General features: G+C 40.6%; 7 protein-coding genes and 2 long non-coding RNA genes across 20 annotated transcripts; 4 read left to right on the forward strand and 5 right to left on the reverse strand.

Annotated features, from left to right (window-relative positions):
- Positions 1-17,820: 17,820 nt before the first annotated feature.
- LOC135593618 (uncharacterized) lies at positions 17,821-20,136 on the forward strand. Of its 3 annotated transcripts, none has more exons than XR_010479734.1 (4): positions 17,821-17,928; positions 18,008-18,176; positions 18,329-18,407; positions 19,617-20,136. It is a non-coding gene; the product is annotated as an uncharacterized LOC135593618 (long non-coding RNA). The 3 variants fall into 3 exon arrangements; XR_010479735.1 differs by having other exon boundaries at positions 17,823-17,928; positions 18,335-18,407; XR_010479733.1 differs by lacking the exon at positions 17,821-17,928 and having other exon boundaries at positions 17,937-18,176.
- Positions 20,137-20,507: 371 nt separating this feature from the next.
- Positions 20,508-21,265, forward strand: LOC135593620 (uncharacterized). The gene is made up of 2 exons (XR_010479736.1): positions 20,508-20,815; positions 20,895-21,265. It is a non-coding gene; the product is annotated as an uncharacterized LOC135593620 (long non-coding RNA).
- Positions 21,266-22,953: 1,688 nt separating this feature from the next.
- LOC135593617 (endoribonuclease Dicer homolog 4-like) lies at positions 22,954-54,330 on the reverse strand. Of its 3 annotated transcripts, XM_065083800.1 has the most exons (26): positions 53,702-54,330; positions 53,430-53,607; positions 52,296-52,406; positions 45,958-46,098; positions 45,786-45,864; positions 43,383-43,447; positions 43,139-43,282; positions 42,933-43,061; positions 36,608-36,725; positions 35,303-35,399; positions 33,806-33,998; positions 32,962-33,122; positions 32,647-32,853; positions 32,276-32,547; positions 31,914-32,188; positions 31,391-31,827; positions 29,599-29,699; positions 28,246-28,451; positions 27,908-28,117; positions 27,068-27,532; positions 26,685-26,957; positions 24,826-25,155; positions 24,387-24,747; positions 24,194-24,308; positions 23,797-23,934; positions 22,954-23,438 (listed from the first exon to the last, which is right to left on the reverse strand). In XM_065083800.1, the coding sequence occupies exons 1-26, from the start codon at positions 53,758-53,760 to the stop codon at positions 23,381-23,383; spliced, it is 4,923 nt and encodes a 1,640-aa protein (XP_064939872.1). In that variant the 5' UTR covers positions 53,761-54,330; the 3' UTR covers positions 22,954-23,380. The 3 variants fall into 3 exon arrangements, with proteins under 3 accessions (XP_064939872.1, XP_064939873.1, XP_064939874.1); XM_065083801.1 differs by lacking the exons at positions 53,430-53,607; positions 53,702-54,330 and having other exon boundaries at positions 52,271-52,382; XM_065083802.1 differs by lacking the exons at positions 22,954-23,438; positions 23,797-23,934; positions 24,194-24,308; positions 24,387-24,747 and having other exon boundaries at positions 24,949-25,155; positions 26,647-26,957.
- A 145-nt stretch (positions 54,331-54,475) lies between these two features.
- LOC103998683 (uncharacterized) lies at positions 54,476-55,469 on the reverse strand. The gene has a single exon (XM_009420226.3). It carries the CDS (start codon positions 55,467-55,469, stop codon positions 55,038-55,040), a length of 432 nt encoding a protein of 143 aa, XP_009418501.2. The 3' UTR covers positions 54,476-55,037.
- A 1,618-nt stretch (positions 55,470-57,087) lies between these two features.
- LOC135586523 (protein RGF1 INDUCIBLE TRANSCRIPTION FACTOR 1-like) lies at positions 57,088-75,464 on the reverse strand. 2 transcript variants are annotated; one of them, XM_065083805.1, is made up of 9 exons: positions 75,313-75,464; positions 61,345-61,483; positions 61,010-61,108; positions 60,826-60,890; positions 60,030-60,143; positions 58,327-58,381; positions 58,001-58,246; positions 57,785-57,925; positions 57,088-57,683 (listed from the first exon to the last, which is right to left on the reverse strand). In XM_065083805.1, exons 6-9 carry the CDS (start codon positions 58,327-58,329, stop codon positions 57,363-57,365), a joined length of 711 nt encoding a protein of 236 aa, XP_064939877.1. In that variant the 5' UTR covers positions 58,330-58,381; positions 60,030-60,143; positions 60,826-60,890; positions 61,010-61,108; positions 61,345-61,483; positions 75,313-75,464; the 3' UTR covers positions 57,088-57,362. The 2 variants fall into 2 exon arrangements, with proteins under 2 accessions (XP_064939877.1, XP_064939876.1); XM_065083804.1 differs by lacking the exons at positions 60,030-60,143; positions 60,826-60,890; positions 61,010-61,108; positions 61,345-61,483; positions 75,313-75,464 and having other exon boundaries at positions 58,327-58,591.
- Positions 75,465-75,715: 251 nt separating this feature from the next.
- Positions 75,716-81,881, reverse strand: LOC135593621 (protein PHOX1-like). Its single transcript, XM_065083803.1, has 3 exons — positions 79,186-81,881; positions 78,188-78,433; positions 75,716-76,146 (listed from the first exon to the last, which is right to left on the reverse strand). Exons 1-2 carry the CDS (start codon positions 81,086-81,088, stop codon positions 78,315-78,317), a joined length of 2,022 nt encoding a protein of 673 aa, XP_064939875.1. The 5' UTR covers positions 81,089-81,881; the 3' UTR covers positions 75,716-76,146; positions 78,188-78,314.
- A 6,854-nt stretch (positions 81,882-88,735) lies between these two features.
- On the forward strand, positions 88,736-102,029 carry LOC103998686 (probable sucrose-phosphate synthase 1). The gene is made up of 13 exons (XM_009420232.3): positions 88,736-88,995; positions 89,118-89,207; positions 91,139-91,380; positions 93,893-93,956; positions 94,356-95,054; positions 95,255-95,371; positions 95,533-95,664; positions 95,826-96,002; positions 97,125-97,178; positions 97,298-97,360; positions 97,492-98,451; positions 99,716-99,843; positions 101,486-102,029. The coding sequence occupies exons 1-13, from the start codon at positions 88,813-88,815 to the stop codon at positions 101,760-101,762; spliced, it is 3,186 nt and encodes a 1,061-aa protein (XP_009418507.2). The 5' UTR covers positions 88,736-88,812; the 3' UTR covers positions 101,763-102,029.
- A 394-nt stretch (positions 102,030-102,423) lies between these two features.
- LOC103998687 (PTI1-like tyrosine-protein kinase At3g15890) lies at positions 102,424-106,253 on the reverse strand. Its single transcript, XM_009420234.3, has 4 exons — positions 106,073-106,253; positions 105,836-105,986; positions 103,551-103,813; positions 102,424-103,465 (listed from the first exon to the last, which is right to left on the reverse strand). Exons 1-4 carry the CDS (start codon positions 106,114-106,116, stop codon positions 102,802-102,804), a joined length of 1,122 nt encoding a protein of 373 aa, XP_009418509.2. The 5' UTR covers positions 106,117-106,253; the 3' UTR covers positions 102,424-102,801.
- Positions 106,254-109,441: 3,188 nt separating this feature from the next.
- On the forward strand, positions 109,442-117,570 carry LOC135586924 (probable E3 ubiquitin-protein ligase HIP1). Of its 7 annotated transcripts, none has more exons than XM_065083811.1 (8): positions 109,444-109,867; positions 110,724-110,927; positions 111,423-112,246; positions 112,332-113,239; positions 115,594-115,644; positions 116,823-116,921; positions 116,985-117,128; positions 117,200-117,570. In XM_065083811.1, the coding sequence occupies exons 3-8, from the start codon at positions 111,487-111,489 to the stop codon at positions 117,329-117,331; spliced, it is 2,094 nt and encodes a 697-aa protein (XP_064939883.1). In that variant the 5' UTR covers positions 109,444-109,867; positions 110,724-110,927; positions 111,423-111,486; the 3' UTR covers positions 117,332-117,570. The 7 variants fall into 7 exon arrangements, with proteins under 7 accessions (XP_064939884.1, XP_064939883.1, XP_064939881.1 ...); XM_065083809.1 differs by having other exon boundaries at positions 110,724-110,891; positions 111,383-112,246; XM_065083808.1 differs by having other exon boundaries at positions 110,724-110,891.
- The last annotated feature ends 18,750 nt before the right edge of the window (positions 117,571-136,320 follow it).

Consider the following 136,320-nt stretch of genomic DNA (forward strand, 5'->3'; position numbering starts at 1 on the left):
GAAAGAAAAGGAAAGCAGAAAGGTCCCTTAAGAAGGGAAAGGGCAAGGGCAAACAAGGTAAAGCAAAGGTTGCTAAGAAAGACCCAACAAAGGACAAAGGCCAGTGCTTCCACTGTGGTAAAGATGGGCACTGGAAGAGAAACTGCAAAGAGTACCTTGCAGAAAGGGCGAAACAAAAGCTTGATGAAGCTTCAGGTACATTCATGATCAGTCTCCATTTGTTAGACTCTTATGATAACACATGGGTATTAGATACCGGTAGTGCTTATCATATATGCAATTCGTTGCAGGTTCTGGCAAGGCCTAGGAGACTAGAGAGAGGCGAGATGGACCTCAAGATGGGTAATGGAGCAAAAGTTGCTGTATTAGCTGTTGGCGAGGTCGCCCTACATCTGCCTAGTGGAGCTTTTATTGCATTAGATGCATGTTATTTTGTTCCTTCTATTATCAAAAACATTATCTTCATTTCATGTTTAACAGTTAGTGGATATAAATTTGTTTTTGAGAACAATGGTTGTTCGATATTATTAGATGATAAGATCATCACGAAAGGAACATTGCATAATGGTTTATTTATGTTAGACACCACTCCACATATCATGAATATAAATGTGTCCAAAAGGAAACGAGATGAGTTGAACAGTGCATACCTGTGGCATTGTAGGCTAGGTCACATCCATGAAAGAAGGATTCAAAAGTTGCTAAATGATGGATATCTAGATCCATTCGACTATGTGTCATATGCAACTTGTGAGCCTTGCATTCGTGGAAAACTGACCAACTCTCCATTTAGTGGAACTGGAGAGAGAGCCACTGAGTTGTTGGAACTCATACATAGTGATGTATGTGGACCCATGTCAACTCATGCCATTGGAGGTTACTCCTACTTCATTACATTTACTGATGATTTCTCAAGGTATGGATATGTGTACTTAATGAAGTACAAGTCCGAGGCCTTTGAGAAATTCAGAGAGTATAAGAATGAGGTGGAGAACCAGACTGGAAAGAGTATCAAAACTCTTCGATCAGATCGAGGAGGTGAGTACTTAAGTACAGAGTTTACTCACTTCCTCAAGGACCATGGGATATTATCCCAATGGACACCTCCTTATACACCTCAGCTCAATGGTGTCTCTGAAAGGAGAAATCGTACATTATTAGATATGGTACGGTCCATGATGAGTTTCGCTGACCTACCCATCTCATTCTGGGGATATGCCCTAGAAACCGCAGCTTACCTTCTGAACAGAGTTCCAACTAAGTCGGTGGTGTCTACACCATATGAGATATGGAAAGGGAAGAAGCCTGATCTTAAAGTAGTTAAGATTTGGGGCTGCTCTGCCCATGTTAAAAGACACAACCCCGATAAGTTAGAATCAAGGACAGGGCGATGTAAATTTGTGGGATACCCCAAGGAAACTTGTGGGTATTACTTCTATCATCTCGAGGACCAAAAGGTCTTTGTAGCTAAGAGAGCAGTGTTCCTTGAGAAGGAACACATTCTTGACGGAGACAGTGGGAGAATGATAGAATTGAGCGAGGTTGGAGAACCAAGCTCAAGCACCACTCTACAGCCCGAGTCTGTTCAGGTATCTAATACACAAGTTTCAACTTTACGCAGGTCTGATAGAGTATCCCATCCTCCTGAGAGATATGTGGGACATATTAGAGCAGAGGATGTAGAGGATATTGATCCTCAGACCTACGAGGAGGCTATTATGAGTATAGACTCCGGGAAGTGGAAAGAAGCCATGAATTCTGAGATGGATTCTATGTACTCCAATAAGGTTTGGAACCTAGTTGATGCACCCGAAGGTATTGTACCCATCGGTTGCAAGTGGATCTTTAAGAAAAAGATCGGAGTAGATGGAAAGGTAGAGACCTATAAAGCAAGGCTAGTGGCTAAGGGGTATCGTCAAAGGCAAGGTGTTGACTACGACGAAACTTTCTCACCCATAGCAATGCTAAAATCCATCAGAATTCTATTGGCTATTGCAGCACACTATGATTATGAGATCTGGCAGATGGATGTGAAAACCGCATTCCTCAACGGGAACCTGGAGGAGGAGGTGTATATGATGCAACCTGAGGGATTCGTGTCCAAGAACTGCCCAGATAAGGTGTGTAGGTTGCTTAGATCCATTTATGGACTAAAGCAAGCTTCCCGAAGTTGGAACATAAGATTTGATGAGGCAATCAGATCTTATGACTTCGTTAAGAACGAAGATGAGCCTTGTGTATACAGAAAGGTAAGTGGGAGCGCTATTAGCTTTTTGGTGTTATATGTGGATGACATCCTCATCATTGGGAATGACATAGGAATGCTATCCACAATAAAGGCTTGGTTATCTAGACACTTCTCCATGAAGGACTTAGGAGAAGCATCTTATATCTTGGGGATTAGAATCTATAGAGATAGATCCAAAAGGATGCTTGGCTTGTCCCAGTCCAGGTACATAGAAACTATTGTCAAAAGGTTTGGCATGGAAAATTCCAAAAGAGGTCTCATACCGATGAGACATGGGATATCGTTTTCTACGAGTATGTCCCCTAAGACTCCAGAAGAAAGGGCGAACATGGATATGATACCTTATGCCTCAGCAATAGGGTCTATCATGTATGCCATGCTATGTACTAGGCCTGATATAGCGCATGCTCTGAGTGTCACGAGCAGGTATCAGGCGGATCCAGGCTTGGAGCACTGGAAAGCAGTAAAGTGTATCCTTAAGTACTTGAGAAGGACTAAGGATCTTTTACTAGTATATGGAGGTAATAGCCTTAAGGTTGAAGGCTACACTGACTCAAGTTTTCAGTCTGATGTCGATGATAGCAAGTCGAATTCAGGGTATGTGTACACCTTGAATGGAGGAGCAGTGTGCTGGAAGAGTTCCAAGCAAGATACCACTGCTGACTCGACCACAGAGGCGGAGTACATTGCTGCATCAGATGCAGCAAAGGAGGGAGTCTGGTTGAAGAAGTTCATCACAGATTTGGGAGTCGTGCCGGATAGTGAGGAGCCGATTTCCCTATATTGCGACAACAACGGGGCAATTGCTCAAGCGAAGGAACCTAGGTCTCATCAGAAATCTAAGCATGTTCTGAGGAGGTTCCACCTTATCAGAGAGATCGTAACCCGAGGAGATGTAGCAGTGGAAAGAGTTCCATCCGAAAATAACATTGCAGATCCACTAACAAAGCCATTGTCTCAGATTGTCTTTGAGCGTCACAGGGGTCTGATGGGGATCAGACACATAGGTGATTGGCTTTAGGTCAAGTGGGAGATTGCTAGTCATAAGTGCCCAGCAAGCCAATCACGTGAGTGATGGCACGTGTGACTTGATACAGAATCTTTTTGCTTATTATATTTTGGCGTATATCACTTTATAACTATTGCATAAATGCATATGTATTGTGATGTCCTTGGATTTGTGCAATGGGAATCGGATCGTGATGAGATCACGATAATGAGATCGATTCACCTTTAAACACATATCCTAAATAATCCCGGTCATAGGTTACTCGAGAGGGACATCGTGATAACCGGATAGACTGGTGTGCTGTATACCCGTCCATATGATGGATGCAGCTGGTCTCATAGCTGCTCGTGTAGGGACACTAGGGATACAGTACAGGTGCTCATTGGAGAATGAGTTCACTGATTGATCCGCTTACGGAATGCTGGATGGTTGATGATGCCTTATTGTCAGACAACGATTCCGTAGTCCTAGTGGTGTATCTGGTTCTTAGACTTGAGACACCAAGGATGTCCTGTATGAGTGCTCCACTCTTTGATACCAGACTTATAGGTTTGGCTGTTCCCAGATCTAGTACAGCTGGTCATTGGGAGTGGTAGTCGACCTTACGAGGGCTATTGAGTGTCGATAGAGGATCATCCACTCTCGGTATCATGAGAGGAATATCCCATGTGTTCTTGCTCAGACAAATCTCTGGCCAGGGTCATTCGGGTTGAGAGAGAAAGAGTTCTCCGGGAGAATCCGATTAGAGCGAGACTCGAGTAGAAACCGTATGGGTCTGACAGCACCATGCTCGATATACGGTCTCTGGGATATTAGATGGATGAGGGACTATAGGTACATGGTAACTGAGGACAGACAGGTCCAATGGATTGGATTCCCCTGTATCGTCTGGGGACTACGGCGTAGTGGCCTAGTACTTCCGTAGTCGATGAGTCGAGTGAATTATTACAGAGATAATAATTCACTTAGTTAGAAGGAGTTCTGACAGGTATGACTCACGGCCAGCTCGATATTGGGCCTAGAGGGTCACACACATATGGTAGGCATTGCGATGAGTAGAGGTTCGGATATGAGATATCCGACGGAGCCCTTGTCTTATTGGATGCAGATCCAATACCCACTAGGGAAAGGACCCATTAGGGTTTTGACATGGGATCTCTATAAATAGGAGGGATTCACAGCCTCATAGGCTAGAGTCTTTGCTTGCCCTTCCTATTCTCCTCTCCCTCTCCACCTCAGAGTAGGCCTGGAGTTTTGAGGAGCGTCGTCGCAACCCTGCTGTGTGGATCACCGCTAGAGAGGAGGACGCTTGACCTCCTTCACCCTCTCCTAAGGATCTGCAAGGAAACAGGGATATACGATCTCCCTAGGTAACACAATCTCTATACGCAGTTTTGTGTTTTTGCGGATTTTGCGCACCAATCTTCGCACGACGATGAACATCTTTTTGGGAATCGGGGATTTTTGTTTTCTTGTTCTTCCGCTGCGCATATGATGTCGCCCCCCTATGATTCCCCAACATAAACTACGTAAACTGTGTTTAGACGTAAAACTGTGTTTTAGACGTAAAACTACGTTTAGATGTAAAACTGTGTTTAGACGTAAAACTGCGTTTAGACGCAAACTGCACTGCGCTTAGACGCAATCTGATCTTAGACGCAAACTGCGCTTAGACGCAATCTGCATTTAGACGCAAACTGCATTTAGATGCAAACTGCGTAAACTGTGCTTAGACGCAAACTGTGTTTAGACATAAACTGCACTTAATCATAAGTATTCTTAGAATCGGCTTTTGCATCAAAATAGTTTTTATCAAACGAACGCAGCTTTCGTTTTTAATCGCTGAAAGATTTCCGCTGCACTAATTCACCCCCCCCCCCCCCCCCCCCCTCTTAGTGCTCTCGATCCTAACAATTGGTATCAGAGCAAGGTTAACTCTCTAACGGATTAAAACCCAAAAGAAATGGCATACGCCGGAAACCAAGAGGGGCATTCTATTACGCGTCCACCCATGTTCAGTGGGACGGGCTACACCTACTGGAAGACCCGAATGAGGATCTTTCTTATTTCTATGGATTTTGAACTGTGGAATCTTGTCGAAAACGGATTTTCGAAGTCTTCTCTTCCAATGATCGATTGGAATGATTTGGAGAAGAAGGCTTTCGCTCTTAATGCAAAGGCTATGAATGCCTTATTTTGTGCACTTGATAAAAACGAGTTTAACCATGTTTCAACTTGTGAAACTGCATTTGATATTTGGCACACACTCGAAGTGACCCATGAAGGCACAAGTAGAGTAAAAGAGTCAAAAATCAATTTGCTGTTACATTCTTTCGAACTTTTTCGGATAAAACCGAGTGAAACCATTGGCGACATGTTTACCCGTTTCATGGATGTCGTCAACGGTCTAAAAGGACTCGGAAAGAGCTTTTCGGATTTTGAGCTTGTTAATAAGATACTAAGATCCCTTCCTAAGAGTTGGGATCCTAAAGTCACTGCTATTCAAGAGGCAAAAGATCTGCGAAATTTTCCTCTTGAAGAACTAATCGGGTCATTAATGACCTACGAAATGACTTGTAAAGCTCATGAAGAGCAAGAAGACATCCTTCCAAAGAACAGGAAGGATATGGCACTCAAAACTTCTGAATGCCACTTGAGAGAAAACTCAAGTGATGAGGACTGTGATGATGACTTGGCACTTCTAACAAGAAAGTTTAAAAAGTTCTTTAAAAGAAACAAGTTTAAGAATGATGCAAAAAATAAACTTGAACCCAAGAAGGACCAAGTAATCTGCTATGAATGCAAAAAGCCGGGACACTACAAGAGTGATTGTCCCCAAGTCAAAAGGAGAACATCAAAGAAGAAGGCGCTTCAAGCAACATGGGATGACTCGAGCGCATCCGAAGAAGAGGAGTCCAACACCGAGCAAGTTGCTCATTACGCCTTAATGGCCATCGAAGATGAGGTAACAAATTCAATAGATGCAGATTTATCATTCGATGAATTATTAAATGCTTTCCATGAATTGTTTGATGAGTGTAAGACTATCAGTAGTAAATACAAATTGCTAAAAAAGGAGCATGATAGTCTTATTTGTAATTTTGATAAGTTAAATGCTGAACATCATGATAGTTTAAGCCCATGCATAAAATGCCATGATCTAGAAACTCTCCAAAAAGAAAACTTGCTACTTAAGGACACCTTGAAGAAATTCGAGGTTGGTAGCAAGTCATTGAACATGATCCTTACAAACAAGGGTCACGTTCCCAAAAGAAGTGGAATTGGATTCGTGAGAAGTCCTCACCAAAATCCAACCACCTTCATAAAAGGCTCCATCTTACATATTCGACATCAAGACAAATGTAACTTCTGTTGTAAATTTGAACACAAGACACATTGTTGTCCATTCAAGAAAATAAGTCCAAACAAATTGATTTAGGTTCCTAAAGGAACAATGACAAATTCTATGCAACATGATAGAAAATGTAGATCTATTTATAAGGCACCCAAAAGCAAATGGGTACCTAAACATCATCCTTTCTTGTAGAAAACTAAACCATCGCAAGCTAGGAGCAAGAGATGGTACCTTGATAGTGGATGCTCAAGGCATATGATCGGAGATCCATCTCAATTCTCTAAGCTCACTAGCATAGACGAAGGATATGTCACCTTCGGAGACAACAACAAGGGTAAAATCATTGGCAAAGGAACCATAGGTAACAAATCCAACTTCTCTATTGAAGATGTTTTGCTAGTTGATGGTTTAAAACATAACCTCTTGAGCATTAGTCAATTATGTGATAAAGGATATATTATAAGATTTGAATCTAATGCTTGCATCATTGAAAAACCACACAAAAATATATCTATGATTGCATTGAAACAAAATAACGTATACACTATTGACATCAATGATTTGTGTAATGAAATGTGTTTTTCTGCTTTGAATGAGGATGCTTGGATATGGCATAGAAGATTAGGTCATACTAGCATGAAACTAATCACTCAAATATCATCCAAAGAACTTGTAAGAGGAATTCCTCATATCAAGTTCATCAAAGATAATGTATGCGATGCTTGCCAATTATGTAAACAAATTAAGAGTAGCTTCAAATCTAAAAATCAAATAAGCACCTCTAGGCCCTTACAATTGATCCATATGGACTTGTTCGGACCAATCTCCACATCAAGCCTAGGAGGTAGCAAATACGCCTTCGTCATCGTGGATGACTATAGCAGATACACATGGACTTACTTCTTAAAACAGAAAAGTGAGTGCCTTAGATCTTTTACCAAGTTTTGCAAACTTGTTCAGAATGAGAAAAAGGTCTATGATTTCATCAATTAGAAGTGATCATGGTGGTGAATTTCAAAACCATGATTTCCAGGAATTTTGTGAACTCAATGGATACAACCATAATTTCTCTACTCCTAGAAATCCTCAACAAAATGGAGTTGTAGAAAGAAAAAATCGAAATTTACAAAAAATGGCAAGAACCATGTTGAATGAACACAACCTACCCAAATATTTTTGGGCCGAAGCCGTAAATACTGCATGCTACATTTTGAATAGAGTTCTAGTAAGACCTCTACTAACCAAAACTCCCTATGAGTTATGGAACAATAAAAAACCCAATGTTTCATATTTTAAAGTCTTTGGATGTAAGTGTTTTATCCTAAATGAAAAGGACAACTTAGGAAAATTTGATGCTAAATCCGATGAAGGAATCTTTCTTGGTTATTCTACTGTTTCTAAAGTCTTTCATATCTTCAATAAAAGAACTTTAATTATCGAAGAATCCATTCATGTTGTTTTCAATGAGATTTCCGAAATCACGAAAAATGATCTTGACGAAGATGTTAATTTTGATTCCTTGAATTTAAATGAAACCCCTTCTCCAACTAGCAACTTGGATGCATCCACTCCCGAAATATCCTTACCCAAGGATTGGAAGTATGTAGATGCTCATCCCAAGGAGCTAATCTTAGGAGACACGTCAAAGGGGGTTCAAACACGATCTTCTCTTAAAAATTTTTGTGCAAACGCCGCCTTTCTCTCCCAAATTGAACCCAAATGCGTTGACGAAGCCATGAAAGATGATTCATGGATTATCGCAATGCAAGATGAATTGAATCAATTTGAGAGAAATGAGGTGTGGAAGCTTGTTCCTAGGCCAAATGACCATTTAGTTATTGGTACTAAATGGGTTTTCAGAAACAAGCAAGATGAAAATGGTATCATGGTTAGAAACAAGGCTAGATTAGTGGCCAAAGGTTTCAACCAAGAAGAAGGTATCGATTACGAAGAAACCTTCGCACATGTGGCTCGATTGGAAGCCATATGGATGCTCCTTGCCTACGCTAGTAGTAATAATTTTAAGTTATTTCAAATGGATGTTAAAAGCGCTTTTCTAAATGGCTTTATTTCCGAAGAAGTTTATGTTGAACAACCTCCTGGATTTGAAAATAATAGCCTCCCTAATCATGTGTTTAGATTAACTAAAGCTCTCTATGGTTTAAAACAAGCCCCAAGGGCTTGGTATGAGAGACTTAGTTCTTTTCTCATCAAAAATAACTTTACAAAAGGCAAGGTTGATACTACATTGTTTATCAAGAATTTTGAAAATAATTTTCTCATTGTTCAGATTTATGTTGATGATATTATCTTTGGCTCTACAAATGAATCTCTTTGTGAATCTTTTGCTAAAACTATGAGTCTTGAATTCGAAATGAGCTTAATGGGAGAATTAACATTCTTCTTAGGTTTACAAATCAAACAACTAAGCAATGACATCTTTATTAGTCAAACTAAATATGCCATGAATTTATTAAAAAGGTTTAATATGAACAACTCAAAGGCTAGTAACACTCCTATGAGCACCTCCACTAAGTTAGAAATTGATGAAAGTGGAGAAAGCTTTGATCAAAAAACTTATAGGGGTATGATAGGAAGTTTACTTTACCTCACTGCCACCAGACCAGACATCATGTTCAGTGTAGGACTTTGTGCTAGATTTCAATCAAACCCTAAGATATCTCATCTCAAAGCAGTTAAAAGAATACTTAGATATCTTAATGGAACCACAAATCTAGGATTATGGTACCCAAAATCAGAAAATTTTGAGTTAATAGCTTATGCTGATGCGGACTTCGCTGGCTGTAGACTAGATAGAAAAAGCACATCAGGATCATGTCAATTTTTAGGACATGCCCTTGTTTCCTGGTCATCTAAGAAACAAAGCTCGGTTGCTCTATCAACAAACGAAGCTGAATATATTGCAGCAAGTGCATGCTGTGCACAAGTTGTATGGATGAAAAACACTTTAGAAGATTACAAAGTTAATCTTAAAGATATTCCCATTAAATGTGATAACACGAGTGCAATATGCTTAACTAAGAATCCTATACAACACTCAAGAACAAAACATATTGATATTAGACATCACTTTATACGAGATCATGTCACTAATCATGACGTAACCATAGAGTTCATTGATACTGAACATCAACTAGCTGACATTTTTACAAAACCTCTAAGTGAAGAACAATTTGATTTCATTCGAAGAGAAATAGGAATGTTGATGTGTCCGAATAGATAAATTTGTTAAAATTATTTTTCAGACTATATTGAATGATCAAATCACTTGATTGCCATGTTTCTATGATTCTATGTGAAAATCTGCAACAAAATCTTGCCCGAATGCATCTTATTTATTCGAATGCTATAAAACAGATTTTCTTGTACACTTTCATGAAAAATAAGTTTCTGAAATAGATTTGATGAAGTGATTCATCCTGCAAAATCTTTACATAGACAATGGATTATAACAAAAAGGGGAAGAAGTATTTAAAGCAATTCCTCTATAAGCTTGCTATTATTATTTTCCTGGTATCATAATTACTATGCTTTTTGTTGATGATAAAGGGGGAGATATATGAATTGATAAACACTGCCATGATTAGAAATACTATGAGTGATGCTAAACACTGCTAAGATTATGCCATCCTTGCATCACCAAGAGATATATGAACATGTGCTAAAGTTTGCATTATGCCCTAAGTTGATATCTTATCATGTGAAGAAAATGCAAAACTTGCTAGAATATTTCAAATGTGTGCATCATGTAATAGTGCTTCACAGCTTTATATGATAATGTTCAAACTACATGATAAATAGTTACAAACACAATCATACAAACTTGATGATGTATGACAAGCCTTGACATCATCTTTGAAGAGATACATCATGATGAGTATCATGATGGGAGTATTGATAAGTTTAACTGATCTAACTTATCAATACGTCACTTGAATTCTTAGGTCTTGAATTCAAGGTTGACTTATCTCAACTATGGCATATAGACAGGGGGAGTTAAGGATAACTCCATTATCAATTGATTGTCATCATCAAAAAGGGGGAGATTGTTGAATCTCGAATTTTGATGATGAAGTCAATTGTCATTTGTTGTCTAATCTATGTGTTGAGATAAGTGTGCAGGATTAACTACGATGAAAGTTAGACAAGCAGCAGGAGTTGCGCCGGAGTCAAGTTCATGATCACGTTGGGAGTTCGAGAGTTCGACGGAAGTTCGGACGGTCGTCGGAGGTTCTGCGAGAACAGATCCGAGAAGTCCAGAAGCTTGCCAAGCGAAGCTCGTCGGAACTCGCCAAGTGGATCGTCGCAAAGTCCAGGAGTTTGCCGGAAGTCCGCATGAGCATCACCGAGGGTTCATCGGATGATCGACGGAAGTTCGTCGGAAACTCGCCGGAAGAAGCGATTGACGCACCGAAGCAAAGCTGCAGAAATTGTCTTAGATCTAATCGTAGTTAGCACGTTGATTAAGTTGGAAAATGGGAGGTGATCCCATTAGCTTAATCTTGGGGAAATTGGGCCCCTGAAAGACTGAAATTGGGCCGAATGGAGCTAACCATTCGGACCCTGATTGCACCAGGAGGTGCAACCGCCTAGGCCAGGAGGTGGCACCGCTTGGGCTAAGTCTCCCAGCGAGACTGGGCGGTGCAACCGCCCCAGCCAGGAGGTGGCACCGCCTGAGCTCAGTCTTCGAGCTAGACTGGGCGGTGCAACCTCCCTGATAGAGAGGTGGCACCGCCTGAGCTCGGTCTTCGAGCTCTGGCAGAGAGGTGCAACCGCCTCAGTCAAGAGGTGGCACCGCCTGGGGCTCAGTCTCCGAGCCAGACTTAGGCGGTGCAACCGCCCCAGACAGAGAGGTGCAACCGCCTGGGCTCAGTCTTCGAGCTTTGTCAGGCGGTGCAACCTCTCCAGTCAGGAGGTGCAACAGCCTGATCCCGGAATTCCGGGATTTGATCATTTTGAGCTCCAAATTTGAATTGGGTTGGGGCCTATAAATACCCCACCCATTCAGCACTGAAAAGATACAGACCTACACCGAATTCTTGATCTTTTCTGTGATTCTAAGAGCTCAAATTTGTGTAAAGTCCTAAAGTTCTCCTCTTTCTGTTCTTCAAGTCTTGAGTTGTAAAGAGAGGAGAGAAAGGTCCTGTAAGGGTTGTCTCCTGAGCCCATCAAAAGGAGTGAATCTGTAAAAGGGCAGTTGGCCTTCGCCTATTGAAGGAAGGCCTCTAGTTGACGTCGGTGACCTCGTCGGTGGAGGAAGCCAAAAGTAGAGTAGGTCAAGACTGACTGAACCACTCTAAATCTCTGGTTTGCGTTTATTTTGAGCACTTTATCATTACTGCAAACCTCCTACATAACTACTGCTCTCTGCGCCTTTACGAACAAGTTTCTAAGTGTTGATCTTTCCGAATCTGCATTCAGACGTAAATCGGTGTTTTCATACATTACAGTTTACGTTTACGTTTTGATTCTGCAAAACTGTCTTCTGCGCTTTTACGAACGAAGTTTCTAAGTTCATATCCCTTTAAAACTGCGTTTAGACATAAACTGCGCAAACTGTGTTTAGACGTAAAACTGTGTTTTTGATGTAAACTGCGCAAACTGTGTTTAGACGTAAAACTATGTTTTAGACGTAAAACTACGTTTAGACGTAAAACTGTGTTTAGACGTAAAACTGCGTTTAGACGCAATCTGATCTTAGACGCAAACTACGCTTAGACGCAAACTGTGCTTAGACGTAATCTGCATTTAGACGCAAACTGCATTTAGACGCAAACTGTGTAAACTGCGCTTAGACGCAAACTGTGTTTAGACATAAACTGCACTTAATCATAAGTATTCTTAGAATCGGCTTTTGTATCAAAATAGTTTTTATCAAACGAACGCAGCTTTCGTTTTTAATCGCTGAAAGATTTCCGCTGCACTAATTCACCCCCCCCCTCTTAGTGCTCTCGATCCTAACATGAGAGACTATAGATACATGGTAACTCTTGTATCGTCTAGGGACTGCGGCGTAGTGGTCTAGTACATTTGTAGTCGATGAGTCGAGTGAATTATTATGGAGATAAAAATTTATTGAGCCATAATAAGTTCTGACAGGTATGACTCATGGTTAGCCCGATATTAGGTATAGAGGGTCACACACATATGGTCGGTGTTACGACGAGTAGAGGTTCAGATATGAGATATCCGACGGAGCTCCTATCTTGTTGGATATCCAATAAGCCCTTGAATATGAATGAGATCTAATAAGAGTCAATAAGAGATTATTAGGTAGAGACTTATTAATCTAATAGCTTTGAGTCAATAAGTCATGTCGGGCAGATGGACCCATATGTCAGCTGCCACGTCATAAGCTAGCATGAACGTCATCCGACACTCCTTCGACCCAACACACATGGAGGAGTGCTGCATGCTGGGCATGGGAGCCCTATTGACACGGACTTAGCTGGATTTGCCTAAGTCGTGCGGCACCCTTGCGTGTCCGTCCGCACAGGTCAGCCTTCCCGAAGTCTCCCATTGTCCCTTAGGACCAACAAAAGAGAGAACGCCTCAATCGGGATCCACAAGCAAACATGTCCGAAAAACACTTCATAGACAATGCAAATTATAAACAGACTTTACAAGCTCTGAACAGTGGCACAACAAAGGGTAAAATGGTCCATTACAGACCAAAAAGCTCTCGCACGTGTCCACATGACACAACCTTTATTTACAAGCCTAAAGAGGCCACCAACTCAACTAAAATGAGACTATTAAGCCTTCGGCCGCCCCTTTATATTCTGTACAAGGCATGAACATGCCAAAAGACACGGACATACATAAGCATTACATTAAACACCCTGTTTCAAAGTTTGTCCGTGACATTCTCCCCCACTTATCCCTTCGACGTCCTCGTCGAAGCCTTTGTGAACACTGCAACTCTTCGCCTTTGCTGAGTCTTCAATCTTCTGCTCCAGCTGCAATGCGCCTCCTGGCTCCCAGCTGCTCTCCGCTGTTGTTTTTGAGTAGTCGAACCTTTGATCCGCCATGCTGCTTCAACTCGCCAATGACTCTGACTCTGGTGTGGGGTTGGCTGAGTTGTGTTGATCCTCGTTGATTCCTATGGATCCACCAAATGAAGGAAAAGACCATCCTTACTACGCCAGTCTCTCAAAATTTCCACATGCTGCTTGAACTGGGTGGATGCTTGTTGGAGCTTTAACGAGCATTGCCTCGCAAACTTCTGAAGTTTTGGGTCCTTCCTCCACAAAATCTGTTCATTGACTCTTCTTTCAGTTAGTTGTCACATCCAAGTAGGTTCGCATCACTTCCGCTTTCGATTGGCATTTCGTTGGGAAATGAAGCGGACAATCTACTCTCAGTAGCACTGATCACCGTCGGTGAGGATTTGACAACTATTGTCTTCCATTATCTTCGAAGGGTCTTTGAACTTGTGCAAAGCTCCTCTGCTGGATAGATAAGAGAACTGGGGTACTCGGTTTCGCCCCTTTCTCTTAAGAGTTGAGAAGGCAAAGGTTACTTGACTTCGCCCGCCTCCTCGAGGTTGTACTTCATGCATCGAGCTGGTTACTGGCCTTCGCCTGCTCTTTGCTCACACTTCTGAAGTACTTGAAGTGTTTGCACTCCTTGCGTTGAGTTAGCTACTGTGATTCACCTTCTCAATGCCATCGAACTTCTGGAATGCGAGAAGTTTTCACCCCAACTTGGAGTAATTCTCTGATAGATGAGGTCGCCTCTGGGATTGTACCGTCTTCTCCATCAACCCTGCCGCCTACTCCACTGAGTAGCAAAGGTACAGCACCGCGTACTGCTTGCTTCGTTCCTTGGTCATGCACTCTTGCATGACCCGAAGTCCTTCACTTACGGCTATCTTGATGAGAAACTTGTTGACACCGGTCTTAACGAAGTTTCTTGGCCTCTGCCCTTCAGCCTTGTCTCGGTACTTGGAGATTGCCTTTGTATGCTCCACCTTCTCAGCCCCTTTCACGACCAAGCGCTCTCCCTCCGTGAGAGCAAGGGATCAATGACTTTGACGGAAGTCCCGCCTCTGCGGTACCATGGCGCTGCCATGCCCATGGCCCTACTATCCGTCGCCTCGCCTCTGCATCCCTTTTCTCCACAATCAGTAGATATGTCTCTATGGCACTCCTCTGAGTCCACCTCCATTCTAACTGATGCTTGATTTTGGGTAGCTAAGTCCCTCTGGACTCGTCGTCGCTTCCTCGCCCCTTTCGACCCCCTGCTCCAACACCTCCGTGTTCTCCAAGCAGTCCATTTGGTCGATGGAAAGACAGACTGCAACTCCCATGCATGGCCTCTGCCATCACGTTGTAGGGTTTGCACCAATTCTGTTCTCTTTAGCTTCCTTAGTAGCAACGTTCGCTTACTCGGCCTTGTCCTCTGACTTGCCGGGCTCCCTTAAGCGAATATGAGCTCTGGAGCAGTCCAACTCTCCAGCTGCTTCGATCATACCTCTGCATGATCAAGTTCCTCCCATGGAACTCACCGGTACTTGCATTCGAACTTTTCCCTTGGTGGAACACAGCCCCCATATGCTGATGACCAAGGTTTTCATCCGATGCAAAATTCGATGCACGCTCGGAAGACCCGCCTCTGCGGTACCATGGCCTTCACTCCTTGAATCCATAGCCCTTCTTGCCGTCGTGTTGTTCACCAAAGCGGAGCTCCCAGTAGCTCCCGATTATACCTCCATATTATCTCATCCCTCACGGGACAAGGTCGTGTGTATCACATTGCCATCGAACTGTTCCACCACGATCCGCTGCACCATGTCGCCTCCTGGTGACATCTCCATTGCATTCTGATCCTTGTGGAATAAACTCGAATTGTGAACCCTCCATGTGTGGCCTCTACCAATACATCGCAGGGTCTCTTCCACCTTCGATTTTGTTCGCTCCTTTGACAATCGACCTTCATCCACCCACTCTTGGGTCACACCTAGATGAAGCACCGCTCTAGGACAGTCCGTCGCCTAGTAGCTCCCGAAGTCCCCCGACTTCGCTGCAATTGGTGCACCATTGTTTGGATCCTGGGCCTCTGCCCCTACCAGCACAATCTCCGCTGCGCACCGCTTCCTTCATAGCAACTCGAATGGCAACACTGTGGCATATTCTTCAAGAGTACCCGCCTCTGCGTCCTCTTGCCCCGTGCTAAGGCCTTCTGAACCTAACTTTGCCTCCGCAAATTGAGTCGCCTTAGTTCCTCCCCCAAATGCTTCTCCGAGATAAGGTGCATATGCCCCGAAGCTCCATTCGTCTTTGGCACCATGCAAGATGAGTCCGCTCCGTCAGAAAGAAGGACCCATGGAACAACATGATCCTACTCTTGCCTCTGAAAGAGTTCATGTCCTTGACCTCTGTCTAAGGAAAGCACTGTGCCTCTGCTCCATGTTCCAACTTCTATGCTGGCTCCCTTCATGCGGCTTGGGTACTTCGCCAAGTTACACCCAAGTTGCTCCGCTCCTCGTTTTTGCATTGAGTCGATGGTGGCCCTCGCGCCCACCATTCCACGGGTCAGCCCTCCCTCGAGTCCGATCTCCACATCGACTCCAAGTGTGCCTTCATTTGTGTTGCTCCCCCACTTGATCTCGCAATGCATCCACCAATGCATTCTCTCTAGCGAGATCATGCGACGACTCCTCGCCGCTTGCTCAGTCCATCGAGCTTAGTGGAGTTGTTGTTTATTGAGGTACTCATCCTCAACATGTGAAGTCCGTCTCACATGATTCTCCCTCTGGAGAGCCGAGACTTATCCCTCCTGGATAACTGTCCCATTGGAGCAACATCTCTCTTCGTTTCGGAGACCACCATCCCCTTGGACTACTCCGATCTGCTGAACAAACTGTGCATTGTTCTGCCTCCTGCAGACACACTTGCTAGATTGCGACTCCCCGTCAATATAGCCCCCACTGCACCCCTCAAGGTCTAGCAACATGCTGAACTCGTTGCACACTTCAGCCTCCTACGGACGTATCCTTCACATGCCGAAGAGAAAGTTTCAATGCTCCATGGCGCCGAGTCTCGATCGCCTTGGGATGGCCACGAACATTCCATCGTCCGCATACAAGCCCATGCATGAGTACCAAATTCTTCAAGTTAGCAATTCCCCTCACCTATGTGAGCATTGCATAACTCTTTTGGTCGTTGAGCAACTCATTCCACCTTGCATGGTCTCATTCTTGCCAAGCGCCTCGCTTGCCTAGAGTATAATCAAGTATAGTTGTCAACGTTGAGCCGTAGCTCAAACTCAGCCATCCCAACCTTTGTGCGCTCCACATTCTTCCAAGCTTGCCTGTTCTCGTGGTGCCTCTTGCGCGAAGGGTTGGCCATTCCTCTGAATGCCAATGTCAGATGCCCGCTCCTCGGAGCGACTCTTTTCCCTACATCTCCATGCTCGTTTTCCCCCAAACGATCGCGCGTGTGCTAACTGCCCTCAACGCAGCCCCGCTAGGTCCCCCACGTTTGCATGCTAAGTGTTTCTATGAGTGCTTGTCCCGCTCAGATACCATATGACACGGACTTAGCTGGATTTGCCTAAGTCGTGCGGCACCCTTGCGTGTCCGTCCGCACAGGTCAGCCTCCCCGAAGTCTCCCATTGTCCCTTAGGACCAACAAAAGAGAGAACGCCTCAATCGGGATCCACAAGCAAACATGTCCGAAAAACACTTCATAGACAATGCAAATTACAAACAGACTTTACAAGCTCTGAACAGTGGCACAACAAAGGGTAAAATGGTTCATTACAGACCGAAAAGCTCTCGCACGTGTCCACATGACACAACTTTTATTTACAAGCATAAAGAGGCCACCAACCCAACTAAAATGGGACTATTAAGCCTTCAGTCACCCCTTTACATTCTGTACAAGGCATGAATATGCCAAAAGATACGGACATACATAAGCATTACATCAAACACCCTGTTTCAAAGTTTGTCCATGACACTATGGCACTAGACTCTCGACACCACGTCATATATGTGGACGACATCAGTGAAGGCCCAGGAGTGGATCGCGATCCAATTCGTCGACCATCGCTAACTCCCTCTCGATGATGGCCAGCCAGCTTGCAGGAAAGCAAGAGGCCATGAGAGCGAAGGGAGATCAATGGCAATAAGGTCTAGGCACCGATAATGGACTCGAAGAGTGAAAGATAGAAAACTAAAGAGAATCGAGAGGATTGCTGTTGGGTAGAGAGAGGCTAGGATTGGGCCAAGCGAGACCGACAGACTTGCTGAGGGTGGAAGAAGAGCGACTCGATGGGATACTATCATTGGTAAAATTGATGATTTATGAAATGATTATTTTGTCCTTTGATAAGATTAATAATTCTACGGTGTCATTTATGAAATAAGAGGAGAGAACAACTCGATGGGTATAAAGTAAGTAAAAGAACCTACAGAAATCGAGGCGTCGTGCGGCGCGCAGTAGGCGACGCGATCCCTTCAGGTACCGCTGCCGACGACATCGTTGGCCGACCACTCTCTACTGCTGCTGCAGGCCGCCACCTCGCCGCTCCCGTAGGTACCGTTCTCTCCTCTCCTCCTCTCTCCTCCTCTCTCCTACTCTCTCGTCCCTTCTCTTCTTCTCCCGTTTTCTCTCCTCTCTTCTCCTCCCCTAACATTTGTCTGAAACCGAGTTCACGAATAATCACCTGATGCAACACAATTTTGTAGCAACAGCTTTCGGAACCACCAAAATCCCTCTGGTCGCCGGCCCAGTCGACCAACCTACGTCGAGATCACGCCGCCTCGGGTAATCTCCAACTCCCTCTTTCTTTCTTACCCTTCTTCTCACGATAGTTTTTGGTGACTGAGAGTCTTTGGCTTGTCGGATTTGCGATTCGGGCATATTGGTGGCTTCCAATGGTAACAAAGCCATCTATTAGATGTTGAGTAATTTGGATCTGTAATGGGAAAGGGTTATATTAGGTTTTGAAGATTCCCCTTCTTCTAGGGTTTGGTGATTGCATACTTTTGTTGCTTTCAGCGAAACAAAAGAAAAATATCACCTTCCAAAAGATCAAATTTTTGATGCAGATGCTATTCTTTCCTCTCGAGATACATTGACCTTCGGAGCAGATGCTTCTTTGCTGCATTTTTTTTGCTCATATAGTCCTCTGGTATATGTGCTTTAAGCAGTGTTGCTCAATCACACAAAGTTGTGGTCTTTGTGGAACCCCACAAAGATTGCAGCTCTGTTTTGTTGGTCTGCAAAGGCGGCTAAATGCCATATTTGCGTTCCCAGGCGCGCCCGCCTGATTTAACTCAGGCTGGGCTGTGCCTGAATCGATCCCGAGTCTCCCCAATTTGGTCTCTCGTTCGATCGAACCAAGCCTCGGTGCACGGTGGCTGACTTCGTCTCCACCAGCGAGCTTTTGTTGTTGCGGCATTTTCCTCGGCAAACGGCGGCAGCGGCGGCTTATTCCCCTCTTGGTATCTCTCTCTTCTCCTCCTCCTTTGCAATCACACACACTCGCTTCTTGTGTCTCATCCTCTCCTCTGATCCCTCCTCCCTCTTCCCACCTTGCCATGACACCATCCTCCCACTCCTTTCTCACCGTCGCAGCCCCTTTCCCCCTCCCACACTCCCACGTACTTCAGCCCCCTGTCCTAATGAACAATTGACCAAAAAAATTAGGAGTCTCCCACAGTCACCTTCTCTTACTCTAATATTTTAATATTTTTATTAACATAACTGTGAATTTTATATCCGTTAGTACTAATATAATCTTTTCATCAATCATGATATATAATTTTTAAATTATACCATTTGAAAGTACTCCATAAGCTTAGAGAATTGGATATTTAAATTATAATATTCAGGAGCGCTTTGCATATTTGGGCTTCATCTTGGCGCTAAGCGCCTTTGACTACATTGCCCTAGGATTACCAATGCTTTCGAAGATCGTTGGGTGCACAAGTTTTCATCTCTCTAATAGATTTCTGTCTTTCTTTTTGGAAGGTGAAACAAAGTTGAGAAGTAATAGGCTGCAGGAACATCTCCAAGATGAGGTGAGGATATTAACTAGGAAGATGACATGGCTTCTCGGACAAAGCTCTCTGGCTTGCAAAGGCAGGTGTTAGGGCTATACAGGGAGTTTCTTCGGGCAGCTCGTCTGAAGGAACCAGAAGAGCGTTTAAGGATTGAATCTATTGTCTCAGCTGAGTTTCGCCAGAATGCGATGAATGTCGACCGCAAGAATTTCCTATACATCGAGTATTTACTCCGTCGAGGCAAGAAGCAGCTTGAGCAACTGAAGAGCCCTGATACTATGAGATTATCTACTTTGGAAGTAGGGAAAACACCTCAGTAAGTAAATGCTTTCTCTTGATAAGTTTTTGTCGTAAACCTTTTGACAAAGAGGACATGGACATTTGGTGATTCTATTATCAACTAGTGTTGTTACACTTGCTCACATGGATTAATGTAGTGATCTTAATGACTGGAAAGAGTTTTTACATGAGAAATCTGTTTCAGCTTACAGTAGTTTTCTTTGTGAATCTAATTACCTCTACGGCTATTCCTCCAATGCATCATGCTTTTCTTCTTCCGCAAAAACCATACGGCCTAGCACAATCGACTAAGACAATGTTTTCTGCATCGATATCTGAACGTCATGTCTGTCACTATCATCTTGATACCTTCTCGAGGTCTCATCAATTTGATACGTCAACGAAGTGCCTCATTATCATCTTGATACTGACTCGAGGTCTCATCAATTTGATACATCAACCAAGTGGTCATTCCAAATAATTCTCGATATTTCTATTATTTCAGATGATTCTTTCAGTTGATTCTTCTCATCTAAATAATTCTTGATAATCCCTCGCAACCATTCTCGCAGGTTACTGTTTTGATGATACGAGGCAACATGTCAACATGCTTGAACTTCATCGATCAAGTCGTGTTAGAAGGCTCGACCCGCATTAAGTTAGGTATCAGAATGCCCAACCCCTTCTAATTATGTGTTGGGATGCCTGACCGACATCAAGCTGTGTTAGGAGCCAATTGGCCATCGATGAGGCCAAGTGTGGCTGTGTACGCTAGTAGTGGCTACAACACATCAGGCTTCCGCGAGGTAGAGCAGTAGCTTGGCATGTCGGAGCAACAAAACAGTGAGCTACAATAGTTGGCCGTGCTTGAACAAGGCGAAGAGATAGGTTAGCATACCCAAACCTTATCAGCAACTATTATCATGCTTTCGCGAGGTGACTTGCGACAACAATGGTAATGCTTCAGTAAGGAGAGGCAACAGCAACTCAGTGTGGCTCAACTTGCAATTGCGGCGTACCATACATACTTTGGCAAGGCTACAGCATACCTTGGCAGGACATGTTGATAACTCGTCATCGGTGAGCAGCAAAAAGTGAGGTTGCAGTTGTAGCCCGTGCCTCGGCAACATGGCCGAGCAACAATATCAAAGAAGCTTTGGCAAGAGAAGGAGCAACAATATCATCCTTCTATATCAGTATATTTAAAAAATATATTAATAATATCATGTTAGCACGACGTGATGTTGATCCGTATACAAGAAATAGTCCGAAACAAAGTATAGTTTCTCCAACTTGTTGATTACACAAAGATTGAGGTCAAGATGTCTTTTAAGTTAATCCCTTCATCGTTTAAGTTAGTACTAAATTTCATCTTTCATTTTCTCCTCCTCTAATCAAGAGCTAAGGATATTTTTTTATATTGACCTCAAGGAAAAAGAATATCTCATAGAGATATTGTAAAGAAGACAATTTGTGGATATGAGGATGTTGACCTAATATGATGTTAATGACTAATTGATTACCAAGCAACAATATCAAAGAAGCTTCGGCAAGCTAAGGGGCACCTCGGCATGGGCAACAACACCGAAGATTGCAGCTGTGTTGCATCCCATGTTCGATAAGGCAGGTTGAACTGCAACATGCGACCGACGGTCTCGGAAATACAAGATATGGCCAGGTCGTAACTCGGCAATGCTCAGCACCAATAACTCGTTCACCGAGAGTATGGTGCCTTACTACATGATGCTACACCTAAATCACGTCATACCACCAAACCAACTGCAATTGCTTCTCGAGAACGACCATTTATGTTGTGGGGCTTCAACTTAATCTCATCTTCAAGATCCCATTTCTAGCCACAACAAGCCAAGAATCTTGCTTTAACGCTCTGTTGTAGGTTGTCCAACTCCTTGTGACCATGTTTGCTCGTAGCACACCCAGTAGTTCTCTCATTATACTTCTTATGAAAGCACGACGAACTCTAAGCTCATTCATTTAACACTACGAGCTATGGCTATTTCGGTAATGAAGCAGTTCACTAAACAGAGCTTTAACCATATCCACAAGACATCCGAATCAACCCATGACATTGTTGTCTCTGACACAACTGAATCAAAAGCTATGAAGTGGCCTGTTATGGCCATATCCAACCAGAAACGTCCTCTATCTTGGACAAGGCTGGATCAAGCTATGAAGCATCCATTGTTCGTGACGCGAATGAATACAATCTTGAAACATCCTATATCTCCAACATGACCAAACCTGGCTCTGAATTATATCTACAATCTTGAAACATTTGTATCTCTGACACACTCGAAACCAACCATACAACATCCCGTATCTCCAACTCGATCGATTCTGGCAATAAAGACATGAAGCGAGGCATCCCTCACTTCTAACATGCCAAAACTATAATACTAAGGTCCTGCATCCGCCATAAGTGACATGGCTAAATCATCCAACATGGAGGGCATTGTGTCCCAACATCCTATGTGTTGAAAAACAATGGGATTAGATGATAAGAGGATCTGACATGTGAAAAATTGAAGACAATGTGTCACTATCAACTTGATACCTATTCAGACACCTGGATAATCCAACACATCAACCAAAGGATCTCGCGAAGTTGAAATGATGCATATTGCATGACAATATTAACTACAAAACTTGATGATTATATCGACACTTCACGTCTAAATAACACCCGACAATCTCCTTAAACCATTCTCGTAAATTAACTCCACATTTAATCCCAACCATTATATTAGACATACTTTGACTTGGTTTTCAGGATCCTTTGTCAAACCCACTTAACAACTCCTGACACCAAGCTTACAACAAAGCTATAACTAGAAACAAGATTTGCTCCATGACCCAACACTTAAAACACTTGGGCAAGATATAATTTGACATCAAAAAGTTAATTTATGATATATCCAATTATTCTAGCCCCCGATAATAATTTACATATGATTTCTAAGATCTTATTCATCAACTTTCATTTAGTAGAGTTAAGCTACATGTCTTTTTTTTCTTTTTTACTCTTATAAATTTTTAATTATTTACAAATAAAATTTTTTGGCAAAGGATAAGTGAGGATCCAAATCCAAGATCTTACTATGAACTATCAAAATATACCGGCTAAACTGATACCTTCAAAATATATAAAAAAATTGAGAATTCAAACCCTCAAGTGAATCTTATATGATTTGCAAGTAAGTTACATAATATATGATATGACAAACAAGCAAGTTAGATGATATATGATCTGACAAAACTGTACATGATATGATACGACTCACAATCATATTGAAATCTTACATGTCAATTGAATCAAGAAATCTTAAGCGCCATGGAACTAGACAAAAAGGACATTTAGCTTTAGAAGTTCAGTACAATTACACCCAATGAGACCAAAACAAATTATGTGCGTACCATTTTGATGCCATACCATCACAGAGTCCAAAGCTTTTCAAAAATAATTAAAATCTCACAGGCTGCAGGCTGTATACTGTATCAGTGAAAGGTTTTGGTTTAGGGAACTCAAAATTGGTGGTGAGAAACTTGCAAATTATACACAGCTGATAACAGTTCTCAAGTGTAATTAGTCCATCTCATGATAACTACCCCAGGCATCAACTAACATCAATCATTTAGCCCAAACAGCTGTTGCTAGTCACAAAGTGTAATATATATATATATATATATAGCTCTCAACCCACATTTTAAGTGCAAACAAAATGCTTTGGGCTTGAGCTACGTTTGGCTATGTCATGAATAATGAGTATTGTTCTAATTTGAAAGGATCAGCAGAGTGATGGAAAGAGCAAGAACAAGGGGATAAAAGGAGAGAGACTTAAAGTATATACCCAATATGCCTTAGATACCAGAGTGCACCTTCTGCAGCATGGTCTTGGGCGGCTTTCTTTTGTGGCCTAGGTTCACTGAAGCACTCCAAGCACACAGAAGACTCATGTTCGACTTCAACAGTAACCTTGTAAGTAAACCTGCATATATTTCAGAAACAATCATTTAACCTTACCAAGAGTCCTGCTGTAAGGCACAACAAAAACAAAGAGTTTGGGAGTTGATCCTGTTGAAGCATATTTTAAACAGATTAGCAGACATTTTTAGCTCCTGATGATGTTCCAGTCATCTGTGCATTTACTAATACATGCTTGAGAGTTTTAGCACCAATAACAATACATCAGTTCCTAACAAAAGCTTAGCAGAAAATATGGCTAAGAAAGGATGCTAATAACTTACATTTTCAGATGGCTAGGACCTTCTTCCTTACAGCATTCAAACAATGGATCACGCCAGTGGTTAGTAGCACATATCTCCATCAGCCATGACTTGGCTGTTTTGTGAGCCAAAGTACCTTTAAGACAAAGGTTAGAACATTCCAATTGCATGTAAAATTCAATATTTCCTCTACAAGTACTAACTAGGATCATACCAGCGGTCTCCGTATGATTGCCACCTGGGGATGTTCCACTGATCTCAACATAATCACTCACTGTTTGTTGAATTTGGCCATGGTTTCCGTTACAAGACTCGCTGGCATCAGCTCTAGTCAATTCCTTTCTAGATGACCAGGAATTTCCACTGCAATTCAACAAAGATGCACCATTTGCTTTTTCAAGACCTGAGTGTGGAGTCTCTTCTGTAGTCTGGATTTGCAGTTTCTCCAAAGGAATGGAATCCAAATTGTCAATTACTATAGGTTCTTCATCATATCCTATTAGTTTGGGTTTGTCTTTTTTAGCTGACTGCACGATATCCTCCAGTGGTTTACTTTTAAGCTTGTAGCCACGAGCCTGCATGAGAACAAAATAAAAGGCTAATGAGTTTCAAGACTAGTGTGACTTTTATTACGAAAATAAGAAAAGTCATACCTTCAACATAGAAAGTACTTCTTGTGCAGCCATTCTTCTAGCAGTTTTTGAGTTTTTGTTAGTTGATGTGAACATCAAATGTTCATCTTTTACATCAGCTTCTACTTTGACACAATAATCTCCTCCAACTTTAACTGGATCTGGGAGCCTCATTGCAAAATTAAAATACTGACAAAGTTCACGAAGTTCTCTAAGAGGATTAATCTGAAAACTAGAAAAATCCAAGACAGGTCCGAGTAGGCTAAGCATCAAATTCCAGACAATCTTTAAGTTAAATCCAGTGTCCAGAAGTACAGCACCAACACAAGATTCAACAATATCACCAAGTACCTATATTATTTAAATCATGGTGAAAAATTGATCACACGAGAAAAAACAAAAATAACCTATTGAAAAACATCTATTAGAGGCTAAAAGTAAAATCTATAAAGAGTAACCTATGACAACAAGTGGACAAGCAAACTGAGGATGCATGTATCGAAATGATGTTGCTTATTTTACCTGGCATTGCATCTTGTAAGTTACTAAACACATGATTTCAATCTCCACCAGCATGCCTGTTCTGCTGACATGCCAGCACAATACAGCACAAACTGGAACTATACAGCAACTGAGTCAGCTAGCCATAAACCAGCATCATGAATGGTTCGTTGATACTGTTCACATGGCACCATATTGGTATGTAGGTTTGCCCAAAACTCAGAAACTTATTGTATTAAATGCAGATCAACTAATCATGAGAAATCTGCCTTTAATAACAATTCCAAGCATGGATCTTGTTTTTCAGACACAGAGAACTACAAACACACATAAAACAGCAACTACAATATTCCGTAGGTTTCCCTAGAACTCTCCTTGAGCCACAAACCCTGATAAACTCAGATCATCTAACCACAACGTCTATGTATCTCTTTTGAATATTTCCAGTACCTTTCTTAGATAAAATTCCCCTAATTTTATCACCTGATGGGCTACAACTTATTATTCTTGTATAAAAACACTCCTCACTATATCTTTTTTGGTAGCTCCACGCATCCACCTCCACATTCTTATTGCAGCTTCATGGACATTTTGCAGTCACATGAATATCAAAATTGTCAGGTTGACACTATGAGGATAATAAGAGAAAGGCCATCATAGATTAATGTTAGGGCACTCAAATAATGAAGTAGGGGAAGAGCTAATAATATTGAAGTAGGTGAAGATCTAATAATATTCATTCAATGAAAAAGCACTCAAGACATTCACATTTTTAGTGAGACAACAAAAGCCCCAAACTATCAAATCTTTACCACAATTCTGATTCCCAATTGGAGAAAACAAGACCTTTCTTGTATGCTTATTAAATTCAATAAATAAAATAATTCTATTTCTTTTCTCATTATATACCAGTCTTTGTGGTTTTGCAAGCAGTCTAAAAAAGTAAAAGAAGAAAATTCCAGATCCTTAAAATGAACATCACTATATAAGTTCATGTAAACTTAAACCTTAAAAAGCAATTGATCATCAAACAACACAAGGTCCGATTTTACTCTTGCCAATTAATGCTTCAGAAGTTGGCTTTATCATATTCTTCGCTGAAATTTAGCATAAACAAGAAACGCAACAAAATATACACTACACAGTCAGAAAATTATTGTCCAAAGCAGTTTCTCTTTTACATTCAACAAATTTTGTAAACTTACATTGTCCACAGAAACAGAGGAAAAGATTGTATATGATATCAAGAACTAAAGTAGATGCAAGTCCTTTCGATTTAGTGAATTTAGATTATTATGGTAAATAGATACCAACAAAGAAAGCATAAGCCAAATGGAATACCTATAATATATAAAAAGTCTGCAATGAAGTGGATATACCTTCGGACATGCTGGTTCCTCAATCAAGTCCTTTTCTAGATCAGACAAAAGAACAAAACTTTCAAACTTATTTATGGCCTCATCGAGACTCCTTGCATCTTTCATTAGATACTTATGGAGGGACCGGCAAACTGCTACATTTGCAAAAGAGTTGTTGTTGACTGTTATTGACCGTAAATCTGTTATTTGACCTGGCTTCAATTCTGGGAAAACAGAATATAGGTATGATGTAATCAAGTACTCCAAGACAGCATCTCCAAGAAACTCCAGTTTCTGATCAGAATGATAAAAAGGCATATCAAATATCAAAGCAAAAAACATTTAAACAACTTTTAAACCTCTAAGTGAAAATTTTAATGCAGTCTCATTTAACAGCTTTGAACCTGGTAACATCCGCCGGAGTGCTTATTGTAGGAAGCATGCACGAATGCTTGAAGCAGAAGGCCTTTACATCGAAATGTATAACCTAGAATTTCTTCCAGCTCATTGACATTTCTATTACTGATGAGTGAAAGATTGCTATTACTTGACTCCCAAACTCTATAAATATTTGATACATCAAAATCAACTGATATCCCAATCCAGCGGAGAAATGCAATTGCACCTTTGAATCCACTTTCAACAAGGAAAGCTCCAACAAGAGCTTCAACAACATCTGCAATGGTTTTCCTGTGCAGCCAATGGTGGGATTTGGTGCATCTAAAATTATGTCCTTCAGCTGCAATATTCAGATTCTCATTTTCTTCTTGATGAATCACTGATTCTGTATCTATATTGCAAACCATTTTACAAGGACGGCCCAATGCAAAGAATTGTGTTGGATCAAACAGCTCGTCACGAATGTAGACCTGAAATTTGAAGAAAGATATGCATATGTCCAAAAATTAGAGATAGTTACCTTTGTTGGCCTACCAAATTTGATCACTACTTCATCATACTAAAAGAGCAATGAGTCAATTTAAAGTGCACATTTAGAATACAACAGGCAAGATGAGAAGTTTGAGAGCCAAGGATGAATTTACCTGATGACTTATGTTCTAATCAAAATTTTACCAGATAAGTTATGTTGAATTTTACCAGATAATCAAAATCGATGAGTTATGTTCGAAGTTTTACCTATTTACATATAAATAAAGAGAGCAGAGAAAATTTGCTCAATTTGTGTGTGACCATGTAAAAGCTGATTCCAGGACACAGAAGTGACTCCGAAAAAGATATTTTACCTGTAATTTTTTTGCAATTGCTAGCTCATACAGATTTGAATTATTCACAATACTAGATCTCCTCCTGGTCAACTGTCCTTCATCAAAGGCTTCATAAGTAAGAAAGCTGTGACGAGCAACTGCATACTTCAAGAAAGAATCACCAAGCACTTCAAACCTCTCAAGAGAGAGGCGTTCCAAGCACTTTTCTGTAGTAAGTGCTTCTAGTATCTGAAATTTGTTTGTTCTTATTAAAATAAAGAAACTTCAATATGCATATGACAACAAATATAATAAATTACAAATTTCAAGCCTATAGATGTATACCACAATCAATCAAAATTATGAAAACATCTTACACGGTCTGCTCTAACTTCAGATGCCTCTGGGAAAGATGAGGATAGTACTTCCTTTAGTTCAATAGCAACAAGAAGATTTTCCATGCGATGCATCAGAGATGGCAATAAAGACAAAGTACTCCCAATGTCTTTTGAGAAGCCAACTATTTTTAAAGAACAAAGCTCTGGAGGCAACTCCACAAAATGCTCCACTAGTTCACGGGCTTCTGCTTTTGCAAACAAAGGATCAAAATGATAATCCTATGGAAAGTAAAACAACAAAATTATTTGACTAATAGGACAAGACAGGATCATGGAAGATAGGATGTTACATTCTGAGTGCTATTCTTTAAGGGAAGGTGGTAACTTCCAAGTGACACTACAGAGGAGGGAGAAAAGAGGGAAATTAAAGAGAGAGAAAGAGTAGAGAGAAGAAAAACAAGAGAAGAAGAGAGGAGACAGAGAAGAACTGTAGAGTGTTATAATCTTATGCCTGATTTTAGCCTATATTTATGGGCACTCCTATAGTCCTATCTACCATCTCCTATTCCTAAATACAGTAGGATTTAACAGGGCTTACAATTATACACACTGTATGAAAGAAAGTACCAAATCAATTATGACATAATACTAAAATACATGCATGATTTTTCAAGACAGAAAAATATGGTCTAAACTCAAAAGATCTTGGACATCTGGAGGTAATACAAATTACTATTGTGATGCTTCGTCAACCAAAATTGCAATATAATGTACCAATACATCTTGTACATGCAAAAATACATTTTCTTGTTCATTAATGTCATCTGCATCATCATTATATGATGAGAAAATCCAAATATCTAATGGATAATTGAAGTAATAGTTCTTTTAACTTTCCTTCAATCTCATGAAATGCAAAAGACTTTAAACTGCCATTGAGTGCAAACTGCAGACCTCTTGGATCACGAACAAGCCATTTAGCATTAGCATAACTAGCACTTCCTCTGGTCAGAATATTACACGTCTAATCTACATTCTTTATTAAATGCATATATCCTGTTTGAGGAGAACCATCCACATAACATAACATAAACTGTATACTTCCTGTTTCAGGAGGAATTTGCAAAATAAAAATCAACAAAGAAAAAATCATACAGGCATCAACATCACATAGATACTCTAGAAGATAGTTTCATAGCTCAAAGTTGATTTAAATTTTAACAAAATTTACAGAATAAGAAACAAACTAAGAAAAGGAATTTGACATAGTACGTAAATAATCAGACAGAATAATCCAACTTCTTTAAAAGTATTTCCAGTGCAAATAATATGTATACATTGACCTGCAACATGAACAATGATAGAGAACATAATTATAGACAACTAAGTCACCTGTATTTGCTTGTACTCTGTTATGGAGTAAGTTCCGGCAAACAAAGAGCTGTTTGGCCTTCAAGAAAGGCTGTTCTGGATATGAAAGCTTGATATGGAACCTAAAATTTCAACATTGTAATGACTAAGTTAAATAAGCCATGAATTTCATCTCAACTATTAGACAGTATTGGAGTAAATTTAATCATAAACGAAAATTACAAGAACACAACAATGAGAACTAAGTGATAGGCAAACCAAATACTAAAGATCTAATCCATGCCAGGTGACCATTAAAAAAATGTGGGAGAACTCTTTAAAAATGAAAGGAGATCTTTGGACACATCAGTTAGATGAGATTAGCCAATTAGGATTAGCAGGGAGAAGAAAAGGGTTGATGAAGATAAGAAAACATCATAAGGAGGAACAAAGATATTTGGTGGCTCTACGTGTGACTGGTGACATTGCCCTTAGCGCAGGTATGATGGGAAAAGGAACACAAAATTGTAGGGATCTGATGGCTAGTTGATGATTATGAACTTGCTTTGTTGCTTACAAAGAAACATCTACCTCTTTAAGAAAATAACTTTGAATGCTTTTTAAACAAATAATGATTTCAATATAAAACAATGAAGATTATGAATCAATGAAGATGGTGAGCAATCAAGACACCCTATGAAAGAAGAGTCCACACTCATCTTGATTTTAGATAATGTGTCCAGATATGCTACAGCATCAGTGGGCATAGTTTGATTGATGAGGCTCAATCGGCTTTTGGTTTCTATTTTCCCTCTGATTCCATTTTAAAATTCTCCTCAAGTATAAAATATGTAAAGAGGAGGATGGGATTTAGTAAAATTCTGAATCCCTAAATTGTCAATGGTAACCAATATAAATATCAATTGCAAAGCTTCTATAGCTACTCAATCAGTTGCACTAAGCAAGGAATGCAATTTCAATTTTCAATTTTCAAGTACCAGAACCATACCCATTCAATATGGATCCGGGCCATGCCGAGTACCAACACACCATATACCATGTACTGTGGTATCATTTTTCTGGTAAGGGGGGAGAAAGAAGAAAGAGGAAGACGAACAAGGAAGATGAAAGAGCAGGAGAGGAGAAGACATGCCAGTTTGGCGACGAAAAGTGGAACAGAGATAGCAATGGGGATCATCGCGGAGATGGTGACAGAGAGCAGTGGCGCTAGGGGCCACTAGCGTGCTCTATAAGCTCCACTGCTGCCTTTAAAAGTATAAAGCAAAAAACCGATAAGTTGTTGCTAAAAAAAATGGACTGGACCATCCAAAATGGAGTGGTCCACATCCCAGCTCATAATCGAACTGGTATTTACCAGTCAGGGTGAAATTTAAGTTTTCGCACTAAGTGCTTCTTCTGTATCATTCAACAGTAAAACAAGGACAAATAAGATATACAGCACAAAACATGCAGCTCTTTTAAGCGTCTTATTTGCCCGAAGACATAATGCCAATGTGACCACACAAATTATTGAGGTGTTCTCTCTCTTAATACATGAGCAACACTAATTTTTTATGTTGTTCTTCTCCGTATGCAGGTATTGCAGGACTAATATTCAACCAGAGGTCTCTCATTATCCATCAATCTTACTAAAACATATTACCTCAAAAGTTTTTCCATGAAGAAAGCATGTTTTATCAGTCTCCTCCAGAAGGCACCTACATACTAAAATTATGGGTTTTCTAAAATTTGATTTGTCATTGTTTACTTACATGCAAGAATAGAAGTGATGTTCATCAAAGGTGAGTGGATTTTGATAGTACAGCTTAGTTACCTATCCCTGTAGTATTCTGCATAGCTTTCACATTTTGTACCCTTGTAGCAGCTATTAGCATTTGTTTCATAAAGAATCCCGTCAACAAAAAAGAACAGATTATTGTGTGGAGTGAAAACCAAGCTGTTCACGACATCAGTTTTATTTACTGAGCCATTGAGAAGTTGTAATTTCTCACTTGTGCGACAAGGAGCTTTCTCAAACTTGGCTGACACATCTATAAAGGCTGGTGATGTTAAACAACATCTCACAGTTGTCCAGTCAATCATCTTCTGTCCCTCGTAAAGTTGCTCAATGACTGGGAGCAAGAGATATGACTTTGATGAGCAATCTTGACTTGCATTGCACTTTCCCAAAGGAACAAGGTCTGAGTAAAATTCTGATCTGTCAAGTATAATTTTGAGAAACATCTCCTGGAAATTTTGTGCAAGCATAATCTGCAACAGCATAAGATGATGCCAGATAAGAATCTAGATACAAAGAACAGAATATACCCACAAATTTGCGTAAGAGTCTTCTTTACCTCCTCTTTGTCAAATGTTGTCATCCCTTGAGGAGTGAGTGTTGTCTCAACAATTCTACCATGGGTAAGATGTAAATCAACTTTTAAACTTTCAGCTTCTTGAGGAAGAGGATTCTTGATAAAAAGACCAAACATCCGGTACTGTCTGTCTTTTGGCTTAGGGATAAATCTAATATAATAAAAATGCAAATTTATGTTAGTATCATCATTAGACCATGATCTTCTAAGAGCAGCTGGTACTAGCAACTCATAAAGCTCCTCTCTTGAAGATTCATCTGGACCAAAAAAAATTAGAAGTAAATGGTTACTGGACACCAATAACACTAAAACTTCAACAAGCTATGTGAATTAAACAGTCAAACCTTCAATGCTGTTGCTATTATACTCAGAATGGTGTGTTGCTGGTCCAATCTTTCTTCGAGGATTTATATCAGGCAAAAGATAATCTGTCAAAGCACCTCTCTCATGAAGCTCTTTACATGCTTTCAAACATGCATTTCTCTTAGCTTCATCTTTTGAGAAGCAGGGTAGACCATCAACCTGACGCAAGGGAGCATTTAGTGGAAGAATAATTCTGCAGATAGTCCCATTTAGGTCATCGATGTAATAAAACTTAGGTGAAGGAGTGAAATATCTGCAAAATTAAGTTACAGTGAAACAACACAGACTGCAAAATTCGCAGGAACTTCAGATGGCCAAATCTGGTCATGAAAGATTCAAAATAGTTACGTACTTATCCCGTGAAAGTTTGTCACAATAACGATGGAGGAGTGAAACACTACAACCTGTATTGATTGAGGCACCAGTACTACTGACTTTATAGTTAACCTCCTCCAAATCATCAAAGGTTTCGCTTGATGTTCTACTGGTAATTTCCTTGTTCATGATATCCTCACCAGCCATAAAATCATTCAGCAGTTTTCCTTCACGTTCATTCCCTCTGAGATAGTGAGATCACGGAAATTAAGGCCATACTATTATCAGTCTGCAGAAAATATATCAAATGCACATGATTCAGAAAACATTTTCAGCCAAACAGATAAAGCACCTCTCTACGAGAAACACATATTCGGATATTGTCATCCGAGCACGTCCTCTAGACTGTATAAAACTTGCTACAGTTTCGGGCAGATCAAATCTCACAACAAGACAACAGGTTTGAATATCAAGTCCTTCTTCAGCTACATTAGTAGCAACCAGAAGATTCACCTAGTATGTTTATCAAAGCAACAAATGAAATCAAAACTTATCAGCTAAGGTACATAATAGAATAATATAAATTCCAATACATCACATAAAAGATTCTTTTCAAATTTTCTTAGAATTTTGTGCTGATATATTTGCTATTTCCTTAGCATAGAATGAAACAGATAGTGTTTACCTGTAAGTTAAACATACTTGCTATGTGAAATGTTAAAAAAAAGGTTTTGCTGCTGAATAGATAAGTGGTGTATGGTTATATGCAATTTATACATTACAGATTAGATAAGTGGGTATTTTTTAAAGAATTGTCTTTTCTAGTTATCATCAACTAAATCAAGTACTGCAGTGTTTGACCATATGGTTCACAAGTTGACACATCCAGCAAAATGTAAGTGAAAGAAATATGCAGTAATACTTGCTTTGCTTGTGATCTAAATAAAATGTTCTCACAGAATTCTAAGGCGTACATATGTTATGTTCACAACACAATCTTCGCTCCAATTTGAATGCATAAAGTTCCAGAAGAACCCACTGGCCCACATGACTTAAGTATATTTTCCAATTACTTCGCACATAATTGCATAATACTATAATCAACTGTATGTGATAGATCAGCATATCCTGTAAATAACATGCACTACAAAAGTTTTATCAGGGAACATTATCACTAGGAATCTTCAGAATGGTACCTCCCCAGAAGAAAACCTTTCAACAATGGTGTTCATCTTTCCACGAGACATGCTCTCTTTTCCACCATGACAACCCACAAGGAACTCACATTTCCAAAATTTAAGAGACTCTAAGCTCCCAAGGATATATGCTAACGATTTTGCAACAATAATTCTCTTCACAAAAATTATACATTTTGCGGTTGCTTGTAGCCTATAAAAAACACAAAGGTTTCATAAATTTTCAGATAGAATATCATAAGAAAACTTCAACAAGAAAAATTTTGCTCTTACAGAGTAAATAATCTAGTCAGACACATGCTCATGTAAGTTCTTGCAAAGATTGAAAGATAGAACCATCATCAATGCACCCAAAAATCTAACAATGTCCAACAACCCTGATTTCCAAGTTGATCACATTAATCAAATCATGCCTTGAAATTATAAAGCATGTGTCAGTCACAAAAAACATGCAGTATAAGATGCACATCAGAATGGTGCTAAAGAAAAATATATGTAGTTGGCCAGTGACTCAGGCCTGTCGGAACTAAACATTACTAGGCTCAAAGCCCATTAGACTATGGTTGTAGTTACGACAACATAAACTAAGCCCAAACAGGAAACTTATATATAACCCTTGCAACCATCAATGTCTCCTTACTCTCATTTTCTCACAAGCAAACATTGATTGTGTTGGTCAACTATGTTTGAGTGGTAGAATTCATCATGAAGTTGTCCTTAGAGGAACATGTGGAGTTGTGCCTCAATAAAGATATGCTAGGTGAGATCAGTGAGATGTAAATCATTATCATGTTGTTCCTTGATATGTTTTCCTTAAGATGCGCCAATCATGACTTTGTTATTTAATTGATTGTAGAATCCATATTAGGAGGTTTTATGCATAAACTCATTGAATTCCAAATATAGTGGCATTGGTAGATGCATGTGCACCCTCGGTCTTCCTTTACACTCTTCTCTTCTCTTTCGCGTCTCCTCTTTCGCAAGTATACTGTTAACAGCATGGTATACAATTTCGAATGGTACCGCCCGATACGGGCAGTACGTACCGGTCCGACAACATACCGGTGCTACAGTGCTACAGTAAGAGGAAGAAATATTTAAAATCGTTCGGTAAGCCCTGGTGTACCACTCGGTATGCCGGTACCGTACCATACCGAGCCAACCTCGAAACATCGGTACGGTACAGTATTGCTTACCTTGGTTAACAATATATAGTATAATATATTTTATTTAAAATTTAAAATAATTATATTTATTAATTATATTATATATTTTTATATTTTAGCGTCTCACTTCGCTCGGGCGAGGGCCTAGTGCCTCAGGTATTTTTGGATCTTAGCGCCTTGCGCTTTTTAAATCACTAGGTATAATATATAGCTGGTACCTGAAGTATCTTTCACTCCGAAAACTTTGAACATTAACAAAGAAGACAACAGATAGGAGTCATGAAGCATTCCTATGATCCACTATAAAAATTAATAAAAAAATCAAGCATACCTATAGGATGCAAGAATACCAACAAGAACTGCCAACTTATTTGAGAAGAATGGCTCCTCTAAAGCTCCGATGGTTAAAGAATCAACATCATTATTACCTAATTAATTGCAAACAATACTTCGTTACACAAGTATAAATCAAATGTATGAAAATAAAATAATTTGCATAATAAGATTAGCAAAATTATCTCGGAAAATTCTTTTTCCTGTTTTATTTACTTGTAGAAGTATGTAGATAAAAAAAAATTATAGAAAAACTAAAAAATTATATGAGCAACAAAAAAAACCTGACTCCAATCCAATCAAAATCGTCAAGAAAGAACAAGCCCAATGGCCAAAGGTTCTGAAGAGTCTTACAGTGTATAACGAACCCTATTGATTTATGTCTTCATTACTAGACCATGTTCTGTCATCAAGTTGTTCATATTTGTTTTATACCAAATGAAACCAAATAACATCTATTTTTACCACAATATTCTAAAACAAATGCAGTATCCAGGTGATGAAAGGTTGTAGCACAATAGTGAACATTATTGCATAATTGAAGGCAGCAGTATATATTACACTAAGAAATGCAAAAGCAACTGAAGCCCAAATTAAAAGTTCATGTAACTTGGAAAGAATTTTATCAACTATCTAAAAGGCACGTACTACTCAATTATAAGGTACATAGATGATTGCAGAATCATAGCCTGAAAGTTCCATTGCAAGTTATGGCATGAAAGAGAGAATCCTCAGCTTTATGTTCCTAACTAAAATTGGCAACAGCCAAAAATTTCATGAAACTTCGAGATAGTTATTGCAGATTGTCCAGAAATTCAACGACAAGACAACACCAAGTAAAACATAAAGGACTGTCACTTGGAAGTATAAAATGAACCACACAACATAAGCTGTATCGAGAGGATATCAACAATGATACTGAGTACTAAGTACTAACTAGCTTCACCTCTTTCTATGCCATTTTCTAGTCAACCAACCAAAGTTATCCACTGCAGGATATGAAGGACTCTAGCTCTCTCTCTCTCTCTCTCTCTCTCTCTCTCTCTCTCTCTCTCTCAAGTATTTATACCATCTGCAAGTTTCTTAAAATCAACCATATCACTCATGATTAGTAAAATTCTAATCATAATTATACCAATACCATGATGAGAATGCCCTAAAAGTAAGTCTGCTCATAGTGTCATCAATAAATATTCCAAAAGAAAGACTGCCCATGAAAGTTCTCAAGATTATACCACAACAACAAAAAAGATATATTGAACAAGAAATATATGCAACTTAAAAGAGAAGAAGGGAAACATACCATCCAATAAGTCACCAATTAAAATAGACAATGCCTTAGTTAAATATTGATCTATAAGGAAGTTGTCATTGTTAATACTGACAATCTCTGTTTCTGGCATGTCAGCTTTTCTTGCAGCCTTTATCAAATAATAGAAAAGAACAGAAAAATTAATCTTTCATCAGCATAAAAATAAAGAAATCTTAGATGCATGTATGCATGCAACAATTATATAGAGTTATTACAAGAAGAGCAGACCATATCATACATAAATATAAACAAAAATTGAGCACAGCAGTTTTATCAAAGAAAAAAAATGGATTTGTATGCTAGTAAATATGGTTTGTTGAAAAAATCGGCATCTAGAAGTTCAACAGAATTAAATATTGCCTACATTCCTGTCAATGTAAGTTCTCTCTTTTGTTGGGTTGGAGACCAGCTAGCTGATTCATGCAGAATGTCATATACCAGGAATCAGGCAATAACAATGTATTGGATATGCATAAATCCTTGATAACAACTGAGCTGATAGACCTAGGAATTGTTACCTGCTCTTAAGCTAAAACAAGAAGATCGAAGTTCAAAAACCATTTTCTATCCTTTATCAACAAGAAGGTGCAATTTCTAGTTATTCTCTACGAGTGATATCTAAAGGCGCTCAGACGTGCCGAGGCTCGAGTGCCTCAAATAGGGGTTGGGCGAGCACCTTCAATTTGGTGCCGCTTAAGCACATGCCTAGGTCCAAACGCTAGGCGGCCCAAGCGCTCACCTAGCCCAATTTGAAACCTAATTGAAATAAACTTGGCTTGAGTTGAACCGATATGTTACAAATGGTTCAACCAAGCCAAGTCCCACCACCCAACCTGTGTCGCAGGTCCGTTGGAGGAAGAAACCTATTCTCATTCTCGTGATTACTCGCTTTTCCTTGTCGTCATCGTCTCCCCTTAACCCGCGGCCATAGCTCCTCACCCCCCCCCCCCCTCCCCCCACCCCCAACCGCTCCTTCTCCTTTCCTCTTGTTGTCTCTCCTCCACCATCACCCCTATTGAGTGCCCCCGACAACCCCCTCCCTCTTCCCTCCTCCTTCGAGCTTCTCCCCTTCCCCGCTATGCTTTTTTTTCACTGTCATTCTCCCTTGTTCGCATCATCCTCTTACGTCATTGCCCCTAGCCTTCTTGACAACCTCCCTCCTTCGTGCTTCTCCCCTCTAATAGTCCTTTGCTACAATTAGCCATGGCTGACATCCTCACCCCCTCTCTTCATCTCCCTAGCAAAGCCGCCGAGCCTTCTTTTTCTCTAATTTTTCCTCAACTTCTTTCTTTCCCCAACAGTCCTGATCACTCTTGAATTCAATAGTAATGTTAATTATAACCCACGGATTGTTTAAAGCATGGTATGCAATACCTAATGGTACCGCCCGGTACGGGGGGTACGTACCGATCCAACGACATACTGATACGTAGACTGCCCGGTACCGCTACAGTGCTACAGTATTATACTGTAGCAGTGCTACAATGCTACAGTATGAAAAAAATATATAAAATTATTCGGTATGCCCTGGTGTACCGCTCGGTATGCCGGTACCATACCATACTGAGCCAACTTCGAAACACCGGTACGGTATGGTATTGCATACCTTGGTTTAAAGAATTAAATTTGTCATTCCCAGTATTTTGAAGTATCACTATAGTTAACATCTTGAATCATGGCAAATAAAGTTTTAAGTTTGTTATTTGATTTAAATAATATAGTATTTTAGTGCTTAACGGATGGTTAAATGAATTTATTGGGATGTATTAGTGGTGATGTTTTGAATATGAAATAATATAAAACTCATATATTATCTAATTTTAATTTTAATGATTGTTTTTCTCCTTAATTATATTTTTTATAATTTTTATATTGGTGAGTGCCTTGCTTTACTCAAGCGAGTCCAGCACTTTGAAAGCTTGGCGCCTTCTAGTGCCTAGCGCCTTTGACACCACTGGTCTCTATATCATGGAAATATATACAGTTCATGAAGTTTTAAAGGTATGGCCTATAACATCAAACAAATAACCCTCGTCAAACTTCCAGAATAGGACCAGCAAATATTTGGTTAAAAGTGACCATATTCTAGCACCACAAAGTCACTTAAACATAGTAAAGATACCATCATAGATATGCTTACATAGCTTACATGCAACAGAAACTGATAGATTAAGCAAAGGGATGATGAGTTTCCTAGATATTCCACAATGCTTCCTAGATAATATGCATCCTGAACCATGCCCATGCCTTTTTTAGCAATTTCATCGTTGGTATTACCAAGCCAAGAAAAGAAATCTCATAGCAACGAAGGGTTCCCAAATTACATAATGATGTTCTGGCATAAAACCAACATTTGCCTTCACTTCCTTTAATTTAGCATCAAATTCTGCCTACATACTTTCAAAAGGTCAATCTAGAACTGATTTTCAAAATTTGGTCTTTAGCTTGAACAATAACTACATAAAAACACTACACTTTTTACCCTTTTTATTAAGAATCATCTCTACGGCTATGTTAACTTGCTGATCTGTCACCAAGATAACAGCAAAGCCATTATGTCCCAACTATTTGGGTCGACTACAAGATCTTTTTCCGCCATTGAACCTTGTAAAATATCATATCCTTAGTTAAAATTAAGAATATTTAAATATTTATTTATACTTTCTATGTAGTCTTTTTAGCTTTCCTTCTATCTCTCCTCTCGTACCATTAATAATGATTGTTTTACCTCTTCCAGTTACAACATCTAAAGATCTTCTTAACAAGATTTATAATACCACCTGGTATAGTACGATTCAATCTGTATTTACCTGTCCTGATACACAAACCAAGATAAACCAAATAGTATGCTCAATATGCTTAGTAGAGGACTTATACGAGCATCGGACAGTTGTTTTTTTTTTTTTTTCTTCAGATTTTTCTGAAACTCGGTACCAATGTTCCAGCACTAGGAATGAATCTAGGAACAACAATGTGGACTCAAATGGTACCGGTCCACAAGGTTCGCAATACCGTACCGTACCAGTATTTCGACCTGGGCTCGGTACCGGTACGGTACGGTATACCGAGCGGTACACCTGGATGTACCGAGTACTGTAGTACTGCTACAGTGCTACAGTGCCTCGGACTGGTAACAGTCGGTCCGCGTACCAAAAACCTGTCGGACTGGTACATACCGCCCGTACCGAGCGGTACGGCTCGGTACGACAGACCCTGCTGGTCCAAATCCTTATCGACAAACTACTAAGTGAAATCAACAAGCACTCTGACGCTCGCCTAGGCGCCCAGGCGAGACGAGGCCCGAGTGCCTCAAATAAGAGTCGGGCAAGCACCCTCAACTGGACGCTGCTTAGGTGTGTGCTTGGGCACAAGTGTTGGGCGGCCCAAGCACTTGCCTAGCCCAAATCAGCTTTAAACAAGCTTGAGTTAAACCCGAAATAACTGATTCGGTTCAACCAAACCAGATAATCCAGCTCACTAATCCCCCGTCCCCAGCCCCCCTATATTCATGTGTGACCTACTCCTCTTGCTTTAACATAATTGTCGTGTTGTCTTCGTCTGTGTACAAGGCAACCGAATCAGCTCTTTCGAGCGAGTGTGCAAGCTGACGACTAATGTTTGTGTGCGAGCCGGCAATGCCTCCCCTCGCGGACGAAGGTATCTTCTCCTCTTTCTACTCTTTCCCTCTCCCTCTTTCCATTCCTCTCCACCTTCCATCAGTGCTAATCCTCGTGCTCCTGTTGCGCTATCCCATCCACATCTCATGGTCGTACCTCCCTCTCGTCTCTCTCTCTCGTCATGTTGTTCCCTCCACCTCTTATGGTACCTCTCTCTCCTGAAGATTCCCAACAACCCCGAAGGCCAATGCACAGTCCCCTTCCCCCTCCCTCTACTTCTCCCTAACAGTATCACCTCCCCTCTCCCTTCGCTCTCTCTCCTTTTGACCCCCCTTGTCTCTATCTCTCTCTCTCTCCCGACAACTCTCAACATCATCGACGACTGATGGTACCGCCTCCTCCGTCTCCCCCTCTCTCCTTTTCCTATTTCCCTCCCTGACAACCCCATTAATTATTGAATTTACCACAACTAGAATTTTAAATTATCATTGTTATAATTCTTGGACTTTTTGTGTTAATTTTCTTTTGTTTTGTTATTTTTGTTATTATATTTGGTAAATTTAATACTTTAATGCTTTATATATGTTAAATGAATTACCAATGTTCTAGTGGTGATAATTTGATTGTGCATTGATATAAAATTTATATTTTGTCTAATTTTTATATTAATCATTATTATTCTTAATTATAAGTAGGACTTACGGCTTTGTTGTTATTGTTGTTGTCGTCGTCGTCTTTCTTTTTTATTATATTTTTCTATTGGCAAGTGTCCTGCATTGCTCAAGCGAGCACCTAAGCAAGCGCCTAACACCTCGAGCGTTTTAGAGCCTTAACGCCTTTTAGCATCTGGCGCCTTTAACAATACTAATACACAAAATGGCAAACCTTAGTACATAGCTCATATCATATCATATCATATCATCTTAAATGATTTTATTTCTCATTTTATCTGATATCGAAGCTACACCTAATTATTCATGAACGAGAACATCTCTTATCTTATCTTCCCTAGTAACTCCACATCCCCTCAGTATTCTCATCTTAGCAACACAAAAAATTTGAATTTATTATTTCTTAACCACCCAAGACTAATTTCAATTTAAAAGGTACTCGATGATCATCGATCAAACACAAGACACCTAACAGTATTTTTCCCATGTTCATATGCATTCATAATAGTAAAAAATGTTCCAACATATTTTACTATTTTGTGTACATGAGTACACATATTTTTGAATATTTCGTGTCCATAGGCATTCATACTAGAAAACAGCCCATGAGCATTCCTAATAGTAAAAAGAGTTCTTGAACATAATGCAAATAGAAAGTATCCTTCTTCCTAGTTTTATCAAATCAATATAGAAAAATATCCAGAAAAGATCCCCTGAGATGCTTACCAGTGATATTCACACCCACAAAAATATCAAAAAATTCCTACGTCGGGGTTGGTGAAATTAATCTCTTACAAATTGGATGGCTACTTTGTCAACCTAAGTAGTTCCATTTGATTGATTTAGTTCTATTGGTCAAATAAATACTTGAACATTACAGGAATCAATCATTTGAGATGCAAGAGCAACTTGGAGGTCTCAGGATGAGGCATGTAAAAGAGAACTCCAAACGAGAGAAATAGGAAGAGCATATAATAAGAACTCTATATCAGTGATTTAAAAAGGCGCTCGGACGCTCGCCTAGGCGCTTGGGCGAGGCAAGGCGAGGCCCGAGCGCCTCGCTTCACTTCCAGGCGGTGCGCTTCAAAGAGGCACCGCCTGGGCACTCGCCCGAGCCCAGGCGTTGGGCGCTTCGGGCGAGCGCCTAGGTTAAACCAGGCGACCGAACCAGGATTTTAGGTCTGGTTCGATCTCTGATGGTTAGTTGGTTTAATCGAACCAACTAAAACCGATATCAGCTGTCGCTGGCCAACCCTTAACCCTGCTCGTTGCCGCTGCCGCTCCCGCTCCCGCTGCTCGCCGCTGCTCACCGCTCCCGCTGCCTCCTTACACTCCCGCTGTCACTGCCTCCTTACACTCCCGCTCCCGCTGTCGCTTCCTCTTTTCTCAGTTAGCACCCCCTTACACTCCTCTCCCTTCTTCTTCTTCTGTATACTATTAACAGTATACAGTATAGTGTTAACAGTATACTAATAATAGTATTTGTATTTATTAGATTAATAATATATTATTTTGATTTTAATACTATTAATTTTTATTTATTTGAAATTATTATTAGGTTTCAAGATAATTATATTTATTAATTATATTATATATTTTTATATTTTAGCGTCTCGCTTCGCTCGGGCAAGTGCCTAGCGCCTCAAGCGTTTTTGGACCTTAGCGCCTTTTGACACCTAGCGCTTTTTAAATCACTGTTCTGTATAATATAATGTAACGAAGTTCATTAAAAATAGGAGAGACAGAATACCAGTACCACTTCAAAGAAAAGAACTTCAGCAGGAGAAGTCGGTAAGAGTATAAATGGAAATATAATAAGAAAATAGTCAATGTATGATACTAGAACCATATAGTAAAACATAAATCCACTAAAAGCAAGACCTTAACATAATGAAGAAAGATTATAATAATGCTTTTAAGAAAAATATTTGCCATCTTAAAAAATGTTTTCTCAAAGAATAAATAAAGGTAGAAAGTAAAAAGCAACTAACAAAATTAAGCAGAAAAGTAACAAACAAACAGACTCACTCTTATAGCTCCAAAAAGTCCAATCTGCTCAAGACAGAAAATGATGTTATCATGCAACCTATGCAAAAGCTTTGTCTGATTCTGACACTCTCTAAAATCACATAACTTGTCTTTAAGCATGGATATGCACTGCCAAAATCAGAAATATATATATACAAGTGAGTCCCAGTTGCATGTCATGAGAAAACAGATATTTAACAACTAACCTGGACTTTTATATCCTCAAGCTTTTTACTGTAAACGAAAGTGAGACTTGAAGCAGTGTAGAAAAGTGGACCATAGTAGAAGACCTTAATATCTGGAGAAGCAACAAAACCTTCAAGTTCCGATTCATCATCAACAGAGCACACCTATTTACCCAGGTAGTGACATCGACAACATTAGCACAATAAATCAGAAAATACTGGGAAAATGTATCCAAAGTCCAAATTTCATAACGATGAATTTTACCTTCGCATCAAGTAAATTCTCAAGACTGTTAATGCATTTGGTATAGTTTGATAGATCGGTTCCTCCTGTAAAACATATAAGTATCATAGAGAAAGCAAACAAAAACAAATCAAACATAACAAAAACAATCCTAATTGGCAGGTAATCAAGTATGAAATCAGCATTTATATTTCATAGAAATGATTGTTTGTATAAGAGACTTTTTGTCACAAATGCTCATGATCTTCAGGCAGTTGATCATGTGAAGCCTAGTAATTCACTATGTACTTCATTTTGACTTCGTTACCATTTTACTTGCTTTCTGGCTAAAAGGCTAGTCAAATTGTCCTCAGATTGGTATGGAGTGCGGCATAATATTAATAAAATGTATGTATTGGTCGGGGCATAAATCAAGATGCAGACAGCTCAATTCGCATATGTACCTTTTTTTTTAACCTCTGACTTACAGAAAGATACAGGAATTGTGGCAAGATCCTAACAAATCTTTCCCAGAATGTGACACCCCTAGTGCTTCTTGCCACCACAGACTGTCCGTGTCTCCTAGTACTCCTCTCCTCCTCTCCATCTCTCCCCCTAGGTACCATGGTATGTCAGCATATTCTGTATCAGTACGCCGGTATGGACTGGCCTCATACCAGTCTGACTGTGGTCTAACATGAGTACAGTATCGAAACTGCAAATGTTGGCACGTATGTTCTATGGTGCCAAGTTCAAAACCAGACTATACTGGTTGGTGTACAAATCAGTTTTTACTGGTCTTAGAAGTGGTCAGTATGTGAACTAAACAATTTCATTAAGACTGGGTTAATCAAAATTTGCTCAGTATATATAGATGTAACATAAAATAAACAAACCACCTTGTCATGAACTATTCATAGGGAAGGTGTTCAGTGTAATATTCGTGTTTTTCCTTTTTTCATGCATTAGACAACATACAAGGGGCTTGCGGTAGTCTTGGCAGCCTCATTTTGTTGCCTTTTATGGCTATTCCTGGCTTGTAATTATAGCTTGCATGTGGTCAAACTCTAGGGTTTTTTTTTTGCTTACATACACTCTATTCTTATCTAAATGTAATTTATATACTAATAAATTAGTAAGAAAAGACCCTCAAAAAGGGTTTTTTTTTATTTCTCCCATTTTTTCAAAAAACTAATATATTCTTTTCCTTCATAAGAGGGATCCGCATGTAACAATAAAGATGGCATAACTCGACCAACCCCACATCGGAGTTAGTGATTGGCAAATCAAAACAACATTCACGAATCAAAGTTTGACTACTCAACAACTAACATCAAGAGACCAGGTAAGGGTTAAAAGGTGTGATACAACAAAACGAGTAATGAATATGTAACAAGCAAGGAGATGCATGACAATGGCATTGAAGGAATAAGTGAAGAAGAATATTATGGATTTTTTATAGCAAAAGTGTTCGATGTAGCGTTTATGCTTTTCGATTATGTTCATGTCATAACATGTAAGGGCTACAAGGCTTGATAACCTCATTTTAATTGGCTTTTGATTGTTTTCGGTTTGTAATTACAAGTTGTGTGCGATCATTGTATGAAGAAATAACTAGCCAAAATGAAGCCTCAATCACGCAACTTGCTCGAAGTGTCTGGGGCAGAGATGCAGTGTGAAATGTCAACCAACTTAGACCTCTAGAACCTGGGCGGCACAAGCTAGATCGATCTCCAGGCTAGTTTCTAAGGATGATCCATTAGTTGGTTCTGTAATAGTGTCACATGGACACTTGTGCGTGAGGAATTGTACATCGAGAACTGCCTTGGATCCTTTGTTGCTCAATCGTTTAATAGTCTAACATTGTATTTTGTAGTACCTAGAAAGTGTTTGTTTTAATTTTTGCTTGCAAGATCCCAAGTTTATGCTTTGACAAATCGAAGATGATAGTTTGCTCGCATGTTCACTTGTTCACCAACCTATTTCTTTTCTTGCATGTCCTTAGGGGACCCTGTGAGGTTGTGGGGCCTCACCATTCACCATTCGCCCAACATTGTTCTGCTTCTCGTCTGACCCCAATCTCCTATTCTATGTTAGGATTCCAATGACTTGAAGGATGCGCTCAAGTACTCAGTGCTAATGCTATCGGAGCTATGGACCTCTTTGCTCTCCCCACACAAATTCTACGAGCTTTGAGAGTTGGGATATCTATTTGATCTTGCTTGTAGTGAATAATGCTTGTGTAGAAGCTGGATCTTAATGTGTTTCTTTTTTAGGGACTAGGAAGATATGCGGGCCTTTCAGCCATACTGTTGGTATGCCTCAGTACGTACCGTACCAAGTAAGGCTCGGTACACCGATATGGACCAAAATTGTGAACCTTGCTAAAAAGTATATTTATCAAAAATATACAGGAGCCTAGCTTTATATGCTAAGAGTAGTTACCTTTTCCAATGATAGGGGAAGCTGTCATGCCAAATACACGGGGACACTTTGAACCATCACCTTTAGTTTTGTAGAATTCCTATGGAATTGCCAACATAAATTTGAAAACCTTGTAAGTTACAATCACCTAAAGTAAATGCTAACACTAAATTTAAGTGCTCAGTAGAAATACCCTCATGATTTGTGCATAGGGATGCCTCGTGGTTGCTTGTGCATGATGACATTCATCAAAAATGAGCAAAGCAACTAGATCCATCCTAATGAAACAATGGCACAAATTTTGCAACAATATCTGTGGTGTCATAACAAGCACCTGCGAAGATAAAGAAGCAAAGATATGTCAAGTACCTAAAACTTCTCAAACCAAAGCATACACTGCAATGAAAATTATATAATGAATTATTGAAATTCAACATGACGAGAAGTAAATGATTGAAAAAGCCACGACTATGAGTTCTACAAATGACAATTTCCAAGTCCATATGGTTTACATGAACCCAAGATTACCATCTACATAAGCAGAAACCACTTGGAAATGGTTGATCCAGAGTTAAAACACCCTCTTTAAGTTTTATTTACAATTGATATGAACTAAAGTTGTGTTAATAAAAATTTAAAAAATTATGACTTCTAGGACCAAAATTCCTGAACTTAACTAAATAATAAAATGGCAAGATTACTTATTGAAACAGGATCATAGGCAGATACTTTGACGATCAGATCATTCAGATTCCAACAACCATTCTGAGAAACTCATTCTTTATTCAGATTCCAACAACTAAACAAGGAGTATATGCTAGCATAAAAGTGATAAAACTAAAAGGAGAGAGGTTTGCTTCTATTCTAAATACTAGTTAAGAGCTCTACCCCATCAACATTCATGGATTTCTTAAGCATGGCCCACCATCAAATCTGGACAAGCAACCACTGACTCAAAAATCTGAAGTCTGCATTAGCAAGCTGAAAGAGGTTGGAATCTTGATTTCAAAAATCTGAAGTCTTTGCTGGTCATGTGATCCAAATAATTTTGATTTCATCTAACCTATCATTGTCACTTAAAAGTTCTAAAATCGGAAGTACAACAGTTTGGAATCTTCCAGCACAAGACAGTTCAAGACAATACATTCAGCGCACACAGCTAAGATACGTCGAAAATAGGCACAGCTCGGCATCAAACCCCTATCAAAACTAAGATTTCAATCTTTGCTTGCACTTTCCAACAAATCAAGAAAATAATTTGCTAATCCATCCGCAATGGTTTCATTCCAATCTCTCACATTATGTGCCCTCTTCTAAGAGGACTAACCTCACTACTGAAACTAAGATTTCAGTAGCTGCTGGATCCTTCAGTTTCTTAACTATTGGAGCTCCTTAATAGAATTGAAGATTTCAGATAACACATGGAATGATCAAATCAAATGGAAATCAGGTTCCGACAGAATTTTCATTAGTGCCTCCTATTAGAGTCCAAAATTAGTGGAGTTCTTTTCCTTATCTCTAAAGCATTATGGAACGTCCATCACGTTGTATAAATACCTAGACCTAGTTCTAATTTACAGAATGCACTCTAGCCAACTACTAATTAAGAAAAATTATAAAAAAGTTGGTACTTGTAAGCAAGGTATGCAATTTATCGAGCGGTACGTACTGGTCTGTCAGCTGACCGGTACACGGACCGCCCGTTATCGGACGAAACGGAATATATATATATTATATATTAATAAATATATTAATATATATATATTATTTTTTTTTATAAAAGGCGACGTCGCGTCACCTTTTTCGGCGACGTCGCCTTTTATAAGAATATTTATATATAAATATATATAATCTTATATGTATATATATATATATAAATATATATATATATATATATACAAACGAGGCGACGTCGCATCGCCTCGACGACGTCACCTTGCTTGGGAGAAGGAAAAGGCGACGCGACGTCGCCTTTTTCGGCAACGTCGCCGAGACGACACGTTGCGATGTCGTCGAGACGACACGTTGCCTTTTATAAAAATATTATATACAAAAAAAAAATTATATATATATATATATATATATATATACGAGGCGACATCGCCCCGCGTGGGAGAAGGAAACTCGACGACATCATCTTTTATAAATATATATATATATATATAATCTTTTATATATAAATATATATTTATTAATTTATATATATATATATATATACCAAGCGATATACCGAACGGTATACCGCTCGGTATACAGTATCGTACCGTACCGAGTGAACGTCGAAACTCCAATACGGTACGATATTTCAATCCTTGCTTGTAAGTATATTTATTAATCTAAAAACAAAAAAATAATATCCTTCTAAACTACCCCTTTGCAGAACAAAACTGGGGATCTTTGCCAACATCAAATTTAATCATCACTCCAGCAAAGTGCTTTAGTTTGGAACCAAAGGAGTAGGATAAGGATAAAAGGAATTGAAAGATTCTATAGCCAATATCAATATTGTCAAAGGTGATAAGTGCTTAAAGGCACCAAGGTTTCAAAATACCTGAGACACTAGACAATCGCCCTAGTGCAGCAAGGCGCTTATAAAATTATAAAAAAAAATTAAGATCAAATATAATTATTAAAAAATTTAACCAAACTCAGCTTATGTAGATAAATTGTGTTATTGATGAGATGCTTCATTGAATCAGGCCATAGATGTTGGAGGTACAGAATAAGATTTACATGGTCTGGATGCTAATCATAGGTACCCTGTAAGCCAATCATATGAGTAATGACACGTGTGACATGACACGCACTCTTTTTGCTTATTATATTATTTGATATTTTATCACTTTATATTACTTGTTGCATATATGCACATATATAATGTGATGTCTATGGATCTGTGCAATGGTAATTGAATTGTGATGAGATCACGATAATGAGACCGATTCACCTTTAAACACAGATCCTAAAAAATCCTTATCATAGGTTACTCGAGAGGGACATCGAGATAACCGAACAAACTAATGCACTGTATACCCGTCCATATGATGGAGGCAGTTGGTCTCATAGCTGCTCATGTGAGGACACTAGGGCTACAGTGCAAGTGCTCATTGGAGAATGAGTTCACTGATTGATCCGCTCACAGAATGCTAGATGATTAATGATACATCATTGTCAGACAGCGATTCCGTTGTCCCAATGGTGTACCTGATCCTTAGACTTGAGACACCAAGGATATCCTGTATAAGTACTATACTCTTTGATACCGGACTTATAGGTTTGGAAGTTCCAGATATAGCACAGTCGGTTATCGGGAGTCACAGTCAACCTTACGAGGGCTATTGAGTGTCGATAGAGGATCATCCGTTCTCGATGTCATGATAAGAATATCACATGTGTTCTTGCTTAGACAAATCTCTGGCCAAGGTCATTCGGATTAAGCGAGAAAGAGTTCTCTAGGAGAATCCAATTAGAACGAGACTCGAGTAGAAATCGTATGGGTCTGACATTACCATGTCCGGTATACGATCTCTGAGATATTAGATGGATGAGGGACTATAGGTACACGATAACTGAAGACAGATATGTCTAAATGATTGGATTCCTCTATATCGTCTGAAGGCTACAGCATAGTGACTTAGTTCGTTCGTAATTGATGAGTCGAGTGAAATATTATGAAGATAATAATTCACTGAGCTAGAAGGAGTTCTGACAAGTATGACTCACGGTCAGCTCGATATTGGGCCTAGAGGGTCACACATATATGGTAGGTGTTGCGACGAGCAGAGATTCGGATATGATATATCCGCCATAGCCCTTATTTTATTAGATATCCAATATGTCTCTGATTTATTGGATCCTATGGATGAGATCTAATAAGAAATTATTGGATAGAGATCCACTAATCTAAGAGACAGATAGTTGGAGGGAGATTCAATACCCAATAGGACAGGATCCATTAGGGTTAAGTTGACGGGAGACCTCTATAAATGGGAGGAAACCAAAGACCCATAGGCTAAAGGCTTCTTGGTTGCCACCTCCTATTCTCCTCAGATTTGGACAATGATTTGAGAAGCGTCAACGCAGCCCTGCTATGTAGATCACCGCTAAAGAGGATGATGCTTAGACCTCTTTTATCCTCTCCTACAGATCTGTAGGGATTCAGGGATATACAATCTCTCTAGGTAACACAACTATCTAACACGTGGTTTTTAGTTTCACGGATTTTACGCATCAATCTTCGCACGATGATAAATATCTTTTTGGAAAATTTAAAATTTTTGTTTTCTATTTTTCCGCTACGTATGTGATGTCACCCCTAGATTTACCTACACTGGAGAATTCAGAGATCTTTGTGATATTTATAAATAATACCAAAGTGTAGATGGACAAGGATTGCTTGTTAAATGTGGCTCTGTCTGTTGTAAGTTCAGCATTCAACATATCCTAGATGAAAATAATGCAAAAAATTATGTTGTCTTTGTGGCAAGAAGTAGAACAGGAAGTAGCAAAATAATGGCATCAATACATTATCACAAGATAATATAGACAAATTCAAGGCTCAGGTCACCTTGAATCAAGTACTTGGTGATGGGGGACAGACAGGCAATTGATAAAACAATGAAGAGGCAGTGAGCCGACAACAAAGAATTAGGGATTAAGACTAGCACAGTTGGCAACAACTCATAGGAGTAGGAGAAGCTTATAAATTGAATATTTGTCAACAAATAGAACAAGGTACCAGTTAGGCATGGTTCGGGCATGATGCAAGTGTGGATTAGGCGGTCTAATACGGGGCCTAGGCTGTGTAAGCGGCAATCAAGGAAAGGCACCTCGCTTGGAGAGGTTTAAGGTGCTCAAGCCTCACCACTCCTTGCCTAAGCACCTAGGCAAGCACCGGAGAGCCTTTTGACAACACTAGTTAGCATTTTGAAGCAAAAGTAGCAAATCCCCCAACATACGCGAAGTTCTAAAGATTCTCCAAGCTCTTCCAACAGGTAAGGCTTGTCTCCAATGATTAATATATCAGCGAGGAGACTAAACAACTTTGAGATCACCTGTCTCTTGCTTCCAATTCTAAATCGTTCAAATCTACTTTCTAGCTCACCTCTATATGCTCCTTTTTTCTTTATTCTCCAATGTACTTCTTCCCCTCATGATGTTACACATTTTTCATATCCATGGTGAAACAATTTAATAAGCTCATTTTGACCTTTGCATCAAAAAAATAAATAAATAATCACTCAAATTCTTTAAAAAAATGAAAAATTATTGACCAGATTTGGGCTATGAAAATTACTCAGATTCTTCTAGAAAAAATTGAAGATTTGTTGACCATATTCTGTCCATGGCATCCCATGCCACCAGCCATGCATTGCGTATAATCATGGTCAATAAAACGATTACTAGAACCCATAATGGTTTGGGCTGATAAAACTAAAGACAAGGACTTGGAATCTTTGGGCATAAGCATTCTGTAGCACTCATGTATAGCAACATGTGGTGAGGCTCAAATGTTGCCCTATACCAAAACTTAAAGAGGGGTTTAGGGGTTTGAAACTTATTGAAGCTTCCCATTATTTACAAATGAAATGGTCAGTCTTTGAAACCAGGCTAGTCCAGTTAAGTGCTTATCCTTGTTATTTATTTTAATGCCTCCTATCCAGGTATTAGAAAACCAAGCAGCTTGTGTTGCATGAAACATCCCAAGATTCTCATCCTTTCCTATGCCCATCTAAGTAATACAGCTATTGACATCATGCACTTGTATACTATAGGAACCAATTCAACAATTAACTTGGATGACTCATTGTTAACCCTAAGATTTGAAAATAAAGAGGAAAGACAATAATATGCAATGGAGAAGTACCACAATTTTGGTACCACAGGATATCTAAGGAATGCTGGCACTTGCACAATATTACTACAGCAAAACTGTAATCAGTACTGGGAATTGTTAACTAGGAAGCCACTTACTATCATCAATTTGTAAATATTGTGAGACAAAAACATCGAAGCTACTGCATGTCATCTCTTCAAATAGGCAGCCTGTTATTGTCACTATTGACAATTTAGATTTTGCACTATGTACTTTTGGTGCTCTCCTAGTATAACTATTCAAAAGAACTTATCTGCTGTAAACATAGTGATTTTAAAACCATGCACAGTTATTAAAGATCCAACTACAATTTTTATATATTGGCAAAGCATTATATAACCATATCCTCTGAAGCTTAGTGCCCTCAAATAGTATTCTTGACCAAAAAACCAAGCCTTTTGATCAAGAAAGATCAGAGGTAAATATTAAATTGAATATCAGGGGATAACTAACATACAAGCGAGTACAACAACTTTAGAAATACTAAATAGGAATTGTGATTATTGACAAGATATTTGAATTCAGAAACCAAGAAGAAACCTATAAAATGTGACAAGAACATGATTTTGTGCTTGCAAGATATAAAGTTACAAGATACAGAAGTGCAACGTAGAAAAGATAGGACCCTTACCTTGTAAGTGTGCAACATAACTCACCTCAGATTGGTCAATTTCCTTATTCCAGTCATCATGGTCCTTTAAATTCTTCTGACTTCCATAGTGACAACGAACTTTGAAATCTGTGGAGCTCTCTATGACCATTGCTTGCTATAGAAAATAATAAATATTATATTGATCAAAATTTAAGTTGTATTAATTTAAAAATTGTGCTAGAAAACTTAATGACTACAAGAAAACTCACAACTGAATGAACATCCTCATAATGACATTACAATGATATTACAATTACAATTTGATTTTATGGCAACCAAAAACTCAAATTACTACTATTGGAATAACATTGCCATGTTTACTCAGCCTAAAAGGCTTCAAGGGGAAAGTTCCTAACCAGAATATGGGATTTATTTACCTGTCTAACTTCTTCATCATCATGAATTAAAAACCTGATTAATTGATGTTATTGGCTTATTGGGCACAGACATGTATCTAATATTCCCCATCTATGTATTTTAATTGTTTCTGTCTTGATAAACTATGTGGAGACAGATGGATGCACATGAAAATCAAAAAATAAAATGAAGGATTAAACAATTACCATATATTGATAATCATGTAAGTGTTCTCATTTTTGTGATTCTTCATTATGTGTGAAGTCTTAATTATAATCAAATGGTGATGGTAGCTCAGAGTTGTCTTCGGCCCATGTAATCAAACCACCAGTGTATAGCCGAAACGTTTAAAACGAATGAATATCCAAATAAAGCAGAACACGAGCAAGGACAAAATAAAAATAAGAAAAAGAGGATATTATCTAATGCTAACTTATTATGTTCACTTTAATAAGAAATTCTGTCAAAAAATGGACCAATGCTCTTACACTAGGATAATATATATTGAAATTTCAACAGTAAGATTACAACTCATTTCCGCTGCATACAGAACGCCAGGAAGTAAATATTTCAGCTCATTGTTAACCACCACAGTATCTTCAGTAAAATCTAAAGATTCTCAAATATCTAGGACGATAATGTCATGTCAAGGTCGTCTTTAACTCGAGTAAGACCCAGCAACAGCTGAAGCAGCAAGGGAGGCCATAGTCACATTCGCCCGCGTCCCCATTACTAAAAAGAGGAAAAAGATCAAGAAACTGCAACGAGCAGAAGCGCAAACCTGCCGGACGAGAGGGACGGTGGGAGCGAGGAAGATGCAGATGCTCTTGCTCGGCTTTCGGATGAGATGACCGAGCTCGTACATGAGCAGCACGGCGATGTGCGTCTTCCCACACCCCGTCCCGAGGTAAACGATGATGTTCTCCTCCACGGCCCTCTTGCAAAGGTCCATCTGGTACCTAAGAATTCACCGAAGGACCAAATCGAAAAGAGAAACCCTCAGGAGATGATCAGACTGAAAAAACAGAGACGATTAGGGGTGGAAAGCCTTACTTTCTTGCTATGGTTCTCGGATCTTTGACTCTATTTGGAGCTGTCGAGTTGCCATCCATGGCAATCGAGCCCCGATTCCGCAAAACTATCAAGCAGACAGTGAAGAGACTGAGAGCAGCGAAAGAGAGAGAGGCAGAGCGGCGAGCGAGAGGAGACGCACTCGCACGCACGGTCTACGAGGGGTCAAATAAATAGTCTTGTTCGCGTCGCTTTTGCCCTTTCCTTGTCGGACAGGGGAATAACTTCGGGCTTAAGTAGAAGACTATACGCCGGGAGAACGAAGGGAATATAGCGTATGGAGTCGTGACGCCATGATAGCGCATACACACATAGGCGGTTAATCCCGGATCTACCGTCCATTGCTGCACATGTGCAGAAAATTCTTATGAACGGGCGAGATGAATTTGATCAAGTTCCGCATAATGATTTATATGCGGTCGTGTAGAGCCACGTACTCGCCCGGTACGACGCCTCTCGAGTGCAGGTGAGCGGACGTGCCGAAATGGAATCGGATACGGGAAACGCACACGGGGAGGTTGGCGTCATAAATAAGCCTTTCGAAATTTGAATAGTAATTTTATTTGGGGAAGCAAAAAATTTGTAGTTGAATTGACCAAAGAGTGATTTACTCTCATAGAGATACTTTTAGATTCACCTACAAAAAGTAAAATCGTCCGAGAACTCACTGATTATAAATTGTCCCGACTCCTAGATTATAAACTTCGATAAGATCATATTTAATCTCATATAAGTTGGATAATTGAAGAATCGATCTCCGATTAAAAAGACCAAAGCCAAGTCATAGGGATAGTATTGCATCAAAATTTGTACTGATATTCTAGATTGGATATGAAATATGTTTAGGATGAATTTGTGTAGGAAGGTAGGTATACTAAACTTTACCATCCTCTCTCTCTGCTCGGGCATGAATGCAAGAGATTTTAATGCTCTTTGCTTCCATGAATGCGAGAGATTTTTTGGGTTGTTTTGGGTTCCGATGTTTTTGTTCGTGTGCTTCCAAAACAAAAGCCCAGCCTCTTCCAACCGATTTCCCCCAGACAGTTCCCAGCCACGAAAGCACCTTTTCCTGCGAATATTCTTGTTCGCTTTGGTCCACCGTCGGACGAGAGGCGTCACGACACGTAACCGTGTGGGTGGGAAAGAAACGTGGGGCGCGCACAAAGGCGCACTGAGTGACAATGGGACCGTCGAGAACTGTTCTTCGTGCAATCCGCGCAGACGTTACGATCAGATACATATTCATACATACACATTCACACGAACTTGACACAGAGAATGAATCGATGAATGGAAGAGAAAGGGGGATCGGAAGAGCTCACGAAGCAACCGGGCGCGGCGGGGAGGGCGGTAGGCGGGACGAGAAGTTCCGGTACCGGTACGCATCCCCGCCGCCGGGGTGGCGGTCGTCGTCGTCGTCGTCGGGCCCCTCGTCGAAGTTGAGGGCGTAGCTGAGGGGGTCGTACCCGAAGTCGCCGGATCCGCGGCGGGCGTGGTGGTGGGGGTGACGGGGCGCGATCCGCGCCACTAAGTTCCGGCACCGACCCCCGACCTCCTGCAGCTCCTGCCCCCTGGACCGCAGCCAGATCGTCGAGGACCGGATCACCGACGCTGGCCGCTCGTCCACCTCGTCATCGCCGGCGGAGCCGCCGAAGCAGCAGGAGGAGCAGAGCGAGGAGCGCAGACGCTGAATGAAGGAAGGTGGCTCAGAGAGGGGAGAGGAATCGTGGAATCGGATATCCGATTGCATCGCGAACGACACCGGATAAGGGTTAGGGTTTCGGTGGCAGGAGTCGAAGGACGCGAGGGAGAGAATCGGGCTTCGGTGGTTGCGAGTGTAGCGGCGTGTATATATACAAGTCGTACAGAGTTGGCGGATAAGGATAAACGCGGACTTGACGGAGTGATGGGAACGAAACGGCGACGTGTTCGCGCAGGTTCCGCGTCAAGTGAGCTGTTGAGGGTAACTTGAGCATTTCCGTCAACTCGTTTTAATTAGACGATGGTGATGGTGATGATATGTCACGGAGGATGTTAAGCTTAAATTAAAACATCTTTATCTCCATTAAATAGTATATCGTGCTCACGTCGGCAAGAGAACGAGATGTCTGCGCCCACCAGCGGCACGCCGAAGGTTCCTTCTCAGACGGCTGAGCTGTGTCATCGCGCAGAAGACAACTAAGACGGAGGGAGGAAGGGAGGCGGAGACGGTGTTTGGTCCTCGTCCTTTGTTCTACGACAAAACCGGGTCAGATGTCCGTAAGCAATTGCTTGGGATATGGTGGGTCGGTGATGCCGAAGACGAAGCTTCCCCGATGATGACGGGGCTCATCGCATCTCAGCCCACCAAATCCAAGCTTCCATGTAGCCCATGTCACGATTCGTGAATCGACAATTGCGGAATTGACAGTTTCGATTTTCTAAAATTAGGAAGAGGTAGTTAATTTTTATTTTTAAATTAAAAATTTTAAAAATATAACAAATTATAAACTTATTTTTTAATAATTAAAATTAATGAATCAGACCGGATACCACCGATTTCGGTTCTTGAATCGTCAATACAATTTTGACTTCTCGAATCTAGAAACCAAAATAGAAATGTCCAAGGTCAATTTTAATTTAGTTTAAAATCAACCTACTGTCGAGCCAGTTCGATTCTAGCTTTAGTTTAATTCGATTCTGATTAATCACGTACCAAACTCGTCGTGTCGAGTCAATAAGTGTTTGACTCGTGTCACACATAAATTCTATTTCATTACTCCGAAAGTAGGTCGGGTTCTAGAACTCTTTACTTGTTGACCAATTAGTATTATCACTCAAATCTTCTCACCCCTCCTCTTATCCCTCAATAATTTTTTTATTATTGGTTATGTATTATATGTATCATTTTATCCCTATTAAAATCATCCGAATGAGGTCGGGTCGAGTATGGTCGACATTTGTTGATCCGTTAATACATCTTGAAGGGTTACAACATTGTTAGGGTTGGCAAGTACTTATGAATTCATTAATTAAAAATAGATTGTCTCGAGGATTTCAAGTTAATAAATACTTATTAAACGAAGAATTTTTAAAACAATTAAGAATTAATTGCTCTGTAAAAATACATCATGTAATTTAAAATTTTGGATCGAATGAAAAAAAAATATGTATGATTTTTCTCTTATAGGTATGAAGAAATGAAGAGAAAATTATTTAGGATTTCACAAGAGAGTATAAATGGTGCTCCATGCTTGAGTTTTATTTTTTTATAATTTGATTTTTTTACCATGAATATTGATAAGATATGTGGAACCACATAAATCATATATTTATGTTTTATCATTATGTATTCTTGTTGATTATCTTAATTGTTCTTTGACTCTCTCATATGCCTCTTCTTGCCCACACTAATCCAACCACCACAGAGCCAATACAATCGAAGTCTTTGCCAAACTAATCCAAAGTCTTTGTTTGGTTGAACCACAATGGAGCTAATTGAACCCCATTGCCAACAAGACCTGTCCAACTACAAACCTGTGTGTTCAATGGATTAGTTCAACACTGAGATATTGTAATTGGGAACCACATGATGGCCACTGATTAGAAGGAAGGAAGGAGACAAGTATGGACTTATTGGCTGAACCGCTGGAATCACCATCTCTCAGCACAGAGGAGATCTGTGAGGAACACCTTTTCTCCTGCTCATGTTTCTGCTGGCGTGCACATCAGAGGCAGCCGCGGGTGATGTTGCAGAGATGCAAGGCCAGCTAGCCTTCCTGTTCATGATCTGGAAGCGAGTGCATGGCAAGCTCAACCTCTCAGAGTCTGATGACGCAGTGTGCTCATCACCTTCCACGATGGTGGAGTGAGTGGTCTCTTCATCCACATCATGAGGAATGATGTAGTCTGGGCTCAGCTGAAGAGTCTTGCATCTTCTCAGGTAAGGAGACAGATCCTGCTTCTGCCTCAGCACATACTCCACCTAGAGAATCACCACACTGAAATGGATGAGTTTTGGCTAGAACACAGTATGAGATGAAGAAAATAGTATGGATTGGAAGAAAGTTGTGTTCATTCATTTACCTTACAACCCAGAGAACAATGAATGAAGGGTTCCTGAAGGCTCCTATCACATGAAGTGCAGATGTTCCCTGACCCTTTGAACTGCCTGCTCTGAGGCCTCTTCTTCAGAAACACCACCTTGGAGCTGTTGATCGTATACGACTGCAGGAGACTCACACGCTGAGTTTTGCTGATGCTAAGGAATCAAGCGAATCGGTGCATGTGGAGCACACCAACCTGAACACTGGAGCAGTCGATGAGCTTCTCCAGGTCTTCCAGCCGCACCACGTCGTGGTACACGTACCGCCGCACCTGCAGCAGCCGGTGGCGGCGGTGCGACGACACGCAGTGCGGGCAGATGCTGGTGCAGCAGTCGAGGCAGCAGATGTTCTTCTCGTTCTTCTTGGCGTTCTCGTGGAGGCAGCAGCCGACGAAGAACTTCTGGGCGTCAAGCGCTTCCAACCACGCCGGCTTCCGTATCGCCTGTCTACGGAGAAGAGGAACGAGTGAGCCCTGTCGCATCTACGGAATCCAAACTAAAGCAAAAGGGCCGAGAAGCTTGCCATGATCACACCGACATGAAGGTTGATGCAGAAGCGGCAGCGTAACCAACATGAACTGCAGGACGAGGACGGAGGTCATCAATGGACGATCAGGCGATGGCCGAGAGTATATATACTACATTTCTATCAAAAGCGAGGGGATCGGTATGATGAGGAGGAAAAGAAAGAGGTGAACGTGGGAGCTGTTCTTAGTGTTTCCCATCCATCTTCTCCCCGTCCTTTAACTAAGCTCGAGCTCTCCTTGCCCGAGGAGCTTTGATTCCTTCTTTGCAGCCATATGTGGGAAGAGAGAGAGAGAGAGAGAGAGAGAGAAAGAAAGGCTTTTCTTGGGCCACATGAGGCCATGCATGGCCGAGGAGTACGGACATGTGTTTGCTCCTCTTGATGCGTGTAATATTGCTGTTCTTTCTCTTTATAACTGCTTTATTAGATATAAGTTAAACAATGGTGTTTGGGGGATATAATAGAGTTAGCAAATTACATAAATTATTTGTTTCTTTTGCATCCTATTAATTTCATAAATTTTAAGATATGTTTTATGTTTTTATAAAAAAATTATGTAATTATAACAAAAACAATTCACATAAAAATTTGAAATCATATGAAGCATAAATTGAAACACCTAAATATTTACCGATCAAATCAATGTTGGATTATATGGTTTACTATCAATGTATCTCAGCATCCATCTGATTAATCACACTGCATCGGTATGGCCAAATCGGAGTGGCTGTGTCTCAATTGACCTCGAACGTATCCGAGAAAAATCCGGTGACACCAACACCCAACAGTTGCAATCTTTGAGCTTATCTTTTCAAGGATGTGTTGTGCCTCGAAACAAATAAAAAAGAAATAAAAGGGGGGAAAAAATAGGAAGACGAAGGAGCTCTTTAAGAAGAGGACGCCATAAACAAATCCTCGGTGACTCGCACCACCACGTGGTGGATCTTGACCGGTCAAACCTCCCCCCTTTACGACCGAGGCCAAAAAGAAAAGATCCAGTGGTGGTGGCTGGTGACTGGTGACTGCCACCCACGTGCGGGGGCGGCGTCACCCGTGTGCACGCACGTCGTCCCCCTTTTCTTTCTTAAGGAACACGAAGCACGCGCAGGTGACGAGTATCTCGCAGGTGCGACGGGCAGCATTGGATGCTCCGCACGTGAGTAGATGCTTAGCCTCGACGCATGTGAGATGGGGTCACGTGGAGGTCGTACCAACTTCCACAGATGCGCGTTGAACATTTCAAGTGTCCCGTGTCTGCTTATCCATACTTGCTCTATAGCATATTTACTCCTTCAAATTTTAATTTTACATTACATATATATCTTAAAATATTTAATATTTCATGTACATCAACTCCTATTACCATCCCTCTAATAAATCATTGTTTTTTTAAAAAAATAGAATTGAAAATAGTTTTATTACTTTTACCAATTATTTGACCCATTATGTTCTTCTGATAATTTTGAAAGAGATGTTAATATACATGTGAATTTCAACATCATTATTTTATATAGATTAACTACAGTAATATACATAACTTCAATTTAAAGGGGCAAATATAAAATTATATATATGTATTTATATTTATATATTTATATCTCAAGCTTTAAGTGGGATAAAATACTTATAATAGGATTTTAAAACATGTATGAACAAAATAACAGATATTGAAGATTAAGTTTTGAGATGGATTCTGATACCTGAGCAGTCAATCAAATTTGGGTAGGATAAGATTTGCTACCATTTCAAGCGGAGCTTTCTGAGGGTTGGCACTGACAACATGTTACATTAGCTATCATGAACGAAGAAGCTACCTGAAAGATGAATAAGATTGTAACATAAGCCATCTTCACTTTGGTTTAGGAGATAACTAGGAATTAAAATTTGTAAGAATATTTATTGTGCTTCGTTGGGTAAAAGGAAACACACAACAATAAAAGAATAGTCGACAAAAGCTCGATTTAGGAGCATGCCTCGAGCTATAATTGTAAGGCTACTATACGATGTTTATAATTGTAGAGAGTTCACATAAAATATCCAATTTTTGCTGAGGTACACACAATACCCATGATATTTATTTCCTTGATGTATTACTGAGAAGTTCTGAATCCTAATATATTTCAACCAATCCAAGGAAGGATCAATAAAACACATAAGTGAAATAATAATAACTATAATAACCATAGGATTCTACTTTGCATGATCAAACCAGCAGTTCATTCGCTTCCTTCTCAGCATGCATAAAGAGATCATATTATTAGCACCAGAACAACCAAGGACTTAATTGATAGGCTTGTACTAATTTGTGAAGACATAAGATCTGGTGATCAACTTTCAGTTGACCACAATTTCCTTACGTGCTTCCAATCTATTTGTTAGCAAACTCATCGACTTGATCAGACAATTCAAGTTAAGTGTATCTTTTTAATTGTATGTAAAAGTCTCACGTTTGCAAAAAGATGAAAAGGGAAAGAAATCCACAAGCATGTTACGTACCATGTTTGTGCCTGTATCAATTGCAGTTGATGGCGTGCTACATTGCCCTTTCTTGTTGAAGCATCCTGTCATGTTGAATGTTGAAGTTAGAATGGCCCTTAAGTGAGTTAACCACATTCTAAACTGACAATTGGTCCCTAAATCTTGTGGGATGATTGGAAATTTCATGGGCATCAGGACTTACGGATGCTTCGATGGCAGTGGGCACTGTCCTGTGACAGTATACTTGCAAGTAGAAATTTCTTTGATTGAACTATAACAGAAGGTTCAGAGCATACTAGACCTGCAAGCAAATAAGCAAGAACATATTAGAAAAAGTCAAAGGAACTACATATCATCAGCAGCATCCTGACTAATTATCAAATCAGAAATGGTTCCATTTGTATACTGATTAGCGTGACGTGATACCTGCTAAGAAGTAATCAGCTACTTACAGTTGTCCTTTCAGATGTTTTGAGTAATTCGTTAAGTCAAATTCTATGACATTGATGTTGTTTATGGCTATGAAGAAAACTTTACCTTTTGTGAGGAATCTTAAGATGGAGGGTCTTTATGTGTACAAATATCAGACTGGTTCTGGTTCAAAGGAGCAGTGGCATCAGTGTCAAGCATGCACTAAAACAAATTGTTGAAGCACAACTTTTTCCTGGCCATCTTCCTGTACAAGAACAATCCCATCACTTAGAACTCCAAAATGGAATTTACTTTAGCAATGAAAATGGATATTTCTTGTATAAGAGGAAAAACCTATGATCTTCAGCAATATAGTTTTAGAAACCATACTAAAGAGAAAGCAGATGATGCAGTGTTACCATGAAAAAACTATGATCAATGGACAATGAGAAGTTAAAAGTCATTAAGTATTCATTGTCAGCAGAATTAAGGTGCAGATTTAAAACTTTTGGCAGATTTTAATGGTACAAACTCAGTGAAACAGAGTCATCAGAATTAAGATTCACTCCACTGATCGTGATCCATGCCACTATAACAGCCTATAACTAAAAATTAGAACTTTCTTAAGTCTCTTATTCATGAACCCATATATCTTGATTCCTATTAGACAAATTCTTGAGATTTACCACCTCAATGTTTGGGATTTGATTTGATGATGAATCAACATCTCTGCTGCTCATTGATGATCATTTTCTGAGGATTTTTGGCTGCAAACCACAAATATATCCTTCCACCACCATCTGTTCCTTCTTGTTCTCCAATAGGCCATTTTGAACCAGTTTTCTCCATGCAACCACGACTGACGGCATCCCTTGTCAGGACAGTTGAGGGATAGAAATTGCCTCCTCATTGTTGATGGAAAGCAAGGAAATATATGTCCAAACTCAAGAATTGTTGGTTATCAGCCAATGTTAGCACCCATGCGATCTTCAGCCCGGTCATTATCCAAAAGGCATCAACAGCAGCATAACAACCATTCATGGCAGACTCTATTAGTGCCAAAGTCCACATATCTAAGGTTGCATACTAATATGGCATATTTCAGCACCATCCACGTGACAGTGGTCGGCGACCACGACAATGCCAACAAAAGAGCTCCAGGCTGGCACGACGCGACACTTCAGACCCGAACGGGGCGACCACTTGCCCTCGTATTGTTCGGTGCTGCATACCACAGAGTCGTTTCGGAAAGCTCGGAACGACGCCACACAACGCGGGTCCGTACAGGTCGGTCGACGCTCTGTCACGGACTTAGCTGGTTTTGCCTAAGTCATGCGGCACCCTTGCGCGTCCGTCCGCAAAGGTCAGCCTCCCCGAAGCCTCCCCTAGTCCCTTAGGACTCACAAAAGAGAGAACAAGACAGAGAAAACGCCTCACTCGGGATCCACAAGCAAACATGTCCGAAAAACACTTCATAGACAATGCAAATTACAAACAGACTTTACAAGCTCTGAACAGTTGCACAACAAAGGGTAAAATGGTCCATTACAGACCGAAAAGCTCTCGCACGTGTCCAATGACACAACCTTTATTTACAAGCCTAAAGAGGCCACCAACCCAACTAAAGTGGGACTATTAAGCCTTCGACCGCCCTTTACATTCTGTACAAGGCATGAACATGCCAAAAGACACAGACATACACAAGCATTACATCAAACACCTTGTTTCGAAGTTTGTCCGTGACATTCTCCCCCACTTATCCCTTCGACGTCCTCGTCGAAGCCTTTGTCGACACTGCAACTCCTTACCTTTGCTGAGTCTTCAATCTTCTGCTCCAGCTACAATGCGCCTCCTGGCTCCCAGCTGCTCTCCGCTGCTGTTTTTTGAGTAGTCGAATCTTTGATCCGCCATGCTGCTGCAACTCACCAATGACTTTGACTCTGTTGTGGGGTTGGCTGAGTTGTGTTGATCCTTGTTGATTCCTGCGGATCCGCCAGATGAAGGAAAAGACCATCCTTACTGCGCCAGTCTCTCAGAAATTCCTCATGCTGTTTGAACTAGGTGGATGCTTGTTGGAGCTTTAACGAGCATCATCTCGCAAACTTCTGAAGTTTCGGGTCCTTCCTCCACAAAATCTGCTCATTGACTCTTCTTTCTGTTAGTTGTCACATCCAAGTAGGTTCGCATCACTTCCGCTTTCGATTGGCATTTCATTGGGAAATGAGGCGGACAATCTAGTCTCAGTAGCGCTGATCACCGTTGGTGAGGATTTGACAACTGTTGTCTTTCATTATCTTCAAAGGGTCTTTGAACTTGTGCAGAGCTCCTCTGCTGGATAGATAAGAGAATTGGGATACTCGGTTTCGCCCATTCTCTTAAGAGTTGAGAAGGCAAAGGTTACTTGACTTCGCCCGCCTCTTCGAGGTTGTACTTCATGCATCGAGCTGGTTACTGGACTTCGCCTGCTCTTTGCTCACACTTCTGAAGCACTTGAAGTATTTGCACTCCTTGCGTTGAGTTAGCTACTGTGATTCACCTTCTCAATGCCATCGAACTTCTGGAATGCGGGAAGTTTTCACCCCAACTTGGAGTAATTCTCTGATAGATGAGGTCGCCTCTGGGATTGTACCGTCTTCTCCATCAACCCTGCCGCCTACTCCACTGAGTAGCAAAGGTACAGCACCGCGTACTGCCTGCTTTGTTCCTTGGTCGTGCACTCTTGCATGACCCGAAGTCCTTCACTTACGGCTATCTTGATGAGAAACTTGTTGACACCGGTCTTACAAAGTTTCTTGGCCTCTGCCCTTCAGCCTTGTCTCGGTACTTGGAGATTGCCTCTGCATGCTCCACCTCCTCGGCCCCTTTCACGACCAAGCACTCTCCCTCCGTGAGAGCAAGGGATCAATGACTTTCACGGAAGTCCCGCCTCTGCGGTACCATGGCGCTGCCATGCCCATGGCACTACTATCCGTCGCCTCGCATCTGCATCCCTTTTCTTCACGATCAGTAGATATGCCTCTGTGGCACTCCTCCGAGTCCACCTCGATTCTAACTGATGTTGGATTTTGGGTAACTAAGTCCCTCTGGACTCTTCATCGCTTCCTCGCCCCTTTCGACCCCCTGCTTCAACACCTCTGTGTTCTCCAAGCAGCTCCCTTTGGTCGATGGAAAGACAGACTGCAACTCCCATGCATGGCCACTGCCATCACGTTATAGGGTTTGCACCGATTCTGCTCTCCTTAGCTTCCTTGGTAGTAACGTTCGCTTACTCGACCTTGTCCTCTGACTTGTCGGGCTCCCTTAAGCGAATGTGAGCTCTGGAGCAGTCCAACTCTCCAGCTGCTTCGATCATACTGCTGTATGATCAAGTCCCTCCCATGGGACTCACTGGTACTTGCAATCAAACTTTTCCCTTGGTGGAACACAGCCCCCATATGCTGATGACCAAGACTTTCATCCGATGCACGCACGGAAGACCCGCCTCTGCGGTACCATGGTCTTCACTCCTTGAATCCATAGCCCTTCTTGCCGTCGTGTTGTTCACCGAAGTGGAGCTCCCAGTAGCTCCCGATCATACCTCCATATGATATAGTCCCTCCTGGGACTCAGTCGTGTGTATCGCATTGCCATGAACTATTCCACCACGATCCGCTGCACCATGTCGCCTCCTGGTGACATCTCCATTGCATTCTGATCCTTGTGGAATAAACTCGAATTGTGAACCCTCCATGTGTGGCCTCTGCCAATACATCGCAGGGTCTCCTCCACCTTCGATTTTGTTCGCTCCTTTGGCAATCGACCTTCATCCACCCACTCTTGGGTCACACCTAGATGAAGCACCGCTCTAGGACAGTCCGTCGCCTAGTAGCTCCCGAAGTCCCCCGACTTCGCTGCAATCAGTGCACCATTGTCTGGATCCTGGGCCTCTGCCCCTACCAGCACAATCTTCGCTGCGCACCGCCTCCTTCACAACAACTTGAATGACAACACTGTGGCATATTCTTCAAGAGTACCCGCCTCTGCGTCCTCTTGCCCCGTGCTAAGGCCTTCTGAACTCAACTTCGCCTCCGCAAACTGAGTCGCCTTAGTTCTTCCACCAAATGCTCCTCCGAGATGAAGTGCATGTGCCCTAAAGCTCCCTTCGTCTTTGGCACCATGCAAGATGAGTCCGCTCCATTAGAATGAATGACCCATGGAACAACATGATCCTGCTCTTGCCTCTACAAGAGTTCATGTCCTTGACCTCTGTCCAAGGAAAGCACTATGCCTCTGCTCCATGTTCCATCTTCTATGCTGGCTCCCTTCATGCGGCTTGGGTACTTCGCCAAGTTACACCCAAGTTGCTCCGCTCCTCGTTTTTGCATTGAGTTGATGGTGGCCCTCGCGCCTACCATTCCACGGGTCAGCCCTCCCTTGAGTCCGATCTCCATATCGACTCCAAGTGTGCCTTCATTTGTGTTGCTTTGGGTCGCTCCCCCACTTGATCTCGCAATGCATCCACCAATGCATTCTCTCAAGCGAGATCATGCAACGACTCCTCACCGCTTGCTCAGTCCGTCGAGCTTCGTGGGGTTGTTGGTTGTTGAGATACTCCTCCTCAACTTGTGAGGTCCGCCCCACATGATTCTCCCTCTGGAGAGCCGAGACTTATCCCTCCTGGATAACTGTCCCGTTGGAGTAACATTTCTCTTCGTTTCGGAGACCACCATCCCCTTGGACTACTCCGGTCTGCTGAACAAACTGTGCATTGTTCTGCCTCCTGCAAACACACTTGCTAAATTGTGACTCCACGTCAATACAACCCCCGCTGCACCCCTCAAGGCCTAGCAACATGCTGAACTCGTTGCACCCTTTCAGCCTCCCACGGACGTATCCTTCACATGCCGAAGAGAAAGTTTCAATGCTCCATGGCGCCGAGTTTCGGACGCCTTGGGATGGCCACGAACATTCCATCGTCCGCATACACGCCCATGCATGAGCACCAAATTCTTCGAGCTAGCAATTCCCCTCACCTCTGTGAGCTTTGCATAAGTCTTTTGGTCGTTGAACAACTCATTCCACCTTGCATGGTCTCATCCTTTTGCCAAGCGCCCCGCTTGCCTTGAGCACCATCAGGTATGGTTGTCAACGTTGAGCCGTAGCTCAAACTCAGCCATCCCAACCTTTGTGCGCTTCAAATTCTTCCAAGCTTGTCTGTTCTCGTGGTGCCTCTTACGCGAAGGGTTGGCCATTCCTCTGAATGCCAATCTCAGATGCCCGCTCTTCTGAGCGACTCCTTTTCCCTACATCTCCATGCCCGTTTTCCCCCAAACGGTCGCACGTGTGCTGACTGCCCTCAACGCAGCCCCGCTAGGTCCCCCACGTTTGCATGCTAAGTGTTTTTATGAGTGCTTGTCCCGCTCTGATACCATCTGTCACGGACTTAGCTGGTTTTGCCTAAGTCGTGCGGCACCCTTGCGCGTCCGTCCGCAAAGGTCAGCCTCCCCGAAGCCTCCCCTAGTCCCTTAGGACTCACAAAAGAGAGAACAAGACAGAGAAAACGCCTCACTCGGGATCCACAAGCAAACATGTCCGAAAAACACTTCATAGACAATGCAAATTACAAACATACTTTACAAGCTCTGAACAGTTGCACAACAAAGGGTAAAATGGTCCATTACAGACCGAAAAGCTCTCGCACGTGTCCAATGACACAACCTTTATTTACAAGCCTAAAGAGGCCACCAACCCAACTAAAGTGGGACTATTAAGCCTTCGACCGCCCTTTACATTCTGTACAAGGCATGAACATGCCAAAAGACACGGACATTCACAAGCATTACATCAAACACCTTGTTTTGAAGTTTGTCCGTGACAGCTCGTTCACAAGGTACGAGCCAGCTGCTCAAGGAGTCGATAACCATTAAAGGACCATGTACGACCGACCCTCGTTCGCAGGTATAAAAGCCAACCCCTTAACCAACGCCAGGGGAGGATTTTTAGAGCATTCAACTCCCTTTTACTCCACTTAACACTAACTTAAACTTCGGAGGGGTCGAGTCAGGAAAATCCCCCTTCCAACTTCGGCCTGTGTGCAAGAGCTTGGCAACAAAGAAGCAGGCAACCTACCAAGGGAGAAGGTGACCCGGGGAGACTAGGCTCGAACCCAACCCGACCCGACACTCACTTCCACCATTCGAGCATCTGCATGGGCAACTTTGCGCATCCGAGATTGGACCGAGCCGTGCTAACACCTTAACCACGACATAAAGGTTTCCCAACATTTTAGCGCTAGAAGGAGGGCCTGATGTCGCAAGAATGCCCCCAACCAAGCAACCCAAGTGAGCGCCTCGGATAAGAGCCACCCGCAACTCACCCGACCTTCGAGTTTGGAGGGCAATCCCACTTCCTCCGAGCCTAGAAGGGAATACCTCGATCGCGACCCCGAGTTGCTATTGGCAGTTGTTTAATGATCTCGAGCTATCACCCCCCGGGACCACCATGGGACAGCCTACCGTCTCAGCCGAGACGTTCCTTAGCCTCACACACCAAGTCCAAGTGCTAGCAGGGATGATGTAGACTATCATCCCACTCGTCCCCTACCTTGCCCAGCAATCGGCATTATCCCAACCATCGCCACCACAGGACTAACCGACCCCCATCACCGCGCCACAAGAACTTTCTTCAGTCCCCCAGCAACCCAGAGCGACAGATGTTAATCCGTCACCCGAGGAGCCATCGGGAAACCCGAGGCCGACACAAGAGCACAGCGCCCCAAGTCTCCGACGCACCTCCGAGCCCGACACCTTATCATCTAACTCGGTGGACTCTCTCCGGGCTCAATTGCGCTCGGTCAATCGACGCCTGGACGAGGTCCAAAGGGAGTTCCACAAGTCCAAAGAAGAGCTCGAGGAGGTTTCCTCGGCAAGGTCCCCCTTCGTGCAGGAAATCCAAGACAAACCAATACCACTGAGCTTCCGCCTCCCTACGCTCGAGGCTTACGACGACGACTCCAATCCGGCAGAGCACATCGCCACCTTTCGAGCTCAGATGGCTTTATATGGCACTTCCGACACCCTAATGTGTCGGGCGTTCCCTACCACTCTCCAAGGTTCGGTTCGGATGTGGTATAACCGACTTAGGCTAGCCTCAATCTCATCTTTTGACCAGCTTGCAAAGGAATTCAAGTTCAATTTCTTGGCCAGTACAAGGCCAAAACCTTATGCAGACATGCTCCTCAGTCTAAGTCAGAAGGACGACGAACCCTTTCTCATTTCATCGCTCACTTCGTCGCCGAGATCCGAGGAGTCCCCAATGCCCACCCCTCACTAATCATGCAAGCATTCTTGATGGGCCTATGACCATCCAGATTCTTCTGGTCATTGGTTGAGCGACTAGCAGCAACCGTCCACGAGATGCTTCAACGCACAAATCAGTACGTTGCTGCTGAGGTGCTAGTGGCGAGAAAGCGCGAGGAGCACAAGAGGCCTCGCACGGAGCAATCTCGAGGGCAACCCTCGAGCCCACCAAGAAGAAGACTCGACCGACCCAAGTCATTGCTCCCGAGGCCCCCTCTCCCACCCTTGAGTTTGTCCAGAACGGAGATCTTTCTCCATATCAAAGAAAAGGGGCTCCTAAGAGCGCCCAACCCGGTGAAGACTCCATGCGATTTCAGACATCGCTCCAAGTATTGTCGATTCCATCGCGACTACGGTCCTGACACCGAGGAGTGTCACAACCTAAAGAACCAGATCGAGGAGTTCATTTGTAGGGGGCATCTCAGACGCTACCTTAAGAAGCCATGAGAATCCTCCCTGCACTCCCGTGGCCCGGTAGAAAAACATATTAATGTCATCATTAGCGGTTTGGCTTCCGGAGGAGACAACGCGTCGGGACGAAAAGCCTATGCCCGAGCAATCGTGGAAAAGCGTCCTAGACAACGAGACAAGCCCGAGATCACCTTCCTAGTGGGGAACACCGAGTACCCCGACCATGATGACGCCCTGGTGATCTCAATCAGGATAGCCAACACTCAGGTCAAAAGAATAATGGTAGACACCAAGAGCTCGGCCAATGTCTTGTACCTCGATGCCTTCCAGAAGCTCGGCTTAACCAAAAAAGACCTCGTTCCTATGGCCTCGGCTCTCATCGGGTTCACCGAGGATTCCATCTCACCCCTTGGCACTACCACCTTACCGGTCACCATCGGGGAAGAGCCAAAGTCTAAGACTGTGATGGTTACCTTCATGGTGGTCGAACTCCCTTCGGCTTACAACGTCATCCTAGGTCGCCTGACCCTCAACAAGTGAAGAGATGTCATCTCCACCAACCACCGGGCAATAAAGTTTCCAACCCGCGCCGGGATCAAGGAGGTAAGGAGTAATCCTCGGGAGTTAAAGCAATGCTATCCGGCAACTGCCATGCTGCCTAAGAAGCTAAAATCCGAGCCGCCCGTGTCCGACCCCCAAAATGCCAAGTTGTCACTTCATCCTGAGCCAACCGAGCAGATACTATAGGTCCACCTCGACAAAAGCCGACCGGACAAGGTCGTGAAGATCGAATCAGAGCTCCCAGAAAAGGAACGAGTCCAACTCATCAACTTTCTTACAAAAAACACCAACGTCTACGCTTGGTCGCCAAGAGACATGCCAGGAATTGATCCAAAGGTCGCACAGCACCACCTGAATATCTTCCCCCAAGCACGACCGATGAAGCAAAGGCCTCAAAAGTTTACTCCCGACCGACAAAAAGCGATCAGCGACGAGGTGGATCGTCTGTTCAAGGCAGGGTTCATAGCCAAGGAAAATTATCCTCGATAGTTATCTAATGTAGTCCTCATCAAAAAATATAATGGAAGCTGGAGGATGTGCGTTGACTACACCGACCTTAACCAAGCATGCCCGAAGGATTGCTACCCGCTCCTGAGGATCGACCAGTTGGTCAACGCAATCTTGGGACACGAGCTCCTCACGTTCATGGATGCTTTCTCGAGATACAACAAAATAAAAATGGCTCCCGAAGATCAAGAGCATACCGCCTTCATCACAGACCGAGGAGTCTAATATTACAAGGTCATGCCCTTTGGACCGAAGAATGCTGAAGCGACGTACCAGAGAATAGTTAACAAGATGTTTAAGCAGCAGATTAGGAGGAACATGAAGGTATACGTCGACAACATGATCGTAAAAAGCAAACTCGCCGATGCCCATCTAGTAGACTTGGCTAGATGGAACGAGTCAAAATCGTGCAATGATTTCGAGAGTTGAAGGGCCCGTGCGGCCTTCTCATTCACCGAGGATGGCCCACCCGATGACGAGCTGCCCTTCCCAGAGCCGCTAGAGGTCGCACCGACCGACCGGATGAAGAAGAGGAAGAGGACATCCTAACCGACTTGAACAGCTAAACAACTAAGGAGGGAAATGACCGAGGACGAGGAAAACAATTGAGGAGAAAGCACAAAGCAAATGAGTAAAATGAAGCCAACGAGGGGGTTTATAAAGAAAACTCCATCACCCAAAGCAACCCTTCACCTACCAAGAAGAGGAAGACAGCTCACCTCGTCATAATGGCTTGTGAGAAGAAGTGCCCAAACCCAAACTCCTAAGCAGGACGACGGGAAGATAAGCAAAAAGCTCAAAAAATCCTGCCCAAAAAGTCTGAAATCCGATCAAAACCAAAGATCCCGTCGAAATCACCCAAATTCGAAAAGGCCACTCACAGTCAATCCTCCCGCCCTAACCAAAACTCCTGCCAAGGCCAAAGTAAAATCTATCGCTAACCTCAAAAAGTCAAAATTTAAAAACTTCCCACTCAAAGATGTCTTATAGAAATCAGCCTGCCAACCCCCTGCTCGGTTCAATCATTGTCCGAGCAGTTGTTCGGCCAAACATGGGCCCGAGTAGTGTTGCTCAGTCAAGCCAGTGCCCGAGCTACGTTGCTCGGCTAGGCCAGTCCCCAGTGCCCAAGCGGTGTTGCTCGGCCAGTCATGTATAGTCAGTCGTTGGTCAGTTCAATCATTGTTCGAGCAGCTGCTCGGCCAAACATGGGCTCGAGTAGTGTTGCTCGACCAAGCCAGTGCCCGAGCTACGTTGCTCAGCTAGGCCAATCCCCAATGCCCGAGCGGTGTTGCTCGGCCAATCATGTACAGTCAATCGTTGCTCGGTTCAATCATTGTCCAGGCAGTTACTGGGTCAAGCCAGTGCTCGAGCAACGTTGCTCGATTAGGCCAGTCCCCAATGCCCGAGCGGTGTTGCTCGACCAATCATGTACAGTCAGTCATTGCTCGGTTCAATCGTTATCCGAGCAACTGCTCGACCAAACATGGGCCCGAGTAGTGTTGCTCGACCAAGCCAATGCCTAAGCTACGTTGCTCGACTAGGCCAGTCCACAACGCCCGAGCGGCATTGCTCGACCAGTCATGTACAGTCAGTCGTTGCTCGGTTCATTCGTTATCGAAGCAATTGCTTGGTCAAACATGGGTCCGAGTAGTGCTGCTCGGCCAAGCCAGTGGTCGAGCTACGTTGCTCAACTAGGCCAATCCCCAGTGTCCGAGCGGTGTTGCTCGACCAATCATGAACAGACAGTCGCTGCTTGGATAAGCCAGTCCATAGTGCCCGAGTGGCGTTGCTCAACTGGTCATACGCAATCAATCGTTGTCAGGTTCAATCATTGTCCGAGTAGCTGCTCGGCCAAACATGGGCCGGAGTAGTGTTGCTCGTCCAAGCCAATGCCCAAGCTACGTTGCTCGGCTAGAGCAATCCCCAATGCCCGAGCAGTGTTGCTTGGTCAGTCATATACGATCAATCGTTGCTTGGTCCAATCATTGTCCGAGCAACTGCTCGGCCAAACATGGGCCCAAGTAGTGTTGCTCGGACAGGTCCACACCCGAGCAACGCCCCTCAGCCACCTGAGTGTTCGAACAATATCATTTAGCCAATCTTATATCCGAGTTATGCTGATCGGTCGACCCCACCCCCAAGTGATGTTCCTCAACCTGTTCAACCACAAGTGGAAGTCGTCGGCCAACCAACGACCAAACCACTAATCCCAGCACGATGATCGACCCAACCAACAAGAGGCACCAAGACATGCCCCGAGCCCCTCCCCGAGGAACCCAACGCATGCCCCTTTAGGGTGGGGGGAGGAATGATATGGCATATTTCAGCACCATCCACGTGGCAACGATCGGCAACCACGATAGTGCCAATAAAGGAGCTTCAGGCTGGCACAACGCGAGACTTCAGACCCGAACAAGGCGACCACTTTCCCTCATACTGTTTGGCGCCATACAAGTCGACGTCGTATACCGCAGAGCCGTTCCGGAAAGCTCGGAATGATGCCACACGACACGGGTCCGAATAGGTCAATTGACGCTCATCCGCAAGGTACAAGCCAACCGCCCAAGGAGTCGGCAACCATTAACGGACCATGTACGACCGACCCTCGTTCGCAAGAATAAAAGCCAACACCAACGTCAGGGGAGGATTTTTGGAGCATTCAACTCCCTCTTACTCCACTCAATACTAACTTAAACTTCGGAGGGGTCGAATCAGGAAAATCCCCCTTATGACTTCGGCCTGTGTGCAAGAGCTTGGCGGCGAAGAAGCAGGCAACCTGCCAGGAGAGAAGGTGAACCCGAGGAAACGAGGCTCGAACCCAACCTGACCCGACGCACACTTCCACCATCCGAGCATCCACGTGGGCAACTTTGTGCATCCGGACCGAGTCGTGCTGACACCTTGGCCACGACGTAAAGGTTTCCCAACATATCTATGGTTGCATACTTATCTCACTATTTCTGACCAGTCTAAGCTCCTTCTGTCTCATGAAGCCCATAATTTAACAACAAACTTCATCAAGACAAATCCTAAACACTCTAATTTTCCCTCATGTTCTCCTGGACAATCTCTAAGTAACTACAAATGAAACCATTCGCTTTCTTTGTTACACCAATCATCCATCTTAAAATCCTCATATTATTTACATAAAGAAACAGTTTATAAGTGAATAAAAAATCAATGAATTACTGAAAATTCTACGGAAGCATTGGACTACAACTTTATATTATCCAATGTTGCTATTAAAAAACAAGCAAGCACCAGAAACCTAAGTTGACTACAATCATTTATATTCTTTTTGAATAACAAGAATTTTACGAAAGGAAACTGTGTTTCTGAGATGGTAACTCTACAGAAAATGCACAGGATAACGCTTTAGACAATGTAACATGTTCACTGAATAAGAAGGAGAATGTTCTAGGTGGAACTCAACGTTGTAATTTGGATCATGAGAACTCCAATCAAATCTCCTGTGGACAAAAGATGAAGGATAAATCAATAAACTAAGAACGGTACCTATTCTTCGTTCAAAATCCTTTATCTATAGTGGATTAAAATAAACTGGCTCAGTGCATAAATCTCTCTCCAATAGAGGGCCTACAGAGGATCAATGCATACAGTCTTACTCCCCCACAAGAGAAGATGCTATTTTAACAACTCGAAAGCGAGTCATCTAGATTGCATTAAAGCAACCTTTCTGCGACACCAAGGCTCGCCCTCTAGTACTCACCATAAATATGAATATACAATTTGTCATGTATTGGAAACATACTGTACATTGCTAAGTATATTTATGAAAGAAATCATGTCTATGTTTCAAAAGAGTTCGTGAATACATAATAGTTTTAGCTGATATTTCTATCTCAAACAATGGTGGTAATTTTTTTTCAAAAAATAATGTTTACAGCAAATGTATGCATGTAAGTTATAATTAACTGACTGGTTTGGATATATTTCAGTAAAGATTGAAAAGAGGAGCACGATCATAACCATGATAATGAAACATGACTAGTTTAAGAACTTGACATTTTAGATAGCTGAAACACCAAAGTGCCTCTTACAATCACATCTCAGAGTCTCTTGGGAGTATGTTTAGGCAACTAAAGCAACTAAATTTAAGTATCTTTCAATACAACTATCTAGAATTATAACAATCAACATGAAACTAACAGCCAAAAGGCATGTATTTTCAATCAAAAGTTCAAGCATGTCGACCAAATTTCACAGAAAAGCTGCAGTAAGACCGAGTCTTTTTCATGAGCTTAGAGAGCAGCAGGAAAGCGAATAAATGGCATGGACTCCCGATTCTGCCTATTATGAGCTTAGAGAGCTCTGGCTAATTTTCATTTGACTTTTTCTTACACGTACACACCCTCCACAGAAACAATTTCTAACATATGTGGATTCTCAGTATATAGAAGACACACAGACAAGATAATTGTATCTATCAAGAACCATCTATCAATTAAAGGCAAAGTTAAATCTCCTAGAATCTAAACTCCAAAACAATGTCTTAAGGTTGATGAGCTAAGAAAGAAGAATTCATGAAAGATGTCCATGTCTTTCATGACTACTAGTCTCTTCAAAGGGTGTAATGTTAGAAAAATGTCCTCTTCAGTGGTTGTGCTTGGTGATCATAACATCATACAAAAGGCCAGAGTTACTTTAAGCTTCATTATCATATAGTGATTTTCTAGTAGGCGGAACACATAAATGCTAACGTACTTGAATTAGTTGAACCAAATGACATCAACAAGAAAGTTGCATCACTAACATCTCAAGGTCACCCCTGGATGACACGCCCAAAAGGTGCCTCCATGAGATACAAGACTGGCTACTTGACATATCAAAATACAAATTCTTAGGTGAACTGAAGCTTCTTATACCTCAACACCAAACTTGAGACAAAAGAGCAGCCTTCACAAGTTTACTACGAGAAACAACTTTTGTGATATAAATTAGGCGACTCTAGATAGGAGACAGAGCAATAAGCTACCATTCACTAAATTCGACATAACGTTACCATGAAAAGTCTCGTCAAAGATTTGATCTTTCAATTAACCTATGAAAGAGAAACAAACCAGAAATATACAGTTTACAGGTAAATCTCAGAAGGCGTGTTACTAATGTCATCTCGCGGTGCATAAATTAGATCTGAACTTAGAACCAGCAATCCAAACGAAAGGAGGGCGGAGGCCGTAAACGACTGACAACGCTTGCACATCGGAGAAGCAAAGGAAGATTCGTGAAGAGCAGCGGGTAGAGAAAGAATACCGACCGGGATTCGTGAAGATTTGGTCGGTCGAGACGGAGCTGTGAAAGAGATTATCGAACGAAGTGAGGCGAAGGCGACGCACAAGAATCTCGCGACTCCCGTCGAAGAGAAAAGCTAGCGGCGGGGGATTTCGCGGGCTTCCCAAAAGACAATAGTGGAAAGGGCAGCGGTGGACCCGACCTAACGCTTGCTATCGGATCGGATTTGGCATCGTCCGACCCGAAAATCTGATCCGGATATGGACCGGCAATATGCCTCATCAACCAACATCACAGATTTAAGTTGGGTTGTGGCTTCCACACACTGTTCATGACAAAGAGAAGAATCAACATCACAAAGATTCTCCACTGTATACTAAAATGTTCTGAATTTTCTTTGTACAAAGATTCTGTACTGTACAGTACGATTTTTATTGATATACCAACACATAATACATTGAACATTTTAAGGGAATCGGATCAAATCGTCCGAAATAATTGATCAGACCGATAAATATAGTTCGGTATATGCTGATCTGGATCAGTGACAAACTTGTGAAGGATGGATATGAAGCAGTGACAAATGACCATATCACAGTTTGATGGGTTCAAACGACAATCTTTCACTGACACAACTCACTCTATCATGTATTTGTATGTTCTGGGAAGGCAAAAAGAAAACCTTCTGAAACCTATTCAAAGAATTAATGCTAGCTCAAACACAATCAGGGGCATAGTTTTTTATGACCAACCAGCATCAAACCGGTCATATAATTCATCCGGTTGAATGCAAATGATGATCTCCACAAAAAAAAGAAAGAGAAAGAACTAGGATTGAACCAGCCATGCTGCAGAAGACCTGTAGGGACAGCAATGGTTTCTTGTTAATGAGAGGCAAATGTGAAAAAAACACACACCACATATATTTAAGCAAGAATACTAAAAAACTCTTTCTAATAATTCCATATATAGCAAAATAGAAAGAGAAAATAATTCATGATGCAACAAGGACCATTGCACTGCCCATTGGATAGTTAAGTAGATGTGCATTTTGTAGGGCAATCACTAGGTACACATACTCATTCTAATGCATTTGAAGCAATTATGCTGGTATTCATGTCACTTTGGGAACAACCATGTCAATTAAAGCACTAACAGATGTTAAAAGCCATTCTACAGCAATAGATGGCTTATAAGTGCATGTACATCATCCATGGCTAAATATGTAAATGATACATAAGTAATGGTTCACCCAAAATTAAACTTTCATCTGTGTACCATCATTTAGAGCAAATGATGCTACAAGCGCAGATTCTAGTCATTTCTCTTTGAATGTTTTCTTACTGCCCCATGACCAGGCTACCCCAGAAGATGAGTGGATGATATCAGTTACATTAAGCATGAGAACGGAAGTGATATCAACACAATTAATAAAACTATAATAACTAATATTTTTCTTACTGCCCCATGGCCCAGGCTACCCTAGAAGATGAGTGGATGATATCAGTTGCATTAAACATGAGAAAGAAAGTTATATTAACACAATTAGTAAAACTATAATAACTAATATTTTTCTAATGCATTGTCCCGAATAAATGAAAAATAAAGCAGCATTATGACTAGAACTATCTTAAAGCAATAAAACTGATTCTTGTAGAGTTGTGGTCAACTATGTATGGAACTAATAGAGTTTAATAAGAGCAACAATAGTCTTCATTCATCTGTCAATATTTCAAGGTTAATTTTTTGGCAAAGCCGTGGATATATATTTGTGAGATGAGGTAGTTGGAGGCCTCACAAAATTGCCTAATTAGATGGCTTCATATGACCCTCGATGGAAAGATATGATTCATATTTCCAGATTCCTGGAAACACTAGCTTATGCAACCATAATGGGCATCACCAGTATCCATTCATGAAGAAGCTACACATAGGTTGTTTGGTTTCTTAATTCTTTATGGAACAGACAATATGCTTTTCAAGGGCTATTTGACTGCCAAGTCAATATAAGAACCACAGTGTTATGTTTGCATATGGCAGAAGGCTCACAAGAATGAGAGTCTCTACCACAACTGAAAAGCATAAGATCGATAATTTAGAGAATAAAAACTTACAAATGTTCGTTGGCCATCATAAAACATGCATAATAGCTACCATTAATCCCATATAAAATTGCTAAAATATATTACACTTATAAGTTGGTAAAAGTCAATAATTCAGAAATGCTGGAAAACCTATTGTTTTGTATGAACATAACTGATTATAAGATAAGACCGGCCATTAGGATCTGAATTTGATGTGGCATTTTCACTTTAGACATTGTTCTCTCTCTAAATACTGGTCGATGAAAATACCGTATTCCCCCATCTACCTGCTAAGGGCATCATCATTCATTTCTACAGTTGTAGTCTACTTAGAAGGTGGAATTACTTGAGAACGTTGAACTCCAAGCAGTTAATCTCTCCAAGGTTGTACTACCAAAAGGACCACCCTGATCATTCTATAAACTGTGCTTCATTTTATTATTTTACAAAATTATGATGTCACTAAATTAGAAAAGCAATATAGTATATCAAACATCTTTATAAGCTCTTACAGCATTAACACGTTAAGTTCATTCCCTTAAGATTTTATTGGTTTCCCCAGCATGAAATGTAATTTTTCAACAAATGACATGATACAAGACAAATAAGAATTCTCAAGATGTAAGTTATTTTGTACGGTGGTAACATAAAAATTTAAGTAAAGAATAAGATCAACTCTTCTAGAAGGTGGAGAGCAGATACCCTCAGAAGAGTACACTGCAACAGCAGATTATACACTAAGGTAACAATTTATAAAAATAAAATAGACATGTGAACTTAGCAATATTAAATATCAAGACAAAGCCAAAGGATTACCTATGTTCACCTCTGACAACAGACACCTAAAATATGTTCCACTGTTCTCATCAGTGCTCATTGTTTCTGACTGCTGGTGGTAACAATATATCATAAAGTTTCTAAAATATGATGCAACTTTCAAATTTCAAACCCTCCGGCGAAACAACTGCTCAAGCCGAAAAAAAGGGACACCAATCATCCACCTTTTATCATCATGAGTTTCATGCCAGGCTTGCACTATCTCCTCAATCATGAAGGTTGACCCTGTAATAAAGGAAAGGAACTTAGCAATTTAACCAGCACTGCTGAAAGCGGATTCCAGGGTTTCTAGTAGGCGCTTGTAAATTGTAAGTGCTTAAAGGTCATTTTGGGATGAATGGAGAATGAGAAGATGTTAATGAGGCATCTAGATGCCAAGGTCCATTAATGTAGCAGCTTAAATGGATCTGACAAGAAGATAATGACGTGCCAAGGTCACAAGTTGAGACATCTTAAGCAACACTTCCAAAGCTATCCAAGGACTTGTGAGATGTTTGAACCTCCATGCATATACCATATGTGTGTGAATTAGCACAAAACATTAGGTGAAGATCCTTGTTACTGTAGTAGTTTCAGTTGAGTGGTTGTCAATGCCTAACACTGCAATATTGTGAGGTTAAATTGCATTTTTATTTCTCAGTACAAAACTAAGTATAAGATCATGAGACTGGTTGTCTATGAATCCAATGTGTCATCGCTATTGCAAAGTTTTACTTGTACTGTGGCACTTATACCTTTACCTATTAATTTTGCAAAAATCAAAGAAGCATAAAATAATAAGGAAAAATGTGTTTCATAAATTTGAATGCACAAAAGCAACATATCATATCACATAAATGAACTGGAGATCCGTTTTTAAGTATGGAGAAAACCTTTTAAAATTTGCACCCGCAGAATTAAAGTGTCTAAAATATGTTCCATCATCCTTGACAAGGAAAAAATTAATTTGACGCATGATCTTGATTAGAAATACTTACCTTCTTGGGAAGTTCTATTCGCACAGTGGTTTTTTGTTATAACAGCAATGTCGACAGGGGAAACTCCGGCTAGTTTAAATTTTTCAACAGCTGCCACAAGGAACTCTTCCCAAATGGGAATACCTAATTTAAATTCCATAACAGACCGTTCATAGAGAATAGTGCCCCATATTCTGTTTATCTGAGACCTCATGTTAGCAGCCTGTTCTGCTGTTTCATCCATAGACAGATCCTTAAAAAAACCATCTAAACCCATCTTCTCCAAGAGGCTTTTATCATCTTTGAGTTCAGAGAGTTCCTTTATCCGTTGCTCCTCCATTTTTTCCCACATGTTTGTTCCTTTTTCCATGTTATCCTCAGCATTGTTGTATAACTCGATGAGTTTTTCTGAAGCCCAGGCCTCTAGGTCTACCTTGCTTCCGAGAACATGACACCATGAAAGTTTTGCTCGCTCAAACTGTTGCAGACCAAGTGCAAGAAAACCTTCATAGAAGTCAGGTTTAATTTTTAGGGCATCTTTGTATCTCTTTCCAGCCTTAATATATTCATCTTGAGCCCACTCATATGCATCTTTCATTTTTTCATGTATTGATTCCTTGGAAGCATCTTCTGACAAGAATAATTTCTTCCTTGCTCGAGACAGATGAATATTTCCCCAATTAAACAATGCAAGTGCTGCCATGTCCTGAAAATTCCCTTCAGCAAGTTCAAAAATTTCCTGGGCTTCTTCACTAGTGATGGTATCTTCTATTGCCTCAGAGGAGAGCTTCATACCAAGCTCACGAAGGTTCACATATGAATCAGAACTGAAACCCAAATAGTTCTTGAATAAGTGAGCAAATTGTATAATCCAGTCATCAACGTAAGTTGGTGAACTCTTCTCCTCATCATTCATGATGCTATGATATTCTGCAACAACATTATGATTTGTTCCTTGCACTGTCGAAGAAGAATTAGTTTCCGCATCTTCAAACCATGGCGCACACTCAGGACTAACTTCTGTTAAATACAGTCGGACTGAACCCTGTGGTTCTGCAGATTGCCTAGCCCACGTTAGCTCTTCAGATGTAGTGATTGTCACCAAGTCACCCTCTCTATCCCTATACTTGATAAGGATGGCCTTTAAGCTTTGAAATTTCCTACCAACGGTCTCCCTTAACCGTAACATGCTGCAGTTAGCTGGTATCTGGGCCCATCTTATATCCTCTGCAAAGACTAGCTTCACCACCCACATAGGTTGTTCCTTAACATCAATGTGTTTCTCCTCTGTGATCACCTTCTCCTCAGCCTTGTGGCTTCTCTTCTTCTTCTTCTTCTTCTTCTTTTTCTTCTTTAGCTTCTCTTTCACTGCTACAACTTCCGTTAGTGAAAGATCTGCATTATCATCTAACACGAAGCCCTTCTTCTCCATCACCTTCTTTACCCTTTCAGATATCTCTAGTGCTGTGATGTTGTTAGGCTCCAAATTCAAGACAACATCAACATCTTTACATGCCAAATCCAATCTACTCAAAGCCTCGAGGCATCTAGCCCTTTTCAAGAGGGCTTTACTGTACTTGGGTGATGCCTCAAGTGCTAGATTACATTCCTTGATTGCTCGGTGGTACTGCTTTGGTTCCATCTGCATATAACAAGTGGCTATGTTGCTGTGTAGGTACGCTATGTTGGCGTGGTTCTTGGGAAACAGCTTAATAGCATTTTCATATTTAAGCAAAGCCCCTTCATAATCTCTTTTCTGAAATAATTTGTTGCCTTCCTCTTTCATGTCATGTGCCATGTCCAAAAAAATTGTTGTTCCCTCACCAAAGACTTTCGGGTTGTGCTCATTGGATCTGGCATGTTTTGATTCTGTGCCATTTTTACCTCCTGAATTCTTCTTTTTCTTTCCTCTTGGCTTACCCATTTCCAATTATCAAGTTCAATATTTTCTCTCTCCTTTTTCTCTTAGAGGACAAAGAGACACAATCTGAACCTTCTTCACAAGAACAATCAATAGCTAGCTTGTTCTCAAATTCAAAGTTGCTTGCTTCTTATGTTCAATGATTTCAATAAGCAACAAAATATATAGACAATGCTTGAAGAAAGCAGAAAATGGGATTTCACGAGGACAAACGGGTTTTCCACAATATAAGATCTAGAAAATCCTAATCTAGCATCAAAGAACCCATATTTCCCTCCCTAATGAACCGGAAACACCCTAAAAATTCCTGGAAGTAATTTAACAACCCAAATTGCCATAGAATATTTGATCGAAACTCCCTGCGGACCAATAAAAAACCTAATCTTGCACCCAGAGACCAAACTGCTCTCACACAAATTTCAGGGAAGAGCCAGAATTCATTCAAACAATAACAATATGATAACTTATCTGTAGGATGGCTCCTCCGTGCCTTCCTTCTCCAAGATCGGATCTTTCAATTCGACCGAGCGTTTTTTTTCTGAGGAAATCTATGCCACGAAGAAATCACTTGGAAAAAACCTCACCTTCCTCCTGCCGACCAAAACTCTCGACTCCTCTTAATCGAAATCTCGACATTTCAACACCGCCACACGCAATCGAACCATTTCTTCTTCGTGCGGGGGTGGGTGGGGAGGCTTGGAGAAGTCGGCACGGAAAGGTTTCCCCTACCGGTTCGCTTGCGCTATTCCGGGGCCTTGGGATCGATCACGTATCCTAGCGGGAGAGCGGTCTCGTTTCCACTCCCTATTTTTTTGGGGTCAACGCCAAAAATAGCCAAAGAAACGGGTTGACTATTATTCTCTTTCCACGTTATGTTGACTTCTTTTTACCATTCATGGAACGAAAAGACAGCGGTCTTTTTTGTCCACTTCAGTGTATATATAAATAAATATATATAATAATATCTAATATTTTACTAAATGACAACCTTATACATCAACAACCATAAATAATAACCTTATAATTTATTAAAATTTTACAGGATAACAAAAATAAATTATCACATATAAATCAATATGCAACAATCAACACCCGAACATCGAGTATAATTTAGAGGGTGATCGATAATTATTTATAGCACCTCATTTCTACATAAATGAAGCCAATATTTATAGGTCTTAATTGGTAATTGTTATTGACAATTTTCTAAAAAAATATACTATTTTGATTCCTTAATTAAAAATTGCTACTTAGATAAGGTGGTCACATCTCGGATTGCTACATTTGCGATGCACCCATGACACACCCAACAAGTCCGGGTCGAGCCAATCGCTTCCGGATCCAAACTATAATAACCCAATCACAATCCGAACCCGATAGGCTTGAGAATGCGGTCGAGTTGCATTGGCCCAAGCCCACACCTAAAAAAGGCCAGATTGGGCCAACAACATTCGAGCTCGATCCTGATCAGGTCGAGGTCGGCCCAACAACACCTAAGGCTGACCAACCAATGACGGGCCAACACCTCACTACAGCCCTTTTAAAGCGTTATTGTGGCTCTATATATATAACTAATTAGTAGTTAAACCTCTTTAATATTTCGATCTTTAAATTTAAAAATTTATATTAAAATTTTTATAATGATGAAAATAAAATATTTTACTCCACTTATCCTAACGTTGTTGATTTTAACAATAGAAGATACAATACACGACAACACGTGCATGAATGATACAAAATGATAAACAAAAGGATAATTTAAATGATGATGATGAACAATAATACTATGGGTGGTTATAGTCGATGAGAATGACACGATAGTTGATTTTATCGACATTGATCCGAACATCGATGATAAGAAAAAAAATGAGGTAAAATAATAAGGCATGTGCGTCAATGCCAAAATGATAAAGAGAAGGGAGGTGAGATATTGGATAGTGCGCATATTGCTCCGTATTCTCTTTCTCCTCCGATATCGTTCTACATCTACGTTGACATCGATAGAGGTGACAAGTAAGACATCGGAGTCATGCAGTAATTTATTCTTGGGTGTGTTGATCGTGTTATTCAAAATTTGTTAAATAAAGCCATGATTGAAGAATTTGTTTTGGAAAAATCGTTGAAACTTTCAGGAAGCAAATTTCTGAAATTGAGAGTTTCTTAAGATAAGGTGATGTATAGAACTTAAAATTCATGAAATTTTGATATGTTTATTAAGTGCAAGCCATGTGCTGTTGGTAAAGCTGCCGCTGCCATGTGGCACTTCTTCTCGATGTGTACGTGGCACTAATCCTTTGCTCCTATGGTGGCTCCCACCAACTTTCTAAAAGAAACTGAGCCAATTGAAGCTGGAATCTGATGGTTGCACATTGGACATATATTTGAGATAAAATTTTCTGATTATTTATTTTAGATCTTTTACTTATACTCATAAATAAATAATAATTTTTAAGAATTAAATACAAGATATGAAAATATAAATTTATGGTAGATATTATTGAGTGATTACATATATTTTTTTATTTTTTATTTAGTCACGTGAATTAATCATTGAGAGATTATAGTTCTTCTCTTATCGATCGTATACGAAGGATAAAAATAGAGTAAAAGACGAATATAGTTCTCTTTGTAGATCGATATTATTATAATTTTTCGATGCAAAGATGATGTCTCTACTGATATATTATTATTTAATTTTAATCTTAAATTTAATTTTTTTTTTAAATATTATATTAATATTTTTTTTTATATATATACTTACATAAAAAAAAAAGTGAGCTAACTTCCCACGAAGCTGGAATTACATTATGATGGTTAGTGCATAGTGGACGTAACTGTGAGATCGATTAGAGAAAACTTAGTGATTGATGGGATGCAAAGCAATGAATAATGATCGTTGGAAAGAGATGAATTCTATCATTCTGTGCCATAAGACAGCGCAGCGTCAGTCTTCTTTCGTTGGGTTTGCAGAGTGTGGAGTAGCTTGTGCGGCTGCAACCGGTGGATAGGGACCAGACAAAAGGCAGCCTTTGGTTTGTCTCATCGGTGATAGGCGATGAACCCGCGTCGCTTTATCCGACTCTCTCTGTCACTTCGAGCTCCCCACAAAGAAGTTTGGACCACGCCACCAACCACTGTATCGGTGGCGTCCACGGCGTTCGGAGTGCCTTTCCGAGCGTGTTCTTCAGGAAGTGACATTTTGGGCATCATCCAATCCTTGTAAGGTTTTATCTTCACTGGCCCAATAATAAAAAAGACACTCTACTTTGTCCCTTTCATTAAAAACTGCTTTCTGGAATAGGTTAACATTGAGATAGGATCTAAAGAATGATTTATTGGACCAATTATATCATTGCATATTGATTTCTTTTCGTTTTAATTTGAGGTGAGGTGGATGATCTTATCGACTCAATTTTTAAATAGATTTATTGTCCTCTCCAATCTTATCAATTTCATAAAAATGACGATATTATGAGATTCAATTTGCTTGGTGGTGTTTGTCTTTAAATCAGAAAAAAAAATCCTCCCAAATATTAGCAAAATAAAAAAATAAAGAAGTAAGTTTTTTTTGCTGTGATAAATTTTATATTGGATGTATTGATAATTTCTAGATAATATCTAATAGCAAAATTATGTAAGAATCGCATCTTATTTACATACATATATTCATGTACGTATGCATGTGGATTAATTATATATTATCTTTTATAATTAGTTATATTTAGTATTTTAATTATTATATTTTTTAAAATTATATTGGGATCCATATACTCACGAAAGTATAACATTAAGATCCTTATACAAGATTAAAAATATAATTTAATAAGATTAAAAAAAATATTGTTAGAGCAATGAGTTAAATATTTCACTTTCTTAAGTATATGAATCTCAATATAATTTTTGAAAGTATAGACACCATAATACCAAAGATAATTAATTACAAAGAGTAATATATAATTAGCTTATATGCATGCATACGAAGATGAATTATCATTTAGATTTCTATCTTTGATTACTTATTTTCTTGTTTCTCTTTGATAAGGGTAAAATTTGGAACACATAATTAGAAAAAAAAAAAAAAAGAAGAGTTTTCTTTTGAGAGAACCTCCTATTTTGATTTATAGGTTAAATTTACTTACAAAGATTAAAAAAAAGCAGATAAAGGAACACTATTTTTTTTTACAAATACATAAATCATGAAATTGAGATAATCAGTAGAAAAAAAATTTCATATTTTTTGTATTGAAAATTATATTCCATTTGTTATTATGTTTTATGATAATTATACCAACTACACCTCATTATCTTTTAAAAGAATTAATATTTTGCTCATCTCACTTGCTGATGTGTTGACAACTCAGTATCAAATTGCACATCGATTATAAAACATTATATTGGTCATAAACAAAAAGAAAAACAATCAAATCACTGTTGAAACAAGTTCAAATATTTGTATATAGTTAATCAGTTCCTTCTAAACAATAATATCTGATTTGTCAAATAATTAAACCTATGCGACTCACTTAAGTTGTTTGAACATGTTTTTAAATTAAATTTGAATAAATCTAAAATAGATTTAGTAGGTAAAATTAATGGATATGTAGTTTTAGTCATTCCTATATATAAATTATAAATATATATATAATTTAGAATAATATAAATGCCTTGTTGACATGGAGCCAATAAAATAAAGGGGCAAGTGTTAAGATATATCAAATATATTATGTTCAATGTTGCTACGTGTTTCCTCGTTGAGCAGTCGAAGAAGATGGTAGCAGCACATTTCACCTCCCTTCAAGGAGGATGTTTTCTTTAAAGAACAACATTTTTGACAGCTAATTTTTTATTAGCTTACGGTATGAAAAAGGAAAAAACAAAAAAGTTTTGAGGAACTGAGTCTTCTATTTTGGTCTTTTTGACTCTGTTTTTATCCCTAATCACTACTACATATTGATTGCATTTCTGATTTCGAGTTTTTTTTTTATATAATATTGGACATGATTTTATTTTTTAAATAGTGAAAGTAAAATTATTCACGTTCAATCAAAATTTGACACATTACATCTTAATCAATAAAAAAATATATTATTTTTAAATTTTTTTCATCATATTGAATATGATTTTATGATGGAGTTTTTAAATAGTGTTATTCGCATTCAATAAATAGTGTTATTTGTTAAATATAAAATATTTAAAAACATATTCATCATACACTATAAATTATTTCTCGAGCTAGTAGGTACGAGAAATTGATTAGAAAATATCAATAAGAGGGCAAACCTTATTACTCTTGCTTTCAGATCTAACTTTATGGTTAGAATGAATGTATACAATAGTGTCTCGTATTGGTGTTTCGAGATGACTCAGTATGATATGATACTGACGTACCGAGCGGTACACCAGAACGTACCGAACGATACACTAGGGTTTATCGAGCTATTTCCTTTTACTGTACCATCGTAACACTACTATAGTGTACCACTATAGCACTGTAGCATGATCCGTCCAGTAAACAAGTGGTCCACATACCAATATATCATCGGACCAATACATATTGTCCCGTACCGAATAGTACCATTCAAAATTACAGGTTAGAATACCATCCGATGTAGATTGACATTCATATCAAATTCTAAGGCTCTAATAGAATTATAACAGAATTTTGTACAGGTATTTTAACAGAATTATCATATATATAATTGAACATAATTTTATAAAAAAATATTTTTTATTTATTTATTAAAGAATAAAAAAAATGATCAACACCATTTGATTGAATAGTTATTTAAAAAATATTTAATTGAACATAATTTTATAAAATTATTTTATTTATTTATTTAAAAAAAATAAAAAAATGATCAACACCATTTCATTGAATAGTTACCTCAAACTCTTTCTTGTTTGAAGAAAGAGTTTTGAGTTAACTATTTGGTAAAATATAAAATATTTTACCAAATATAGTGTTATTTACATTCAATAAAAGTTTGATAAAATATAAAATATTCAAAAAATATTCATCAGACTCTATAATATTTCTATCAAACATTATGACTCTCACTTTGTGATGGTATCCCATAAATTGACATTCATATCAAATTCTCATGTCTGGAGGCTCTAAATATAAGTCAACCCCAACCAACTAGTAAAACTATTTTGACGAAATTATCACATATAAAATTAAACATAATTTTATAAAAATATTTATATTTATTTATTTAAATAAAAATAAAAAAATGATCAACATCATTTGATTGAATAGTTGTCTCAACTCTCTTTATTGTTCGAAGAAACCATCCCCTATTTTTCATGAAAACAGAATCAAATGAGTCAGGTGATTAGACATTCCAAACCATCGACATCTTCCCCTAAAGTTATATAATATATATTTAAACCTTAAAAAAATTAGCATAATATATGACCAGCAATTAAGAAATTCTCCATCATGGTGATCGGTGACGGCTTTGAATTTTAAAAATAATAATATAAAAATAATTGTCATAATAAAGTTTAAAAAGTGTATTATCTTCGACTAGAATTTAAGTATCTATGCTTAGTAAAATGACCATCAACTAAGGAAAATATATAAACTCACATATATACATATATACGTAAGTTGTTCTATTTTACAAAGATAAAATGAAATCAAATAATTTGAAGGGATGCATATATATATATAATTTTATTTTTACACAATTATAATCACTTTTGATAATTTTTTATGGTCATTCCAACAAAAATAAGAAAGAAAAAAGCTTTTAAACAAAAATACAGAAATAATTAAATTAACTTGAGAGCACCTTTTCTTTGGTCCACTATTTTGATGCAAACTTATTCTTGGAGAGTGATAATTGAACTTACTGTAGCAGATTCCATTAGCATCTTTTAATCACCTGTCTTACCACATAAAATGTTCTTCCCATCTGCAATGGTATTAGATTCCTCTTCACCCTCTTCTCCTCCTCCCTGATTTATTATTTTTCACTTGACCCAAAAAAAAAAGAAGATTTTTTTCCATTTTGTGATTGAAATCCATGCCATTACTGCCACAATAGCTTTTAGATTATTTTTCCTTCACTCTCCTGTGGGGAGTCCAAAATATATGAGAAATTATTTATCAAGCAGATGATGATGATTCTCTACTTGATAATTTAAAAGGGAATTTAATTAATTAGTAATAATTATTCTTGTTGTATTTATTTGTTTATTTCTTATTATAACCTCAGTCTCCTCTCAGTTACAGAAACGAAAAGGTGCTTACTGTAAGGTGCGGGCGACCTGACGCTTAACGTACGCGGATAAGCGTATCGCCGTTGGATTCTTATATGTCACGAATCTTAGAGCCAAACACCGCCGGAGGATGCGAACGGCACACGAATCTTCAAGCCGAAAGGCTGATCTCCAATGCTGTGTTGTCTCCGATGACCACCGGCTGATTCCCAAGAGCGACGAACCTCGAATCGTCGTCGTTGATTCTGATGGTTTGCTTATCTCGAAGCAACGGTGTTCATATCCAACGGTCAAGAATGTTGTTCGCACGACCCCATTCGTGCGGTCTGGTCACGCCGTGTCGTTCTGGGGGACGCTTCTCTTCCCCGTGTCTCTCGCTTCTTTCTTACATCGCCGCACATATATTGATTGCCTCCACCCGAGAGAGAGAGAGAGAGAGAGAGAGAGAGCTTCTCCTCCTCCCTCTCCTTGTTGTCTCGTCTCTTCTTGTCAGTTCGATCATGGCGGGGAACGATTGGATCAACAGCTATCTGGAGGCGATCCTGGACGCCGGGCCCTCCATCGACGCGGCCAAGTCCTCGCTCTTGCTGAGGGAGAGGGGCCGGTTCAGCCCCGCCCGCTACTTCGTGGAGGAGGTCATCACCGGCTACGACGAGACTGATCTCTACAAGACCTGGGTTCGGGTACTCGTCACTGCCCATACTTCGTTTATCGTCTCAGTTCTCTGTTGTCGGGAGGATGAAATGCTCTCGTTCTTGGGTTTCTCATAAAATCTGTGTTTTTGGGGGTGATTTGATGTGGATAGGCTGCGGCGATGAGGAGCCCGCAAGAGAGGAACACGAGGCTGGAGAACATGTGCTGGAGGATTTGGAATTTGGCCCGCAAGAAGAAGCAGGTGTGTTTTCTTTTCCCCGCATCTGCTCTCTCTCTCTCTCTATGATTTTTTGAAGTTGATGTCGGCTTTCTTTCTCTGTCCATCTTTTCGTAAAATGAGTTCAGCGAAGTATCTTTTTTTTTTTAATATGAAGATAGCAATTTAAGATCTGAATTATGTACCATTTCATGACCTTTTTTTGGATCTAATTGGTCATTCTGTTTAATTAGTTGATCTTATCCTTCAACTCGGAAAGTTTTGTTTTTTTGGCTTTAATCTGCCAAAAAGGAGTTTGATTGTGCTTCTAAATAAGTTTCTTGTGCCATCCACTTGTGTTATCAAGGCCATGGAATCCGTGTAGATGGACTTTTTGTTCTTTTGTCTTCTTTGAGTGATTTGCTAGAACATTGTCGCAGTAGTTAGCACGATGTAGCATCGTTTTGATGGGATTTTATGTTGTTTAAAAATGGTTACGTTGTTGCATAAAAAGGTAAATTCCAGGGGGAAAAACATCAAGTGAAACAATTACAGGCATCCTTAATTAATGATGTTACGAGATCCATATCATTTAACTGCATTGGAGATGTTAGGTGCAGGGGTAGTGACAACTCTAGTTTATAGAGTATCTTGGTCAATAGCATTATATTTGCTCATTTATGTTTTTATGGATCAATGAGGTCTGCCTTACCAACGAGTACGAGAAAGGCCTTCTGCTAGTTTGTCATGGGAAAATATTCAGATGATATTCTTTATCTTTGAACGCCACCTATCTGAATCACTGTTCTTCCTGGTAATGAGAAATGGGACAAATTTGCAGACAGTATCCCCTACTTTTTTCTTTCTTGGTGTTGTGGGCAGTTGCACATATTTATTTCTCCTTTTCTTGCCTGTTGTTTGGTCTTGTATCATGGAGGCTTTTCATTCTTTCTCCAAGGTCATTGCTTTATCTGGTTTGAGCTTATAGTGGTACTTATTTACTCGGTAGAGTTTGCACCGTCTGAATGTCGAAAGAAGAGAAGCATCAAAAGGATGAAAGAGAGTTATGTTATACACCCTGACAAATTGCTAAATTGATATGTGATGATCCTGGATAAAACTACTTCTATTTTGTTCATTGTCTTCAGTGATCTATTTAAATTATTTGTATCTGGATGCAACAGGATTATGTCAAACCTTTTTATTCATGAAATTAAACATTCATGGAGCCATGAAATTTAATAACCAATAGTTCAAGAGAATTGAATTCCACCTTTGCCAAGTAGGTTAAAATCTAGGCAAGGAAGCTGAATATCAATTAATTTTTCACCTGAAAAATATCATACCTCACAAGTTAGGAAAGAGTGAACACATAAATGCAAGTCAACTTGGTGAAATATCTAGGAACAAAGCTTACTCAAACTCAAGTGTATGATTGTCTATCGAGTAGTTTTAAGATAACTACACCAAGGTATTGGTTTTTCTTAAAGCTTTGGACCCATGTTAATTGAACATAATTTATTTTAAAAGATTATAAATAATTATAACATGACATAGATGTACTATTCACAGGAGATGTCTAAGGGGTACATCTTTATTGGTTACAACACTTGTAATAATGATTGGGGTAATAATGATTGTGGTTTTAGTGTATAAAACTTAGTTGCTGGGTATAGAACTGTATATTATTTATAGGCAGATTATTAATATAGGGAATAAGTTGTCATACACGTTTTCTATCTTCTTCTGTTTAACATTATTGGAAAAGAGTAAGAAACAAGTGGCTTGTATTCATGACCACTTAATACTGGAACACCCTTTAGCTTCCTCTAAAAATGACAGAAACTTGTCTGTAATGGTTTTTAGTGTAAATGAATGAAATTTATGGTCCTGTGATTTTAATTTATTTTGTAGATATTGTTCATGCTTGTTTGTGTTCTGGTCCTTTGATGTTTCATTTTGGCCTTCAAGTGCAGATTGAGGGAGAGGAAGCTCAACGTTTATCTAAGCGTCGTCTTGAACGTGAGAAAGCTCGCCGTGATGCAACTGCTGATATGTCTGAAGACCTCTCTGAAGGAGAGAAAGGCGAGGCTATTGGTGATCTATCTGTTCATGGTGACAGCACAAGAGGCAGAATGCCAAGGATCAGTTCAGTTGATGCTATTGAGGCTTTGACTAGTCAATTCAAGGATAAAAAACTATATATAGTATTGATAAGGTATGGATAAACTGTACCAAGTGTGCAGGCTAAGACATCTATTTGACTGTTCTATAAGTTTTTTTCATACTGTTGCTATCTTCCAATATCTTCTAATCTGCTGTTTGTGAATGCATTTGAAAAATATAATCGATGATTTTTGGATCCTTGATGTTCTCTGTATAAATGATCTTTAGCCCTTTGCACTTTCTGTGCTGTGGATGTCATCATGATGGCGTCGTCAATGAGAATTTTTTTGTGGTAAGTGGAGCATAGGTAATTACATATGTTACTTCAAGCCCTGATCAACATTTTGGAAGCTAAAGACCAGATAATTCATTTTCATGATGGTTATAAGAAGCATGCATTACACACAAGTGAAGAACTTCAATTTTCTGTTTTTTCTTTTTCTTACAAAATTATATGAATAGCACACACAATCCTTGTTTTTACTAACCTCGTACCAAATTAGCAAATGTGGAACCTTGCTTTGAGGGCCAGTCCCCAGTGAAAAATTGCATATATTTCTTTCTCTTTCTTACTTTCTTGGTTTTCGGTAAGGTAGCATTCAGGTGTGTTTTCTATGCGTCAAGTGATTAAAAATAAGAAAGAACTGTTTTCATCAGTTGTTTACTAACTGCAAATAATAGCAGTCAACAAATGTTCATTTAAAATTTTAAATCATAATTTCAAATTTAAATTGTTGACCTGGTCCTCAATATCACAATGTATGTTTGGAAAAACATCATATTAAATATTGTTAGATGATATATCAAATAAAAATGTTATAATATTTTATTTGTAAGTAAAAAATTATGGTTTAGTTATATTTTGTATTATGCCTCATAAATATTTTGTTTCTGATTTTTTAGAGAATATGTAATAGTTTTTGATAAATTTCAACTAACGGATCATGGGCACATTCGACTAAATAGTTCATGAGAAATGGTTATGTTTCATTCATAGATCGTGTAAACAAAAACAATGTTGTCATGTGCATGCATTTTATCTTTTCTCCAGGTCATAAAATTATTAGTATCAAAAGTTGCAGATTTTGTGTAACCAGGTTATCCTAAATGTCAGTGGGCTACCCTTGTACAGGAATTGGCTCTATTAGTATTTGCTTGACTAGCTAAAGCAGTCATATGGGTTGAAATGAAGAGTGGTCTGACAAAATTTTGAGCATAAGAAAGGCCTCACAAGATTATGATAGAAGAATATTGTTTTCCACTTTTAGACTTACTTTTGATAGGCTGATGATATTCTGAATCTGTGCAATGGAAAAGAATTTACTTTATAAAATTTTTAAGCAATTACTCAAATGGGTTGGAATGAAGAGAATACTGATAGTATTTTGGATGTAAAGAAGCGTGTGTGTCCTTTTTACTTGTAGTCAGTGATTTAAAAAGCGCTAGGCGCCAAAAGGCGTCAAGGTCCACAAACGCCCGAGGCGCTAGGTGCTCGCCCAGGCGCTCGCCCGAGCGAAGCGAGACGCTAAAATATAAAAATATATAATATAATTAATAATTTTAAATAAATAAAAATTAACAACATTAAAATCAAAATAATATATTATTAATCTATTAACAGAAAATTAATCATTTCAAAATTCAAATAAACTTAATATTAAGAGTATACTGAGCCTGATGGAGAAACGAGGAAGCAGCGGCGAGCGGCGGCAGCAGCAACGGCGAGCGGCGGCAGCGGTAGCAGCAGCAACGGCGAGCGGCGGCAGCAGCAGCAGCAGCGGCAGCGTGATAGGGAAAGGGAGCGGGAGCGGAAGGTGCGAGCAGCGGGAGGCCTCGAGGGAGGCGCGAGCAGCGGGAAGGCTCGCAGGAGGCGCGAGCAGCGGGAGGGCTCGAGGGAGGCGCGAGCAGCGGGAAGGCTCGCGGGAGGGCTCGCAGGAGACACGAGCGGCGGGAGGGCTCGCAGGAGGCGCGAGCAACGAGAGGGCTCGCGGGAGGCGCGAGCAGCGACAGCGGCGAGCAGCGGCAGCGGGAGCAGCGGCAGCGAGCGACGAGATCGCGATCGGGATCGGGATCGAGAGCGGCAGCGGCAGCAGGTTAGTGTTGGGTTAGGGTTAGGGTTAGGGTTGGGGTTATATCGGTTTAGTTGGTTCGATTGAACCAACTAACAACCGAACCAGGGCCGAACCAGACCTAAAATTCTGGTTCGGTCGCCTTGGTTTACCCAGGCGCTCGCCCGAAGCGCCCAGCGCCTGGGCTCGAGCGAGCGCCTAGGCGGCGCCTGTTTGAAGCGCGCCGCCTGGGACATTAGCGAGGCGCTCGGGCCTCGCCTCGCCTTGCCCGAGCGCCTAGGCGAGCGCCCGAGCGCCTTTTGCAATCACTGCTTGTAGTTTTACTAATATTTTGATTGCAATTTGAATCTACACTTCATAGATAGCTCATATATCTTACCAAATGCCAACAATGTCAATGATCCGAGAATAGATAATGTGTGGGTATTTTGTGTTTGTTTCTATGCTTGATTGTCATTTTCTTGTTATTTCTGACAAAGATTCTTCAATATGCAGCATTCATGGTCTGATACGTGGTGAAGATATGGAGCTTGGTCGTGATTCTGATACTGGTGGTCAGGTATGTACAGCAATTGGCAAAAGGCTTTTATCTTAGTTTCTTTAATGATATCTTAGAGATCCTTGAAGTGAGATGAGTTATGATTTCCTATCAATTTTTAGACAGGAAGATGCAATGATGTTTCTTTTTCTGATACTAATATAATTTTGAAGTTTGAACAAAATGTAGTCACTACAATGTTTGTGCTTGTTGGCTGCTGGCGTGCATCACATATTTACCGGATCATAATGTCCTTTGCATGGCATTGATGCCAAACTGTCTGATGACTAACTACATTATGATATGCAATAACTTTTTTAATGTTTGAAGCAATTCTTGTCAAAATAAATTTCTGAGTTTTCTGCATTTCAATCGATGGCTAGACTAGTTGCTGATCTGATATATGATGTGGTGTGTTAGGTCAAGTATGTTGTTGAACTTGCAAGGGCATTGGGTTCAATGCCTGGAGTATACAGGGTTGATTTGCTGACCAGACAGATATCAGCACCAGATGTTGATTGGAGCTATGGAGAACCAACAGAGATGTTAACTCCCAGAAGTTCGGACAGCTTTATGCATGAGATGGGAGAGAGCAGTGGAGCTTATATCATCCGTATTCCATTTGGACCAAGAGATAAATATATTCCTAAAGAATTTCTCTGGCCACACATTCAAGAATTTGTTGATGGTGCACTCGGCCATGTTTTGCAGATGTCAAAAGTTCTAGGCGAGCAAATTGGTAGTGGGCAGCCAATATGGCCTGTTGCTATTCATGGGCATTATGCTGATGCAGGTGATTCTGCTGCTTTATTGTCTGGGGCACTAAATGTTCCTATGCTATTCACGGGCCATTCTCTTGGCAGAGATAAATTAGAACAACTTTTGAAACAAGGGAGGCAAACAAGGGAAGAAATTAATGCAACATACAAAATAATGCGTAGGATTGAGGCAGAAGAAATAGCTCTTGATGCCTCTGAAATCGTTGTCACAAGTACTAGACAAGAAATAGAAGAGCAATGGCGCTTATATGATGGTTTTGATGTGGTATTGGAGCGAAAGTTGCGAGCTAGAATAAAGCGTGGCGTAAGCTGTTATGGCCGTTATATGCCTCGTATGGTTGTAAGTATTAATTATTCCATTTATTTATTTAAGAAATACATTGTATATCTTCTTTTGATGATGCTTTGTTCTTGTAGTCTTATGCCCCTGTGTAAAGGTCGTATTTGCTCAGCAAAAGAATTAGTTGGATTTCTACTTTATGCATCAACTTAAAAGTTTGCTATTTGGCTTTGAGTGGTGCTATAAACATTATTTGGCAGATTATCCCGCCTGGTATGGAGTTCAATCATATTACTATACACGATGGTGATGTGGATGGTGAATCAGAAGGAACTGATGAAAATTCAGCAGTGCTTGATCCACCAATTTGGTCTGAGGTTTCCTATTTATTCTAAACTCCATTTTTGGATTAAAGCATTTATTTTGATCTCTCTCATAATGTAGATGCTTATATACTAATATGTTTTGGATACAAAATCCACTATATAGAGTGTTTAGGTGTCAAAATTCAGATCATGGTGATTTATTAATTTTACAGATAATGCGATTCTTTACAAACCCTCGCAAGCCTATGATTCTTGCACTCTCAAGACCAGACCCTAAAAAGAACATCACAACACTAGTGAAAGCTTTTGGTGAATGCCGCCCACTAAGAGAGCTCGCAAACCTTGTAAGTGGAAATTTGAACTCTTATGTTGTCTACTTATTAAAATTATGGATGTTTAACACCTTTACTATAAATTCTTCTTTCCTTGCCACTTGTTTCCGAGAGTTGCTAGTAATTTCATGTTTGGGCTTTCATAAGTTGCTAATATTTAATTTGTTTCACAGACACTTGTAATGGGTAATCGTGAGGATATTGATGAGATGTCAAGTACAAATTCTTCAGTTTTGACTTCCATATTAAAGTTGATTGACAAGTATGATCTTTATGGCCAAGTGGCATATCCGAAACATCACAAACAGGCTGATGTTCCAGACATTTACCGTTTGGCAGCAAAGACAAAGGTATTCTTTCCATCTAAACCTTGACAACATCAGTATGGTTTTTAGCAATGTTTTGTATATTGTTGTTGGAAAATGAATGGATTAGAAGAAATGAACAATACAATATGTTCATCAGTGAATTTGCAAAAGAGTGACCAGGTTTTATGAGGTGCAAACAGATAATTTTTATTTTTATTTTTTTGGATTTAACCTCTGCAAGATTAAGCTTGAGAGGTCAACTACCTTATCAGCTGTTGTATTTTTTCTAGAAAAAGGATTAGCCCCAGAATCTTATGAAGTTCCTTAACATTAATTAGAAATATTTTTATGTGATTTGCATTCTAGTTGTTAATTCTATACATTCTTTCTTTTGCACTTTATAATATATTAAAGTATGAAATTTGGATTAACATTATGGAAATTGTCATTTTCCATATTCTCTAATTTAGAAGTCTTTATTAACAATTGGTTATCCTTGCTTATGATGAGTTGTCTTCAAGTTTTTGGTTGATGATACATAGTATTTCCATCCCTAAAATTAAAAATGAGTGGCTTTGAGAAATTTCCACAACACATCTATTTGGTGGACATGCTCTATATGGCTATCTGAAATACTGGAATCTGGTTATTATGCACTATAAAACAATGATATGCAGTTATGATTGTCAGGAAAGTCAAGCACTAAATGTGTTGATATTATCTTTGTACTAACCTGAAGTGTGGAAAACATTTAACAATATATTGTAGATTGCTTTTGCAAGGATGTTTCTATGGCGTGGAGGTGTACTGGTCAACATGCCTTTGTGAATTGTGATGGTTGTTACAGACCAAAATTGGCCTAGCTATATATGCCAAAATATGCACCATTGACTCGTGCTGATATGTGTAATTCGCACAGCGATAATTTGGTTTGTGTAGGCACACAATACTACTTTAAGTCTTACTAGTCTCCCATTCAGGCACAACCTCGTTGCTGAATTTGACTAATTGATTAAAATGAATTGTTGCAACATTGAACTTTTAGCTAATATGTGGCAATTCTCTTTTCTTGTTAAAGTCTATCACCTTTCTTTTCTCTTGTTTCTATGGGTATACCAAACTACTCGACTCCTGATTCTGTTGTTTGGCTTGCCCCTTTTGCAGGGTGTTTTTATCAATCCAGCTTTCATCGAACCATTTGGCCTTACCTTGATTGAGGTTAGTTTCTTGATGCTGTCTATTGCTTTAATATCTTATGGGACAAACTGTCTATTTGTTCAGTATAGTTATCCTCTTTCTTAAAATTCATTCATACATCCTGTTTGTGGGTGGAACAGGCTGCAGCAAATGGTCTACCTATTGTGGCTACAAAAAATGGAGGCCCTGTTGATATACATAAGGTTCATTAATGGACTGTACACTCTAATGTTTACATGAGGAAATTTTTACAACTTATATTTGGTTTCTGTTCCAAAATTATGTGTTGTAAGTGGAGCAATTTGCTCATTATTAACAATGGATTTTGCTTTAGGTTCTTGACAATGGTATGCTGGTTGATCCCCATGATCAGCATGCAATAGCTGATGCACTCTACAAGCTTGTTTCTGACAAGCAGCTCTGGACACGGTGTCGGCAGAATGGTCTGAAGAATATTCACCAGTTTTCATGGCCAGAACATTGCAAAACTTATTTATCAAAGATAGCTTCTTGCCGACCAAGGCATCCTCAGTGGCGAAGGAGTGAAGAGGGCATCGAAGATTCTGAACCGGATTCACCAAATGATTCCCTGAGAGATATTAAAGACATATCTTTAAACTTGAAGCTTTCGTTAGATGGAGAAAAAGGTGAAGATGACAGCGCCATAGGCAAAGCATTAGTTTCTGAAGATGTCACTGCTAATGGAAAGAGTAATTTGGAGACTGATATTGTAAAATTATCAAAAGGTGTTACGAGTACTACCCAGAAGGATGGGTCCAGTGAGAGAACTGATAACTATTTGAGCAAGCTACCAATGTTGAGGAGAAGGAAATATATTTTTGTAATTGCTGTGGACTCAGTTTGTGATGCAGATCTTGTTGGAATAATCAAAGGTACATTTGAGGCTTCAAGTGGGGACAGGATGTCTGGTTCTATAGGATTTATATTGTCAACGAGATTAACGATATCGGAGATACATTCTCTTCTCATGACTGGAGGCATACCTGCTACTGATTTTGATGCTTTTATATGCAATAGTGGCAGTGATGTCTATTATCCATCTTCAAGTTCTGATGATCTTCTTTACCCTTATGAACTTCCTTATGCACTTGATATAGATTATCATTCACAAATTGAGTATCGGTGGGGTGGAGAAGGTTTGAGAAAGACTTTGGTTCGTTGGGCTGCATCAATTACTGACAAGAAAGGAGAAAGTGAGGAGCAAGTTGTTGTTGAAGATGTGGAACGCTCTTCTACCTATTGTTATGCATTTCAAGTGAAGAACCCATCATTGGTAATTATCTTTTTTTCCCTATTTTTTATTTTAAAATATTGTGCCTCTAGTTTCTTTGTGATAAAAAGCTGTCAAGCTTGTCATGTGGTATCAGATCCCTTGGTGTGACAAAACAAATTAGAGTTTAAATGGTTGTATTAAATTTCCCGTGGAAAGTCTGAAGAATCCTATGTAAAGCAAAGTTATTCAAGCAACTGGAATAGGTCATATTTCATCAGAGCTCCAAGAATATCCAAATAGGAAATCCTCTTAAATTGGTTAGTATATAGGATACCAGCTACCTCTAAAATCATGAATTAAAAACCAGCAAATTGACAGTCGAAGTAAAATTACAAGTTCGTTCCAGCTATTAACTATTAGTTAGAAATGTAACTTGCTCCAGACTTTCTATTGTTTTAACTACTTAATGCTACAAGTTGCCACATGCAGTTGATAATTAAACGTGTATTTACACTATCTGAGTCAAAAACATTGAAAAGTTTGACTAATTAATCACCAATTATCTCTATCAGCAAATGAGTGAAAAAATTAAAATTAAGAGTACTAATAAAGAGGATAAAGTGGAAAGAAATAGTTCTGAGGACTTAAAAATGATGGCTAAGACACCCTCAGTGGAACATGAATAGAAAATGAAGCTTGAAATGGAGAAGTTGGATAAGTTTGGATTAAAAAATAGGTTTAGGAAAAGGGTGGAAGAAAGTTCAGGTAGAACAAAAGAAAAAGAAAGGGAGTTGAGGAAAAAAGAGAAGGAAAGAAGTTCAGAAAAAAAAGTAAAAAAAGAAAGAGGCATGGTGGTAAGAGTTGCTAGGCTGGGAAGGTATGTCTCAGCACCCTGGCTTGACTCTTCCAACAAGGATAGGAGATGAGCAAAGAGATGGATGTTATCTTGCCAGATACCAGAGTGCATGATGCATTAATTGTTGACTAGGCTGTGACTAGTATATTTATTATTATAAACTAGCTCCTATGAACATTTTTGGAAATTAGAAGAGAAGTAATACATCCCAAAAGAAGTTGATTAGATTGTTAGATGAATTGTAAAACCTTGAAATTCTTTTGCCTGTGCAGTGGATCTGGATGAAATGCTTAGACATTTAGCCGGTCACTTTTGTCACACTCATAATTTGCCTGATTTCCAAGAGCGTTTATGTTAATTTTAGTTCTGTTTCTTTCTTGGTTGGAAGTTACATGAGTCAAATAATTATTGAGTTGTAAACTTGCTCTATGATTATGTAACTACTGTTTCTTGTATTCTTTTTTTTAGGTTCCTCCTATAAAGGAGCTCCGGAAGCATATGAGAATCCAGGCACTTCGCTGTCATGTCCTATATAGCCATGATGGTAGCAAGCTGCATATTATCCCAGTCTTAGCTTCTCGATCCCAAGCGCTAAGGTATAAATGAAATGCTGATGATGCCATTAGTTTGACTCATTTATATATTTATCTATTATGTTGAAATGTTTTGAATTTGTTTGCCATCTTTTTTTCTTAAGGAATTACATTTCTTTTATTCATCAATTTAGCTATCAGTTGATTAAGGTTGTTCAATTTATACCATCAAGGGTATCATTACCATGCTATTACTGTTAAGTCATTTTACGAACTAACGAAGTCTATGCCAATAACGCAGTGATGTTGTATGGATTATCTTGTTAAATGTTGACACACTGCACTTATAAGTAAAACTAATTTCTTGTTATAGCATATGGATTTTCTGGTTAAATGTTGAAACCTGCTGCAGTGAGAGCCAAACTAGTATCTTGTTTAGTAGTAAACCCTTTAGAACATTCATTTTTTGAAAAAAAGCTTATAGGCTATTTATATTGTTACATTCTTATAGAAGATGAAAAAAAACTGCTTTAGATTCATTTCTTTGGAATGATGTAATAGAACATGAGATGCTCAGAGTCTTTTATTGATATATCGTTAGAGCTTATGAACCTTTCTGTTCATCAAGTAATTTAGATATTGAATATTGTTGTCAGCATCTAATGATTTTGTGGTTGTCATTGCTTAACCTTTAATTTATTTCTGTATAACAAATTTTCTCTGTACATGTTGATAAATTCACATCTGCTTTGGTTTATTGAGCTTATTTTAACTAAATATAAGCATGACAGTGATTATCAATGTTAAACACTAATTTTGCATATATACATAATATTAAACTCATACTTCTTTGAAACTGCATGTTTGGGTTACCATTATGCAATGCTGTTCAAAAACAATGTTGCTGGTATTGGATAACATAGTTCTAAAGATTTGCTTTAGCTTCTTGGGTTGATGTTCATTGTCAACTTGTCATCAATTTTTATCATATCTAAACATATAGTGTTTTATCCCCTACTATTACTCCTAGCGTGTTTACATGTACTAGTGAGTTAGCCAAAAACCAATCCTGTAGATAGCAGTAACACTGTCAAGAAAGGTACTTTTGAGTAACTATTGTCAGGAATGTTGAGTTCATTTTCTGAAGTATGGACTCAAATACTGTCTTTTCTTGCACATTGTGCTATAGATAGCGAGACTTCACCAAAACCTAATGATGTAGGTAACAGTAACACAGCAGAACAAGGTGACCCTGAGTAACTACTGTCAGGGATGTGAGTTCATGTTCTAAAAAATGAATGCAAATCTGGACTTATATTGCACTTGAAATGGTTTCATCATTCTACTGGACCTGTTTGGCATTAGTATATCAGGCAGTATACCAACATGAACCATCTGGTATCATCCGAAGAACATATAATATCAATTGGTATCACATCATATAAAAAAAGATATGATTTTAAATACTGATCAGTAAAATGCCCACTGGTATACGAAACCATGTATGAAACAAGTATGCTTGATCCTTGCTGCTTGCAATTTATAGGGTATGACAATTACCAAGGAAATGCAATGAGGAGCCAAAGGTTTGCATTCCCCTGACAATCAGTCTCTGTTTTCTACCTTATTCTATGCAGAACTTAAAGTGCAGTGATTTTCATATTTGGTACCTCAATTATCTTCTGTTTAACTACTTTCTCTGCAGGTATTTATTTGTTAGGTGGGGCATAGAGCTCTCAAACATGATAGTATTTGTTGGTGAAAGTGGTGATACAGATTATGAAGGATTACTTGGTGGAGTGCAGAAGACTGTCATTTTGAAAGGTGCATTCAACACTGCTCCAAGCCAGGTCCATTCGACCAGAAGCTATCTGTTGAAAGATGTTGTGGCATTCGACAGCCCTAATATTCTTCAGATTGAGGGTTGTGGCACCAATGACGTTCAGTCAGCCCTAAAACAGCTGGGTATACTGAAGAATTAGCACTCATCTGCAGACACAGGAGGAGAGTTCAGAGTTTTCAATAAGTTGCAGAAGTTTTTACTGATATTTTTGAAATATATTCCTTTTTCGAGGTGGTTTTTATGGAATAAAAGTACCAGAACTCAATGCTTACATGCTACCATGGAGCATTCTTGTAAATGTAAAACAAATACCTGACACTCTCTTGTGGAACATTTGGACTTCAGTCCATGTCTTCTGTACTTCATCCTGCTGCTTGCCTATCTTATAAAGCCTGGCTTTGTATTAGTCTTGATGAGCTTGCTGGGGTCTGCAGGCATTAATGTTCATAAAAATCTCTCAAGTGACTTGTTTATAAAGTTTAAAATGCCATTGGTATGATTGTTTGCAGATAAATATACTCCATTCTGTAATTCTTTTTCAGCTTCACTCCAATGGTTGTATAAAGTTGATGCATGAATAGGGAAGCTTTTGTTTGGTATTCCTATTCGATATGCTTGATATAGAATTCTATCAAATCTAAAGCTGATGTGCTGGTCATGCTTAAACTGCAAGCTAGTGTGCCTGTGTATGCTTACTTATGGATGTTATATGATGGAAGGCTTAGCTTGGATCAGATATTGACCCATGTTTGTAGATTATAGATAAAAAGATAAAATCTTATCTCATGGACATCACTGCATGGAAGCAGAAATCTGAATACATCGACTTCAATCTTTTTACAGCATCAAGGCAGCCAAGATAGGAAGCGTCATATGACACGGAAATTACATCAGTTGCAATCTCTAAGCATCAAACAGAATGAACATTGAGGCTAAACTAGAGCCAAACACCAGCTCAAAATACTTCCAGATGCTGGAAGGATTGTATAGGTTTCAGGAAGAAAATTACAACACAGTATCAAGGAATCTCCAAATAATTGATGCCCACAAACCATTTCAAGTTGTCTTGCATTTTGCCAATCATAAAAGGTTCTCCTTTAAAAGGAAAAACCATGAATTGGTACTTTTTTTCCGGTAGAACATCATTCATCGATCATCAATGGTTGTATACTAGCTCTCTAGGAATTACCAGAAATGGTTTCAGTTGAAGGACCAGCTCCCTTTATTCTCTCGTTTTCTGAATCATTCTCAATGCCATCTGAACTGTCCTGAGGACTAGAAAGGCTCTGATGACAAGCGGCAAGGTCCGTTCTGAACAACTCGTCATTTTCCAGATTCAGAAGCTTGTCCTTGGACTCTTCTTTAAGCAAGTTGATTACATCAAGCATTGTGGGTCTCTTCTCTGGCTTACTCTGGGCACAGATGAGTCCTACAAGCACCATCCTCCTCAATTCTGACTCCACAAAGTCCCCTTTGAGCTTTGGATCTGCCATTTCTTTAAATCTTCTTTCTCGAGCCAGCGGAAGAGCCCAGTCTGTTATCGAGCGCTTCACAGTGAGGCTCAACTTCTCTATGGGCCTCTTTCCAGTGGCAAGTTCTAGAAGCAAAATTCCAAAACTATAGACATCACAACTCTCTGATGCTTTACCTAGCATGGCATACTCTGGTGCAAGATAACCAAGAGTGCCTTTTACCCTTGTGGTAACATGCGTTGCACCATCAGGAATTAACTTTGCGAATCCGAAATCTGAAACACGTGCCTGAAATTCTGAGTCTAGTAAAACATTACTTGCTTTGACATCTCTGTGGATGATGTGTGGCATTGCCTGATGGTGAAGATACCTGTGAAGTAGATCTCAGTATCATGGCTTCACATGTTATTGAATAAATGAAAGTAGCATTAGAGTGCGTAAGTTTGTAAACTTACGCAATTCCCTCGGCTGAACCTATAGCAATATTCATACGCCTACCCCAACCAAGGAGGCCTTCTCGTGCATGTTGACCATGGAGATGCGAGGTCAAACTCAAGTTGGGCATATAGTCATAGACTATGAGGCGTTCTTTCCCTTCAGCACAGTATCCACGTAAGTTGAGGAGATTCTTATGCCTTATTCTTGCCAAAACCTCAACCTCAACAGCAAATTCCATCTCTGCTTTGTTGCTCCAAACTTTTAGCCGCTTGACTGCAATCTAAACAAAATGCAACTTACCAACAATACGTGGACAAACAATAAATTTTAACTTCATATGGAAAAAAAAATTGTAAACTGGGGAATAGCACAAAATATGGCAAGCCTTAAACCTATATGCTCAGTCCCAACTGGCACAAACATGGTGTTATCTAATTTGAGCTGAGCTCAAGCACAAGTTTGTAATAAGCACTAGAGGGAGCTACTTGCCACTGAAACATACTCACCAAGCCAAGCTTCAACAAATGGTTTCATACATCAAGCCTGGCCATCTCGTGAGCTAATCACATTTGATATTTAAGCTCTCTTTTCTAAATGGATAATGAGAATATAGCGAACAGCTCTTTCAGAAAAGCCCAAGTGCTTAGTGATCCTTGACAAGATTACTTGCCATACTTAAAACTTCTTGAAAAAATTACTTTAACAGGTTACTTATTGGAGCTGACTAAATTAATTTAATATTCTAGTCTCAATCCCATAAGACATAATCTGTGTATGAAAGCAATCATAAATTTCTGAGAAATATTATCCCAAGCAAACATGACTATATCACAGAAAACATCTTTGCATTAATGTATGATTTAGAGTAAGACAAATCTCAAAGGAACTTTAGACATATAAAATATCAGTAATAACTAACAGTCAAGAGAAACAGGCATAGGTAACCCAAGTTAATTGTCGTAGTTCCAACAGGAATTGAAGCAGGCAGAGGTACTGCAAAGTACACTAAAATGAAGTCATCTGATGATGGAAGAGAAAATATGAAAAAAAAGGAAAAAAACAATCAACAAATTTGGCCATTGACCAGTGTAGCAGGCTAGCAGCTAACTATAATTATCAACACATATGTGGAAGCCATAATTTGGACATGCTGATATAGATGGATTTAAATAGGAGAAACAAGTTCTTTTAAATAAGTTTGCAGTATAACCGAATATAAGAGGATTTCAAATGACTGGAAAAAAAGGGACCCTTAGAAGTGTTCTCTAACAGATTGCTACATCATGATTAGTCATGTATTCTTTAGAAGATGAAGAGGGAAGCTGTTGGCTTTGATGTACAAATTCATGAAAAATGAAACTGAAATATCTGCCATCAGAAAGATTGTCTAATGGCCATGCAGACGTTGAAAAACATCTCAGATACAGTAATATTAGCATCCCTTGTATGAAGGTGGGGTTGAAATGAAGCCCATAGCCTAGGATTAAACAGCCGTTCTCTATTTTATCCAATCAAGCAGTAAGGTCTTCTTAAATGTATTTAGTGACAGATTAATTAATTCCATAATACTTTTCCGAGTCGTGATTACTGAAGATAACACCTTGTCAAACCATTTGCACATGCAAAATGAGTCAATTGATGAGGCAAGCCAAGCCCAAAAATGAAGAAAATTATGAACAAGTAGACAATTCTTCAAACTTGGAATAAGATGCATTACTAATTAATAGCAAATTTGCTACTGGCATAAATTCTCAAGCTTCTAGAGTTCAGTACTTAAGTAAAATCTGGAGATGCAGAATACAAACTTGACGACAACTCACAGTAAACTTCCTATATATTTGTCAACTGCTTTTATTGGCCATCCGAGTGCCATATGCCCGCAAATAATCAGATCATTCTCATGTTAGTAACGACATACTGTTCAAATCCATAGCAAATCAATTAATCAAGTGCTCCGCTTGATTTCAATCGGCTGCTATAATGATTTTGATACTAGAGAACAATTCCACTGGGCTGCAAGAAAACAAGAGCAAGTGCACATCTGCATGATCATTAAGAAGCATGACCAGCATAAAACCTTCACCAATATTCTGCTTCAGGCCTTCATGTTATCGATCATGCACAAAGCTTTCTATACAAAATATTATTGCAGATGTTATAAATATTCTCTTTAGGTGTTCTTCCAAGTTCCAAGATGTAAGGCCAATTACCGTCATCTCTAGCCGCAAACATCAAATTTCAACATATTTCAGAAACCTAAACAACAAGAAGGGAGAACATGAATACCAGTTCGGCATAATACCTGAGATCCATCCCGAAGGTGACCGCAGTAGACACTGCCGAATCCACCCTCGCCCAACTTGTTATCATAATTGAAGTTATTCGTTGCCGAATACAGCTCCTTGAGCGAGAACACTCTCCACGTCGGCGATCCCTTCTTCCGCCGTTGCCGCCTGCAACCCAAGGGGGAAAAAAAAGAGAGCATCTTTTTAGCACCAACGAACGGTCGGACCACGAAAACCCCCGTACGAGAACGCACCCATTCGCGGATCTCCCACAGCAAAACAAGGAGCCGAAGGCCATCTGCCGCGGAGTCCTTCCGCCCCTTGGCTCCTCTTAATGGTCTTCTGAGCTCCGTCGGTGGAGAATTGGCGACGGCGAGACCTCCAATGCACGCGCCGCCTACGCCGCCGCACCGCGTGGTTGACCTTTTCGGTGACGGAAGTCTCTTTTCCATACGGGTCAAAGAAGGAAGGTGACGGGTCTGCTGACCCTGCGCGATGACTTTAGGTGGAAGTGGTGCCAACTACGTGGCGCTTTATGATTCGACTATTTTGAACACCGGGGGCGGCGGTATGAACATTATCGATGGATTCAGAATATGTTGAGAACATTTGTTTTTAATCTATTTTTAGCCTTTTTTGGAAAAAAAAAAACAATTTGCTTAAAAAGGAAGGCAATTAGTTTTGGAAGTTAACTTGCAAAGTTGCTTCGATAACCGATCACGTCACAACTTAAGTTACCATAAGACGAAATATTTTCTTAATTGGAGCTTATAATTTTCTTTTACATTAATTGGAACTATTTCTATGTTTTGAGTTATTTAGGACATACCATTCATATTATATTTTAGTTTTACGAAATGATCCTTGTTGATCTTAGTCAAATGATCAAAATTAAATTGAGTGATTTTCTCAAAAAAAATCTCTCATTTTAGATTTTTTAACTAATGTTTTTATTTTTTTCCCATATGGTGTATATTATTTTTTGTAATGTCTCTCGTTGTCGCTCATTGCTTATGATCGTCATATTCTCATTTATCACCCTCAGTACACCATGTTCTCGTCTGACATTGTCAAGACATCGTGAGGCCCTTATTCTCCTTGGCGTCTATATTAATAGCTTCATCATTAGTCTCCCTTTACCGTTAGCATTGATCCTACCCTCTATTGCCAATAGGATGATGCCATTAGCCTCCCCTCATCGTCATCCACAATGAAGGTGTAAGGAGGTCTAAATAATGATGGATAAGGACAAGAGCAAAAAAATCAAACGAGATAATGATTCCAATAATAAAAGAAGGCAAGAGTAAACTTAAGGATGATAAACAAGAACAAGGACAAAGGAGATAAACAAGATGCACTATTTGAGAAAAAAAAATGAAAGCACCTATTAAGAAATATCCAAAAAAAATATTTGAAGGAAAATCAACCAATTATATTTCTCTAAAAGTATTGATTAGAGTGCCGTTCAAATGTTATTTGTATAATAATTTATTCTCTCAGGAATTAGTGGACACTACAATCAATCAAATTGTTGTTGTTGTCTTTACCTTATATTAAATCGAGGCCTTTCTTTAAGGCATCTCATAAACTATATGCATAATATAATTAATCATATTGCATCAATGATAGTTCTAAAAGTTTCTATGAACATCTAATAATTGATTCCATCTAGCAGCTAGTATGCTAAATATCAAGTTAGGTTGTCTCATACGCCATATTAATTGTTGGCCAATATATATATATATATATATATATATATATATATATATATATATATATATATATATATATATATATATATATATATATATATATATATAAAATTGAAATTGGAGCTTGTTATCTACTTTGGTCTCCTAACTTTGTAGGATGATGTATACTTTAGCATGTAAAATAAAACCAAGTTGTTGCAATGGGTCTTTCATTTCCACACTAAGCTGGAGATGATGTAAACTTTATAGTTGAATATATATATATATATATATATATATATATATATATATATATATATCTATCTTATTTGTTTATGTGACCACATTGATGATATCCATTTTAGTGATCTACCTAAAAAAGGTATATTATAAATAAACATGAATTTTTTTTTCTTTAATGTCATTTGTACTCTTATTCATATTAGTAAGGTTAGATTTATGAGTTTTTCTTAATCGAAACTCAAACTCGACTAATTTTATTAGTTGCTCATGTCGAAACTAATTAGCGAGTATCTTAAATATTTTTAAAATTACATATATTATACTAAAAAAAACATTTTTTTTAAATAATACTTATATTATACTAGAAAATAAAGATATGAAATTTATATTTATATATATACATACATATATTAAAAAGAAAACATTAGTAATGTTGCAAGAAGCATTTAAAGTCGATCCTTAAATGCAATCTTCATTTGCTCCAAGGCATTGATTATGTTTCACCTAACGACATCACAAAGTGGCTATGGCTTGGGATAATAAGATTTAAAGTGGGAATTCGACGAGGCTCTCATGGTGTATCTCTCAACCTTTTGCTTTCAGTGAGGTCTCATGTGGCAAGAGAGAACAACGCTACCTCCAAGTCAACTTGGAAGAATAGGAAATGAATGATGTTAATGGACAAAGGTAGGCTTGAATGATGATGAGATGAGGTGACATGTTACCCTCAAATCAAAATAATTTATTTGAAGAGAATATTTAGCATGAGTGGAAATGGAAAAATTGGTCAACATGAAACAATAAATCCATGGTGGGAAATGGAAAAGAAAGAAATAAACGAATCCATGACACCATCTAAGATCATATGCTTTGCCAAGCATGCCATATTTGACCAAGAATTGATATGATGTGAGTTGGGTTGGAGTTGCCTACAATTTGGTTTAGTTTTTGGACTGGAGTTTGGTTGGGATTAATATTTTCTTTGGATTTGAAATATGAAATAATTGGGCATGATTGAAATATCAACAATTGGTCTTAGGAACAAACATGTCTAAGTTAAAATGATGATATTTTTTTGGTCACATCATATCATGATTAAATAATTCATTTATTCTTCATAGAAAATTTGTTTATACTTTTTAAATAATTAATATAAAGGCTTTTTTATTACTTACTCTTCATTACTTATTCTCGAAAAGAAAATCTCTTTTAATTTAAATAAAATGACTTATATAAATTAGAGTACAAAAATGGAATATAATTATTAAGGAAGTCTCTCCTTGCAAGAAACTACCTCTTTTAGCTCTCTCTCCCTGTTGATGAGCTACTTAGTTATATTCACAAAAAAACAATAATTATATGTAAATTTAATAAGATTAAATATGGTAATAAGTTAGATACATCATATATATATATATATATATATATATATATATATATATTCATGTGATTTGCTAAAAGAGGAAGTAGAATATCTGATAATTGAGTTTGAGATGGATATTTATATAGATAGAAATATGAAAATAAAATAAAAATATAATTTACAAAATGGATTAGAACAACATGTATTTGGGATCAGATTCACCCCTTGAATAAAAGGAAGGAAAAAAAAAAAGGTAAAGCAACAAAGAAAGAAAAGAAGAAAAAGAAGGTGAAGACAGAGGGGTGAGGTGTTGAGCATTGAGGTGCACAAGGAGTATGTGTAGGCCAAAGATAAGCCTTCACCTTGGCACACATCACAGTCTTTCATCACCTTCTCCTGCCACCCTCCCTCTCTATTTCAACTCTGGAATATTAGTAGCGGGGGAGGTTCAAAGCATCATCACAAAGAGGGGTAAAAAGAAACAGGAAGAGGGAGAAAGCCATCTCATTTCCCTTGGTTTCTCTTGCTCTCTTTCCTTCTCCCTCATTTCCTTTACAATCCCCACCTCCTTCAGCCGATTCCTCCTCTTCTCACCTCTCTTGAACCATCGGAGGCATCCCTTTGCCTCGATGACCGTGGGGCTGTTTATATGTTGTTATTGACGGCAGAGCGGTGGAGATTGTAGGGAAGGCGCGAAGGAGGCTTCTTGCTGGCCGATCTTTGAGATTTCTGGATCGTTTTTTGCTTCAAAGGTGAGACCTTTTGGACCCGATCCTCCGGAATCCTATGTAAAAGTAGGATTTTTATTGAGATTTTAGTATCGATCTTGTGGCTTCTTTATGGGAAAAGGAACGGTTTTTGTGCTGGGTTTTGGGGTTCCATGGCGTGGTAATTGGTCTCGGATTCGTTCTGGTTTCCTCCTTTTTGGAGGTCTACCGATCTGCGTCTTAGCTGCTGTTGTTTGTTTGATGTTTGTGTTATTTCCCTTTTGTAGGGTGATTAGATCCTGTCTCTTCTTATGGAACCTTGAATTGTCCCAGACTAATTACGGAAATTAAAACCGTGACCATTTTGATTGCATGTTTGATAAACTGTTGCTTCAACAAGTTTCCATCTATGCTAGGATTAAAACTAAGATCTTTCATCTACTATCTCTTTCTTGTAACTGGTTTTCATCTGCTTTCATTTAGTAAATGATTTCAGGGATAAAATTTTGCTGGTTGAATTGGTCATGTGACATTGGTCCATGGATTTCTAATCATTGCTTATCAGAAGAATGAAGTTAAATGGTTCCGCTTTTTCATGCTTTTGAATAATGATGAAGCGTGAAATCAATTGATATCTGGCATGAGTATGGTCTTTGAATTCATTATCAACGGGAGCCAAGAACAATGAAACTTCCATAGAACGTATAGAAGCTTGGTTTCAATTTATGAATTGAGATTGTACCTAGATAAAGTACATTAGATAATAGCTCATGCAAGTTTTATTGGTTGTTGACGGGCCAAAACCTGAGCAGAAGTTTCAGTCTTCAAGTATTTTTACTCTTAGGAACTTGTGATTTCAATATCTATTGACCTGTTTTATAAATTCTTTGGTGAAATTCAGATTCCTCTCAGATATGCAGCACATGTAACCAAGGTGTATGGTTTACATGAATCAAATAAATGCTTATTTGCATACATATGTTGTGGTTTTGATCCATTCTGGTTCAATCGAGTCCTGTTTCCAACTCCAGTATGTCGAATTTGGAAAGCCCAAATGCTGACTCTTGAAGTATGTCTCGACAATTGCAAATTCTTGGTAGTACAAGTTACGTCAATTATATTGCTGTTGATTTATTGATTGATTATGCTAGTTATGTTCATCGAATGAAGAATTAGGAAAGGAATATGTACACATGATTACTAATAGGATAAGAACAAAGCCTTTCGTTTTACTTTTCAGTTCATTTGTAAATAACCTTGAATCTGTGCCTATTGCAAAGTAGTCATCAACAGAGACCCATTATAAGGAGAGAGTAAGCCTTTTTATTAAAGGCCTATGAAGCTGTGAATCAATTCAGTCTCTTGGCTGATTTCAACATTGCTGTGAAATCCCTAGGAAAATATTTTATTGAATGATCATGTTCCACTATGAGAAATCACAAGTTTTTTGCTTTATTCGTGCTTTTCCTCATGTAGCCTATAAATTATACATGTTATGATTATAAAATTTGTTGCATTTATTGCATATAATTTTTTATTATCTGATTATTAACTATGCAGTATTCAAACAGTAGCTGAGTTGCTGATAATGATTCTGTAGTGACTGGTGAGCTACACTTGAATACATCTTGCAAGGGTTGCAAGCAGAGGACATACAATCCCTGATGCAGGGGCAAAGGAGTAGTTTTCAGCCCTTTTGTGAGGCTTTTGAATATGATCGAGCATCTGGTTCAAGTAGCTCAGTCATGGATCAGCAAATGTTTTGGAACAACCTTCTTTTTAATTCAGTAGAGAACCATGATTTACCCAGCAATCCACTATCACCTAGTGGTACTAACATATCCCGTGGAAATGTAGTTTGTCAAGGGAGTGCCAGCCTGAATATCTGGGATCCAGTTGGGACAAGCTCTAGCATGCCCTCATTAGACCAAGGCAGTAATGATGAAATAAAACAGGAATGTGGTTGGACCTTTTCTCTAAGTAATCGAGACAGTGGGCCAAGGATATCAGACGATAGATCTGAAGGTAGCCATACTCTTTCTTTTCAGAACACGGATGCTGAACTTAACGGTAATCATGCCAACAATGGAGAACCATTTTCACAATTTCTCAACTTTCGTGAGCTCCCTCATAACTTGGACTACGGTTCAGCTCATGTTGGAATGAGTAGCCAGGTTCTTGAATCAGGGCAACATCAAGAACCGTATAATCCAGGTTTAATGCAATATCAACCTGTTTCCTTCTCTGGAAGCTCTTCAGGTACATTTGAGAGTTCTTCCAGAGCTATTGATTTCTTATCCAACAATGATAGAAACAGACAACGAGTTGCACTGGATGATCAAAGCTTTTCACACAAGAGAAAGAACATTGAACGATTTCATGGGGAGTCTTCAGCTAGCGGAAGCTCTAGTAACTTTAATGAAGGTGAGACTAATTTGTTGCCCATTGTTCCTCTTCATTTTCCTATATCTACTTCAAAAAGCATCTGTCCTATCTATGTACTTATCAGGTGTGAAACATGCGGAAGAAGAAATAAATGCTGGAATTGGCACAAGCACTAGGGTTGCAGCTTCTGAACACCAGTACTTTGGTAGTGCAGCAGTAAATGATGAAAGCTTCCAAAGGAATATTCGCACTAGAGTCAACCATGCAGATCTAACTAATGCTACCATACCTAACCTATTGCACCAAGAGAATTACATTACTCAGTATAATCTTTGGCCTGCTCAACAGCCATCTCTGACAATCCCATCAAATCAGCCATCAAATTCTAGGTTAGTCGGTAGCCATATGGGGCCACGTAGGCAGCCTCTTGTACAAACAATTCCTGGATTGTCTCCAGATCTGTACCCTTTCCCACAGAGTGGAACTTCCACTAGAGAAGCAAACAGTTCTTCAAGTTCTCCAGCAATTTCAGTTGATGGAGCATCTAGGGAGCTAAACTCAATGAGTGTTTCAAGTAATCTAGTAGAACAATTGTTTATTCCCCCACCTAACACCAGGCAATTGGTGCAAAACCAGACAAACCGGGGCTTGACCATTGGCAACACAACGTTATCAGGAAATGGAGTGCCTACATCACAAGTTGGCACCAACTCAGGTGTTTATCAATCACCAGGTGCAAACTGGGTTCCTCACCACCAACATCGGCGCTTATCAGAAACTATACTTGGGTCTTTTTTATCATCAGTTTCTGAATCTAGAGGTTGGAACATGAGCCTTCCTCCACATAATGGCCATTCTTCCACATCACAGGAGGTTGGACGTCATCAACCTGGAGCTGGTCCACGTAATCATCAGCAACTATACATGAGATTCCCAAATATGTTGCACAGGCAAAATGATGGTGCTTTGAGCAATCCCTTGTCCATGCGGACTCTAGCAGCTGCAAGAGAACGCAGAAGCAGGACGTCAGAGGTATGCAATGAAGGCTCCATCTATAAAGAAAGTGATTTGAGGATTTTGTTCAATATCTTTTTGCCTTTTCAGGAATTACTTCTTTTGGTAGCAAAACATGTGCTGTCCGGCATTTGACATTTGATAATCAAACTTTTTTAAGGTTTAGCTTGAACTTGGTACCTTCATGAGACTATTGCATGACCTAAGAACATATTATAAGAACCTTCATGGTCGATCTCTTAAAGCTTTCCAATTTGTATTTTTGTGCATTTGATGAACATTTTGACCAGTATGGACTGCATTTCATGGATATAAGGAAACAAGGACTAACTGGAAATTGTATGCCTGCAGCACTAAATGGTATGCTGGCGCTAGGGAAGGAAAGAAAACATCAAACCAATTTTTTATACCGAGGAGACAAACAGATACCTTGAGAATCCCACTTTCTTGTCTCCAGGCTCATCAGATGATGGGTGTTGTGATCTGGTTGCCATGTGGTGCTTTGAGCATCGAAGAGTTAGGACAAAAGCTTAGGACTGACTAGTTCACAAAGATATTTAAAAAATGGGATAGGCTTGTATGGGATCATGATCTAATGATATCATGCTCGGGGCTGTGTGCAGGTAACAACCAAATTGAAGTTTAGAAATGAAGCCATATCAAGCTAAAAGAACTTCCTGACATGATATTAGGAACAAGATAAGGCATATCTGGTAGGTGCTGACCATGCTGGAATGATCTGAATCAGCTGACAGGGCTGGCACTACCTAACAGCACATAAATATATTGTTTCTGACTGGAATAAGTGGGTGGAGCCTGGTAGCATCAGAGCAAATTGAGACCTGGATATGCATGGTGATTTTCTGAAATTTTGGATGAACAGACAAGACTCAGTAGTATTTCAATCATCGCTTTGAACTCTGATGAAGATTTTCATGGAGACTTGGATGAATACAGGTTCCCTCTTGGGAATAGTGGATTAGTGGTGAAGAAAATTTTGTTCCTAAAAGGGCAAGCTCAGTGTACGAAGTTCTTACCAATGCAAGGTCTTGGAATAATTATTTGACACTGTTGTTCAAATATCATGCCCCCTCTCTATGGCTATCATGAAGGTTTTATGAGTTATGCAAGTTGGAAATTCATTGTTTGTGTAAGTAGAATAATTCCTTAGTAACATACTATTTGAGTGGCTTCTTTGCGGTCTAGGCGTCTAGGTTTGAAGTCATAGAAACAACCTAAATTATTCTTTAGTAACATACCATTTGAATGCCTTCTTTGTGACCTAGGTGTCAAAGTTTCAAACGATCAAAACAACCTCTCTGCTTGTAGGGGTAAGGTTTCTTATATTGAACCTTTTTAAAACCTATATTAGCAGAAACCTCATGAACTGGGATGCCCTTTTACACATGGTATGAGCTCTTCACTATCTTAATAACGTCTTTGAAATTCTCCAGTCAAGCAGCATTCTGAAAACTTTTTCCTTCATATGTGGTTTCCAACAGTCAACACTATCTGCCAACTGTTTAAGTTTGTATTTTATGATGAGAAATCTTGAGGTTTTGGTAGCCAATTAGCTCGAGTGTTTCTTTGAACTTCCTGTTGGCAATCAAATTTCTAGTCTTTTTGTGAATGGATCTGATATTTGACATATTCTCAATCCCATATACAATCATCAGATATCTAAATTTTACAAGAAGGAAAGCATAGATAGCTAAATTTTACAAGGAAAACATAATTTTTAGTAAAGTAAAGTATCAGACAATGACATCTTTTTTTCTCTGCTTTCTCATGGCCATACTTTCGAGTGTGGGTTAGCTAATCTTTGTTGACATTTAAGTAAATGAATCTTGTCACAGTGAGTCCACAATTTTTGATATCATAATTTTATTTCCTTTTGTAGCAGCGGAAACATACATGTGCACTTGTGAATGAAGCTATGGTTCTGGAAAGCATATTTTTCTTTTAGCTATTCCTGCTATTCTAGACATTTTCTTTCCAAGAATTGACAAAATTCTCACATTTTACACAAAAATGCAAATATGTTTCCCTTGAGACCAGAAATTTCATGAAATATGTTCAGATGTCCGGTTGTCATTTGCAAAACTGGCAATTGCAGCAGGACTGAAGATTTAAGTTACCTGCTTACCTTTTCTGGAAGATTGCAGCAGGACGAGGTGTTTTGTAGGAAGTTTATTTGGTTTTCTTAATTCTACATGAGATTAGTAGCTTTAGAGTGAAATTTTTATTTCATATGAAATTGTCTATTGCTACTGACTAGTTATTGTCTAGCATATTTTTTTAGTGAGAAAATGTTTGATAGAATATTATTTTAGTTTCCATATTATTGACCGAGATGATTTTCTCCTTAACAGATTCGTAATGTTTTTGATCTCATCCGTCGGGGGGATACCTTGCTGCTTGAGGTTAGCTTTCATTACTTAGCATCGAGCTTATGTTTCTACCCCTTTTTCTCTTTCCCTTTTTAGTCGTATGGTGATAAATTCTTTCATGCATGATTGAGTTATCTTACATGGGTATCGTTAATTAGTGAGCATGACTTTATGGTCCTTATAGCTTGGCTTTTGTCTGATTGAGTGGCATGTGTCTAGGCTGTTTAAAGTCATATTGAAGCCTAAAGAATTTATTTTGATCTCCCAGGATTACCATTCAGTTATTTTCCTATCGCCATAACATGTAATGTAGTTGTATTGTACCAAAACCTCCATGTCTGGCCTTTTATTTTAAATTCTAGAAGAAAAGACATGTTCATGTTGTAACTTCATTTAATTGCATGTGTTTTCCTTTCTCATTTAATTGCATGGTTGCTATTTATCAAACAGCTAGCCCATGTCTATCATAGCTACATATCTTTTTTAGTATTTGGTAAGGTTCACTTGTTGACATGGGAAAAATATCTAAATTGCAAGTGATCTTAGGCGCGTAAAATTTGCTCATTTACTACAAATGTGCACATCAAAACTAGGCTAAACAGATATTTTCCAACCATTATCTTTCAGTTTAGGAGGGATGGGGGGATGGAGTGAGGGCTTCTCAATGTCTGATTTATTTTTCGTTTGTAGAAGTTAGTTTCTTTTTTTTACTTCTCGCAAAGTAATAATATTGCTAATGTAAGTCACTTCTCATTCTGGTTGATCTGAAGGTTCAATTTTAGCAATGCCCTTTTGAAGTGTAGTTGCCTCTTTCTATCATGTTCTGGAAGTCTCTCTGATCTCAAATTTTTGTTGTACCTGACCAAGGGATTTCTGTTTCATTTGGGTCATGATTAAAATTTAATGTGGAGATTTTGTTATTGACCTTTATCTTTGTAAAACCCTTTGTACGTGAGTACCGAAGTAAAGCATCCTTTAATAGAAAACTAGTTACTGGCGGACTTTAAAAGTGAAACTGGTTGTAGGGTGTCCTACATTCTTATACACGCAATCCAAAACACTATACTTTGCTGTAATCCTGTAAATTCCTATAGAGATGTAAAGAGTCTATGATATTGAGATTGTAAGTACCCTTGCCTGGCTGGTTCAATAAACTTGAGTCCAAGTGTCAGAATGATAGGACTGGACTTATTCTGATGATTCTTGGCCAGGATTTCTTATCATTTGAGCAGTCAGGATATGTTGGGGGCACCAATTTTCATGACAGGTATAGAGATATGCGGCTGGATGTGGATAATATGTCTTATGAGGTAATAATCTTTTGTTTGATGAAGAAACTTTGAACTATAAATAAAACAATTTTGTTCTTGCAGGAACTGTTGGTGTTGGGAGAGCGTATAGGAAATGTCAACACTGGGCTCAGCGAGGAAAAAATCCTGAACTGCCTACGACAACGGAAGTATGTATCTATTGCATCAGAACCATCGGGGGAAGTTGAACCATGCTGCATCTGTCGGGTGAGTCCACTTCAGGCCCTTAGGCTTTTCCTTAACAGTTGAACTCAGAAACAGTTTGTGTCCTGTGGCAGGAAGAATACATGGAAGGGGCAGAGTTGGGCCGACTCGATTGTGGCCATGACTTCCACACTGCTTGCATCAAGCAATGGTTGATGATAAAGAATTTATGTCCCGTCTGTAAAACAACTGCCCTGAGTACCTGAAAAGAAAGGATAGACTCTGCCGTTCCATCTCGAATTAAGAGGCAGCGACTTTATACCACAACAAAAGATAGCATTTTCCTGATTTTTTTCTTCCTCTAAAATTTTCGAGTCACATTATAGATTTTAATGCTTGAGTCTTATATTGCATGGTATATGACTCCTGCCACCTACATAGGAGGAGGTCAGGATTGTTGGAAGTTTGTGCTTTACTACTATGGTTTGCACTATTTTACCCTTCATTTATGTTTGTTTCTTCTCCTATATTTACAAATTGCTTCCAAAAAATTGACCTCAGGGCTCCAAATGGTTTAGATAGCATAAGATCTGAAATAACCTAATCCAATAACCAAGTCCATTAACTTTTGGATTATTTGTTGATCTATTGTTTTGGCACAAGATTGTTCTCTCTCTGTTTTATCATTTCATTGGGTGGATGATGTTGCCATGACCATGAATGGCACAGCTTTGTCTTACAGGTTGAACTATGCACTGTGACCCTTCAAAAACAGTTGCATTATTATTGTGGTCAACCTGGATTGCCGCTATGCTCTGCAGTTCATTTTTCTGGCATTTTCTTATGATCCATCTCTCTACCTTTTCAGTTTGCATAGGATGCTGATCTAAAATGTGCCTGAGGGAATCAATGAGCACATGAGAAGTTTCTTCCATCTCTAACCTTGTTATGCCTCAACAACTAAACACAATTCTTCCCTGGTAACTCTTTTACCTTTCACTTTGGTATATTTTATCGCGGTTCGATTTGAATCAAAATCGAATTCGTCGGTTTTAAATTGAATCGAAAGAAGCCATCAATCTTGGGTGGTTCAATTATGGTTTTGAAGTCTTTGGATCGATTATTCCTATCGAAATATATTTATTTTTCAAAGCTTGAAATTAAAATTATGAATTTTATTTTATTTTTAATTAAAAATAAAACAAATCGATGATTGGAATTGAAACTGAAATCGAAATCTTTCCAAACAGACGACGTGTGTTATTGATTGAAACTGTCTTTATATCAGATTAAAATGAATAATCATATACTTGAAAGGAAATATTGATATAAATTTTCGGGTAAAACGTGATTTCAATTATTGTGTGTATCATTTTAGGAGTCAGTGATGACCAAAAGTGCTCTTTGGAACATTTTGTCCTCTACCTAAGCTTTCACTGTGGTTGATGTGATCATGCACTCGTCCTTGTTGACTACTTTGGTCCTCCAATCCAGCTTTGAGTGTGATTGATGTGCTCGTTGGCAGTGACAGTATGTGAAGGAGGAATTGCATTTACTCTTTTTTATATTCTTTTGAATTATTCTCTATTTCTCATAATCTTGAGATAACTGAGCAATTTCGCCACAATTCATGGCTGTATCAATTCAATTCTTTAGTTATAATATTTTGAAATATATTTATAGTATTCTTTCAAATATATTTATAATAATTTTAAATATATTTATACCATGAAACAAATGAAAGAAGGAATTATCATGTGTCAATTTTAAGCCATCTGAGGCCCATAGTTTATGTTTGTTTCCAATATCAGAGAATGTACTGAAAGATTTCTCATATCCTGAAGAAATCATCTGCATGCATACAAGTTCTTCTGCAAGCCAGCAGCAGTAAAGCAGGATGTGTCTCCTCCTCCACGTACTATTTCTGGTTGCTTGTGGTTGGAGTTCATTGCATGACCAATGGTTGGGTCAAATCATCTCCTCGAGAGGGAAAAGCTGAAGAAATGCTGCTCCCATATGAACAGTGAAGATTGATTGAAGTGACATAACTCATGCCGATGACTATTTATGGAGGATAGACTTCAGTACATTTAGGCTTTTGACTGTATTCAAGTGTGACTTCAGACTCAGAGATGAGAGCGGATAAGTTTCTTGAACTCAACTATAGTAAGTTTAGGTTGTCTAGTGGTTTACAGGGGTGATTACAGCCTAAGTATATGAAGCGATCCATTATCGAAAGAGAGAGAGATTGCAGCAGCAGATGCCATTACAGAATGCGCTCTTCTTTAGATCCGTAAAGTAAAAGACGCTTCTTGCCTCTTTTGCTTCCTTCCATCTTCCTCCACCTTCTACTTAACTTCGTTCAATTGTCGACGTCTGGGTTTGTAAGACGATAGGAGATGTTCTCCTATGTAGATGGTAGTTGGCTTGGGGTCCGACGATAGGTCATCCTCCGTGATGCAGCATCGATTGCAGGAGTTGCTAAAGCAACAGTTGCTCTTGGACGAGGAGGACGCGACTAGCTCATCAGCTCGACCATGACTTGTTGAGTGGAGCGACGCAATGCAGTAGCTCAAATCGCCATCACCAACGTCATCATCACTATCTCCATCGACAACTGTGATGACAGTATCGAACCAGCTTTTTCCTTTGCTTTCACGTTGTAAGCGAGAAGTTTATATAAAATTAATAAATAATAAAATTATCTTTTTATCTTTTTTTATTTGTGTTGTTTTACGTGAGTATGATTTTTTTTTGAAATTAATGACGTGAGAAAAATTGAGATTAAATGTCTCATTTTTATAAATGTAAGGATCTTGATATTATTTTTTAAAATATAAAAAATTAAAAATTTAATTATAATTAATTACAAAGATAATACGTAATTATCCCTCGAAATTATCAGTTTAATTCTAATTCCGATTCGATCCACTGGTTTTGATCAATACAAAAAAAATATAAAAAAATTTCTATCAAGATTGACGATTCCAACTTCGATTTTAATTTCTAGGAACTAAATTGGAATCAAATCATTGATCCAATTCGATTTCGACTTCCAACCAATACAATTTCGGTATGAATTGAACCGTGTCCATCCTTAGTTGGAAGGTCGTTTTCTTGAAATCTATGGATGACTAAGCGACATGGTTTCACATATATCATCAGCAAAGGAACCCAATAATGTGATGCCGTCTACGGACGGAGGAAGTGACCAGCGACACATCCGACACACCTACATTATGCAGGAACCGAGTTCCCATCGAATGGCAAATCCAACCCCACCGGTTCTGAAAGATGTTGACCCTCCTCGTCTATCTCGACACAACAAGATAAAAGCACATTGTTGATGAACTAACGTGCCGTGTCCGAGGAGTCAGCACGGAGAAATATCTGAGCTAGCTGGGTTGAGCCGTCGACTTCATCTTTCGAGAAGGCGTCCCTCGGCAAGGGGGTTGAAGTTGGTCGGATCACGAGGTCGATAAAATGACGCTGTCTCTAGCTGGGGTGTCTCTCGATCGTAGTTGCAGAGCGATCGAGCTCCTGCACAAAAGGCCATCGTCGGGGGGTTCTCAACTTTGGCCCCTCGGAGGTTAAGTTAGTAGTTTTTTTTCTCTCATTTTTTTTTCTCTCTCTCCCTAGTCAGATGCCAGTTAGGGGTGTTTATACTATAACTCGAAGATCGGTCGTACACGGATTTGGCGCGGCGGTCGATCCCCGAGTAACAGGATAGTACCTTCATGCAGTCGTCGCCCCAAGTGCACGAAACGACGCCCTACAGCGCTGCCCCAAGCTTTTGGGATAGGACTTGCCGAGGGGAGCCTCTGGTATGGGTTTCGGGTCGGTGTGGGGAAGTACCCCTCGTGCTAACTTAGTAGGGGTGTGACGTGGCGCGGGTTATGATGTGGCTGGGGTCCAAAATATGTCTTATCATAACTTCTCCCCCCATTGAGGCATACCACGGGGTCCTTACTAGAGGGCGAGAGGCGCGACTGGTTTGTAGGAGTGCTGCGAGTCATTGGTCGGAGGATCGAGCCGATTCCTCTTGTGAAGGGTAGTCGGGTTGATTCATCGTGAGGCCGATCGGGGGACCGAACTACGCGACTTGGGCAGAGACTGAACCTGCTGGCCAAGCAACTAGACTCGGGCTCAGGTTAGGACTGGTGAGTCGTTGGTCGGAGGACCGAGCCGCGCGACTCGGGCAGAGACTAAACCTGCTGGCCGAGCAATCGGACTCGGGCTCAGGTTTGGACTGGCGAGTCACTGGTCGGGGGACCGAGCTATGCGACTCGGGCAGAGACTAAACCTACTGGCCAAGCAATTGGACTCGGGCTCAGGTTTGGACTGATTTGAGCGATGATCGTCGGGAGGCACGTCGGGATGCGTGCGTGGTATCGCGCGCGGGTGTCAGAGTGCTCGTGCCACAACGAATGGGGAAGCGTGGGTTCTGGCAAGAAAATTCCTATTATGAGTGGGCTTTTTGGTGGGAAATTTCCGTCATGAGTAGGCTTATGGTGGGAACTTCAAGACGGGAGGATCTAGAGAGATTCAGGGAGTTATTATTAGGAAAAGAGTTGGCAGTAAGAGGGGGGGGGGTGAATTAGTGCAGCGATAAAAATTATGTCGGTTCAAAACTTCGTTGCGATTAAATCCGTTTCCAATGAAAAATCGTTTCATTAAGGTATTAACTTTGGAAGCATACGAAAAATCGTAATAGATGTAAAGCAAATAAAGTGGTTTGCAGCAAAGTAAATTGCACAAGAGAAACATAAACTAGATTTTTATAGTGGTTTGGTTGTCGTGACTTACATCCACTTCACTGATTCCTCTTCCGTCAAGGTCACCGGCATCCACTATCAGTCTTCTTTCAATGGGCAAAGACTAACTACTCTTTTATACCCCTCTTCTCCCTTTCACAGGTTTAGGAGACAACATTTTATAACTCTATTTTATAAGGTATCCGTCTCACACCTCCCTTAGAACTCTCTCTGAGCTTTGGGAGGAGGGAACTCAATTTTCTAAGGTTTACAACTTTAGAGTCACAGGGTTTTGCTAAATATTGCTTATCTATGTAGGAATAGCTGGGGTATTTATAGGCCTCAAATAAATTCAAATTTGGAGCCTAAAATTTAAACCCCCAAAATTTTAGGGTACGGGCGATACCACCGCCTACAGCCTGACATTGGGCGGTACCACTGCCTAAACTATCTTGAAGATTGAGTAGTACCACCGCCTAACACAGTCTCAAAGACTGTACCACGACGGTTTCACTTGTTTGGTCACTGTTTGAGCCTTTCTCTTAGCCCAACACAGTCCAAACTTGGCCCAATTATCCCCTAATTGGGTTAACCCAATCCTAATTCCTATTATATGTTAACTATGAATTTTAAGACATTTGTTAAGCTAAACAAAGTTCGTAAGTCTAGGTTTCTTTCGGCGATCTTCTGACGAACTTTTGACGATCTCTCGGCAATGTTCCAGCGGAATCTTGGCAAGCTCCTGGACTTCATGATGATCTTCTTGGCTAGTTCCGACAAGCTTCTTTGGCAAGCTCTAGGACTTCTCGGTCAATTCCGACAGAACTTCCGATGAACGTCCGGACTTCCGACGAACTCTCAAACTCGCAACAAAATCGCGTTCTTGACTTCGGGACTTCATTTTGCTTTGTGCTTTGCTATCGTAGTTAATCCTACATATGAAAAAACATACTTCGATCTAGTTAATTATTACTAAGCATGAATTATATTGTCCGGCATGTCATTTGTCCATCGACGCTCCGTCCGATTCTTCGATACATTGTCCTCTCTTGCGGCCTATTTCCTAATCGGCCAGTTGACCTCCGCAACTCCGATATCCTTGGCATAATTTTTTCTCTTCTTAGCCCGATGCCCGAATCCATAGCCCGAAGCCTTCTGTCGATATGTTATCTGATCCTTCGGCTAGACGTCCAATCTTTTAACATGTTCCACCGGCCCAACATGATTCTTCCTACTTTAATTGTCTCATCCTGATCGAAGCATCTTGCATCACTCAAAACGCAGATCAATTCATAAATACTTATCAATTGGTTTCATCATCAAAATTGAAGATTCAATAGTTATGGCGGGTTGACATGCTGCGACCATCTCTTCCCTCGGGGAGCCCAAACGTCGCCTCAAGGTGGATTCGTGCCTCTATATAAGTTCCTCCTGGAGCAGTTGCCGCAACATTGCCCATTCTCCTGTTCCATGCCTCGGCTTCTTTCTCCTAACCTTGAGGTCGGGATGTCTCTGTCTCCCTCTTCCTCCTGTTTATCTTCTTCCTCCTCTTCTTCCTCTTTGAGTCGGTCGACTATTGGGATGCATGAGTCGTCCTCTGGAGGCCCAAGGGTAGAGGTTATTGATTCATCCTCGAGCAGCATACCCCTGTGAGTCATGAAGGCCTCCGCGACCCTTTGAAAGAATGCAGTAGTGGCATGACGCTGACTTGGTGGTGACTGAGGAGCTTTTGGGTCCGATTTGGGATCGCTACTGCATCCCAAGGAGTTATGGGCTCTATGCCCCACTGCTCGATTAGCAGTCGTATGATCCTTTTCCTGATGGGTTTGGGTTGACCATGGATGCCCTCGAGGTGGGATTACAATTTCCGTTGGATCTTGTGATCGAGGCGTGTCTCCGTAGGTGTGGAATTTCACCATCCCAGACAGTGTCGAACTCTTGGTGCCATATGATAGCCTTCCTCGGGGAGCGGGAATCGAGCCAACCCGGACACTCTTCCTGGCCTACTTCCGTTTGAGTAGGGGCCGAGGAGGGTATTACCTGGCTGCCCTTGGTGGGTTCAAAATCAACGATGGTCCTTCCAACAACAAGGGTTAAAAAAGTTACTATTTTTTTTGAGTTGTAGTCGGGGGTGGGGCTTTGACGTTAGATGGTCCTCCCGAACCATCAACAATGTTCCCCCCCTTTCTTTCCAACGTGGAGACCGAGAGTGTGGATCACCTAAGGAAGATTTTGTCTTCCTCTCGAGCAATTAGGGGAATGACCGAGGAATGGCTAGTCGAGGTAGGATTAAGCCTGGCTCCTAGGGGTACAGTCCTGGCTTGACCAACTTTATGCCCTGGGGCATTTACCTCGCCTCTGGACCGACTGACCAACTATCTTTTTGTTCGCAGAGATGGTGAACCTCCATTCGCTGAAGGGGATGCCTAGTGCCCAAGCCCCCGCGTAGTGGCCTCAAGAGGTGGAAGGTCCTGGCCTCGGGGACACTTCGAAGAGGGGGACACCGAGGAAGGTATTGGGGTCGGTGGAGACAAGTTGACCGAAGAAGAAGGCGAAGGTTGGGGCTCAGAAGATATTCGAGGGTGTGTCAGCTCATGAGAGAGCAAGGGCTGCTCCCCTAGGCGAGGGCTCGACGGACGTGAGAGGGAAGGGAAGAGTCGGGTCCTCCGGCGATGACCCCTCGGGGAGGTCATTAACCCGCCCAAAGTCGATGCACGACTTGCGCCACATTCGGCCTAAATCCGAAGGCGAGCAGTTCGAGGCTCTGAGCATGGCCGACCTTCCAATGGGGGAACTAGGGGCTCCTTACGCTTCACGTGGGTGACCCTCAAGACTGATAGTCGGATCTGGTCCGACTGGTTGGCTACTCAAGAATTTTCTCGGGGGGCACTTCACTCGGTGCTGGCGAAGCAGCTCTACTACTCCCCCTCGGGCAACCAAATCTCTCATCTAGGTGAGTAGAGGTATTACCCTTCCCCCCGTTTTCCTTTTCGTTTATGCATTCCGACGTCGATCCTTATACAGGGTCAGCATTACACCATGGCGCTGATCGACCAAGTTTATGACACTGGCGGGGTGATTGAACATCTGGGGGAAGCCAACTCCAGCCTCCACCGCGAGGTTGAGGATATGAAGAATGGGGCCGACCCGGAGGCTGTGGCTGCGACCGAACAGCGCGCCTCGGACTTGGAATAAGAAGTGAACCACTTGAGGGCCGAGCTAAAGGAGAGTCGAGCCTGCATTCAGACGCTCGATGACGAGCTACTGACCCTCTCCCGGGATGTCGAATCTACTAGGACTGCTTCCTGGTCTGCCGAGGAGGCTCTGAAGGAGGAGCACCTCGGGCTACCCAGGAGAATTGAATAAGCCATTGCCGAGTACAAGAAATCTCCCAGGTTCGAGCTTGGACTACAGAGGTCAGGGTGAGTGACATACGAGTTCGAGTATCGGGTTGCCTTCGCCCGCTTCCGTGCGAAATACCCGGACCTGGAGCTGGAGTCGAACCCGTTCATCGACCTGCCAGAGAATCAAGGTTTCGATATGCCGGCAGACATCCCCTTCAACGACAGCCTTGAAACCCTCCCGAACTAAGGGGTGTAATTTTTCTTTTATCTTGGTCGGGTCAGATTTTGGGGTTGTATTGCCCTGATCGCAATGTGTTCACTCTTTTTTATTAATGAAAATTGGCTTTTCGGAATCTTGACTCTTTACTTTCATGGGTAAAACCTTTTCAAGTTTGATGCATTCCAAGTCCTTTGGAGGGGACTCCCCTCCATGGTCTCGAGGCGATAAGTTCCTTCTCGGACCACGTCATAGACTCGGTAGGGGCCTCCCCAGTTCGGCGCGAGCTTTCCTCTTGCTCGGGTTGGGGCCCTCCTTCTAGCGCCAAAAATATTGATGAATTAATGCGCCGTGTTCGAGGAGTCAGCATGGCTTGGTCCACGTGTTGGTGTCTGGAGCTCCTGCTTGTCGCGAAGAATATATGAGCTAGCCGGGTCGAGGGTCAAGCCGTCAGCTTGGTCTTCCGAGAAGGCATCCCTCAGCGAGGGGTTGAAGTCGGTCGGATCGCGAGGTCGATAAAATGATGTCATCTCCAGCTGGGGTGTCTCTCGATTGCAATCGCGGGGTGACCAAGCTCCTGCACAAAAGGCCCTCATCAGGGGGTTCTCGACTTTGGCCCCTCGGAGGTTAAGTTAGTGGTTGTTTTTCTCTCCCTTTTTCTCTCTTACTGGCCAGATGTCGGTCAGGGATTTTTATACTACAACTTGAAGATTGGTCATACACAAATTTGGTGCAGTGGCCGATCCCCGAGTAGTAGGATAGTACCTTCGTGCAGTCGTCGCCTGGAGTGCACGGAACGGCACCCTGCGGTGCCGCCCCGAGCTTTCCGGGATGGGACTTGCCGAGGGGCACCTTTGGTACGGGTTCCGGGTCGCTCATTTCGGTCTTTCGAAGGATGAGGTCTCTGGCCTTGATCGGTCATGGGCGGACCCTGTGATTGTAAAGTCGGGCTGTGGCTTTTTTGTATGCCAGGGTGCGTAGGTGCGCCTCAGCCCTTCTCTCTTCGAGAAGGTCTAGGTTAGCCCTGAGGCCCTCCTCGGAGTTGTCTTGCTCGAAGGTGATGGTGCACAAGGTCGGGAATACCATCTCGGGTGGAAGGACTGCTTTGGTTCTGAATGCTAGGCTGAATAGGGATTCCCCTGAGGCAGACTTGGGGGTCGTTCACAGTGCCCATAGGATGCTAGGGAGTTTGTCCACCTAGGCCCCAAGCACACCCGTGACCCTCTTCTTGAGGCCTTCCATGATTGCCTGATTCATTACTTTGGCCCGGCCATTGGTTTGGGGGTGTACGACCTAGTTGAACTTTAATTGTATTCCGTATGACTGACAGTAGGCCTTGAATTTGGCGCTGTTAAATTGGGTTCCATTGTCGGTGATGATAGCCTTCGGGATTTTGAACCGGGTGATGATGTTTCTCCATGTGAAGCCCTGAAGTTGTCTCTCCGTGATGGACGCTAAAGGTTCGGCTTTGACCCACTTCGTGAAGTAGTCATCCCCGACTATGAGGAAGCGTCACTGTCTTGAAGCTGGAGGGAAGGGCCCGAGGAGGTCAAGACCTCATTGGGCGAAGGGCCAGGCCGCATCTATCGGGGTGAGTGGGACTACTGGTTGGTGTTGTAACCGGGTATGCTTTTGGCATTGTTGGCACCGCTACACGTATGATAGAGCGTCTTGGCACACGGTCGACCAATAGTATCCCTGTCTGAGGATCTTGAAGGCCAATGTCTGACCCCCGATGTACTCCCCGCAAATTCCCTCATGGAGTTCAGCGAGTGTCGCCTCGGCCTCATGTGGCACGAGGCAACGTAGAAGGGGTTGAGAGAAGGCTCTTCGGTACAACTTTCCACCGATATCACAGTACTAGGCTTGGGTTCGTCTTAATCGTCGTGCAGCCGTCGGGTCATCGAGTTGCATCCCATCCCTCTTGAAGTGGAGGATTTCCTCCATCCAATTCGGCGAGACCTTGGTCCCGACGACATCGTGGGTCGATATTGTCGGGGCTATGATGGATTCAGTTGTTGGAGCTCCTCCCAGGTCATGAGCAGAGGCCAGTTTGGCCAGGGCATCGGCTTGCGTATTCTGCGCATGAGGTATCCTTGTGATCGAGAGGCAGTCGAAACGATGAGCGAGCCATCTCACTTCTACCAGGTACAACGCCATGGTTGGGTCTCGGGCTTCATAACTCCTGTTGGCGTGTCCCGCCACCAGTTGGGAGTCGCTGAAGGCCTCGAGGTCGCCCACATGCATCTCCAAGGCTAGGCGCAGTCCGTGAAGTAGCGCCTCGTACTCGGCTTCGTTGTTGGTTTCTCTGGTCGGGCTCTTGAGTATGAGTCCGACTCCTGCTCCTTCGGTGGTTGCCGACCCATCCACATACAGGGTCCATGCAGTCCCGCTATGTCCCTGTCCAATAGCACGATCTTCGGGGGTTAGTTCGGAGATGAAGTCGACCAATACTTGGCTTTAATGGTCGTTCTGGGGGCATATTGAATGTCAAACTCATCGAGCTCGACTGACCACCACAACATCCGACCCGTTGCATCAAACTTCGAGAGGATTTGCCGCAGGGGTTGGTCGATTATCACCTTGATCTGGTGGGCTTGAAAGTATGGTTGCAGCGTTCGGGCCGTCTTTATCAGCGCGAGGATCAATTTCTCGATCGGGGGATATCGTACTTTGGGTCCGACGAGAACGTGGTTGATATAATAGATGGGTTGCTGTGTCGATGGTGCCTCTCAGGTTAACACCGAGCTGACCGCTTGTGCTGAGGCTACAAGGTAAAGACCGAGAACCTCTCCCGGCTCGAGTGAGGTGAGTCGGGGCAATCGAGTGAGGCACGCCTTCAACTTTTTGAAGGCTTCCTTGCATTCCGAGGTCCATGCGAAGCTATCGGCCTATCGAAGAGCTCGGAAGAAGGGGAGGCACTTGTCGCCTGAACGCGACATGAACCTACTGAGCGTTGCTAGTTTTCTAGCGAGGCGCTGCACTTCCTTGATCGAGCGGGGAGGCTGCATCTCTATTATGACCCGAACTTTTTTCGGGTTGGTGTCTATTCCTCTCTGGTGGATGACGAACCCGAGGAACTTGCTAGTCATAAGTGCCCAGCAAGCCAATCACGTGAGTGATGACATATGTGACTTGACATGTTGTCGTTTTACTTATTATATTTTGGCATTTATCACTTTATATTGACCATTGCATATATGCATGTATATATTGTGATGTTCTTGGATCTATGCAATGGGAGTCGGATCGTGATGAGATCACGATAATGAGATCGATTCGCTTTTAAACATAGATCCTAAATAATCCCAGTCATAGGTTACTCGAGAGGGACATCGAGATAATCGGACAGACTGGTGTGCTATATACTCATCCATATAATGGATGTAGCTGGTCTCATAGTCGCTCATGTGGGGACACTAGGGATACAATACAAGTGCTCATTAGAGAATGAGTTCACTGATTGATCCGCTTACGGAATATTGGATGGTTGATGATGCCTTATTTTTATACATCGATTTCGTAGTTCTAGTGGTGTATCCGGTCCTTAGACTTGAGACACCAAGGATGTCCTGTATAAGTGCTCCACTCTTTGATACCAGACTTATAGATTTGGATGTCTCAAATCTATTACAATCGGTCATCGGGAGTGACAGTCAATCTTATGAGGGCTATTGAGTGTCAATAGAGGATTATCCACTCTCGGTGTCATGAGAGGAATATCCCATGTATTCCTGCTCAGACAAATCCTTGGTCAGGGTCATTCGGATTGAGAGAGAATGAGTTCTCGGGGAGAATCCAATTAGAGTAAGACTCGAGTAGAAATCGTATGGGTTTGACAACACCATGCTCGGTATACAGTTTTTAGGATATTAGATGGATAAGGGACTATATGTATATGGTAACTGAGGACAGACAGGTCCAATGGATTGGATTCCCCTGTATTGTCTGGGGACTACGGCGTAGTGGCCTAGTACGTCCGTAGTCGATGAGTCGAGGGAATTATTATAGAGATAATAATTCACTGAGCCAGAAGGAGTTCTGAAAGGTATGACTCACGGCCAGCTCGATATTAGGCCTAGAGGGTTACACACATATGGTAGGTATTGCGATGAGTAGAGGTTCGGATATGAGATATCCACCAAAGTCCCTATCTTATTGGATATCCAATAAACCTCTGAATTATTGGATCCCATGGACGAGATCCAATAAAAGCCCATGAAAGATTATTGGATAGAGATCAACTAATCTAAGAGGCTTGGGTAGTTGGATGAAGATCCAATACCCAATATGGGAGGATCCATTAGGGTTAAGTTGACAGGGGACCTCTATAAATATGAGGGATTCAGTGGTTCATAGGCTAGATCCTTTGCTTGCCTCTCCTATTCTCCTCCCCCTCTCCACCTCAAAGCATGCCTGGAGTTTTGAGAGCGTTGTCACTGCCTTACTATGTGGATCGACGTTAGAGAGGAGGGCACTTGACCTCCTTCACCCTCTCCTAGATACTTGCAATGATTCAGGGATATACGATCTCCCTAGGTAACACAATCTGTTCTATATACAGTTTTAAGTTTTGTGAATTTTTGCGCACCAATCTTCGCACGACGACAAACACATATTTAGGAATTTAGAGATTTTATTTTTCTATTCTTTTGCTGCGCATGTGATGTCGCCCCCAAGATTTCCCAACAGAACTTCCCCAAACTGGCCCCGAAGACACACTTCGAAGGGTTCAGGTACATGTTGAATCGCTTGAGGGTCCGGAATGTCTTCGCCAAGTTGGCCAAATGTGTGCTTGCCGACTTGCTTTTCACGATCATGTCGTCTACGTACACCTCCATGTTTCTCCCGAGTTGTTGCTTGAATAGCTCGTTGACCATTCATTAGTATGTCGTCCCGATGTTTTTTAGGCCAAAAGGCATTACCTTGTAACAGTACACTCCTTTGTCGGTAATGAAGGCGGTGTGCTCTTGGTCTTGCAGTGCCATCCGGATCTGGTTATAGCTTGAGAATGCGTCCATGATATGAAAAGTTCGTAACCTGTCGTGGCATCTACTAGTTGGTCTATCCTCGGGAGTGGGTAGCAATCTTTAGGGCATGATTGGTTGAGATCAATGTAATCAACACACATCCTCCAGCTTTCATTGTGTTTCTTGACAAGGACTACATTTGACAACCATTGGGGGTATTTCACCTCGGTTATGAATCTAGCCTTTCTAAGGCGACAGTTTACTTTATCGCTGATTGCTTTTTGTCGGTCGGGGGTGAACCTCCTCGGCTTCTGCTTCACAGGTCGAGCCTCGGGGTGGATGTTGAGGTGATGCTGAGTCACTCCCGGGTCGATTCTAGGCATTTCTTTCAGGGACCATGTGAATACATTAGCATTTCGCTTCAGGAAGTCGATAAGTTGGAGTTGGTTCGCTTCAAGGAGCATTGTTCTGACTTTCACGGTCATGTCAGGTCGATCCCTCTTTATAGGCACCTCAATGATTGGTTCAGGTGGCTCCAGGTGTATTGGCATCCTGGCTTCCTCGCACGGATCCGGGGCTTGCTGGGGCGGCGACTTCTCCGGAAGAGTGACCGTGGCAAGATAGCAATGCCTTGATTCTTTAGGATCGCTTTGGGATACCCCGACCCCTACTGACGTTGGGAACTTGATGGCCCAGTGATAGGTAGAGACCATCGCTTTCAATTTGTTGAGTGTCGGGCGGCCAAGGATGACGTTATAGGCCGAAGGAAGGTCGACTACCATGAAGGTAGTCATCGTTGTCTTGGCTCTCGGTTCCTCCCCGATGGTAATGGGGAGGGTGGTGGTCCCGAGCAGGGAGATGGAATCCCCTGTGAATCCGGTGAGTGCTGATGCCATGGGGGTGAGGTCCTCGTTGGTCAGACCGAGCTTCCTGAAGGCAACGAAGCACAGCACGTCGGCAAAGCTACCAGTGTCGACCATCACCCTTTTTACCTGAGCGTTGGCGATTCAGATAGAGATTACCAAAGCGTCGTCGTGGTGGGAGAGTTTGACTTCTTCGGCCCTGAAGGTGATTTCGGGCTCGAACTCAGATCTGGGATGCTTCTCGACCATGCTGCAGGTGTAGGCCTTCCTTATAGTTGTGTTGCTGCCACCAACAGCCGGTCCATCGGTGATGAGGTCGATTTGTCTCTTGACGGGACCCCTAGGGTGCGATGATGCTTCTCTCGGTTCCTTGAGGAAGCGCCCGAAGTGGCCTCTCCGGATGAACTCCTCAATTTGGTTCCGGAGGTCGTGGTAGTCTTTTGTATCATGGACGTAGTCTCAGTGAAACTTGCAATATTTGGACCGATCTTTATGAGTGGCTTTTAAAGGGTTGGGCTATTATAAGAGCCCCTTCTCCCTGATCTAGAAGAAGATCTCAGTGCGCGAAGTGTTCAAAGGTAGAGGCGGGGTCCTCGGGAGCAGCTGCGCGGGTTGGTCGGCCTCCTGCAGGGTTGCACCATTGGTGGCCTCGAAGTCGCTCCTCAGGCCTGCTCCATCCTCGACCTCTTGCCATCCTCGCACCTACCTACCATTAGGGCTTCGGCGGCAATGTATTGGTTGGCGCATTGGAGCATATCGGGGATGGTTGCGAGCGGCTTCTCGATTAACGACCAGAAGAACCTCGAAGGTCTTAGGCCCATCAGGAACGCTTGCATGATCAGAGAAGGGTGAGCATCCGGGAATCCCTGAATTTCGGTGGCAAAACACGCCATGAATTGAGAGAGTGATTCGTCCTCATGTTGGGATAACGCGAGTAGCGTGGCTATGGAGGGCTTGGGCTGCACACTTGCCAGGAAGTTTTGCTCGAATTCCCTTACGAGTTAATCAAAAGAAGAAATTGAGAACGGCAGCAGTCAGCTGAACCACGCCCGTGCTAGTCCTCAGAAGGTAGTTGGCAACGCCTGACACATTAGGGCGTCAGAGGTGGCGTAAAGGGCTATTCGTGCTTTGTGGGGATGGAGCAACCATCATATGTTTCTAGTGCCGGGAGTCTGAAGTTGAGCAGCACAGGCTTGTCCTGGATCTCCTGAGCAAACGGGGATCCACCCGAGTTGCTTTCGCTCGTCTCGTCGCGCGACTTCTAGAATTCACGCTGGAACTCGTTTAGGCGACGGTTGACCGCGAATAACTAGACCCTGAATGGGTCGTCTGCCAAGTTCGATGATAAGGTGTCGAGCTCGAGGGTGATGGAGCGACTCGGCGAGGCGCAGGTGCGCTTCATTCAGGCAGGTTTCTTGGGATGGCCATCGGCTCTTGGGCTTCTCCCATCCCGACTTGTTCCCTAGTTGGTCGTTGCTGTGTCGGGTCGGTCGGGGGACTTGCTAACTGTACTATATGCGGGATGAGTAGGATGACTGTTTGCATCATTCCCGCCAAGGTCTGCACTTACTTGGCCAGGGCATGGAATGCTTCTGGCGAAACGACCGAGGATCCTACAGCATATCCGGGGGGGAGAGTCCCGGATCGTTGAACAGACGCCAGTAATAATCCGGCATCATAGCCGGGATGCCCCCATCCCAAGGGATGAGGAGGGGCTGATCACCGTGTCCGAAGGGGGATGTTCAACCGGTAGTTCTCCCTTGAGGTGAGCTCTTGGCGGGTGCTCCCGAGACATCGGCCCTCCTTCTAGCACCAAAAATATTGATGAACTAATGCGCTATGTCCGAGGAGTCAGCACAGCTTGGTCCATGCATCGATATTTGGAGCTCTCGCTTGTCATGAGGAATATCTGAGCTGGCTGGGTCGAGGGTCGAGCCATTGGCTTCGTCTTCCGAGAAGGTGTCCCCCGGCGGGGGGTTCCCGACTTTGGCCCATCGGAGGTTAAGTTAGTTATTGTTTTTCTCTCCTTTTTTCTCTCTCTCCCGGGCCAGATGCCGATCAAGAGTTTTTATACTACAACTCGAAGATCGATCGTATGTGGATTTGACACGGTGGCCGATCCCTGAGTAGCGGGATAGTACCTTCGTGCAGTCATCGCTCGGAGTGCACGGAACGGTGCCCTGCGGCGTCACCCCTAGCTTTTCGGGATGGGACTTGCCGAGGGGCGCCTCTGGTACGGGTTTCGAGTCGATGCGAGAAAGTACCTGATGGGGATATAAACAGGAATAACCTTTGTATAGGAACAAATACTAGAAGACCAAAATACGCAGTGGAATAAAATGGAAACACAATCAAACAGAACACCAAGATATACGTGGAAAACCCCTTCAATGTGAAGGGTAAAAACCACGGGGCAAACTAGAGATAATCCACTATGAGAATAATGAATGTACAAATCTCAATCTCTTGCCCAAAACCCTAGCAACAACCACAAGAGAATAACTGGGATACAAGGATCACGTCACTGCCCACAATATCTAAAACCTCCCAAGTAATCACAGCAAGAGCCTACTATAGATTTGATCTAACCTGAGATGAGAACACTGCTAGATGATTGAGAATAGTCTCTCTGCGTTGTCCTTGTCTTCTTCCCTTTCTTTCTCTTCCTTTTCTGCCTTGTTCTCCTTCTTCTCTTTGGAATCTCGTAGCTCCTAAGATCTGCCTCGTTGCTGCCTTTTTATAGCTTTAATCTGCCTCTAAAACGCAGCCACCACACCCCCCTAATCTTAATTAGGGTTAGGTTAAGAGGGGGTGTGGGCTGTGGGCTGATAAAGCCCACATGGGCTGAATATGGGCCATCAGCCCAACAACCTCCCCCTTCAGCCCATAAGGGAGGCTGTCCCATGACTCCTCAATGTGAAGCCATACCGACCAACTGTCGGCATATCTCCTGTCTTTCTTTTGGTAAGGTATTCATCAACATGTCTGCTCCGTTGTCATCTGTATGAATTTTTTGAAGCTGCAACTGTTTCTCTTCAAATACATTTCGAATCCAGTGGTATCTGACATCTATATGCTTTGACTTGGAATGAAACATTGGGTTCTTACACAAATGGATGGCACTCTGGCTGTCACAATGCACCACATAATTTTCCTGTTTCAGCCCCAATTCTTGTAAGAATTCTTTCATCCATAACATTTCTTTGCATACCTCTGTAGCAGCAATATATTCTGCTTCTGTGGTGGAGAGAGCAATACACCTTTGTAACCTGGATTGCCATGACACAGCTCCCCTTGCAAAAGTAAGTACATAACCTGAAGTAGACTTCCTCGTATCTATATCTCTTGTCATATCTGCATCTGTGTAACTTGTTAACACAGGTGGTCCACCTCCAAAGCTTAAACAAACCTTAGAGCTCCCTCTGAGATATCCAAAAATCCACTTCACTGCTGCCCAGTGCTCTTTGCTTGGATTTGCAAGAAATCTGCTAGTAACACCCACTGCATATGCGATGTCCGGCCTCGTACATACCATTGCATACATTAAACTTCCAACTGCTGAAGCATAAGGAACCTTTTGCATTTTCTCCTTCTCCTCATCACTTGACGGACTCTATTCTGAGCACAACTTGAAGTGACCTGCAAGAGGAGAACCAACTGGCTTAGCATTGCTCATACTGAATCTTTCCAATACCTTCTCGATGTATTTCTCCTGTGACAACCAAATCTTCTTGTTTTTCCTGTCACGAGAAATCTGCATGCCTAGTATTTGCTTTGCTGGCCCCATGTCCTTCATTGCAAAAGACTCACTCAGTTCCTTCTTCAACCTATCAATTTTAGACATATCTTTCCCAAGAATAAGCATGTCATCAACATAAAGTAAGAGAATAATAAAATCCTCACCAAACCATTTGATGTACACACAATGATCTGAAGCCATTCTTTTGTATCCATTTTCTGTCATAAATGAATCAAACTTTCTGTACCACTGTCTCGGAGCTTGCTTTAGCCCATACAAGCTCTTCTTCAACTTGCAGACAAAATTATCTTTACCTTTGACTTTGAAGCCTTCTGGTTGCTCCATATAAATTTCCTCCTCCAAATCACCATGAAGGAAAGCTGTCTTCACATCTAACTGCTCAACCTCCAAGTCCTGGCTAGCAGCAATACCAAGAGCAACACGAATAGAAGACATTTTAACAACAGGAGAAAATATCTCTTCAAAGTCAATACCTTTCTTTTGACCAAAGCCTTTCACAACCAATCTAGCTTTGTACTTTGGTTGAGAACAATATTCTTGAGTCTTCAACCTAAAAACCCACTTGTTCTTCAAGGCCTTCATTCCATTTGGTAGCAGCACCAAATCATAAGTGTGGTTCTTCTGAAGAGCATCCATCTCTTCCTGCATAGCAACTAACCACTTCTCTTTCTGCTCACTCTCAATTGTTTCCTGGTAACTCTCTGGTTCACCTGCATTAGTAAGCATCACATACTCATCTGTAGAGTATCTTCTGGAAGGTTGACGTTGTCTAGAAGATCTTCTCAATTGAGGTTCTGCGGGAACTTGCTCTCCTACTTCTTCTTGCTCAACATGTCTTGCAGGTAAATCAACATCAGGCTCTACACTATTTTCCTGCACATCTCCCCCATCACCTTGATATACTGGAGGAATAACTAGGTCACAATCTGCTAATCCTTCTACAGAAGTCTTGGTTGGTGTCTTCTTCTTCAAATCCTCAAAGGTTTGATCCTCAAAGAAGACCACTTCTCTGCTCCTGAACACCTTCTGCTTTTCTGGATCCCAAAGCCTGTAACCAAACTGATCATGTGAGTAACCAAGAAAAATACATTCTTTAGACTTACCATCCAGCTTGGACCTCTCATTATCTGGAACATGTGCAAATGCACGACAACCAAATACTCTCAAATGCCTGTAGGAAACATCTTTCTCTGACCATACATGCTCTGCAACATCATCATCTAGGGTTGTACATGGTGATAAGTTGATCACATCAACTGCAGTCCTCAAAGCCTCATCCCAAAACCTTTTGGGTAGCTTGGCCTGTGAAAGCATACATCTGATCTTTTCCATGATGGTGCGGTTCAT

This window comes from Musa acuminata, chromosome BXJ1-9, assembly GCF_036884655.1.
Source record: "Musa acuminata AAA Group cultivar baxijiao chromosome BXJ1-9, Cavendish_Baxijiao_AAA, whole genome shotgun sequence".
Lineage (NCBI taxonomy): Eukaryota > Viridiplantae > Streptophyta > Magnoliopsida > Zingiberales > Musaceae > Musa > Musa acuminata.

Bases quoted from the DNA above. Each gene is read 5' to 3' on its own strand.
- LOC135593617 (XM_065083800.1), bottom strand. From the start codon at position 53,760: ATGGATGGCAACTCGACAGCTCCAAATAGAGTCAAAGATCCGAGAACC. The intron at 32,189-32,275 runs GTTTGACTGTTT...TTTTTGGTCCAG, and splicing joins TAATAGCAACAGCATTGAAG to ATGAATCTTCAAGAGAGGAG. The intron at 24,748-24,825 runs GTATGACTTTTC...GTTCTCATGCAG, and splicing joins AAGTACTTTCTATGTTGAAG to GCTCGTGGCTACAAGCTTAA.
- LOC103998683 (XM_009420226.3), bottom strand. From the start codon at position 55,469: ATGCAATCGGATATCCGATTCCACGATTCCTCTCCCCTCTCTGAGCCA.
- LOC135586523 (XM_065083805.1), bottom strand. The intron at 57,926-58,000 runs GTTGGTGTGCTC...AGTCTCCTGCAG, and splicing joins TCGACTGCTCCAGTGTTCAG to TCGTATACGATCAACAGCTC. The intron at 57,684-57,784 runs GTAAATGAATGA...GTGATTCTCTAG, and splicing joins ATTGTTCTCTGGGTTGTAAG to GTGGAGTATGTGCTGAGGCA.
- LOC135593621 (XM_065083803.1), bottom strand. From the start codon at position 81,088: ATGGGTAAGCCAAGAGGAAAGAAAAAGAAGAATTCAGGAGGTAAAAAT. The intron at 78,434-79,185 runs GTAAGTATTTCT...CCTTTATTACAG, and splicing joins GAATAGAACTTCCCAAGAAG to GGTCAACCTTCATGATTGAG.
- LOC103998686 (XM_009420232.3), top strand. From the start codon at position 88,813: ATGGCGGGGAACGATTGGATCAACAGCTATCTGGAGGCGATCCTGGAC. The intron at 88,996-89,117 runs GTACTCGTCACT...TGATGTGGATAG, and splicing joins TCTACAAGACCTGGGTTCGG to GCTGCGGCGATGAGGAGCCC. The intron at 98,452-99,715 runs GTAATTATCTTT...TCTTTTTTTTAG, and splicing joins AAGTGAAGAACCCATCATTG to GTTCCTCCTATAAAGGAGCT.
- LOC103998687 (XM_009420234.3), bottom strand. From the start codon at position 106,116: ATGGCCTTCGGCTCCTTGTTTTGCTGTGGGAGATCCGCGAATGG. The intron at 105,987-106,072 runs GTGCGTTCTCGT...CTTGGGTTGCAG, and splicing joins TGTGGGAGATCCGCGAATGG to GCGGCAACGGCGGAAGAAGG. The intron at 103,466-103,550 runs GTAAGTTTACAA...TCTACTTCACAG, and splicing joins GGTTCAGCCGAGGGAATTGC to GTATCTTCACCATCAGGCAA.
- LOC135586924 (XM_065083811.1), top strand. From the start codon at position 111,487: ATGCAGGGGCAAAGGAGTAGTTTTCAGCCCTTTTGTGAGGCTTTTGAA. The intron at 112,247-112,331 runs GTGAGACTAATT...TGTACTTATCAG, and splicing joins CTCTAGTAACTTTAATGAAG to GTGTGAAACATGCGGAAGAA. The intron at 116,922-116,984 runs GTAATAATCTTT...TTGTTCTTGCAG, and splicing joins TGGATAATATGTCTTATGAG to GAACTGTTGGTGTTGGGAGA.